The 144179-nt window shown below is 44.8% G+C and overlaps 1 protein-coding gene across 6 annotated transcripts; it reads right to left on the bottom strand.

Annotated features, from left to right (window-relative positions):
- Positions 1-45539: 45539 nt before the first annotated feature.
- On the bottom strand, positions 45540-117638 carry UACA (uveal autoantigen with coiled-coil domains and ankyrin repeats). Of its 6 annotated transcripts, none has more exons than XM_074966651.1 (19): positions 117528-117638; positions 77581-77714; positions 74154-74242; positions 73263-73327; positions 71475-71532; positions 69454-69524; positions 69232-69338; positions 67895-68076; positions 66927-66964; positions 65388-65456; positions 62806-62913; positions 60488-60520; positions 59702-59800; positions 59434-59464; positions 58431-58483; positions 52422-55133; positions 51195-51347; positions 48407-48472; positions 45540-47560 (listed from the first exon to the last, which is right to left on the bottom strand). In XM_074966651.1, the coding sequence occupies exons 1-19, from the start codon at positions 117585-117587 to the stop codon at positions 47489-47491; spliced, it is 4200 nt and encodes a 1399-aa protein (XP_074822752.1). In that variant the 5' UTR covers positions 117588-117638; the 3' UTR covers positions 45540-47488. The 6 variants fall into 6 exon arrangements, with proteins under 6 accessions (XP_074822752.1, XP_074822751.1, XP_074822757.1 ...); XM_074966650.1 differs by having other exon boundaries at positions 65388-65474; XM_074966656.1 differs by lacking the exon at positions 117528-117638 and adding an exon at positions 82227-82660.
- Positions 117639-144179: the final 26541 nt, after the last annotated feature.

Genomic DNA, 144179 nt, shown 5'->3' on the forward strand with positions numbered 1-144179 from the left:
GTGGCATCTGGGGTTTGCATTTATACCTTGATCTCGGTACCCTACCTTAGCACCACCTTCCCCCAGGCAGTGGGCCTTTTCGCTCAGCTAGCTTAGCTCTCTCCTCAGCCGCCCCACTCTGCCCCCAGCCTGCACCGTTCCCAATGCCCAGATTTCCACAGCTGCAGCCCAGGTGTCTCTGAGGGAGCCAACGCTACACCATTCAGCGGCACAGGGCAGGTTGTAAGCTGTTCCCCTTCCATCACTGTTCAGCATCAAGCTTTCCTAGAGGGGAACTCCTCGTAAGCCCTTGAGCCTTGTTCTGCTTGCAGGAGGTGTCACTTTTCATCTTATGTTTCCTCATCAGTAGGTTCTGAGGACACAGTTCAAGCACATTTCCTCCCTTGTCTTTTCCACACTGGCCCCAAAATCTGCTCCCAGCCGTCAAAGACTCTTAGCACTTGGATGTTAATGGCTCCGAGAAGCAAGAACAAATCATGCCCTTGTCTCCTGGGAGATTTGATCAGGAAGCTCAATATTAACACTTCTCCAGCTTTGTGGGTGGGAAACTATCTTCTGTGCAGTTAATTTTCTACACCCCACTCCCACCTCCAGAAAACCATTACCAAGTCACTACGAAACGCGTGAGAAGGGGCAGTTTGCCTTTGCACAAGAGGGTGCTTCTGTGGATTGGACACTCCTGAAAAGCAAACCTTTACTTTGCAATAATTGAGCATTTCTCTGAAAGAGAGTTAGTGAAACAGACAGGCTTCAGGATAGACCGTTGAGCCTGGTTAGCAGAGGGAAGGCAGGTTCTTTGCTTTCAAGGTAGGACGTATAAAACACACTGAAGCAGCAGAGCTCGTTATTTCAAGTGCCAGAGGATTTTGTTGAAGAGATGCAGAGGCTCCACAGCATGGCATAAGTCTGGTGACCTGAGCACCTTTATTGAAACAGAGGTAGAATCTGCTGGTTCTTTGCTATTAGAAACAACCTGAGCTGGTTTGATTAACCTGGGAACTCACCCACCTGCCCCTCTGACAAGCTGGTTCTCTGCACAGCTGTTTGATGGAGCTGGCTGAAGTTTAGTCTGGGGAAAGTCTCCCCACAAACCAGTTGAATTGGGATGGGCATGCCTCATGGGGAACACATCAGTTCTGATGACAAAGCTTGATTTTCCCAGGGGAAACATCCAGACAAAGCTTTTCCTTTTGACTTAAAATGTTGTTTCACTTTGGTTCTTCAGTCAAAAACCCAACACGACATTTTAAGTCGAAAGGAGACAAAACAAATTTGTTTCAAAAATGTTTGTTCAGAATATTTTCATTTTGACGCCATTCAAAACTCCCTGTGGGAAACGTAACATTTTACCATTCCAAGTTCTGAACAAAGATTTTTTCATTCCAAATTTTTCCAACTGGAAGAATGTTGGTTTTCCCGCCAGCTCCACTTTCTGAACTTAACCTTGTAAAGAAGCGATTTGGGCGAGTTTTCCCCTGCCATTGGCTGGGTGGAATCAGAACTGCTCTTCCATCTGCACGCCAGAACTTCTGATCAGCCATGATGTGCAGCATAGTGACACCATACTAACAACAAAGACTCCGTCGAACAAACGAGGTGTATTTTGGGTGCTACGGCTCAGTTGTTAACCTTAAAAACTTGCAATCCTATTCCAGGCAATTGAGTTGCAGAGTGGGAAGCACGGAATAAGGTGAGGAGATGCTACAAGGAGAGAAATCGCTGGAGAAAAGGTGAGTGTTAATTTCATAGTTCAAAGGGGAGCAGGGGCTCTCCCCACTTACACCCATGGGCAGCGCATGAACGTCTGGCTGGGGGAGGCTAGCTCCCAGCCCCACCCCTTCTGCCTGAGGCCCCACACCCCTTCCACCCCACAGAGCCCAAAGCCCACCCCCACCGCAGCCACTGGCCCCCCGCCCCAGGCTAGTGCTCCCAGCCCCGGAGCGCCGGCAGCTTCCCTGCCCAGCCTCAGAGTGGGTGGCACGGTCCCAGCATCCCAGCCCCGGAGCGTTGGAAGGGCAGGTGGCACGGCCCGAGCCGGGGCCACCCCACAGGGGAGACTGGAGCCGCCCGGAGTGGAAGCAGGAGGCGCATCTGGGGACTGAGTATGGGCAGGGCCAGGCCTGGCCACAGCTTTCCCCAGCCCACGACACCCGCTACCCATGCTTACACCTATCCAAAGCAAGATGCGGGCTGCAGCACTAACCCCGGTGGGAAGTTTTCAACACAACTGTTTCCCATCAGAAAATGCTGATTCATCAAAACCAAAACTTTGCCCTGAAATGTATCGGATTCGGAGCAGAACTTGACTCTGGGTCACCCACATCCCAGGCAAGCACCTGGGCCACTGGGATGCCAGCTTTTCTAGGGAGGTGTGGCCCTCTCTTTTGAAGGGTCTTGTTCTTGTTCCAGTGTGGGACAAAAAAATAAAATAAAACTGAAACCTCAACATTTTTTTGTGAAATAGAATTTCCGTTTCCTGGACGGCCCTGCTCACAACTTGTGCTGCCTTTTCCAGTTTGTTGAAATCCCTGAGGATTAAATGAAACATTTTGTTTTGATTTTGCTCATTTTAAAATGGTTTTGGTTACTTTTAAAAAAACAAAAAAGACATTTTGATAAGAAAAGTTGGTTTGAATTAAAAAAATGAAACGTTTCATTTTGAAAATATCAGAACAAAACTTTTCACTTGGGGAATTTTTTTTTTTTTTTGACCAAAACCATTTGGCAGCACCAGTATGCATTTGCAAAATGTTCATGTCACCAAATCTGCAGTTTTTGCCAAAAAAAAAGTTTCATGTGAAAATTTTTATTCAGTTCTACTCTGTATTTATAACCACTCATCTTCCAGCCCTCACCTTGTTTATTCTCTTGACTTGTCACATGTTTATTTAGGGCTAAATCTTGAAGATGGATCCGGACAGCCAGCCTCCTGTGCCTAGTCACATCTATCTGCAGGATTTTGGCCTTAAATTGTAAAAACTCTCCAGGACAGGCACTGTTTCTTCATTTGGATTTGTGCAGCGCCTAGCCCAGTGGGACTATGATCCTGATTAGGGTATTTGGGTCCTACTGTAGAATAAGTAAGTGATCGATAAAACAGAACTGAATAGAGTCACCTGAAAAATTTCACCCAAATAATTTTATTCACCAAAAAATGCAGATTTGGGACAATCAAAACTATTCACAAGTTTTGGTCAATTTCATCAATTTTTTTTAAAGCATTTGTTTTGCCCAGTAATTTGAAAAACGAACATTTTGGTTCAATCCTCAATGAATCTTATTGCTGATTTCAGCCACCGAACCAAAATATCGGTTACTCACCCTTCTCTAGAGCAGAAAAAGAATTCCCAATGAATAATTTACTCCAGGAAGTTCTCCTCCTTTCTGCTTCATGAAAAGTTGCTTATTTGTCTCTTTTATTCAATAAAAAATAAAATACTTTGCACAATATAAAAGTACGTTGAATTCAATTTATCCTGAAAAGTTACTAGGTTCTTTTTCCCAGCTGCAACAACATCTCAGAGAATAAGTTGGATCATGTAAGTGCCAGGCATTACTCTACAGTGAATATATAAAACAAGAGGATTGTAGACTGTTTATAGTGTCAGAGGGAGTATCCTTTGCTGAAACTTAAATTCTAAGTTAGGAGTTACCATAACCAGCATCTGTATAATAGAAACTGGTGAAATGTTCACAATAAACCTAAAACCATGCAAAACTCCCTTGGCTCTGGCTGTCATTCCAGACTCCAAATTCACGTTGTTATCCAGCAGAAGGGTCACATGAGCCTAGTTTTGAGTGCATTTTGTTGCATCAAGCTGATGAGAAATTCAGTTTCATATGGTTTTGACATGCAACTGAGACAGTGGGACTCAATTTGCTTACGACTTTGGGTTCACTAGAAACTGAATCTCAAAGAAATTCATGCTTGCAATCCCGCTCAGCCCAAAGGGACTATACCTCCGGCACAGGGGCCTGCAAAGTGAATGCACTAACCTTCCCACCGCTCTCATAAACTTGGCAATGACATTTGATGTCGACTGACTGCAGGAAATGAGGGGCGCTCGGGATCAAAGCGTGTTCCTTTATCTGTGCCAGCCCTAGAGCTGGGAGCATCTGTCGCTTTAGGAGGGAAGATGATATTAATCAGTTGTTTGAAGCTGTGAGGCCGGATGACCTGATCCTTGGAGATGCTGGTGCAGAGTGCCTCCTGAAAGGCCAGTGGGAGCTGCAAGGGTTCAGCACCTTACACGATTCGGCCTAGAGGAGACATTTTGTGCACCCAGGGCAAAATTGGCTTGACCAAGGCCTTTGCACCACTTAAGTCCTGAAAATAGGCCCTTCTGTGCAGAGGTGTGTTTATTCTGTTTATTCCAGTAGTGCCTAGGGGTCCACACAGAGATTAGCACCCCCTCGTGGTAGGCACTGTGTACACACACACACACACACGCAAAGGAACAGCCCTGCCAGAGAGCATATGCTCTAGTAGACAAGGCAGACAAAGGGGGGAAGGGAAACAATGGCGGGGAAGCAATTGGCCCAAGACCGGGCAGTATATTGGCAATAGGGCCAGGACTTCCAGCAGCTCAGTGTCCTCTGCCCTACCCGCTGGCTCACGTACTGAAGCCCGTCGGAAAGGTTTACCAGAGGCTAGGCTACAGATTCTGGCCATGCTCATGTTTCAGTTTATAAATGGGAAAGCGACCAAGCAAGAAAGAGGCTGGAAGCAGAATTTTCACCTCAGCTATGAATCTTTCCGACGGGAAGCACCAGCCAGCCTCTATCCCATGGAAACACAAACCACTGCCATGACCGAGCTCACACGGCACAAAGTCAGTTCAAACAGGAGCGTCTGCCCAAATCAGAGCTGTGCAGGTCCACTCTCCATCTTAAAAACCAGCCTCTGGGCCCGAGCCTCTTGCCTGGCAAGGAACACCAGGCCCATCTCCTCCCCACGTGGAACGTCTGCACGGGCTGCATGACCAGGTTAAGGCTTGGGAAGGGTGAAAAGCGGGGCAAGGCACAGACTCAGTTGTAACAGCAGAACTTACTCCTGAAGATACTCAGGGCAGCAGCGGTGTCAATCTGTGTTAGACATCGCAAGCTGGAGGAAATGATCTCCCTTCATAAAGGGCTCACAAAGTGAGGGAGAGGAAAGCACAGGGCTGGCAAGGCCAGTAAATACCACTTCTGAGACCAGCTGACACACGCAGCCATTGGGGTGGGGGGGAGGGTTCAGGATTGCTCTACTCTGTACAGTGTTTTCTCTCTTGCCTCACTTTGGTCTAATTAGCTAATTATATCCCTAATTACTCCAAGGAAGTGATTTCATTCAAGGAACCCTTGCTCCTCCAAACAGAGCGAGTCAGTCAGCCTGTCATCAGCAAGAGCGGCTGTTGCCTTGGCTGGTGTCAGAGCAGCGAGCGAGCGCAAATGACACCAATCGATTGTTGCCTGGTGGGGGCGGTGGAAAGGTCTCCGTTAATGGGAGCAAACAATAGGTCATGGGCGCAGCCTCTGCCGCGTCAGCAGCTTGGGCCGTGCGTTGAAAGCAGGACCCACCAGGATGGCGTCTCCTCAGCAATGCGTTCCTTAGGGAGGGATCAGATCACCCAGGGAGCGCAGCACCATCTGTTGAAAGGATGAGCAACAGAATAACACTGCTTCTTTGCATTCTTCCGGGGCTGGCTTCGAGAGCTTGTCGGAGCCAAGCTAACTGGCACTGGAAGTGTCTAGCCAGAGCCCACGTGCGGCCAGCCCCTTGGGTTCCTAATACAGATCATCCTGCCAACACCACCCCTACTCATGGGGGAGCAAGCACCCTTCCATGGTCTCTTGTTGGGGCTGAGCCTGACACAGCCCGGGAGCCCCTCAATGCCAACTGCCAGAGGGCCCCCCCGTACCATCACTCACAGCAGGCCCGACCCCAGGGGCATGCACAGGCACTTCAACGTGTCCGCCTTTGGAGGGGCACGTTAAACACACACGAATGAAAGGTTTGTGTAACACACACACACACAGATTTCTCAGAACGCCTCTGGCGGGAACACCTGGCCGCAAGGAGCAGCGGCTCCCCCTGGCAGTGGCGCTCTCCGTGTCCCTGCAACCCCGGAGGGAGGAAACAGCAGCATGGCTGGCAGCTGGCTGAGCTCCTCCTCTCCCCCACCCTACAGCTGCGGCTTCCCCTTCCCCTTCCCCGCTGCTGGAGTCCCAGCGTTTGCAGACGTCCACTGAGGTGAGTCAGGGAGTGGAGGATGAGGCAACACAGGGGACTCCAGCAGCAGGAGATTTGGGGAGCGGGGACGTGCCTCTGCTCGCCCCCCCTTGTGCATGCCCCTGCCTGGCACACTCTTTGCCCCACACTGTTGTCATAATATACACCCCAAAGGCATCCTGTAAGGCATCGTATGTAAACTGGTGACACGCTGCTCCCGAAACTCCCTGTGTGACATAGGTACGGACTGTACACAAAGGGCCATCAGCGTGGGCTGGAAATGTCCTTAAAATGGGTTTGGGAGACAGAGCACGAACCCCGCCCGCCCTGGACAGAGGAACATGTATTTACCTGTCTGACCAGCAAGCTCACTGGCTGAGGACAACGAACGGACATTTACATATGAGATCAACAAAGCCCTCAAGCTCATCTCGCAGGAGAGACCATTCAACAGTCACGCCGAGGCACTGAATCTGCGCCCCAGGAAACCTTCCTGGCCCTTGAGACAGAGGCACTGGACTCGAGCAACAGACGGATCCAGGAGAGATCCCTCACGCAGGGCCAGAAACGGATAGCACCCTTGGAGCCTAGGAAAGCTGGATTCTCTTGGCCTGACAGGCCAGAGCTGCTAGAAACTTGATGTGAGTGAGAAACCTGTTTAGACAAAGATTAAATTTTAGTCACTAGAAAGCACGTTTTGTTGTGTTTGATTTGTAACCAGACTGGTCTCCCTGATTCTTGCTCAGTATCACTTAAATCTCTGGTCTTTGTTAATAAACTCATTCTTGGTTTATTACAAAACCATCTCACTGCTGTGTGTTCAAGTGAAGGGTGCATTTTCACTAACCTGCATGTACCCTGAGCTACCCCTGCCCACACCCAGCCCCTTGCTACCCCCTCTGCACCCTGCCCAACACCCCTGCCCACACCCAGCCCCTAGCTACCCCCTCTGCACCCTGCCCAACACCCCTGCCTACGCCCAGCCCCTTGCTACCCCCTCTGCACCCTGCCCAACACCCCTGCCCACACCCAGCCCCTAGCTACCCCCTCTGCACCCTGCCCAACACCCCTGCCCACGCCCAGCCCCTAGCTACCCCCTCTGCACCCTGCCCAACACCCCTGCCCACGCCCAGCCCCTAGCTACCCCCTCTGCACCCTGCCCAACACCCCTGCCCACACCCAGCCCCTAGCTACCCCCTCTGCACCCTGCCCAACACCCCTGCCCACACCCAGCCCCTAGCTACCCCCTCTGCACCCTGCCCAAAACCCTTGCCCACACCCAGCCCCCAGCTACCCCAAGCTATCCCCTGCCTGCACACAGCCCCTAGCTACCAACTCCCTGAAAGGGGGTTCCAAAGAGGATGGAGCTCGGCTGTTCTCAGTGGTAGCAGATGACAGAACGAGGAGTAATGGTCTCAAGTTGCAGTGGGGGAGGTTTAGGTTGGATATTAGGAAAAACTTTTTCACTAGGAGGGTGCTGAAACACTGGAATGTGTTACCTAGGGAGGTGGTGGAATCTCCTTCCTTAGATATTTTTAAGGTCAGGCTTGTCAAAGCCCTGGCTGGGATGATTTAGTTGGGAATTGGTCCTGCTTTGAGCAAGAGGTGGGACTAGATGACCTCCTGAGGTCCCTTCCAACCCCGATATTCTATAATTCTATACCTCTTCACTGCACCAAACCACCCTCCTGGCCACACCCAGCCCCTAGCTACCCCTCTGCACCCTGAGTTACACCCCTGCCCACACCCAGCCCCTAGCTACCCCCCCTGCACCATGAGTTACCCCCCTGCCTGCACCTTGAACAGTTTTCAAACTTTGAGCTGAGCCCATTCCCATCCCCCAGAGTTAATATATTTGGTTGCACCCCCTCCCAAACCGGTGGGTGGCTGCTGAGGTGAGTGAAGGTGGCGCTCCCTGTCTGCACCCCGCTGTGTGGAGCTGGCCCAAGCACTGCAGGGCTCTGCTCCCCCACTCACCCCAAAATACAGAAGTCAAACTACACCTATGGAGACTTGGGGAAACTCAGGATTTGGGTTCACTGATCGCTACCTGGAAGGCCAGGTTTGGACTGGCAGAGTCCTAAAGAGTTTGCTGGCCAAGCAGACAGGCTGGTGTGTCAGGGAGCTGGCCCCCCGCCTAGCAACAGCAAAGCTCCCTCTCGCTAAGGCAGAGCAGTGTACCCGTGGGTCACAGCTCTGGGGAGCCCATGCAAAGCGTGTTCCATGTTCTCTTGTGTGGGCTGAGACAGGTAAGAGCGGGGATGAGAATCAGCCGCTTTCTCCAGGAAAGCAGAACAAGATCTAAGAGCACTTACCAGCTGGAAGAGCAAGAGATGTAGCAAACAGCAGCTAGCTGCAAACTAGCCTCTAAAGGGCTGCGGCTGCACTGTCTCTGTGGACTTTAAAAGGCCACCCCCAGAAAGGCATGCTGGGAGAAAAGCTCCCATAAAAGAGCAACCCCGCGCTGGGGAGAGTTAGTTAGGACCAGTGAGGCAGTGTTAAATATGCCCATTAATCCATGCCCCAGGATGTCTGTTGTGGAAAGGCTCGGAGTCTGACTTACACACTGAAGGGAGCTGGTGAGGTGTAAATGGCCCCACCTTAGCAATGAATGAGTTTATTCTGCTGTGTTAACCCAGCCAGGAGAACTGCCCTGGGAGCCCTGGGCTCTATTCCTGGATCTCCTCGGGGGCTCCTGATAGCAGCCAAGCATGCTGCCTCTGCGGCATTCCCCGCTCACAACAGCGAAGAGACCAGCTGCTGGCCCTGGCCCGGCACTCCTCTCCCCCCGTTCTCCCCCCGTGGGGCTGCGTGTTATTGTGTCGGGCTAGCCCACATGCAAATGCACTTTTAATAAATACACAGAGGTCCAGAGGGCGGAAGCCAAGTGGGTGAACGGGAGAAGGCTCAAACAGCTGGGAGTGGTGGGAGGAGAGAAGCAGGAGACTGATTGCTGGAGAGGAGAGGTTCTTTCCTAGGCAGCCAGGAGAAGACAATTAGAGCTGTCCATGGGCCGGTCTCACAGATTGGAGCTGACCAAGCTTGAAGAGGTTTCTCTTTAGACATTGTGCTTGTCACACTGTGGTGGCACCGGAGAGCTCCGGAGGAGGCTGCGTCCTTGTAGCTAATGAGCCTTAAAGAGCTGCAGGACTCATACGTTTGGCTGGGCCGTAGGCTGTGGGACCAGCTAGAGGAGGGAGCAGCCCCCATGGCACAGGCAAAGCAGTGTCTGTGTAGCTATCAGAATGTGCGTTTGCCATGGTACGTGACCTGACAGGCACAGACCTGCCTGCAGCAGCTTTAGCTTTCCAAGTCTATGTAGATATCTTGACCTTTTCAAATAGCACAAGTCCCGGCAGTTTAATTAGTGTCTCTCAAAGATATTAAGTCAGAATCTTGCCAGATAGCTCATGTAGGAAATTCCCTTACCGCTCACAGAAACAATTCATAGTGACAAGGTCAGCAGAGCTCAGGGCAAACAGCTATCTGAAAACAGAGACGCCTTGGATAAGTTAGCTGGGCTCTCAGGATCAGGCCCGTAGCTATTAGCAGCCTGTAAATTGCTTGTCTTACATGGTGCTTATTGGAGATGTCTGTGTCCCACAGACGGGGAGAATGAAGTTTGCTACTGACATTTTCAATCTGCAAGTTAGCAGCCAAAGTCTGAGAAATGCTTGAATTCACTCCCAGCCATCAGAACAGGGAGGGGTGGGAAAACACCCCACCTTCTCCATAGAGGCTTTGATAACACACACGTTAACCTGTTCCTTACAGGACATGCACATGGGCACCTTCCGTGCTGGCACTCATCTCTCTCTGCCTGCTGATGGCTAGGTATGAAAACAACTCAGAGGTGTGCCAAATGGTAACACACTATGTGCTGGGGGGGGGGTATCCCTTTGAGAACTCTACAAGGTGTAAGAGATTTGAAAATAGTTAAAGGAGACAGCGATTGATCTTGTTCCAAAGGGGGATTAGTCTGGTAGAACCCAGCTTTGTTCTTCTGTAGGCATGCAGTGGGAGGAGGCTGTCAGCAGAATGATAAGCAGCCAGTCATAACGCCAAGTTCCAGGACCATGGGGTCAGTCTCCATTTGGGGCAATGGTTTCTTTTTGCTCCCTGAGGCTGCGTCTTTCAGCTTTTCATAGGTGTGTTGCAAGAGGAGGAGAGAAGCAGCATATTAGTCCCACCCAAGAGTGGATCAGCTTCCCTGAGAACACACACACACACACACACACACACACGACTATCAGGCTCTCCCTGCTCATCCTGCCTTCTAGACTGAGAGGTTCCAATACGCCAGAGCTTGTATTTATTAGACTGATGCCTCCAGGGCCCATCTGAGAGAAGGGTCCCACTGTGCTAAGGGCCGTATGCAGAGAGAGAGACCGTCCTGAAGAGCTCGTCTAAGCAGAGGAGACAGCCGAGGGACGTATTCTCAGCCCCATTTGACAGAGGGGCACAGAGAGCAAGTGATTTGCCCAAAGTCACCCTGAACATCTGTGGTAGAGCTTGGAAGTGACCCCATGTCTCCTAAGTCCAGTCAGGTGCCTCAGCCATAGGCCACCCTCCTCCTTCCTCACCAACGTCCGTGGGTAAAAGTCATATATATGTTTTGGGGCCTGCCCTCACTCGGCCCTTCGTAGCTACAATGACATCGACAGTGCTGGGCAAGCACAATGCAGGGCAGAGTTCAGCAGCCAGTGTTTAGTTCCCACTCCTCAGGGTCCTGGCCTCTGACCATCCCCCAGACTCACCCCTCCTTCCCACTTAAACCCACAGAGCGAGACCCTACAGATCCATGCACACAACGTAACGCTACGGAAGCCTGTGCACATGGAGGACGAATCAAGTTGTCTAGTCAGACTGTGACTTCCCACAGCAAACACAAGGAAATACTGTGGGAAGGTGAGAGGTTAACAGGTCTGCACTGCTATAAAGAGCCCCACTGGGATACCCAGGGGACATCCATGAGAGATCAGCCTTCAGACCTGGAAATCACAACGACAGCTAATGGCTTGTAGAAGTGATGATCTAATTGGATGTCCACAGTACATGGTGGATATTCTGCAGCCGAGTCAGGTAGCCATTCAGACAGCGCTAGAGAAATGTTTTAGCTGACACGGCATCCCCCATTGGCTCCAAAGTGAATTGTCAGTGTCACGGGATCCTCCTCGAGCACCTGCCCAGCTGGAAAGAAGCAGAACCTCAGCAAGAGATCCACTAAAAAGCCCTCCAGAGCCCACTTCTTCAAAGCCTGAACCCTTGCTCAGAACGTGGTGACACTGGCCTGTTTTGTAGTTTCCTGAAAGGAGGAGGGGCCAGGGGACGGAGTGTGGGAGGCCCCAGGACTGTGGGTATTAGAAGGGTGGGTGGTGCGGGAGTGTGCGTGTACATGTGTGTACACATCACACATCTTACTTGACAGATTTTTTGGCATGGCCATGGAAATCAGGCTTAATGTCTGTGGACAAAACAGCCCATGGTGATTTGGAAGTGATTGCACAGCACTCCCTGCTCGGTTAGATGGAGATTTCCATTGCGTATCTCATTACATCGAGCGACTGCCGTTTCTCAGGCTCAGGGCCTATCTCCAGCACGAGGCAAAGAGGCAATCAGAGCTATTTGCCACTGGTTTTTGAAAAGGCTCATCTCGGCATGTTGTACACATATTTCTTGTGATTCCGTCACTGTGACTGGAGTCCCGGGGAGTCAGCCAAGGTCACTCAATTAGGGTGAACTGCAAAGAATGGGGCAGACAATCCCAAAGCTGGCGGATATTCCAATACTTAGATTTACCAAACCAGCCCAAAACAGCTTCTATAATACCTCACTGGTTACCCAGAAGCCAGCAACACAGCTCTCTTAAAGTAACCCAGCCTTAGGCCTCCATCCAGACACCCAAGTCAAATTTAATGAGGATTACTGAAAATCTTATTCATTATATAAGAAAGTTCTACCAGTCCCAAGGGATCGGACAAGTCACCTCCCAGGTTAATGAATATTCCAGATCTTACTCAAATACACGCTTACAGCCAATCCTTATGAACTAAACTAAAATGTATTTCAAAGGAAAAGAGAGAGAGAGAGTACTGGTTAAAAGATCAATAGACATACAGACATGAGTACAGTTCTGAGTTCAGATTTATAGTGGAGATGGTGAGCTTTGCAGTTGCAAAGAGTTCTTTCAGAATTAGTTCATAGGTTATAGTTCAATGTTTCTATTCAGGGTGGTCCAGTCAGGACTGGAGATTTTAGCCTTTAGGCTTAAGCTTCCCCTGCATGAAGCATCAAGCAGGCCTGAGATAAAAAGGATCGGGACCCAAGGGATCTTTATACAGTTCCAGACCTTCTTGGACAGCTCGGAGTCCTTAGGTGAACAACAGGCAATTATGGAGACTTTGAAGTAGAGCTACTTCCTAAACATCGCCGGTAATTAGCTACACAGATTAACACAAGGCAATTGCCCGTTTTCCACCATTCTCAGGTGATTTGCTGCACATTTCAAACAGAGAGGAATACAGTGATATCACTATGTTTACAGTTCATCTCAATGTTAATATGGCCTTTTGATCTCTGAATTAACAGAATACAGCATAGACTGGGACTGTCTGATTACATTGTTAACCTCTACCAATATACATGTAAACACACAACATCACAAACATTATCTACCAATATGTCTTTAAGGGTTGAATTTGGGTCATTTATCCTGCAGGATGCTTAACCCTTTCTGGCCCCGTGTCACAGCCACAAAACAAGCTAATCACCGGGGTCCATCTGGCATGAGCTTGGCATCTCGGTTTCCTAACAAGTCACTTTTCCTTGTGCCTGCTGCCTACGCCACAAGGATATTTCCTTTCCGAGCCCTTTGCCAAAGCCCCCTGGACTGCAAGAAAGCTTGGTCTGGGGGTGGGGGGAAAAGCCAAACGTAATTTCAAAGTGAAAAAGACAAATCTGGGCCCAACCATTCGCAAGGGTTCCCAAACAACTCTGCTGAAATGGGAGAGCATTTTTGCTACCTGAGCGACAGCTGTCATGATGGAGGGCATGGCCTCATGCTCTTAGTGGCCACTTTGGGTAAAGAAGAACTTCCTGCAGAAGTATAGAAGGAATTTGTGATTTGCTGTGGACAATGCTGCTTATATAGCATTATGAAGGTACCAGCTGCTGACAACAGCAGGGACGGTGCTGTCTCTTATCATGACAGAGCCAGTGTCACCATTAAAGGCCCAGTGTCACCATTTAAGGCCCATTAAAGGCCCTCCACACAAAGCTGGGCCTAGCACAGTTCTTTAGCTGGATGAAATCTCATGTGCTGAATGTAGAGGCCTCCCTATCCCATGCTAGACAGGGTTAATTTAGTGCAAAATGAAAAACATTTCAGTCTGGTGGTTCTCAACATTCAGAACTTAAATACTGCACTGACATTCTCCAAAGGTAGCTTGATTGTTAATGCTCAGTGAGATCTTCAGGTTTCTCCAAGTTTGAACACAAAATTATGACCCTATAAATTTGGCAAACCAGTTTTGAAAAATGCATCTATTACAAGAGAATGCCTCACGCAGCTAAATCCCATGGATTCAAGTGTGGGAGGACGGCTACCAATGAAGGTCAGTGTTTGCAGCATTGGGCCCTGAACTACCTCTGCACACGTGCATGGTGCATCTCCCTAAGGGCCCAACACCTTAAGGTGCTGAGTACCTTTAGCTACCAGCAATATAAATGGGAGTTAAGGGCACTCAGCACCTTGCAGGATTGAAGCCTAAGGCACTAATCCTGCAGTGAGACATGTGTAACCCACTGGTAAGGGTGTGGTATAGGGCCCTCTCCGTTGCTGCATCTGTTACAGGCCTGATTAGCAAGCCTTGGCTTTAGCTCAAGATGTAGTAACATAAGGCTATAGCCTTAGAACCCTCCAGTTCAATCCTGGGTGTATTGGCCAGGATGGTGGCTGTCACACGCAGACACACCCATGCAGCTGTCCCCTGGCACAAGTCTTCTTGCATCTGAAGTCCAAAAGGTGCAACTGCTACACTCTTAACAAAAGGAAGCCCTGCTGTGCACAGTTTCCAAATGCTCATACCCTTGGTGAGAGTGCATTAACTTGAAGGAAACACCATTACGAACTTGCATGTGCACTTAAAATGGCTCTTTGGATTTCAGATGGGAAACCCAGCTGTGTTTGCTGTCCAAAGAGAGCGGCCTGATTTCAGTTAGGAATTGGATTTTTTTGGTAATGCTTTTATTAAGAGTGTTTCAGATGCCACTGGCCCCAGAAAGCAAAACTTATCTGCCTCTGGGTTTTGCTTCTAACCCCATCCCTGTGTGTTATTTCATTTAAGTGGTATCTGCAGTAATCAGCCTCTCTCATTATCAAAGCCACAGACCATCTGGTTCCACTTTTGCAAGGAGAGGGTGTGAGTGGAAATCTGGTTTGACCTGGGTTTTCCTTCCCTGGGTTATGGCTTGCTCTGTGTTTAATGCTGTCACTGCAATATGATATTTGGTCAGTGGGTGGCCCATTTCTCTCATTCGAATCTAATTCACAGCCTCGTCTGGCAATAGTGTTGCTTCACATCAATTAACACGGACAGAAATTAAACTGCACCGTGGACTTGATGGGTCAGGAAGCGATTCCTGTTTGTTGACAGAAAGCCTCGTTTGGGGGGGGCAGGATGGAAGTGGCACCCCCTCTCTCTCCCAGTTTTGTTTCTTATTTAAAGAGCCAGCAAGTTGTTTTTTTCCTTAGCGATTTCCAGGGGAGAGTTTTAGCTCTATTCTCAATTCAACTTTCAGTTTATGGTAAAATCTGCACCTTATCACAGGGGTGGATGAATATGTTCAAGGATGATAAACACAGCCTGAATCCATCAACATTTCTGCCACTGCCCCTCGCTCCCCTGCAAACACCCACTTTGGGGGTTCCCCCAGAATTTCCCCATCAGCTCCGTTCTCCCCTGACCCTGCAATGCATGGACTCCCGCCAGCTCACCTGCACTAACATTCCTGATTCCTGATCCAGAACGTGGGCATTTACTCCTCTGGGGTAACAGGCTCCCGGCGCTGCTCTGCAGTCTTTGGGGACCTCATATGAGCATGGTAGTAACCTGCTTGTGGCACTTCTTTGAGGTATTTATCAGTCCCCTTTCCTTGTGCCTCAGACACAAACTGAGCCAGCTGAGCTGTTGGGTGAAGAGAGCCCTGACAAGCCAGGAACAGTCAATGCAATGACCTCCTCCAAGGGAAGCAGAGCAAGGCTTCTTTGCACCAGTGGCCTAGGTAGGAGTGGAAATTTGGGTGGGCCCCGACTTTCAGGTGTCCGGGCAATGACAGATGGTGCTAGCTCAGCTTCTCCCCCTTCTTCCTCGCCCTGGTGCCCCCAGACACAGGGCGTCACCTGCCGAGCTGGGCACGCGCATGGGGCGGCTCAGACTTGGCAAGGTAGAGCCGCCGGAGAGTGGCTGTCTGAAGGGCGGGCGCAGAGCTCCGTCCTGGATGTCAGGTGCCCAAGTGACACTCCAGGCCACTGTGGCAGCACTACACCCCTGCTCAGATTTGGGTGGGCCTGGCTGCTAAGTGTGTGGGCCATGGCCCACCGGTGGCTACGCCCCTGCTTTGTACACTCTTCTCAACACAGACTCTTCTGGTCTCACTGCGCATTTCATAGAATCACAGAATATCAGGGCTGGAAGGGACCTCAGTCATCTAGTCCAACCCCCTGCTCCAAGCAGGACCAACACCAACTAAATCATCCCAGCCAGGGCTTTGTCAAGCCGGGCCTCTAAGGAAGGAGATTCCACCACCTCCCTAGGTAACCCATTCCAGTGCTTCACCACCCTCCTCGTGAAATAGTGTTTCCTAATATCCAACCTAGACCTCCCCCACTGCAACTTGAGACCATTGCTCCTTGTTCTGTCATCTGCCACCACTGAGAACAGCCGAGCTCCATCCAATTGGGAACCCCTCTTCAGGTAGTTGAAGGCTGCTATCAAATCCCCCCTCACTCTTCTCTTCTACAGACTAAATAACCCCAGTTCCCCCAGCCTGTCCTCATAAGTCATGTGCCCCAGCCCCCTAGTCATTTTCATTGCCCTCCACTAGATTCTTTCCAATTTGTCCACATCCCTTCTGTGGTGGAGGGCCCAAAACTGGATGCAATAATCCAGGTGTGGCCTCACCAATGTCAAATAGAGGGGAATGATCACGTCCCTCTATCTGCTGGCAATGCCCCTTCTTATACATCCCAAAATACCATTGGCCTTCTTGGCAACAAGGGCACACTGTTGACTCATATCCAACTTCTCGTCCACTGTAACCCCTAGGTCCTTTTCTGCAGAACTGCTGCCGAGCCATTCGGTCCCTAGTCTGTAGCGGTGCATTGGATTCTTCCGTCCTAAGTGCAGGACTCTGCACTCGTCCTTGTTGAACCTCATTAGATTTCTTTTAGCCCAATCCTGCAATTTGTCTAGATCACTCTGGACCCTATCCCTACCCTCCAGTGTATCTACCTGTCCCCCCAGTTTAGTGTCATCCACAAACTTGCTGAGGGTGAAAACCATCCCATCATCCAGATCATTAATGAAGATATTGAACAAAACCGGCCCCAGGACCGACCCCTGGGGCACTCCGCTTGATACTGGCTGCCAACTAGACATTGAGCCATTGATCACTACCCATTGATCCCAACAATCTAGCCAGTTTTCTATCCACCTTCTAGTCCATTCATCCAATCCATACTTTTTTAACTTGCTGGCAAGAATACTGTGGGAGACCATATCAAAAGCTTTGCTTAAGTCAAGATATATCACGTCCACTGCTTTCCCCATATTCACAGAGCCAGTTATCTCATCAAGGGATCAGAAGGAGACCCCATCGACCAGAAGGCATAAGATACATTGTCCTCGGTATTGGGGTTCCACAAGGAGGAGATGGGTGGTGGTGGTCGGGGACTCCCTCCTAAGGGGGACGGAGTCATCCATTTGCTGTCCAGACCAGGAAACTCAAGAAGCATGCTGCTTGCCTGGACTAGAATTCAGGATGTGACAGAGTGTCTGATGAGACTGATCAAGCCCTTGGACCGCTACCCCTTCCTACTTCTCCACTTAGGCACCAATGATACTGCCAAGAATGACCTTGACCACTGCAGACTACGTGGCTCTGGGAAGAAGGATAAAGGAGTTTGAGGCGCAAGTCGTGTTCTTGTCCATCCTCCCTGTTGAAGGAAAAGGCCCAGATAGGGACCATCGAATTGTGGAGGTGAATGCATGGTTACGCAGGTGGTGTCAGAGAGAGGGCTTTGGATTCTTTGACCATGGGATGTTGTTCCAGGAAGAAGGATTGCTAGGAAGAGTTGGGATCCACCCAACAAAGAGAGGGAAGAACATCTTCGCAGGTAGACTTGCTAACCTAGTGAGGAGGGCTTTAAACTAGGTTCGCCATGGGATGGTGACCTAAGCCTGGAGGTAAGTGGGGAAGTGGGATACTGGGAGGAAACACACGGAGGCCTCCGGATTCATACTGAGAAAGCAGGGCAATCGGCTAGTTATCTTAGATGCCTGTACGTGAACGCAAAAAGCCTGGAAAACAAGCAGGAAGAAATGGAAGTCCTGGCACAATCAAGGAACTGTGATGTGATTGGAATAACAGAGACTTGGTGGGGTAACTCACATGATTGGAGCACTGCCATGGATGGGTATAAGCTGTTCTGGAAAGACAGGTGGGGGAGAAAAGGAGGAGGAGTTGTGCTGTATGTAAGGGAGTGGTATGATTGCTCAGAGCTCCAGTATGAAACTGGAGAAAAGCCTGTTGAGAGTCTTTTGGTTAAGTTTAGAGGCAAGAGCAACAAACCACTGAGCGATCCCTCCCCCGCAGGGGCAGTGTTATGGTGGGCGTCTGCTATAGACCACCAGACCAGGAGGAGGAGACAGACAAGGCTTTCTTTGGACAAATAACAGAAGCTTCCAGATCACACGCCCTGGTTCTCATGGGGGACTTCAATCACCCTGACATCTGCTGGGAGAGCAATACAGCAGTGCACAGACAATCCAGGAAGTTTTTGGAGAGTGTTGGAGACAACTTCCTTGTGTAAGCGCTGAAGGAACCAACTAGGGGCCATGCTCTTCTTGACCTGCTGCTCACAAACAGGGAAGAATTGGTAGGGGACGTAGAAGCGGGTGGCAACCTGGGCAGCAGTGACCATGAAATGGTCGAGTTCAGGATCTGACAAAAGGAAGAAAGGAGAGCAGCAGAATATGGACCCTGGACTTCAGAAAAGCAGACTTTGACTCCCACGGGGAACTGATGGGCAGGATCCCCTGGGAGGCGAATATGAGGGGGAAAGGAGTCCAGGAAAGCTGGCTGTATTTTAAAGAAGCCTTATTGACGGCGCAGGAACAAACCATCCTGATGTGCAGAAAGAATAACAAATATGGCAGGCGACCAGCTTGGCTTAACAGAGAAATCTTTGGTGAGCTTAAACACAAAAAGGAAGTTTACAAGAAGTGGAAACTTGGACAGCTGACTAGGGAGGAGTATAAAAATATTGCTTGAGCAGGGGTGTAATCAGGAAGGCCAAAGCACAATTGGAGTTGCAGCTAGCAAGGGATGTGAAGGATAACAAGAAGAGTTTCTACAGGTATGTTAACAAGAAGGTCAGGGAAAGTGTGGGACCCTTACTGAATGGGGGAGGCAACCTAGTGACAGATGATGTGGAACAAGCTGAAGTACTCAATGCTTTTTTGCCTCTCTTCACAGACAAGGTCAGCTCCCAGACTGCTGCACTGGGCAGCACAGCATGGGGAGGAGGTGAGCAGACCTCAGTGGTAAAAGAACAGGTTAAGGACTACTGAGAAAAGCTGGACATGCTCAAGTCCATGGGTCCAGATCTAATGCATCCAAAGGTGCTGAGGGAGTTGGCTGAAGTGACTGCAGAGCCATTAGCCATTATCTTTGAAAACTTGTGGCAATCGGGGAAGGTCCTGGATGATTGGAAAAATTTCTAATGGTATGACCTGATAGTAATGTATTATCCACAGTAATGTATCCTGGTTACAGCAGGGTCTGCCAATGACCTCCCCAGAACATGGCATACTGTGGGGCTCTCTCCATAGAATCATAGAATACCAGGGTTGGAAGGGACCTCAGGAGGTCATCTCCTCCAGCCCCCTGCTCAAAGCAGGACCAATCCCCAATTTTTGCCTCAGATCCCTAAATGGCCCCCTCAAGGATTGAACTCATGACCCTGGGTTTATCAGGCCAATGCTCAAACCACTGAGCGACCCCCTCCCGCAGGGGCAGTGTTATTGATTTTATCTGGAAGGTGCTCAGATACTGCTGTGATGGGTGGCTGTATAAAATCCTAAGGGCTTGTCTACATGTAGAATTCATGGGGAAGTTAATGAGGAATAGCTAGCATGTGACTGCAAAGTACAAGTAACTATTCTCTACTAACTCCCCGTGCGAGCAGCCCTACTCTGCAGCAAGGGTGCCTCTGTGTGGCTAGTCAGTGGTTTAAGCTAAAGCACACGAAGCACTCTTAGTGCCGGGTCAGAGTGTTCACACTGGGAGCTGTCACTGCTCATTGTAGCCTTTGAGGAGAGAGAGAATCTGCCACTCAGCCAGAGTACGCAGGGCCGGGTCAGTGACTGCTAAGTACTAACAGTGGGATAGCTTTAGGAGCAGCGGAGATGCAGCCGCCAATTCAGATGGAGAGAATTGCTGTCAGGTTTTGGAATGATCCATTTTAAAACAAGGGCGCTAGATGACAGCACAGAAATAAGTTCCAACTTTCAACCAGCCCTGAGCAAAAACAACTTCCCGGAGGCACAACCCTGAGCCCCGTTCCAGACTCCCCAGCGGAGGAAAGGATTGCCCTCTAGCCCACAAAGAAGAAAATCAGGCGGATAAGTGCCAAGAACTCCAGCCACCTCGTTGGCCCAAGTGCTGTGTTGCTTTGCAGAATGTTATTGGATTGATCCGGACGGCTGGGTTGAAGCTGGTAAACTGGCCCCCAGCTGAATGTGGGTATTTCTGACAAAAGGCAATGTTAAGAAGACCTAGTTTGCTCTAACAAGGCAACAACTGAAATGCATTGTTCTAGCCCTGGACGCTGGGGATAATGTGAACTACCTTTAAAGTCTCAGCTCCTGCAAAAAGCTTAGCTTTTGGGAAATCATGCCTCACCAATCTATTAGAATTCTTTGAGGGAGTCAACAAATATGTGAACCAGGGTGATCAAGTGGATCTAGTGTACTTGGATTTTCAGAACGCCTTTGACAAGGTTCCTTAACAAAGGCTCTTAAACAAAATAAGCAGTCATGGGATAAGTGGGAAGGTCCTTTCCTAGATCAGTAACTGGTTAATAGATGGGAAACAAAAGGTAGGAATAAATTATTGGTTTTCATAGTTGAGGGAAGTAAACAGCAGGATCTCCCAAGCATCTGTACTGGGACCAGTGCTGTTCTACATATTCATATTTGATCTGGAAAAAGGAGTAAACAGTGAGCTGGCAAAGTTTTCAGATGATACAAAGTTACTCAAGAGAATTAAGTCCAAAGTTGACTATGGAGAGTTACAAAGGGTCAAAGGTGCCAACCCCGCGGATGCTCCAGGACTGGAGCACCCATGGGGGGGGAAATGGTGGGTGCTGAGCACCCACCGGGAGCCCCCCTACCAGAACCTCTCCCTCCCCACAGCACCTCCTGCCTGCCAGCGGGCCCCACCAATCAGCGCCTCCCCCACCCTCCCAGCGCCTACCGCCAGCTGCAGACCAGTTCTTTCACGGCATCAGGAGGCCCTCGGGGGGGAGGGGAGGAGCAAAGGCGCAGCGTGCTCGGGGGAGGGCCGTAACTGGGCAGGGAAGGGGCGGGAAGAGGCGGGGAAGAGGTGGGGCTGGGGCAGAGTGGGAGTGGGAAGAAGCAAGTCGGGGTGGGGCCTGGGCAGAGCCAAAAGAGCAGATTAGAAACTCAGCACCTATGAAAAGGCTTCTGATAAAACAGGGTGATTGGGCAAGAAAATGGCAGATGAAATTCAATGTTGATAAATGCAAAGTAATGCACATTGGAAAACATCATCCCAGCTATACATACAATATGATGGGATCTAAATTAGCTGTTACCACTCAAGAGAGAGATCTTGGAGTCAGTGTGGATAGTTCTCTGAAAACATCCACTCAATGTGCAGCAGCCGTCAAAAAAGCGAACAGAATGTTGGGAATCATTAAGAAAGGGATGGATAATAGGACAGAAAATATCCTATTGCCTCTCTATAAATCCATGGTATGCCCATGTGCAGTGCCCAGAACAATGGGGCCCACTAGGCAGGACTGTAATATTCATGATTAGAGAGGAAGGGAGTTTGGACCCTGATCTGGATATTGGGTCAAGCCCCTCTCTAATCAAGGCTGAAGCCACCCAGAGTAAAGGAGAGAGGTGATCATCTGGCTTCCTTAGTCTCCCTTGTCTATTGCAGCACAGACAAAGCATATGCAGAGACTGATTGCCAGATAAGACAAGCTCAGCACATCTCCTGCGGAGCTGGCCAGGAGCTACAGGCTCCTGCCATGTGGCTTCTCTGAGAGAGCTGTCACCTACGGACAGAACAGCTCGAGTAGGAGTCTCAGACTAAAGAGAGGCACTAGCTAATTGGTCCAGTCCTGACTGCTGTTGGGGAACGCGACTTCTGCTCCATTAAATGTGAACATGAAATCATCCAGTCATACGACACAAAGGATTCACCACCACCAAGGAAACAGAAAGGCGCAAGACCATGGGAGGATCACACCACGAAGGTGGTTGGCCAGCATCTCAGACGGTTTGCCCCTCTGTCACTGAAAGGCCATGGAGCGGGGCACTGTAACTGTCACTCACTTCTAGTAGTGCTAAAAAAACTGATGCTGCAGTTCATAATAAAGACCCTGGCTCAGCAGATTTGCCCTGGTCCCCAATGCATGCTAGCATGTGCTTAACTGTTTAGCCTAAGTGCGGCCAAACAAATTAATTCTTGAGCGTCTTACCCTTCTGCACCTTCAGCCTTCCACTCATGCAGACCCAGCTTTGCAGACTCACCGCACACCCTTGCTTTGAGACTATGCCACCCCCAAAGCCATCCCTAAAAGCAGGCCAGCTCTGATGACACCTGGTAAGAGCTCATCAGTATCTTTCTTGGGGGCCAAGACTTTCAGAAGCTGGTTGTCGGCAAACCCCGTTGCCGAGAACTAGAATTGCCAGAGTTTGACCGACCACCTTGCCCTTTGGTGTTGCCACTAGAGGGGAGCTTGATGGAATCTTTGCTAATGGGAAGCCAAGAATGTCAAACTATTAGTGTACGTCTGGGGAGAGGCGCGGAGCCTGGAGGGCGGCTCCCAGTCAGCAAAGCCCACTCAAGGCGAGAACATCAGAATCTATCGAACAAGGTGGAAAACTACTGACTTGAGCACCAGGGCAAGACAACAGGCAACTGCAACTGAGAAGGGCGTGGAGGGCTCTTAACTCAAGGTGCCTTGGTCAGTGCTGTGAAATTTCCATGGCTTTGAAAACTGTGGGTCTTTGGTGGCGTGTTGCTCTCGAACGCAGACTCCTGAGTAAATCTCCCTTTGGCAGCACATCGTACAAAAGCTCATTCAAACCTCCAGGCTGCTGGACTGGTTTTAATCTAAGTTTTATTTCTGTAAGCTGCAAAGTTATGAAGAGAATGTGCCGAAATCTCGTTGTGGGGATAGACGGCATGAGGCTGAGTCAGATTCTCTAATGTCTGCAGTGGAAACATTTTAGCTTCTTCAAGGGTGGGGACCAAATGTGAAAAGCTTTTGATCTTAAAAATACCAGCCCTGTCAGCAAAAGAAGAGGGAGAGCCTGCCTCCACTCTCCCCAGTACAGCTCTGCCTCTGTCTTTGCTCTCCAGACGCTATACAGATAGGATGTCAGGTCCATCTGGATTTACCACAGTGTGGTGATTAGCCACCTCTGTAAAATTGTTGCCTAAGAAGAAACTGGAGTCTCCACATAAGCCAAACTTGAAGATGATGTCCCCAGTCAGTAAGCAGCTGGTTATTCTACAGCAAATAAATCCTGTCTGTAGGCCATTGCAAAACCAGATAAAAGACACTCACCAGCACCTTAGCCCATCATCTGATTTGATCACTGTATGCAGTGGAATTAACATTGTATGTACGACGAAGCCAAGACACACTGGAGAATTGTCAACCAATATGGTTGGACTAAGGCAGCCAAGTCTGCACTGGTTGCTTAACTCTGCAGGTCTGGATCAGCCCAATGAGTGGCTCTTCCAAAAGATTGTGTGGCCCCTGCTCCTTCAAAGGAGGCTTTGCCCATGATTTCAGGAAAAGCAGGAAACAGCAGAGAATGGGTATTTGGAAAACTGGAGAACATTTTACCTCATCTGAAAGACAAGGAGATCTGGACCACAGCTGGTCAGGTCATTTTCAATGAAATATCACCAAAATACACTGTTTTGTCAAAGCCCAAATGTTTGTGTGGAGATATCAGTTTTGACCAAATTTTCAGCAGGAAAGGGGTCAAACAAGCTAGAGATACAGTCTATAGCTGCTTAGGGGCACTGGCTTGGGCTCTGAGAGCCACAGGTTCAAGACCCTGCTCTACTGAGTCAGTAGTCTGGAATGGAAAACCCTGAATCAGGTAGAGTGGGGCCTTGAACTTGGGTCATCCACCTGTGACTCTTGCTGAATTGAAATGTTCAGGTTTTAATCTGAAAATGAGCATTTTGATGCAATTTTTTTGTGTGTGAAAACACTTGAAAGGTTTTGATTTTATGCCATTGTGGAATGAAAACTTTAAACCCTCAAAAGTTGCTGTGAAAGGGAACTGTCGCCCTGTGGTCAACTCTGGTTTGGACATCACCCCTTGTCCTGGGCAGCTAATAAACTATGGGCTAGACCACGCTGATCACACACTTCAGCGTTGCCTCCACGCAGCAGAGCGATCCCAGTGGCGTCAGTACAGCCAAGCCGTACCCAGCCCAGCCCATAGTAGAAGGATAGTGTCACATCAGGCATTTTTGTTTGCACATAGTTTTTTCTATAGATACCGTAACTGACCTCAGGTCTTTCTCAACTAAAAATATTTTGAACAGGAAAAAGAATGGTTAATACACTCAGAGATTCTTTTGCCATGACAAGGTTAAATTCATTTCTGCCTTGCAGCTAATGCTGAAGCCTGGTAATTGCACTGGATGTCTCTATCCAGCCTTGCTTTTTAGTGAAAACAATTAATTTGAAGAAAGTCTGTCTACTTGTTTTTTATTTTTGAAACTAAACTTTGAGGCAGCTGATGTCCTGAAATGTGTTAAGTGCTCCCAAACTGAGCAATTAATCAACTGACTTCAAGGATATTCAGAGCTAGGAGACATATGTTCTGGAACATGTAAAATATCAGAGAGCAGAGAGCTGGCAAGCGGCTTGGTGCATGACAAAGCTCTGGAATGGATGAAGAGAACGAAGGGAACAGCATGTGTCTCATGTTATCAAATGCCCTCTTGTAAGGTGCTATTGGGTCCTCTTAGAGCAACACACTAAACCCTGCCCAAACTGTTGTGTACGGCTCATGCTTCCAACGCTGGGTTAGCAGCCCCGGCAAACAAAGCAGATATTGACCTTACATGCAAGAGGATACAGCTTGCACTGAGAGACAGTATGGATTGGTGGGTGGGTAACGGACAGGGCCTCAGAGACCTGCCTTCCAGCCCTGGATCTGCCACTGATCTGCTGTGTGACTTTCAGCAAGTCACTCACTGCTCTTTGCCCCCTTCCCCTGCCCTTCTTTGCTCTGTCCTGGCTACAAACCAGTAAGTTCTTCCGAGCAGGGGCTGTGTATGTGCACAAGGGAGCCCTGGTCTCCACCTGGGCCTCGAGGAGACACTGTGAGAGAAGTAACCCCACCAATCCTACCGAAGAGCAGTGACTCTCTAAAGGGCTTTATTAAAATGAATGTTTCTTCCACATCTGATTGTTATTTCTACTCCCCGCCCCCCGTTAAATTGTAACGTTCTCATCCAGGCAAAACACTGAACACAGGCAGGGGTTTTTCGGGAATCATTCCCTTTGAAATTTGGAAACTTTCATTACAACTTTTTTTTTTTTTTTTTGCTTCCAAGTACTGTCCGATGTTACTCTTTTATTTTTATGATTATGATTATGATTATTTATTTCCAGCTAAGCACGTTGTTCTCCCAGTTCACCATCTAGATTCGATCAGTGTTGTACAACTGTGTAAGAGGTGGCTTTTGCTCATGTCCATAGTGCCACCTGCAGGCTGTACTCACCCCCACTTTCAATGGCCCTGTTTTTCACTACAATATTTGCACTGAAAAAATTAAAGGTTTGAGCTCGCAGGGGGGATGGGACAGTTGGTTCTTTTGCTGTTTTAGTGAAGCCTGGTGGAATTATTATTATGTATGTTTTATTCCAAGTAGAACCGAGATCATTATGGAAGAAAATCAACATACTGATTTCAAATAGACACATTATTAGATAGGCAAATCTACAAAACCCCAAATCACTAAGTTTGTTCGATCAGGTGAGGAGAACAAATAACATTCTGAGCACAGATTTTAAAGCCAGCAACCCAATCAAGCTGACGATAGTAGCAAACCATATACTGTACTTCCATGACCCCCATCTCCCTAGTACCTCAGCACCTCGCAAGCTTTAATATATTTCTCCTCCCAACATCCCTGTGAGGCAGGGCAATGCTACTGTCCCCATTGCACAGATAGGGAGCTGAAGCATAGAGATAGACTAAATGACTCAGCCAAGGTCATACAGAAAAGAACATGATGGATCTGGGAATTTAACCTAGGTTTCCCCAGTACCCTAACCACTGGACTTGCCTTCCTCTCCACCCTTCAAGGTGTATGAAGTTAAAGACAACATTAGGTCCACTGAAGAGTGAATATGTTACAACCTAAGGGCCTGATCCTACAAGAACTTACACACATGCTTAACTTTACCCACATGAGAATCATTTGCTTTCATTGCTCGAGTGACGTCAATGGAACTGCTCAAGTGGTTTCAATTAAGCACACGTGTAAAGACTTGCAAGATCAGGGCTTAGAGATCCCCATCCAAGTGATGAGGCATGAGCAATGCCAGTAGAGGAGAACCTGCCAATTTATGGAAGTTCTCAGAGACCATCACCAGGTCTCCTATATAGTGCATTCACTGGGGTAATTCAGAGGACCTGTCTCAGAAGAACCCTGGCTAGGTATTGAAACACGGTGCACATGTATTCTATGACTGGATCACCCTGACAATCGCAATAAGCATTGGCCTGAACATTCACTGAACCAGCAGACTAAGCTGACCACAGCAGTCTGGGAAGAGCTGGTTGGGAATTTTCCATCGTAATGATTTCCAATGGAAAGGGTAGTTTCCATAAAATTGGAATTTTCCACAGGGGGGAAAATCTCAATTTTGCTGAAAATTTTCAATTTTCTCTGGAAATTATTTCATACCAGATTTTTTTCAAAACCAATTGGAATATTTCATTTTGTTGAACTGACCCAAAACACTTAGATTTGAATCAATGCAATAAAACATTAAACTGCATGTTCCTCTCAGCACTTTGGCTTATGGGCGTTGTACTTAGGGCCCGTTCTCTCCCGTTGGTCAAGCTCTCTGGAGGACTACATCTCCCATAATGCATTGGGGATTGCTCACTGACCAAGCTCTGTGCGGTGCATCATGGGTGTAGCATGACTGGGTGCATCCTAGGAGATGTGGTGTGGTCAGGGTTTCTGGCCCATAGGAGAAAGTGGGGGCATCAGGCTCCTGAACTGCAGCTTCCATGAGGCACCGCTATGGGACAATGCAGTTTGGTATTGAACTGAATCTAAACGAAGGATTTTGGATGAGTTCAGTAAACGGAAATGAAACATTTTGACATTTCTGGAGTCTTGGAATTTTCAAAGTTTCAACTTTTTGTTCCACGGAGTTTTGTCTGAGGAAGCCTGGTTCTGACTGTATCCGGGAGTGGAGAGCTGTAACTGCCAGGCAGGGCCTAGGGGCAAGAGCTGATGGTCCCAGCTTGGCTCACGTCACAGCTGGCCCTTTGGACACTCTACAGCCCGAAGCACCCGCACAATAAAGGCCTCGCCCCCAAAATGTTAATGGTGTTTTGGGAATTGTTGTCACACCGCTGGTACTTTCATCCTTTCCTTTACGTGCCCGCTTTTCCTGGCATCCAAGTTCAGCAGTTTGAAGAGGGAGTTGGGAGCACCACAATCCCTAGGCCAGTTAAACTGTAGACGCGAGCCCTCACCACTGGCACAGCCCCTCGCGGCTGGGCCTGGCATAGCAAGTGTCCATGGCTAGCACCCCTGCCAAGAGCTGCTCTGGCCCTGCTGTGGTCTCTCTCTCGTCTCGTGACTTGGCCCTCCTGCCGGGACACATTTAGCCCCATCCCTTCCATGGTAACAGAAATTCCAACAGAAATAAATGTCCAGTCCCTCTGTCTGGTCTGCCTCTCTCTCTTCTCAGCGCTCAAGAGTCCTTATCTCAGGAGCGTCACACCACCTTCCTCTGGGGCTGTTACAGGAACCCAGGCCCACCGTATACACTAGGTTCCAGTCCAAGCAGTCAAGGGTCACTCCACTAGTCTCCTTGCTGCTACCTCCCTGGACTTCCTCCTACCAGCCTTTCCCTGGACTCTCTCCTCACCCTGCAAAAGCCTTCATGGTTCCTACAGGTCTCTCTGTTCCCTGCCACCAGGAGAGTAACTGCAAAGTTCCTCCCTGAAGCCCCTTCTGCACTAACATTCCTCTGTTTATAGCACTGCCCAGCCCCTCCCAGCTAGGTTTCATCACTAATTAGGCTTGGCCCACCCTCCAGGTGCAACCAGGTAGGACAATTGGCCTCTCTGGCACACATTAATCCTATCAGCACCTGTGCACGGTAGGCACCCCATCACAAAGGCAGAGAGATTTTAAGATTGACAGAACTCAGGCATGGTATCCCCCCTTTCCCTGACACTAACTGGTTCCCCAGCCAGGCAGCCGTTCCACTTGTACCATAGTCACCACTGGAGTCATCTTTTATCAACCGTTACCAGCCTGCAGTAGCTGCGTTACTGAGCAGTTTCCCTGTCGTTGGAGTAGGAAGTTGCTGCAGTTTTCATAAGACAAGCTCTAGTGAGGAGCAAGGGTTGGCATGGTGATGAGGATGTAGAAGAAAATGGTGGCCCCAGAATTATGGAAAAACTGGAGGCCCTGTTGAGGCAAGAGCACGGGGCGCGGTGAGACTGGTCAGACGCTTGGATAGCTCGGTCCCTGCGCACCTCCCATGCACAGAGACAGGAAGAAGATTTTCAGCTAAGATGTGAAGAGATCTCTTCTTGCCAACCCACGATCCATGGGGTTGAGCAAAAGCCAAATGAAGTCAGCGGGTCTGTTTCTAGGGTCTTCACTGGGCTTCAGTTCAAGCCCCTCTGGCCTGGTGGTTTCTGTGTGACCAGTGTGTGCTCGACAGCAGCGCCATCAGGATGAGGGGGAAAGGTAACGCTGAAAACTATTCCAAAGCATGAAAATGATTTTAAAGTTTTTAGCACATTCTGTGCTAGAGACTGTATTCCCCGTGCCTCGGCTTTTCTGAGCACCAGTAAAATCTCCCCCCAGGAATAAGCTGCAGGCATCCAATGATGATCAGGGTCTTATGGACATTTGGAAATCAAGGGCGCTGAGTTTGGAATTCATTTGTGTGCCATCTCATGTTCACCCTGGGCCAGCAGCAGGCATGTTAGTTTTTTCTGTGTTTTAAATTATCATTATGTGCATGATGCTTTACAAGAGGTGGAGGGGACATAAAGTCAACAAACAGGACCAAACCCTACTTCATGGAGCCTGTCATCCAATGGGTTTGGACTTTAGCATGCTCAAGACAATGGACGGAGCTCAGCGACTGATCCATTTCTGTTCCAGAAAGAAGGTTTTTCATCTCCAGAACATAAATAGCCAGGAGCGAAGTATCGATGAAGCAAAGCCAGCCCAGTTACTCAATTATTAAAGGCCATCCAGATACTTGAAGTACCATCATTCAGTAGGTCCCCTCTCCTATAGCTCACAGAGCAGGAACACGGCCTCCAGCTGAATATTGTGGATTTGCATCGACGCCGTGCCTGAGGCTGGAGAGCAGAAACATTTAAGCCGTGGACCAATGTCCACTTCATTTAGGAATTTCTTCAGAATTCATTTAAATTCTTCCTTCCAGTTATTGGCAGAAACCAAACGTTTTCTCAACATGAATAAAAAATAAATGCCAGACATTTGCTGCAAAATGAATCTGCAGTTAATTTAAAATAAGCCAAAAAAACCCATAGAAATGCACTCGCTTGGCATTTTTATTGGAAATTATTTCCACTAGACATGAGGACCAGAAAATGAACAACAAATTGGATAGAAGAAACCCTCTTAGCCACGCTGAGCTGTAATTTGGTTTCTCTCAAAGCTACATGAAAAAGCTGGCTGTCTGGAAGATTAGCAGCTAACCAATAATGAGGAGAGAAAAGCAAGATCTCCACCTTGGAAACTCAGACATGTTTCCATGCACACATCGGCCCCTTTGCAGCTTTCTGCATCTCCCACTAAAGCTTAATCACATCAGCCTGGTAATTACAAGGTGGCTCAATGCACCTTTTACCCATTGATCTGGAGCGAACAAGTAAACCATAAACCCAGAGATGTTGTTATTTAGTTTTTGGCCCAGCTTCTGTTCAGCCATGCCATGCCTGCCACATTATAGGAGATCGTTTCCTGCTTTTGCCAGAACATAAACTTGATACAGGGGTCACAAAAAAGGCTCTAAAGACGTCCTCTAAAAACCAGCTACACTGATGGTTTTCAGCTCACCCTTTTGTCTGATCTGGGGCCAAGCCTTGGTTCCAGGCATAACAGAAGACAGAGAAGATGAAAGCTCAAGATCTGTTTCTTTCCAGCTTGAACCAGGTGTAGACCTGGCATGAATGGCCTCCAACATTAACTTACTCCAGTGAAGACATGCTAAAGCAATAACACGAAAATGACTAACATGTGGCCCAAAATGTCTATTCATTTCACTGATTTTCTATAAATGAATTTTCCTGGGGTGCATTTTTTAAATGTTCTATTTTATAAGCATTAAAGGGTTTCAAAGACAGGGCGATCCCTTGGAGAATTTTGAAATGCCAACAAGCATGCCTCTTATAAACTAATAGCCTATTATTTACAATTGTGAGAGGCTCAAATAGCCGATTTAAAACCTTCAAATGACAAAAATTCCTCTGAGGCAAGATGCCAAAGTTGAGCAAACAATTTGTTCGGTATGTTAAGTGCAAGAGGAAGCTATGGAGCTTGTCTTGTGTTTCCAGTTGGAGCCAGGCAGGAGTGGCAGGCTACCGAACAACGTAACAAACTACAGGGGAGGAATGAACAAGGGAAAGCAAGGCAGGATTAATAATCTTTTTGGTGATTTGTTGGACACCATGACGCAGGTTGACGCGGAGATGATGAATGCTGCAGAGAGCACAGAGACCATCTGCTGCTTGTCAGACTCAACTTCAAATCATACAAATAATTTACATTTTAATTTCTGGTTCCCAGCATGTTCAGTGAACCCCACAAATGGCAGAGGGGGGCCGAGGTAACAGCCTCCTTCTCACTTCTCCATTGGCCGAATGGCAGTTAAGAGTTACAGTCAGCGATATTCACATCAGGAATGAAATTCTGTATTGGACTGTATTTTTTACAGAGGTTCTTACACCACCCTTATCACCGCAGTGTCCGAGCACCTGCTAGCAGTGGACAAAGCAACACGACTAACACCGGTCACGTGTTTGTTCTCTCTAGTCTCCCCCGTGGAAGGTGTGTTTTGGTTGGGAGTTTTGGGATAATATCTACACACGTTGCTCTGCGTTTATGTTAAAGGCGGCAGGTCAAAGAAATGCGTCTGGCACTTGCAATGGAAGCAGGGAAGGTTTCTGGTGGTCCTTCATTCCTCCGGGGGTTTCATTCCACAGCTTGGGGCCGGTCCCCAAGGCAGCTCTGTCTCCTGTGCAGATGAGCTTTACCCTCACTTTAGAGAATCCCTCGGGTCAGAGGAGCAAAGGTGTTGACTTTAGGCTCTTTTAGCTACTCTGGGCCCAGAGCCCTGAGAGCCTGGAACTTGATTCGATTCACAATTCTATGGGATGTCAGAGTAGGTGTGATGTGTTCATGGTCACCTGTGTTATGAGGGGAGACTCTAAACACAAGGGGAGAGATTTGGACCCCCACTCTGGTGCCACATAGGAGTCACTAATGCACCACAAGTGTCTGGGGGAGACCTCCCCCAGTGCAGCCAGAAGGCAGGGGCTGGCAGGGAGAGGACTGGCCTGCAGCCTCTTGTGGTCTTGTGATCGGGGCTGGGCTGCTCTAAGATACACTAGGGACTATTTTGAGCTGGCCAGAATCTGGAAGGCACAAAGGTGGCCTCAAGACCCTGGGCTGGGCTTTCTGCACTGCACCTCTGGAAAGTGAAAACCAGCATGGGCCCCACATACAATTCCTGGCACAAGCTGAATACGGGCCCTGATTTTCAAAGGCACTGAGCACCCGGAACTCCAGCTGAAGTCAACGGGAGCTGTGGGTGCTCAACGCCTCTGCCCAGGCCCACAGTCCTCCTCCTCAGAGCTCTGCCATTTGTTAGCTGGCTGTTCTCCGTGGACTGACTGGCACCAGCAGGCTGGGCAATACTCTTTAACCACCCACAACTCCAGGCAGTCTGTCAATAAATGACGGCCACCGTACAAGTGCATTTGCTGTTTGTCCACCTTGCGTCCACACCCACACATGTACCAGGTAGAGCAACAGGAGATAGGGCAATGAGTGTCACTGTGAAAGGTGGCCCACTCTGGGTAGGGTGACCAGGTGTCTGGTTTTCGACCAGAACGCCCCGTCAAAAAGGGACCCTGGCGGCTCCAGTCAGCACCGCCAACTAGGCCATTAAAAGTCTGGTTGGCGGTGCTGCAGGGCTAAGGCAGGCTAGTCCCTACCTGTCCTGACACCACGCTGTGCCCCAGAAGCTGCCAGGAGGTCCGACTCCTAGGCGGGGGGACTATGGGGCTCTGTGCACTTCCCCTGCCTCAAGCATCGGTTCTATACTCCCATGGACCCCAGCCCAGTGAAAGTGAGTGAGGGTTGGGGAGAGCAAGCCACCGAGGGAGGGGGAAATGGAATGAGCAGGGGGCGGGGCCTCAAGGAAGGGGCTGGGCCTTGTGGAAGGGGCAGGGCTGGGCCTCGTGGAAGGGGTGGGGCTGGAGTGTTCGGTTTTGTGTGGTTAGAAAGTTGGCAACCCTAACTCTGGGCCTGCTGTTTCCATGGTGATTCAAGCCCCACAGAGAACTGGTTTGATCCTCTTGGCTTTTCAAACTTGTTCTGAACATCTTATGCAAATAGCCTTTCTGAAGAGATTCCCACTCCAAAAAAGAAAGAAGCCCTGAGAAACACATCCGAAAGCCTCTTTGTAGAAAACTTTCAGCCCAAATGTGCACATGCAAGAAGTTCAAACAAGCTTTGGGCCCCTCACTGAATTTTGGTGTGTTTGTTTGAATGGAACCTGAACTCTGACCCTTTGGCAGTTCCCCCAGCAGTGCTCACAGAACTTCTGTGGATCCAGCCCAGCTCACCCACAACTCCCTTGATACTGGGGGAGTCGACTCTGTATGTCCAATTCTTGCCAACACATCCCAGTTACAGAAATGTGGTTTTGTAATTTAGTTAATTAGGAAAGTCCATTAAGCTCTGAGACCAGGAAGCCCTGTACTTCACTCTTTTTTCCAGTTGCATTCACTGAGGGACAGAAATGTTCCCTGAACTCACTGCTTGTATACATTGACACTCAGTTCAGATCCTTTGCTCTAACCCCGGTCGACTGAGTTCTCTGAATTGTTACACGTATTCTTCCGACCATAAGAAAGCACAGGGCTATAATTCCACCGACTTCAGTGGCATAACAACAGGAAGGAATTGGGCTCACTGGGAACTGTGCATGTATCATTTCCTTGAACTAAAGCATAATATGCAATTTGTCTATATAAAGAACAGGGATATTTGCACAGAAATTAGCTTCTAATAGGAGAGGAGAAAATCTAGTGGGCCATAATAGAACTCATTTAAGCCACAGTGGCCAAGTCTGAATGTCATTACTTATTAAGATATGTCAATCACACACTGGAACAATGAGTTTAACAGAGGGCTGAGCAAGAACACGCAATCAATGAGTAATAGCATATCCCCAATCTTGCCAGACTCAGAGGACGAATGTGATTAACAGAGAAACACAGCCAAAGCCAGTCTTGCTTCATAGTCACTTACTGTGAGCAATAATGCATCTTCCCACACTCTGTTTTGTTTGGCAAATGCATTGTAAAGTAACGGAGAACTTAAAGCTCAGATCCTGCAATTGATAGCATGCAGGCAGACTGTGCACCCGCTGACTCCCTGCGGGCACAAGCGGTCCGCCCACATGCTGCTAATGGCAGGATCAGAACCATAATATGTTTGATACAATAAAGGTCTGATCTGGAATGCTTACTGACTTGAGAAGTCCCTTAACCGCACTTGGATTAATTGGATCAGCCCTAGGGTGACTAGACAGCAAGGGTGAAAAATCGGGAAAGGGAGTGGGGGGGAATATGCACCTATATTAGACAAAGCCCCGAATATCAGGACTGGCCCTATAAAATCGGGACATCTGGTCACCCAAATCAGCCCATAAGTGTCCCAAAAACTAGCAATGGTACAACAAAAGGCCAATTAACAATAATTAAAAACCTGAATAAAATCAGACAGAAAAGACGACTGGCACTCCAGGTTTTTTAGATCTTTACAGCACTGCTACTATGACCCGACTCTTGCTAATTTAGGCCCTGATTCAGCAGAGCCCGAAAGCACATGCTGAATTTTGAGTACACTAGGGTCGTCGCATGTGTCTCGAGAGCTCAGCTACGTCCGAGCACCTCTGTTCTCAAAGTCTGTGCAAGGAGCAGCACAGAGGTGCCTGCTCTTTAGGCTGAAACGTGCTTAAACCAACACAAACTATAAATATTTTTAAAAAACTAACTGCTGGTAATACTGGTATCGGTTCCACCCCACACTGAAATTTTTTGTGGAATTTGTTGACAAAGACCCGCACACACACACAATTTCCCCCCATTCTCGCCTCTTTCCCTCCATGCCCCACACTCTTTTCCAGTGGCAACACTGAATTTTAAAAACAAAAACATTTTAATGGGAAATTTGGAGGGGGGAGGGGGAGATTCCCACCAAGCGCCGGGCTGGATTTTGACTAGCTGTAGTAAATACACAGACCAGCTGACATGCTCTTCCTGCAGAATCACATGCTCTTGCTAACATTCACTTCTGAGTCGTTCCTTGTGAACATCAGTCTGAATATTCAGTTCACCTTCCATCTTGCTGTGCGTGTGATAGTGCCATTAAGAGATGCTTACAGCCCTTCAAATTGGCATGCTAATTCCCAAAGCGGCTAGAACAAGACACTGAGTGCGCAGCAAGCCTCCGCGCTTTTGAACTTCTCTGGGCACCCTATAATTAATACCTAGGCGCTGCTATTTGTGCTTTCATAAGGAATATTAATAGATGGTTTTCAAGTGTCCTTTGATGGCCCAATAGTTTTTTGGTATCTCTTGCAATTGTGGGCTCAGTGGCAGGGTACGACAGCAGCACAGGACGTAGGAACATGGCAGTTTGAACAGGAAACGGGTACGTTGGAGCATTGGTAAGTGGCGATCCTGCAGACGTAGCTGTACGGCTGCAGGGCCCAGAGCTGCAGTTGCATGGGGTGCAAGTCAGGGCAGAATGCTGTGCAGTTCTAGACACTGCAATTCCTCTGCACAGGTGTGGAGACCAATGGGGAACATGCCACTAAACAACTAGGCAGGTGCAGAACGTCCAGTCTAGCAAGGATTTCATAGCACGCCGCACCAGGTGCTCCGTGGGCCTTAGCAGTCCCAGCCCATTGTCCCACCCCTGTGCATCTCCCTTCCCCTGCTCCATTCCTCCCAGAAGTATTTTCACTGGTATTGTGGCCAGGCAGCGAGCTCCATAGCAAGTCCTGCTGGCTCAGGCCAGCTCTCTCATTCTGCACCCCAGCGAGGATCAATCTGCCAAAGGCTTTCAACGCGATTTCTGTACAAATGCAGGGACCAATCAGAGGCTCCTGGCATGTCTGCTTGGAAGGGGATGTCAGACAAGACCCACTCAGCCAGGCCGCTTCCAGCATGTGCTTTCATAGCCTGGCAAGTGAAGGGGGATACTGGCTCTTAATTCATTCACTAGTAGGCAGTTCTCCCTGGCCTTGTGCTACTGTCTGCAGGAGTTCAGGGGCTGATGGGGAGAATCTCCTGGAAGGAGCTAGAACACGTGCCAACAAGTCTCAGCTAGTAGAGGAGAACCCCTCTTCTTGCCCATAGGTGGGACTTAGTGCTGTCCATGGTGGGAAGCACCTATGCAAAGCCAGCCCTTATTTAGCGCAGGCTCTGAGCTTGTGTGTTTGTGCAAAATAAGAACAACAGAAAATAAATCCTGACTTTGCCACTGACTAACGGACTTGACAAGGCTGCATTACAGTCAGCAGAACATTAGTCTTGGCTGCCACGTCGCATGTACCCATCATATTGATAAACCCTTCGCTCTATGAAAGCAAAGTCCTGTCCTTTAATTTTCTATGATGGAGCAAGACTTCGGCCATTCTTCCCAGAGAAATCTAATGCCGTAAAGGTCAGGGAGTGCAGTTCTCATTTGAGCAGTTGCTGGGTACTAGCTCATATACACTTCCTTTGTAAATCTGCTTTCTTTCATTAGTTCTATAGAAATTCAGCCCCCTATTGCATTAAACTGCAAATCCATCTTTTGTCCTGACAATAGGTAATAAATACATTTATTTGTTCCGGAACTGTCTAAAATAACCAAGCAGGTTGGTGTCAACACATTCTTGTTTCCATATTCTAATATTATTAAATGTATCGAGGGTGGTTGTTTTCCTTCAGTTATCAGTTTGCTTGGTGGAAAGCACACTTACACCTGGTAGTTTCAGGTAGAACAACAACAGCCGTATTTATAAAGAGAGGCTATGGAAAATATGTCCTTGTCCAGTGCACAGTATAGCTCTTGCCACGACATTGGATGCCTACATAAAAATCCACATTCCAAACTCCCTCATACGAAGAATTCAGTTATAGCTAAAAGCTTCACTGACATTGCTTTAGAGGCATTTCAGAAGCTGAGGCCCTCACATTCCTTTTCACACGTGGATTCAAAATAGATCAAAATCTATTAAGGGCCACTGCCAGGATTCAGATTTTTTAAGCAGTTATAAAATGCAACCTAGAGTCTGAACCAAACAAAAGTCACTGAGAGAGGAGAGACAAGGAAGGGGAGAGGGAGATATCTTTGATTAGATCAACTTGTGTTGGAGTGGAAGAGCCAAGCTTTCAAGCTACACAGAGCTGTTCTTCAGGTCTGGGGAAGAACGTTCTTCTTGCACTTTTATGTGAGCAGACACATCACAAATGCGCCTCAGGAATGGAGACTCAGATCTGTAGTCTGTGCGAGGAAGCAGATATTGTACAAAATGAAACCTTTGTTTCAATTTCCTCACACTTTTCCAAGGTAAACAAACTGCCAGAATACGTTGACAGAACAGGGAAGGGGGCAGGTCTGAGAATGCACCTTTTATCTCCTTTGAGCCGTTAACTTTCTTTTGAACAGATCAGACTCAAACCCCTGGCTTCTCTTTCACACCAGTTTACTCCTGGTCTCAGTGAAGCTGCTCCTGGGTTACCGAGATCAGAATCAGCCCATAGCTCACTGCCAAATGCACGATACACAGTTACTTACAAGCAGCCCATTAATGCTCTTCACTTTTGACAACAGCAAAATTGGGAGATAACCTAGATTATTTGGTGCAGAAGGGAAGCTGTTGGGTGAAATCCCAGTCGTCCATGGCAAAACTCCCATACACTGCAATAGGGCCAGGATGTCACCTACTGCCATCCCATTATACATTAGCAGCCACAGAGCAACAATCACTTCTATCATCTTGTCAGCTATGCCAAAATCCCTGAATCCGCCCTGGATACAAATCGCAGCCTTGCAAATTTTAATCTGTGTTTCCGGGGCATGTAAAATAGCACCATCTTCTCCCTGCCTAGGTGCCTCCCTACTCATCTCGCTGTGGATTATAGCTCTGCCTCCTCTTCCCCACATTCTTCTCCCTGCTCTTCAGGAACAGACAGCTGCATGACTCGCTGCCGACCAGCCCATCTGGCATGTGGTTACTCAGTTCATCAGGAAGACGCAGGGCAGAATTCCCATCTCCGTCAGGGACAGGAGAGTCCTGGGCACTGTCAACTAAAAAGCCACAGATCAGGAAACATTTCTGAAGCCTCCTGGTCTCCAGAGTGTTACAGCTTGCATCAGCTCAGTGCACTGCCCTGTGTGGATTGATTTGTTGTGCAATGTTGTGATTTGGTGGTGTGTATTACATACTATTTAATACCAATCAGAGAGGGGTCTTAATCTCTGCATTATCTCAGCATCCACTGGCTGTTAACAGGAAGTGCAGTATTTTGGAGGCAATTTCATATATGAAAAGTCGAGAGCATTAGGACTATGGACAAGAAATCTTCGCAACTTCATTTTTGATGGTTGAAAAATGGACTATTCTGTTAGATATCCAGACTTTTTATTTCTCCCATAATATTTGTGGTTGGGAATGTTCAAGGTTTCATGGCTTTACCAGATCTGCAGCAGATTTTCCATTTCCCCATAAGACGTGCACATCCAGCAGCACATTTATAAAATTATTAACTCAGTCGGCCAGATTCTCTACTGCTGAAAATAAGTACAACTCCATTGACTTCAATGGACGCTAGCTGAGAATATGCCCTGCACTGTCTGTGCGCGCTCATGCTCATTACATGAGTTTGTGGGTAAACTATGGAAATAAAAATATACCTCTTTCAAGCCAGTCAATTTGTTCTTGTGCTAAGAGCCGATATAATTCACATTGGCCTGCTCACAAGCAGCACTCGTCTCACTGCACAGGTTTCAAATCTAGAGAATAACGTTCTCTCCAGGACTCAAGACATCCATGGGAAGCTTTGATATCATGCTTCACAACCCAGCTGGCCAATTGCCATGCCGTACCTCACAGTGATAGCTCCCCAACAAGGTACAGCTTTCAACCTAGCACCGTCGAGTCATTCCCACGCTATCTAACGCATACGACACCAGCCACCCCATTTTCTCTTTAGAATTTGAACAGGTTTGAAGTGGTCTGGTTCTTACAATTCCCTGGGCCTCTGTGCAACCTCAGGAAGACACTTTTGCTATTTTCGCTCTATTCCTGCTGCTCCTGCCACTCTCAAGCTCATGGAGGGCTTTTACTCTTGTTTTTCCCAACCCTAGCACATTTCTCTGCTTCTTTCTGCTCCTTTTCCCCATTGGCGAAAGAGATTTGAGGTATTTTCCTTTCTCACCTTCCCTTGCTTCCATCACAGCTGTCCCCACATCTAGGTATTTTCTGCAGATTCCATTGATTTCATAGTCCAACCTGCAAATCCCTCCATTGGCCATACATACAGCTAGAAATGGCCCCTTTTACTGCTTTCACTGCATGACTTCCTTGGTAAGAATTCTTGCTGTCAGGTATTAGGCATAAGGTCACTAACAGCTGCCTGACAACCAAGAGGCTTCTTTGCCCGAGTCTGACTACCACGAGCAGTTGTTTGCAGTGGTGTTGTAGCTGTGGGAGTCTCGGGATAGGACAGAGACAAGGCGGGCGAGGCAGTATCTTTTATTGGACCAACCTCTGTTGGTGACAGACACGCTTTCGAGCTACACACAGAGCTCTTCTTCAGGTCTGGGAAAGGAACTGAGAGGGTCACAGCTAAATGCAAGGTGGAACAGATGGTTTAGCATACGTAGTTTACACATATTGCAAGGTGAAGTCCTGTGACAGAAGAGGTCAGGCCACTTCACCAAGAGAAGTCAAGGCAGTAAGATTACCTCACCCACCGTATCATGAACAGGTCATTGCAGGCTCAACTTAATATATGCTCAGAATATAGTTTGTGATCCTGTTCGAGATGATCCAGTGCAGTATCCTTACGTCCAATCTCAGGGCCATGCTCTATGACTGTATTGCAGGATCAGGCCTTAAGTGGGAACTTCCTTACACCTAAAAATAGTTTTCTTCTCTCCCATCATGTTTGACCCTCCATGCACTGGGAGCTATTTTTAAAAGATGCTTCCCTGCAGTGAAACATCCCCATTACATTATAATGCACCTTAGCTCCATTTTGTGCAGGTCACAGTTTTTTAAATGGTCTCCATTGTACTTTACAAGCATTTAAGAAAAACCACTACTTAATGAGGTGTAAAACTAGTTATTGTGAAATAAAACTCGCTCTTTATAGTGTGTGTGAGGGGGAGGGGGAATTACATTTTCATGCCCTGTTTTCTTTTAAAATGTGTGCCTTTCCCATCATGAATGTCCTCTGTAAACCTAAAAATAAATATTCTTCACAGCAGAATGCTGGCTTGGAGGCCTGTGATTCCCATAATAAAGAAGCCCTGCGGTGTAATGGTCCTTAAATGCTCCGCATCTTTTACACTTAATGTAAAATCCATCAGCTCTAATAGCTGTGACTAAATTATTTTATACTTTTTTTCTATTAAAAGTTAATTTTCTGAGTTGGCAGAGCAATATAAGCATTAAATTATTCAGAAAGCAATAACCTCTAAGCTTTTCTGAATTCAGAAATATTCCCAAGCCAGCTATCCCCCAAAACCTTTTGCCTACCCACTTAAAAAAAAGAGCCAGTATGGATAACAACATTGTGCCAACAATCAATTATAAGCTGCATTACTTATTGGTCTTGCTTTCACTAGTTCATGGAACAGATCACAATGCACAGCACCCCTATGACGCATCCCTCAGACTTCTGGGTTTCTACAGGTATGGTAGCAACAAAAAGATCACAGAAAGTGTGGGACCCTTACTGAATGGGGGAGGCAACCTAGTGACAGGTGATGTGGAAAAAGCTGAAGTACTCAATGCTTTTTTTGCCTCTGTCTTCACAGACAAGGTCCACTCCCAGAATGCTGCACCGGGCAGCACAGTATGGGGAGGAGGAGAGCAGCCTTTGGTGGTAAAAGAACAGGTTAAGGACTATTTAGAAAAGCTGGACATGCACAAGCCCATGGGGCCGGATCTAATGCATCCAAGGGTGCTGCAGGAGTTGGCTGATGTGATTGCAGAGCCATTGGCCATTATCTTTGAAAACTCGTGGCGATCGGGGGAGGTCCCGGACGATTGGAAAAAGGCAAATATAGTGCCCATCTTTAAAAAAGGGAAGAAGGAGAATCCAGGGAACTACAGACAGGTCAGCCTCACCTCAGTCCCTGGAAAAATCATGGAGCAGGTCTTCAAAGAATCCATTTTGAAGCACTTGGAGGAAGAGGAAGGTGATCAGGAACAGTCAACATGGATTCACCAAGGGCAAGTCATACCTGACCAACCTGATTGCCTTCTATGATGAGATAACTGGCTCTGTGGATATGGGGAAAGCAGTGGACATGATACAATATCCCACAGTATTCTTGTCAGCAAGTTAAAGTATGGATTGGATGAATGGACTAGAAGGTGGAGAGAAAGCTGGCTAGATCGCCGGGCTCAACAGGTAGTGATCAACGGCTCGATGTCTAGTTGGCAGCCGGTATCAAGTGGAGTGCCCCAGGGGTCGGTCCCAGGGCCAGGTTTGTTCAACATCTTCATTAATGATCTGGATGATGGGATGGATTGCACCCTCAGCAAGTTCGCTGGTGACACTAAGATGGGGGGAAGAGGTAGATACACTGGCGGGTACAGATAGGGTCCAGAGTGACCTATACAAATTGGAGGATTGGGCCAAAAAAAATCTGATGAGGTTCAACAAGGACAAGTGCAGAATCCTGCACTTAGGACGGAAGAATCCCATGCACTGCTACAGGCTGGGGACCGACTGGCTAAGCAGCAGTTCTGCAGAAAAGGACCTGGGGATTACAGTGGATGAAAAGCTGAATATGAGTCAACAGTGTGCCCTTGTTGCCAAGAAGGCTAACAGCATATTAGGCTGCATAGTAGGAGCATTGCCAGCAGATTGAGGGAAGTGATTATTCCCCTCTATTCGGCATTGGTGAGGCCACCTCTGGAGTATTGCATCCAGTTTTGGGCCCCCCACTACAGAAAGGATGTAGACAAACTGGAGAGAGTCTAGTGGAGGGCAAAGAAAATGACTTATGAGGAGAGGCTGGGGGAACTGGGGTTATTTAGTCTGCAGAAGAGAAGAGTGAGGGGGGATTTGATAGCAGCCTTCAACTACCTGAACCGGGGGTTCCCAAGCGGATGGAGCTTGGCTGTTCTCAGTGGTGGCAGATGACAGGACAAGGAGCAATGGTCTCAAGTTGCAGTGGGGGAGGTCTAGGTTGGGTATTAGGAAACACTATTTCACGAGGAGGGTGGTGAAGCACTGGAATGGGTTACCTAGGGAGGTGGTGGAATCTCCATCCTTAGAGGCCTGGCTTCACAAAGCCCTGGCTGGGATGATTTAGTTGGTGTTGGTCCTGCTTTGAGCAGGGGATTGGACTAGATGACCTCCTGAGGTCTCTTCCAACCCTGATATTCTATGATTCTTGGATATATTTCATTTGCGTCTAACATTTGCGACCTTCCGTTTTGCTTAAATTCATTTATCATCAATGCTTGTTCACGCAGAACATGAATGAAAATGTCCTTTAACACACAGGGGATGCTGCATGCTTGATTATGCTGAACACATGCATCATCGCTGCACTGGGAACCTTGCAGATAAACAGAAACAAACCAGGATTTACTCTCTACCTTTCATGAGTTACTTAAACCAAAAATCAGACGCCACGCCAGTGAACTTTGCCTATATCAGTAGTCGTGGGACTGGAGATTCCCTTTTTTTTTTTGTTTTTTGTTTTGTTATTGTCAAATATTAAGATTTCAATTTTATGAAAAATTTAACTTCTTGCAGCACAGCTGTGTAGCATAATCACAAGAGAAAAGCTACTTTAAAACTCAAGGGAAGATACAACTCAAGAGTTTCTTTTGGATTACACAGCATTTGGAATTTTCACTTACTACATGTTTGAAACCAAATTCAGATTTACTTTCCTTTTAACTTCAAAAAGACATTCTCCCTAGTTTATATAAGACTTACTACCTCTTCCAGGACAGCGGACATGTCCGTCTACTGTCCAGCTAGTGCTGTCCTGCAAGTGGGAATCACAACATTACATACTTGGTGCTAAATGCTGCTGAGAATTTTAGCAGTGCTCATTCATTCCAAGATTCACAGCCAGTGCAAAGGGACTCCTCAGGAAGGGGTTCACTCTCTGACATGCTGCTGGGGTATTATTTACACTCTACACAGGATGCATAATTGTGACCTCACATCAGTACAAAAAAGTCAATGGAGCTGAATAGCTAGGAGATCAGAATCAGTCCTAGTTAGGAACACAGCTGCAATAAAGTTCAAGGCAAAAGGAGGTATTGCCCAAATCCACCCTCGACCAAGATGCTGCAGTCTAGGGAGATCAGATATGCAGGTTAAAGGGAGAATAAATTTCTTTAGGAGGGAAGTGGAAGAGCTTGCCCTCTCGAACGACAGAACGCTCTGATACACTATTGCAGCTGGAACCAGAATTCCAGATTTCCTAGATCCTGTGCTCTGACAATGCCTCTTTCTTGGACCAGAAAACTTACTACCAAAATATTCAGAGCAAGCTATTCTTATAGTATGTGTGGTCCAACAAGGATCGGAGAGTACCAGCAGTCCAGCAAGAATGCTGTTGTGATATTCCCAACCCAATTGTGCAGACTCAAAAGGTTCAACTAAGCATCCAAACTTATTGGGTTGTTTACTTGTTTCAGATAGCACCAACTCACTCAGAATCAATGTTTATCACTAATAAAGATGAAACAGCACTATAAAAAGGCAGATTTTTATTTCCTAGCCCCAGTCATATGGTAGGGGTTATATATTCCTGTCCCATGACGGGAACAGTAGCTACAATTTCCTCTCAACCTGTCACAGTACATCTTCTAAAGCTGACTGTATCCAAGTTTTTCTATTCACATGTTTACAGGAAAGATGTGGACAAATTGTAGAAAGTCCAGAGAAGAGCAACAAAAATGATTAAAGGTCTCGAAAACATGACCTATGAGGGAAGATTGAAAAAATTGGGCTTGTTTAGTCTGGAAAAGAGAAGACTGAGAGGGGACATGATAACAGTTTTCAAGTCCATAAAAGGCTGCTACAAGGAGGAGGGAGAAAAATTATTGTTCTTAACCTCTGAGGATAGGACAAGAAGCAATGGACTTAAATTGCAGCAAGGGCATTTTAGGTTGGACATTAGGAAAAACTTCCTGTCAGGGTGGTTAAACACTGGAATAAATTGCCTAGGGAGGTTGTGGAATCTCCATCTTTGGGGATTTTTAAGAGCAGGTTAGATAAACACCTGTCAGGGATGGTCTAGATAATACTTAGTCCTGCCTGGAGTGCAGGGGATTGGACTAGATGACCTCTCAAGGTCCCGTCCACTCCTATGATTCCATGATTCTATGTATGCCTTTTTCCAGACTCCTTTCACTTCAACTTCAGTAGCTGCTGCAGCTCTGTCAAACCATGAAACATTACACAATCGTGTCCATACACGTGTTTCCTTGTCACTCCATCAGTCGAACCAATTACAATGGCAATTAAGTCAACCATCTTGAAAACTGGTTCACTAATATAAAAGGAGCAGCCCCGTACTCATTGATTTCAATAGGATTAATCACAAATGACAGTTCCACTTCATAAATATAAGTAGCAGGCTTGTACACTCGGTACAAACATCAGATATTGCAAAAATTCTACAGCTCCAACTATTATGTCTGAAAGTTCATTGAACATTTCTGTCTTCTACTTTGCTGAACAAATTGCTGCTTGTTGATCTCCATACAGTTTCAGGATTATGGTACTCTTGATTTTTATGCTTCCATATTACTAATATCAGAGTATACACGGGCAGCATTTCCAAGTTTCCATTGCATAGTAAGTTTGAAGGGTGTGAGAGAACTAATATCTTTCACTGTCATCTTAATCTTGAGAGGAGATTTTCAAGCTAGTGTTTAAATAATGTTATCTTATTTAAAAATGAAGACAGACCTAAAAGACTCCCACTGGAAACATCTATAGCAAGAGGGGAATCTGCTTGCTTCTGAAAAAAATATAAGGGATAGCCATTCAAAAGCTTTCAAATAACTGGCTGCAATGTGAAGTAGGTAGCACAGTCAGAGATTAAATGATTTTAAAAATCCATCAGAGAATGCATAAAGCAGATTACTGGTAAATCAGTGAAAACAGCTTCCAAATAAGGTCTGAGGAGCAAGATTAGCTGATACTCATAGTACGGTTAACAGATATAACACCTGCTGCTTGGAGGATGCTTAGTCAGATAAAACCACCATATTTTTTGACCCAACTTCCAGTGTCTCTTTAGGAATGACTCAAATGCAAGAGGTGTTTCGGTTCAGGTTGGAAATGTATTAGAAGGATTGAAGAAATGTTTTCACAATACTTGCGTATACTCCCTGTTCTGAGTCACTTTTGTAAAATCTCCAAAATTCTAAGAGAAAACGATCATTTATTGCATTTAGTCACAAGACTCACTTTGCACTTGTCCTGAAGAACTTTCTGCACTCCCTCCTGTACTTGTTTCCTTCATGGACCTGGCCTGATTATGGAAATGAATCTGAAGCTAATATTTGGGGCTAGATATTGGTACAGAGCCTTTCACCTCCAGGTCACCAGTTCCAAGCCAGCCATTTTGGCAGTGCTCAGAAGGGAACACGCAAAATCTGTTCAGTTTCCCGCCAGAAGCGAGGTAGCAATCTAACGGGACACGTGTCCACTTTACAAGCTGCCCTCACAGCTGACACTTTCGTTGGCTGTATTGTCAGTAGTCCAGGATTGACTGGAGACAAACTGAACCGCTCAGTTTTGGAGGTGGAAAAGTTGGTAATCCCAGTATGTGCCTTGGCAACACACACACACACAAAATCTTTTCCAGTCAAAATGAAGACTAATATTCTCTTCCCCGTAGACTATTTTGCCAATAAGCCACAAGGTACTATACTGCTTTACCATTTACCAATGGACTGTTACAGTAAGATAAAACACTTTATTGATATGTAATACAAGAGAAAAAAAATACATAAAACTTCCCCCAGTAAGGAAAAATTCAATACTAAAATAGCCCAGTATTAGTATTATCAAAACAATCAAATTTCTCTCCAACCAGAGCTTCAAGTAATGTGATTAGAAAAGATTTTCTAAAAACTAAAGTATACTTGGTGAACTCACACATCTCATGGGACTCCTCTAGGAAACTGAAGGAAAACAAGAGTGATCAGTTGTCACACTACAGCTAAATATATTAAACATGCATTTTCACAAGAGTTTGTTTTAGAAGTGCCTGCGTCAACATCCTCTTTTCCATGTTTGGGGGCTGCCATTTCAGCGATACAGCTAGAGGCCCACACTCAAGGGCAGAGAGGCTAAACTCTGTTGGAAAAGAGGAACCTTAAAAGCTGCCACGTACAGTTTGGGGGTTTGTATTTTAAACCCAGTTAACATAACTGTAGTTAGATCAAGCACTTACAGAATTTACTGTACAACCCTGAAAGTCCACTTGCAGGAAAATATAGAGGCTGAATTCTGTTCTGTTCCATCCTGCCCTGCATCAATGCCAGGATGACAGCCTCCTATTTGCTAATTATGGGCAAATGCTTACTGACAAGTGTAACACTTGGTACGGAGCGTAGTACGGAGCTAGTGGGACTCCTCTGGCAGCAAGGAGCATTATATCCCATAAGTAGTACTTACAGGGTCAGGCGCTACTCTGTTTATTCTGAGACACTAAAAAAAACAGTGACTTTGTGGCTAGACTCTTGTTTTACTGCCATTTTCCTCGAAATAGTCCCAATTTTTGTATTTCCTTCCATAAAACTTGGCTGTAGATATTTCATTCTTTGGCAATATTGCACTTCCACTTAAAAAAATATGAAGCTCTGTTTTGTTTAACATGTGAATTCCAAATTAGATTTCTCTTTCTATGAATCTTACTATTAGCATCTTTCCCCATAAATAATCAAAAACTGATTATAGTACATAATTTACAGTGTTAATAAACCAGAAAAACCTCTTAAGCTTTTGCTGGAAAATGGTTGCCCATCTGACACTTGAATTAGATAATGTACAACTTTATCAAGTGTGTTGCTCAAACAATCTAGGTCCATTTTATGCATAATGAAATTTGAAAAAATACATAAGAATAAAAATTGGACTATTGCATTTGAGACTGAATTGCTGTTCTACATTCATGGTCTACTCCAGTCCTGCTGTTTCTTAGCCTATTGAAATCAGTGTTACAAAGCTTTAATGAAAAAATATATCTTGTAAAAAAGCATAAACGTTAGTGTCTGATGGAAAAAAAACTGATTTGTACCTCTAGTAAAACGCGAAGGCACTAAATCTTAAATTACTTAAATAAAAGAATGTAACCTGGCCAGCCAAGCTACAATGTATACCTTGACGCTATCCATCTTGTTCTGTAGTTGATCTACTGTCAATCTGCTGATCAACTTAATATGATCACAAAAAGCACACTTTTTAACCATTAAAAGAAAAAAAAAATCCAACAGTTACAGTATTTCAGCCACAGTCACTTCAGTTTAAGTTCACTGTCATTCACCCTTTGGAAATTAACAATAGGATCAATTTGGAGGTGTTGTATTTGGGTTTATTTATTTATTCTAAAATGGTCAATCCGACATTAGAAGAATGTAACTACTATGTCATCATTTTGACTGCCAGCTTGTACACCAATTGTAAAATAAATTCTACACACTTTATAATCCACATATTTGAAACATCTAATATTAACTAAAGCAATTGCCCTATTGTTTTATTTTACAAGGGGTAAATGACTTCAGCCTCCTAGTGTTTTTCATACTTGGAATAATTTTTTGGGGGGTGCATTCTTTTTACAGTTACCACGCCACAATAAGAGAAAGGCCATGAAGGTTAATACAGCTGTAATCACAGCACTCCTACAGGATGCAACAGCCATGCTACAGAACCAGCACTAAGCATATTAACAAACAAGCCCCTGTCTCATGCGAATGATCTGGAGTAAGGCAGCTTGAACATCTTCATCCATGTGGCCCTGGAAGTGGGGGGGGGGGGGGGGGAGGGAGGGAAAAACAGGATTTTTTAAAAACCACACTGCATTATTCATGACTAAAATTAAAACAAATACCCTCCCAAAATGAATGCATGGTCAATCACCATCTCGTTGGTAAAACTGAATTTAATTAACCTTATTAATGACTTTGTGTCAGCAGAGTTAATTTCCAACTTTGCAGCACAGTGGCAAATTTCCTGTTTGAAATCACTGTTTTGATTTAGAGATGTTGCTGTTCTTATCTTCTGGACTGCCTTGCAGCTTCCTGCAATTATCTACAGTACTCAGCTATGATGGTGACTAGTATAAGAGTCATATTTAGGATCTGAAATTGCACAGCTTCTCAGCTGAACCATGTTATTGTAACTTGCTGCAGCCAGTAATTATAGGGAAAATTTACTCATCTTTGCATAAATTCATATTCCCTATTCAAACGGAACAGGAGAGTTGAAAGTTCCCAACGCTCATGCAACTCCTCCACTGCACTATTTGGGATATGGACATGTATTGATAGCACTGTATTATCCCCCTTAAAGTGGGTCACCACTGTATGTTGTCTAGATCTCCATAAAAAATGACAAGCAGATGAAGGCAAACACTAAATTTAACATGCTGCGGTGCTCTTTTCCTTCTCAGCTTCCTTCTGAAGCAATACCAGGCACCGCAAAAAGCCTTTTACAATAATTTAAATGTCATACAGGAAGCACTGACATTAGATATTACTCACTGACACACATTTACTTTGAAAGAATTTTCTAAAAAAAAAAAAAAAAAAGACCTAACTTATCGAAAAAGAGTAACTTAATTTTTATAGACCCGCTAACATACCTGCACAGCACTAAGAAGATGCGTCCGATAAATTGAAATTACTTCTTGGTGCTGTCTATCAGCATCCTGTATGTAGAAGGGTGGGAGAAGGCGGAGAGAAGAATGTCAATATTTTCAAGATCAATTCTTCGTATAATTACAGTTTTACTTGTTTGACTTTGCTTGTTTAAGTGTCGCATGACCTTAGAATTTCAAGGTTAGTTGTTTATAAAACCCTAACCGAAAAATGGAGCCTTTCAGCTTTAGTGTCAGCTTGAAGTGTTTTGCCTTGAAATAGGGCTTTCTCCACACCAGCCCAGGTGTTACCACCAGCAATCTACTTGGACAAGAATAGAATTTGACTTCTGTTCAGAAGCCCCTAACTCAAGTCCCAATTTAAACTCACTTTATCACACTATGGGGCGATGCTGCACACACTACCAGGAATGTGACCCAATTCTATGTAGATTTACACATACACCTCTACCCCGATATAATGCGGTCCGACATAATGCTGTAAAGCAGCGCTCCGGGGAGCGGGGCTGCTTTACCTCGTTACAGCTGAATTTGAGTTACCGCAAGCGGCTCCTCTGCGCCACCCCCCCGCTACTTGCTGTGGCCCCCCTGCCCCAGCTCACCTCCGCCTCCTCCCACGAGCACGCCGCTGCTCCCCCCTCCCTCCCAGGCTTGCTGCGCCAAACAGCTGATTGGCGTGGCAAGTCGGGAAGGAAGCGGGGGGAGAAGCGGAGTGGTGGCGGCATGCTTGGGGGAGGAGGCGGAGCGGAGGTGAGCTGGGGTGGGGAGCAGTACCTCTCCCTACCCCGATATAATGCGGTGTCACCTATAAGACGGTAAGATTTTTTGGTTCCCGAGGACCGCGTTATATTGGGGTAGAGGTGTATGTGTAACTTTGCTCTCATGAGTAGTTTCACTGAAGTCAACAGTGCTACTACACACACGAACAAAGACACATTTATACTAAAGCCCTAGCACTTACTCTCACAAACTCCAGTGAGGCTGTTTACAGAACTACTCACAACAGTAAGTACCACACTGGAATAAGCGTTTGCAGGCTTGGACACAGCAGGTGGGAGGACACCTCCCAGCACAGGTAACTCTGTGACAAGCAGTAACTCCGCCAGAATTAGAGTGCTAAAAGTATCAGTACACACAGGGGCTTGTGCTAACCACTTGAATACAATCCAGCCCAATTCTCCCGCTTGCGTACTCAGGCTGCTAGCCCAACCCACCACCTTTGCCATTGCAGCCCCACTGCTGTTTCTAGCAGATTAGCTCAAACAGAGCTAGCACAGGTCAGTGGTACCCAAACTGGAAAGCGCCCTCCTAGTGTCTGACAACCCTGAGATTGTTAATCCCCTGGGGCAGAGACTACCTTCCTTTGTGTTATACGGCACGGCATACACGGCTGGCATGTGTAGTACGCAATCTTACTGCAGCACCTGCACACAGGACTTATTCACTGATTTTGGATTAATACTGCAGGAAGAGAACACTTCATTTGCACAGGCTTTTCCAAAAGACACTGCTACCTCTCCTCATGGGCACAGGAAAGCTGGGGCAAGTAGAAACCTCCAAAACTGTTCTATCGCAAAGAAATCACGTAACCACCACCATACTGGGTCAGACCAAAGGTCCATCTAGCCCAGTGTCCTGTCTTCTGACAGTGGCCAGTGCCAGGTGCCCCAGAGGCAATGAACAGAACAGGTCATCATCAAGTGATCCACCCCCTGTCACTCATTCCCAGCTTCTGGCAAACAGAGGCTAGGGACACCATTCCTGCCCATCCTGGCTAATAGCCACTGATGGACCTATCCTCCATTAATTTATCCAGCTCTTTTTTAAACCCTGTTATAGTCTTGGCCTTCACAACATCCTCTGGCAAGGAGTTCCACAGGTTGACTCTGTGTTGTGTGAAGAAATACTTCCTTTTATTTGTTTGAAACCTGCTGCCCGTTAATTTCATTTGGTGACCCCTAGTTCTTGTGTTATGAGAAGGAGTAAATAACACTTCCTTATTTACTTTCTCCGCACCTCTATAATTTTATAGACCTCTATCATATCCCCCCTTAGTTGTCTTTTTTTCCAAGCTGAGAAGTCCCAGTCTTATTAATCTCTCCTCATATGGCAGCTGTTCCATATGCCTAATCATTTTTACTGACTTTTCTGAACCTTTTCCAATTCCAGTATATCCTTTTTGAGATGGGGCGACCACATCTGCATGCAGTATTCAAGATGTGGGCGTACCATGGATTTATGTAGAGGCAATATGATATTTTCTGTCTTATTATCCATCCCTTTCTTAATGATTCCCAACATTCTGTTTGCTTTTTTGCCTCACATTGAGTGGATGTTTCCAGAGAACTATCCACAATGACTCTAAGATCTCTTTCTTGAGTGGTAACAGCTAATTTAGACCCCATCATTTTATATGCATAGTCAGGATTATGTTTTCCAATTTGCATTTATCAACATTGAATTTCATCTGCCATTCTGTTGCCCAGTCACCCAGTTTTGAGAGATCCTTCTGTAGCTCTTCGCAGTCTGCCTGGGACTTAACTATATTGAGAAGTTTTGTATCATCTGCAAATTTTGCCACCTCACTGTTTACCCCTTTTTCCAGATCACGTTAAACAATGCCATTCTTTTCCTCAGAGGATCCTAGCTTCCTGCCCATCCCATTTCCCGGCTCCTAAACAACATATATTAAAACTTATTCTACCACTTCTGACAAAAATAGTAACATGCCTTATGACTGAGCTCTGGAGCAAAGTTCTACGTAAGTACTTACAGCCAGCTGCTGCTGCAGCGTTTTCACCTGGTGCTGGAGCATTTCAACTTGTTGGTTCTGTCTCTTTGAGGGAACCCCACAGGTGTATGTAAGCTGAGACAGGCCATTAAGAGCCTGCTTTAGTCGTTCTACATCATTAAGCAGCTCTGTTATCTATAAGAGAAATACAAAGATTATAATGTTTCATTTTCTGAACATATTTATAGAGAATATTAGTTTGCAAGGTCAACTAAAGGTTAACAAGTATATGAGGACATCATTATATTGACCTCATCAATCTCGGTTTACGAGAAAAGTCCGTAAGAGAAAAAGAGAGATGCTTTGAAAATATATCAAATATTTTGCTCTCAGCTTCTTAGGATTCAGAAATCTGTAAGACATAGCCCATAGGTCAACCAGCCACTTATCTTCAGTGTGCAAATTAGCTAAGGCCCAGATTTCAAAGCAGGGCATCAGCCTTATCTTTTTTTGCAGGCGCAATGCCCACAAGTGAGACTGCCCTTAGGAAATTTGGCCATAAAGGTATCCAATTCTTCAGAGAAAGAGTACACACAGTACACATTTAACTACAGAATTAGCAGCTACTACTAGATGCGAAAACCTAGTTCTTTGGATGGTATAAAGTGCATATAACGTTAATTCTGAAAGATACTGTAGGATAAAGTTATAATGCAGTGCTCCTTAATCCTAGTATAACAATAATGCGTCCTGTTTTAAAACTAAAATACCTTCATTAAACAGCATTAAGAAAACTGCAAGTCTTTTTCATCACATATTCATAATGCCTTAAATCTTCTCTTACATTGACTTCCCAATATCATTTGGTGTTAAACTGGCAAGCAACAGTGTCAAAATGACAAGGCAACACACAAAGGAAGCGGAGTATTACTTTTTTCAGATTATTTTAAAAAAAAAAAAACAGTCTGCTAGTGGATATAGTATTAATATTTTGAATTTGAATAATATGCATTTAAAACTTGAAAATTCTAGTAAAACAGAAATTTGAATAGTTCTGTGTTATGGGGCAAAATTTGGGGGGAATTAAATAGCACTTTGCATAACAGCACACAAAACTGATCCTCAGCTTTGAGAATTTGGACCAAATTCAGATGCCTATACTTAGGTGTGTAAAGTGAGTGTATTTAGGTAACTACATTTGCAAATTTGGCCCTTTGGATCTAAAGAGAGGCAGTTAATACTGTTAAATATTGAACACTTTCTGCCTACCTTGTTATCTTTTGCTTCCACTTGCTTTGCAGATTCCTGTATTCTTTTTTGCAAGTCAGTAATTGTTGTCAAAGATTTATCACATCTCTCTTTCTGGTCCTTAATTTCTTGTTCAATGCTGAAGCTTCTTGACTGCAACAATTCCTTTTCATCTTTTGCAGAAAGCTCTTCCTTTTTGGCTTGCAAAGCCTCTTCACACATTTCCTCATATTTTCTATTCAAGCTGGCTAAGTTTCCAGCTATGCTAGTAACCTGGGTCTCTAAGGCACTTTTCATGGATTTATACTCCGACATATCAACTACTTCTTTGCTCGCCAGTTCAGTTAAAGCTCGTTTAGTATTTTGAATCTCAGACTGGAGTTTAGAGATTTCCTCACTTTTTGCTTGGTTTTCTTCCACTTCCTTTTTCAAGCTAGTTTTGACTGCTACAATTTCTTTTTCAAATGCTTCTTTCATCTGCGTGTGTTCTGCCAAAGATACTGAGGAGTTATGTAGATCTGCTAATTCCTGCTGCAGTTCTCTTACCTTTTCTAGTTCTCGGTCATAACATGCCTTTTTACTATTGAGGTCTTCTTTTAGTTCCTCTATTGTGCGGCCAAGCGTTCTCTTCAAGGCTTCAAACTGTTCCACTGGAACATAGTGACCCTGCATGCGAGTTTGCACAGCAAGGGCCTCAGAAATCTGTTTAGCACTCTCTTCTTGTAGCTTATCTTTTTCATGTTTTATCTCTGTGTATTTTTGCAGTAATTCTCTCAATTGCTTATTCAGTTCTTCCATTTTGCTGGTGAACATTTTTTCCATTTCATGGGATTTCTCAGCAAGAATGTAATTTTGTTGCAAGTCATTTTCCATAGACAAAAACCCATTCTTTAACTTCTCATTTTCCTGTTTGTGTTTCTGCATCTCCTCTTCACATTCTCTGCATCTCTGTGTCTGTTCTAGCAACTGCTGTTTTAGTTCTTTCACCATGGCTTCAAAGTTTCTCTCTCTCTCTTCCAAGCAGGCAACGGAGGCATATTTTGACTTAATGCATTCTTGAATTGTGTCAAGTTCCTTCTTCTGGGCTTCAATTTCTGCATGTAACTGTAAGATTTCCTCTTGGCCTCTCCTGTATTTAGCCAATGACTCAGTGTTGTTGTCCTGTAACTCTTGCATGCTTTTATTTAAGATAGACACCTTACTCTCATGATCTTTTAAACTTACATACTCTGTTTGTATGTGGTTCTGTAGGAGTCTCAGTTTCTTTTTCAAAGTTCCATTCTCTTCGTTTACTCTCATAAATTCTCGCTTTAGATCTTCAGTTTTTTCTTTCAGAACTGACAACTCTCTATTAGTCTTTTCTAATGTGCTGTTCAAGACTGTTTTAATCTCCTCATGTGTTTTGGCAGGTACGTATTGATCATTCAGAGAGTCCCTCAGAGTTGTGTTTTCAGACACTAGTTTGGAGACTTTTGCTTGTTCAGCATTATATTTTAGATGAAGCTCAGCAAGCTGCCTTTTAAGTTCCACAACGTTGGATTTTAAGGCTGCCACTTCTTTTTCGTGCTTTTCTGGAGACATGTACACAGCCTGGAAGTGACTTACAGTCTCACTCAAACTGGTCTTTTCCATCAGCAGCTTCTCAGCTTCTGCTTTGTTTTCATTGTACTTTTGTGTTACTTCAGCAAGTTTTTTGGTCAGATCCACAATAGTCAGATCACTTGTTTTTTTCATTTCTTCATTCAGTTTTAAAGGCACATATTGGCTTTTAATCTCAGTTGTTAAAGTGTGTATTTGCTGCTTAAGCAGCTTGTTGTCCATGTGAACCCTTTCCACTTCCTTCTGCAATGTCTGATTCTTCGACAATTCAGAAATCGTTTTTTCCAGTTCTTCAGTTTTTTTCTCAAATCTGCCCTTCATTTGTTCATGTTCCTCTGGCCTCACATACTGAGAAAATTTAGCTTGCTGACTCTCAAATTCCCTCTTTAAAAGCCAAAGCTCTGCCTGCAGTTTTTCATACTCTCTTTCCATCTCTACTAATTTCTTTGCTTTCTCATTCACTTCAGTTGATAATAAACTCTTCATATTTTCAAATTTCTCAACAGGTACAGAGAGGACTAACTTTGCTGCCATTTCTTTTAGCTGTCCTTGTACCTCCACGACATTTCTCCCACTCTTCTCTCGCTCCATCTCTAACTTACCAAGTTCCTTCTGCAACCTTTTGTTTTCCTCCAACAGCCTCCCCTCATCTCTCCTAAATTCCGCAACTAACAATTCATTTTGCTTGATTTGGTTCCTTAGCTTGCCTACTTCTGCAGAAGCTCCTTCATATTTTGCTTTCATGTCTTTCAACTGATCCTTTAGATCTTCTGTTAACTTATTGCTTCCTATAGCTGCTTCGTTAGTCAGGTGATCTTTCAGCGCAAGAAAGTGGGTTTGCATTTGCTTTACTTTGCCTTCTGAGTCAAACATTCTCTTCTGCACATCTTTTAAAGCATCCTCCAATTGCTTTATCTGTCCATCAGATTCCTCCTTGGTTCTTTCACACTCTGATGTCAAAGCTTGGCATTCAGCTACCTTATGAGACAGCTCTTTCTGAAGTTTTCTTATTTCTTCTTTTGCTGCGCCATAAGAGATTCTCATGTTGTCTAGCTCTCTCTTTAGAATTTCATTCTCGGAACTGGAGGATTGGCTAGATAGTGACAGTTCCAGTGGTCTCAGCATAGACTTGGTCTGCAGATTAGTTGGCAGAGAAATAGACACATGCTTAAAAAGAGAAATTTGTTCAATTTACTCTTCATATTTTTTCATACATTACTTCTTTAATTATGCTCATCTAAAACATATACGCTTTACCTCCATTGTATATTTCAGATTTACAAGCAGTTTATAATTTGTGAGCAGGAACAATTAATGCAGGTAATTTAGACCAGGAGTCCAAAATATATTTTGGCTTATATAAGCAAAACTATCAGTATTACAGAGAAACTATGCAACTTTACTTGGAGCCATCATTCAAACATCTAGAAGTTGAATGATCTGAAGATGTTAAGAGTATAAAATAAATGTAAGTGTACTGAATGCACGCACATTTTTCATCATTTAGGAACTGAGCCCACTCTCATAAGAGTCAGTGAAAAGATCCCCACTGGACTACACTATAAATTGAACTGGGCTCTAAAGGTGTAGTTTGTTTTCACTGGAATTCAACGGACAAATTATGCTAAACTTCAGGGGAATTTAAAGGAGAAAAGCTGTGGAGAAGGGTAACTGATTGTACTTTAATGCTATGAAATGGTCTGCTCCAGTGCTGTCAAAAACTAGGGAAAAAAATTCCCCCATTACAAATACTGTAGTGCAATCTCTATCATTAAAGTTGAACTTACAAATGTAGAATTATGTACAAAATAACCCCCTGCATTCAAAAATAAAACCATGGAAAACTTTAGAGCCTACATATCCACTCAGTCCTACTTCTTGTTCAGCCAATTGCTCAGACAAACAAGTTTGTTTGCATTTGCAGGAGATAATGCTGCCTGTTTCTTGTATACAATGTCACCTGAAAGTGAGAACAGGCATTTGCAGGCACTGTTGTAGCCAGCATCGCAAGATATTTACATGCCAGATGCGCTAAAGATTCATATGTCCCTTGATACTTCAACCACCATTCCAGAGGACATGCGTCCATGCTGATGACGGGTTCTGCTTGATAACAATCCAAAACAGTACAGACCGACGCATGTTCATTTTCATCATCTGAGTCAGCTGCCACCTGCAGAGGGTTGATTTTCTTTTTTGGTGGTTTGGGTTCTGTAGTGTCCGCATTGGAGTGTTGCTCTTTTAAGACTTCTGAAAGCATGCTCCACACCTCGTCCCTCTCAGATTTTAGAAGGCACTTCAGATTCTTAAATCTTGGGTCCAGTGCTGTAGCTATCTTTAGAAATTTAACATTGGTATCTTCTTTGCATTTTGTCAAATTTGCAGCGAAAGTGTTCTTAAAATGAACAACATGTGTTGGGTCATCATCTGACACCGCTATAACATGAAATATATGGCAGAATGTGGGTAAAACAGAACAGGAGATATACAGTTCTCCCCCAAGGAGTTCAGTCACAAATTTAATTAACACATTTTTTTTTTTTTAACAAGTATCTTCAGCATGGAAGCATGTCCTCTGGAACGATGGCCAAAGCACGAAGATGCATATGAATCTTTAGCGCATTTGGCATGTAAATATCTTGTGGTGCCAGGTACAACAGTGCCATGTGAACGCCTGTTCTCACTTTCAGGTGACATTGTAATTAAGAAGTGGGCGGCATTATCTCCCGTAAATGCAAACAAACTTGTTTCTCTTAGTGATTGGCTGAACAAGACATCTTGTAGGACTGAGTGGTCTTGTAGGCTCTAACGCAGGGGTCGGCAACCTTTCAGAGGTGGTGGGCCGAGTCTTCATTTATTTACTTTAATTTAAGGTTTCGCGTATCAGTAATACATTTTAACTTTTTTAGAAGGTCTCTTTCTATAACTCTATAATATATAACTAAAGTATTGTTGTATGTAAAGTAAATAAGGTTTTTAAAATGTTTAAGAAGATTCATTTAAAATTAAATTAAAATGCAGAGCCCCCCGGACCGGCGGCCAGGACCCGGGCAGTGTGAGTGCCACTGGAAATCAGCTCAGATGCCGCCTTTGGCACATGTGCCATAGGCTGCCTACCCCTGCTCTAACGTTTTACATTGTTGTGTTACTGAGTGCAGTTACGTAAGAAAAAAACCCTACATTTGTAAGTTGCACTTTCATGATAAAGAGATTGCACTACCATACATGCATGAGGTGAAATGAAAAATACTATTTCTTTTGTGTATCATTTTTACAGTGCAAATATTTATAATAAAAAATATAAAATGAGCAGTGTACACTTCGTATTCTGTGTTGTAATTGAAATTGATATATTTGAAAATGTAGAAAAACACCCAAAAATATTTAATATATTTCAATTGGTATTCTATTGTTTAACAGTGCAATTAATTGTGATTAATTTTTTAATCGTGATTAATTTTTTTTTTTTTTTTTAGTTAACTGCAATTAATCAACAGCCCTACTTCCTAATTGTCATGGTGGTTAAGCACTGGAATAAATTGCCTAGGGAGGTTGTGGAATCTCCATCATTGGAGATTTTTAAGAGCAGGTTAGACAAACACCTGTCAGGAATGGTCTAGATAATACTTAGTCCTGCCACGAGTGCAGGGACTGGACTAGTTACGCTCTCAAGATCCCCTCCAGTTCTATGACTGTTCGCTTGAGCCCAAATTACCAAACGATCCAGATTTGTCATCTTCGTTATTTACTACTCCCCCAATTTTTGTCTCCTCTGAAAACTTTCAGTAACGATTTTTTCTTCCAGGTCACTGATAAATATGTTGAATAGTGTAGGGCCAAGAACTAAGCCCTGCAGGACCCCACTAGAAACACACCCACTCGATGACTCCTCATTTACAATTACATTGAGACCTATCAGTTAGCCAGGTTTTTATCATTTCAATGTGTGCCATGTTAATTTTATATCATTCTAGTTTTTTAAATCAAAATTTCATGGGGTACCATTTCATGGGGTACCAAGTCAAACACTTTACAGAAGTCTAATTATACTACAAGCAGCACTATTACCTTAATCAACCACATTCGTAATCTCAAAGAAGAAAAAAAAGATATCCAGTTAGACAGGATCTATTTTCCATAACCACATACTACCACCCTCCTTCAATTCTTTATTCATTGAGCCCCATATCAGCAATAGGGTCAAAAGGCTCCATTGGAACTGAGCCACAAATTAAACAGCTATGTCACACATTTCCTCTAGAGGGCACCAGAAGTTACAAAAACAGTTTAGTGAGATTAATATAGTGTTTATTATAGAATACATTTCTGTCTTACAACTGTACCTACTTCAAGCACTGTTTACATGCCCAGGAATACATATAGAAAGAGATACATCACAAATATCCACACACAATGTCAATATAGTCTTACCTGTGATTCTGTAGCAAATACTTGACCCTGTTTAACCAGCATATCTTCTTTCCCTAGATTACCATAGAATAAGGGATAAAATAAAAACCTCTTCTTTCAAATAGCCATAGGACACCTTACTTCAATGAGTAGCCCCCTCTGACTTGCATACAGGTTCATGACAGACCAAATAATGATTTATTTTGTTTTACTACATAGATATTAATGCTGTGCTCATTCAGATTAGTTGGTAATCAAACTTGAAAATTAAAAGTATACCCAAATCAAAAGAGGGGTGGTTTGTGAGCTCAAAAGCTTAAGAATACACACTACAAAGCACTTGTAAAGATGGATAGATAAGCTTGCACCAAAGCCTTTCAATCATTCGTATAGAAACTCACATTTAAGAAATATTCTACCAGCCATTCATACATAATATTAACTTATAAAACTAACACTGCACTTTTAAAAAAAAATCTCTTTAAATTGGGCCAACAAATCTCTTTTTAAAGATAATTAACATCATTGATAAGAGCTCAGATTCTACAGCAACAAACACCAATATAGATTCTGAACAAAAAACTTGACTAAATCAAGAACCTAAGACTAGTGATCTTATATGTTGTTCTCAATCTTTGTACAGTTAAAAGACAACTTGAATAGTTATGTTGTATCAACTATTCTATTTTTTATTTAAATCGGTTTAGCAAAATTCACCCCCTATTATTACAGAATATGCATGCCCGTCCCTGTCAACTAGTCAGAGGATTAATGTTAGCTCACCCTTTGCTGGGGGGTTAAACGAGATCTGGATACCTATTCAAGACAGGAACATCTACCCTCAAAGAATAAATCTGAGTGTATAGAAGTGAGACCTATAGGTTAAACCCAGTTACTATTAAGATTAGCATGAGACTAGAAAGAAAAACAGAAATAAAGGGCAACGGTTTCACTTGAATTTTTTGAAATTGCATAATGCATTTAAAGAGAGAGAAATTCTAAAAATAAAATTAAACACTGTTACCAAAATCACTTCCAGAGCCCAGATAGTCATGCTGAAATGAAAAAAACAGATTGCAGCAATTGAGATAAAAATAAAATATTCATTTTGTTCTAATTTTACATACAGAATGAGATGTTAATACAGGTACCTAATTTTCAGTTACAGTTTCAGTGGCATAAGATGTCTTTCAGGACAATTATATTTTTGTTTTTAATGATATAACTGGTATTATTGCCACAATATTTATGAAAAAATACATATTTATTGTTTGAGTTGAACTACAATATACCTCATAGTGTCTAAGTTTAGATTTCAGAGCTTCAATACTTCTTAAGCTTTCTTCCTGCTGTTTTTCCTTGGCTGTTAAGAGTCTTCTCAGCTCATCTTTCTGAAGAACAAGAGATGGTTCTGTTTGAGATCAGCTATTCAGCACTATATCCAGACCCGTAAGCATTTAGAACACTTATTAAAATCCCGAGTTAAAGTTTCAGGGGATCTCCCATTAGAGGTTAGCGGTCAGAATTCCTTGCTTTCCAATGCCATAGATTTCTGACACGAACATCTGTACATTTATTAATCAAGTGAACATGTAAACGATGGCAGAGACAAAACATGGATAACATGGCTGCATGCACCAAAAGTCTGCTGTGTTAATGAGAGTCACTACTTGAGTATTGAAAGAGCTATAAAATGAGCAATCTAATTCAAAGATGCATTGGCGTGCTTTACACAACATCCTTGTGACAAGATCTATGGTGGTGATGCCAGGAATCTATGTAACTAGTACAAAGCTACACTAAATTTAAATAATTTTGGCTCTCATTAATCAAAAGCTATTGCCTTCACTACACAAGTGGAAAATATGGGAAAGAATTCATACGGACAAAAATACAGCTGTGCAACTTTTGTATGGAAAGGTGAATGTGTAGCATTTTAGTTCTGAAGTGGCAATGGTTAAAGCTGCCGTGTAAATGACGTAATAAAAGTCATAAGATGAACTAAGGGAATTATTTTACTCAAGCTACAAGTTAATACTCAGATTTAAGGTGGAGAGGTGAAAAATGAGTTTCCCTACCTCACTTTCAAGATCATCTGCAACCATTTGCTCCTAGAAGGCAACCAAAAATCCCGCCCCCCCCCACCCCAATCATTTCAGTTATATGTTAACAGGGTTTCATGTGTATTTGATAAAACAATCACTATATTTTAGTCCAGAATGATACCTGCTACCAACATGTCTTTCCCTTTCACTTTCCACATTCCTCTAATTTTTGGCAGGGAAGCACCTGCAGTCTGCCATATTCCAAATAAAAAAAAGCAGGAATTAAATAATGTTGAAGTCTTAAAATGCATGCTAATATGACAGATTGTGCTTCCATATTATTGAGGTATGCATCCTTTCTTGAGTTATTTAACACATTTTTTAGAACATAAGAACGGCTATACTGGGTCAGACCAAAGGTCCATCAAGCCCAGTATCCTGTCTTCTGACAGTGGCCAATGGCAGGTGCCCAAAAGGGAATGAACAGACAGGTAATCATCAAGTGATCCATGCCCTGTCACCCAATCCCAGTTTCTGGCAAACAGAGGCTAGGGACACCATTCCTGCCCATCCTGGCTAATAGCCATTGATGGACCTATCCTCCATGAATCTATCTAGCTCCCTTCTGAACCCCGTTATAGTATTGGCCTTCACAACACCCTCTGGCAAGGAGTTCCAGAGGCTGACAGTGCATTATGTGAAAAAATACTTTCTTGTGTTTGTTTTAAACCTGCTACCTAATAATTTCATTTGTTCTTGTATTAGGAGAAGGAGTAAATAACACTTCCTTATTCACTTTCTCCACATCTCTCATGATTTTCTAGATCTCTATCACGTCCCGCCTTAGCTGCCTCTTTTCCAAGCTGAAAAGTCCTAATCTTATTAATCTCCCCTCATATGGAAGCCATTCCATACCTCTAATCATTTTTGTTGCCCTTTTCTGAACCTTTTCCAATTCCAATTCGATGATTTTGGATGAAAATGAATGCTCAACATGTTTTTCTTGGTGCTGCTGCTCAAAGTAGTTAAAGGTTCACTTTGTTGTAATCATGACCATCAGGTATGAACATACCAGTGGATGCTCATAACACACTGGAACTGAGTTATGCATACACATGTACACGCTTGATTTTTTGACTACTGCTGTTTAACTGATTACTGCTGTTTAAGTTTAAAAAGTACTTGTGAAGAAAGTGCAGGGGCAAAACATGGCTTCTAGTAAACAAGGGGTTAACTCCAGCTTTATTTTCCTCTTCCATTCTACAAGCTCTCAGAGGGCTGTAAAAGCAGAGGGGGATACACAATGCCTCTGGAAAGGCACGGCTTCAGACTCACTTGGTGAGAGCTGTGAGAGCCCCAGGTTGGGAATCTTGGTTTCAATTTCTGCTGATTGAAGCTTTGCTCCTGCTGAACATTCCTGTTAATTACTACAGTTTCATGTCTGCTGAGTCACCCCCAGGAGCTCTCAGTACTAAAGCATCAAAGCAATGCCCTAGAAGCAATCCACTTATAGTTAATGGATAATCACATTTGGGTTTTTCCCAGCTGTTTTTAAATACAGAATAACAGATACTATTAAAGGCAGAATATCTGCTTTTAGCCATGCATCTGAGATTAGAATTTGTTCTTAAATCTGTAACATGAACCACCACATGCTCTACAGTCTCGATTGTGATGTAAGGCTGTCGCTCATATTTGAGTATCAACAGAACTTCTTCTAAAGCAACGTTTCATCACATTCTAGAAATGACCACAGTATCAAAAGGTCATCTGCCTATGGATATACCGTATTGCAGCAAAAATAACGTAACAGTGAGTCAACAAAAACAGCTCACAGGGAAGCAATAAAAATGTTACAGAGCTCCGTTATCTGTATTTTCCCGCCACCCACCCATACAGGAATCAAAGCCACCCATTAAACTGAGAAAGTAAAATGATTAATGAAGAATCCTTCAGGAAGTGAGAGTGACGGCCTTCCCACATGCATTCCTTTCAAAACAAGCATTGGTTATTCATCAAAGAACATCAAATTAAAGTTCAAAGCAGGATTTTTTTAAATTTTTTTTTAAAGTTAAATTAAGTAATTCCGTTTCCCACAGATGACTCTATATAAGAGCAGAGAGGCTGTTGGTTTCCTGGTGGAACATTTGATTTGAGAAAACTAGCAACCCACCAATAAATCCCTGGCTCCTTTTTTAATGTTCAGTTCATTGTGAATTGTTGAAATTTCCATTTCAAGACTTTAGACAAAGCCATTCTGATGTACTATGCCAATTTCAAAAGAATGGCTTTGTTATTCAAGTTAGACGATTGTTAGTTTTTAAACAGGATTATACAAAAACTATCTTTACCTCATTCAGTTGTAGCTCTAATACACTGACTCTGTTTAAAAGTATTCTCTGTTCCTGTTGACTCTCTTTCAATCGGTCTTTCAAATCTTCATTTTCTGCTTCCAGTTCCTGAAACAAAGAAAATGTAGGCGTTTTAACTAGTAATGATAATGGTCCTTCAGAACACCAATGCTTGTTTAACAAAATTCACAACATATCTGCTGCCTCACTTTAAATCATTATACCTGTAAACTTATCTAAAGCGCCTTCAGATTCTCCACCACTAAATTCTTGTCCTTGGATGGATGTAATACACACACAGTTTTTAATATAATCTTTCCCTGTCCGTACTCCAGTGCTGACAGCATTTCAAGAGCTACTTTTATCTCCTGGCTCTCAACATATAAAAAACAAATTGTGCTGGAAAAAAAAAAAAAAAAGTCTGAAACCCAGCCACTGTGTTTAAAGATGTAATCTAAAAGACACTTCATCGGCATGAGGCATCATGATAGCCTTTTAACATGCTGCATGCCTGAAGTGCATCAGATGTAACCTTAATCACATCTATTAAGCCAGCCAAATGCATTCACTGTCTTTTTTAAATAAAGTGCAATATTTCCAATTAGCATAGTACCCTTTATCAGAATGAGATACATACATGCTTCCTAAACTAAAATACATTATGGGCCATTTTAATTTTTTCCCCACTATTAAAAGACTATTTTATAAATATATATATAAAAAAAATGACCTATTTAAACAGACAAAAATCTAAAAGTTCAGAGTTAAGCTACCATTACAGTAACTTCTCATAATGCACATAGTAAGGTACTTTAATAGTACAGTTGTTACAATAAGATATGCAGGATTCTCAATTTCAGGACCTATGATGTCAAGTCATTCTGTTGTATACTAAAATATTTCATAATGGCAGCCTCAGTTTTAAATTGGCTAGTTTCCCCAGTTTAAAAAATTAGCCCCTCAATGTTATTTCACTTTTTAAAAATACTGTACTGGCATACTAATAAGCTGAGGAAGGAAATGCCATAGATTATTCTAGCAATTATAGCAAGCAAATTCATTTTCTAGTAAGACACCTACTAATATATTTTATTTTATATTTTCCTTAATTCAGTGAAATGCTTAAAAGGTTGAAATAAAAGTTAGCTTCTTATTACACCATCATTTATCAACATTTGAGTGCTCTTTACAGAACCTACCTATTTTAACTAATAAAAGCCTCTGCAGAACATATTCTAAAATAGACACTACATACAACAGGGGTGGCCAAACTGAGCCTGAGAAGGAGCCAGAATTTACCAAATGTACATTGCCAAAGAGCCACAGTAATACGTCAGCAGCATAGGCACCAACTTCTGCTGGCACCGGTGGGTGCTTGACCGCCCTCTGTCCCCGGCCCCGCCTATTCCCCACCTCCTCCCCTGAGCGTGCCAATTTCCCGCTCCTCCCCTTTCCCTCCTGGAGCTTGTTATGCTGAGAAACAGCTGTTTTGCGGCAGCAAACGCTGAGAGGAGAAGCAAAGACGCGGCGCGCTCAGGGGAGGAGGCAGAGGTGAAGTGGGGCAGGGGGGAGGGGAGCTTGGCTGCCGGTGGGTTCAGAGCACCCACCAATTTTTCCCCATGGGTGCTCCAGCCCTGGAGCACCCATGGAGTTTGTACCTATGGTCAGCAGCCCCACCATCAGCCCCCTTCCCCTTCCCCCCCCCCACCGCTCCCAGCACTTCCCACCCACCGGGAGCCCTGCTGATCAGCTGTTCCGTGGTGTGCAGGAGGCTCTGGGGGGAGGAGCAAGGTTACGGCAGGCTCAGGGGAGGGGGCAGGAAGGGGTAGAGTGGGGGCAGGGCCTGTGGCAGAGCCAGGGGTTGAGCAGAGAGCACCCCCCAGCACATTGGAAAGTTGGCGCCTGTAGCTCCAGCCCCAGAGTCGGTGCCTGTACAAGGAGCCGCATATTAACTTCTGAAGAGCCGCATGGGGCTCCAGAGCCCCAGGTTGGCCACCCCTGACATACAACATAGGGCACAAAAGGGAGAACTAGCTTAAAAATGTCCTGCTCATAGTTATCAGGTGGAATTAGTAAGAGTGTGTCTCATAAATCATGAGGAAACATTAGGTAAATTTTGTAAGGCCTATTTCTTGCTTTTACATTTACATTTTCTCTACAGTGTACAAGACTCAATCATAAACCACTAATTCCCTCACTGTCGCCTCAATCCTGAAAGGTAGTAGACACCTTCATCTCTCACTCTAGAGGAGGTACTCAGCACCTGAGAGAATCAGCATCTACATGAAGAGAAATGTTTAATAGCTCAACCTTAGGCTGTTTGAACGATTAGCATACATTTTAAGTGGAAGACTTTTTTATAACTTTTTAGTCAGATGAAACACTGCAGAGATTTTATCCCTTTTTAAAAGATGGCGAACAAATCGCACACTTGCAACATTGCATGTCAGTAATGTTGAGAGCTGAAATATTGCATTCCTCTTATGGGAACAGACGATGTGCTTTATAACCAAACCCTAATCTTTAATCAAATAAAATATACAAAGCACAAACCCCTTCCTGCTCTTTTTATTCTGATTTACCTGCATGTTTAGCTGTTCCCTCTGATACTGCTTGAAGTTCACTTCTTGTGCATACAGCGGATTCCGTTTCTGTGACACATTAGTAACCTATTATTGCAACATTAAAACATAAAATCATAAATTTAAGCAAACTAAACTCATGCTCTTTCTGGATACAACATGTAAGCCCAGTGTTTTCCAACTGAGATCAGCATTATACTTCATTATATATCCCACGGGGGCAGTGTTACTACTAGTTCACGCTTACTCTGCTCTGTTATATTTCACAGAGGATAAAAATCAGATAAATTTGTCAATCTAATCTACAGAGATAAATTGTGGTAGTCTTATTTCTAATCCCCAAACTAATACGGATATCATTTAAATATCAAGGCCCAGGTTGTCATCTACAACCAACAAGCACTGAATGCAGATGAAGAGGGGTGTCACTTCCGCACCAGTGCCTATGTTTAATAACAGCTGCTTTGAGCCTACTCTAAACCATGCTGTCAGTCGAAGATCACCCTGCCACGCCACATGCCCTTCACCGCAGGCACACTTATGTTCCTTAGTGGCCTAGACAAAAATGAGCCACTCTTGTGGTTTTACTCCGCTGAGGCATTCCCCTGTGCTAGGGCGTCTTCCATGGGCTCTTTAACTGATTTAAGAGGTCTGAGAATCAGAGCTAAGTTTCAAAATAACCACATACAAATTAAGAGAATCAGAACTTGCTCGCAAAGATGAGCAGTATAATGATTTTCCGTTCTATGGACCAGGCAATTTTAGCAAATAAAAGTCAGGCCCCTGGCCAACATGCAGTGCTATTGAGGAAATATTTTTAAAATGTGAGGATACCCGTGAGCGGGCCCGGCCCTGTTTCACATACTAGTCATCTCTGCTTCTGGACCGACGGGCAGCAAGCGGGGGAAATATACAATAGCAGCTTTTTAAAAAAGCTTTAGAAAAGAGTAATTTAACTAATGATTCACTTTCACTTGCCTTGCCCACTGGATGGGATTTAAATCAGTGTTACCATTTACGGCACATTAATAAAAGTTAGAAACCCCAGGAGCACCTGGGAGTCACATTCTGTATAAGCATTTCAGCATTCGCCACAGAGGATCATTTAGATGGAACAAAAACTTAGAGAAAATATTACTGAGGATGGATTTAGAATAGAACTTCAATTCACACGGTGTCTTTCACACAAGCAAAGTCATGAGCTTTGTGACAGTGCAGTAATGGTGTATAAACAGCCACCATTGTGCTCACCAATAGCTCATATGCAGCTCTGGACAACAGAAAAAGTTTATTGACAAAGAATGTTGGCCAGAACAACAGGGACGTCCCTATTCATTCTGAGAAGTACTGTATCATAATACGGTGTTCTTTCTAGGCAGTCATCAGACATGGGCAAAGAGGACAGGGGGTCAACATCTTGCCAGAGTGGAACCTTTACAAGCATACAACATGCAGTGTCAGTAATGCATATGAACGTATGAGCTTCCTCAGTGACAGACATTTAGTGAGACATTTAGCAGAGAACAAATAAAGCCTGACCTTTTGTTCAGGCTGTCCCTTCTTCATAAGCTCCCTTGCTAAAAAGCAACAAAAGTTAGGTTTTTAATTTTTTATATATACTTAATTTAAGTTAGACATTGATCTAACAGTGATATTAGAGGAAATATCTAATTACCAATTGGCATTTCTGATTTGTTAACAAAGAATAATCACAAATCCAAATAGTTTTACTATTAGTAAGACAATGTTTCTCATTATCACTGACAATGCTATACCAATTTCAGGAGCTGTCTAAACAACTAGTCCTATTTAAAATGTATCATTTCCATTTTTGATTATTTTCCAAACGTATAACATTTTTACATCATATACAATATTAGGTTTTGTAACAGCATAACATTACAATGGAGCAAGGGTAGGCAACCTATGGCCCGCGTGCCGAAGGCAGCCCACGAGCTGATTTTCAGGGTCCTGGCCACCGGTCCGGAGGGCTCTGCATTGTAATTTAATTTTAAACAAAACTTCTTAAACATTTTTAAAACCGCATTTACTTTAGTTTAGTTATATATTATAGACTTATAGAAAGAGACCGTCTAAAAATGTTTAAACGTATGACTGGCAGGCAAAACCTTAAATTAGAATGAATAAATGAAGACTCAGCACACCACTGCTGAAAGGCTGCCGACCCCTGCAATGGAGTATCCCAGGATTAGATAAAATTTAAATGTTCCCATTCTAAATAGAAGTGACAGTCTGTCCTCCAACGTTAGCATGCCGTATACTGTGACAATATCACATCCTTATATTGAATAAACTTATTTCCAAAAAGACATTGTCCACAAAAATGTTATTCAGATAGTATTAATATCAGCATTGTAATGTTTAAAAAAAATTTCTTCCCAGTCAAGAGCCAACACTCCCTGTAAGAGGAATAATAAGCATGAAAACAAAAAACCCAGAAGGAAAGAAAGAGAAATTTCTCCCAAATACAGGAATGATTTTCATACCTTTGCTGGAATCCTCAATGGCAGTCTTTATTAGGGCCAAAATGTCAATATTGTCACCAATTCTGGCATAGTAAGAACAGTCATGACCAAGGGCATCAACCAAACTAACATCTGCACCATTTTTGAGCAGAACTTCGACCGCATCCTTGCAGCCATATTCACAGCCTAACATTAGAGCAGTCCTGGGGGCAGGGAGAAAGACCACACACACAGACACACATCAGACACGTAAGGAGACAATATTTGCAATGGACAGCTTACTTGAATTATTAATCACTACCTTTTTGTAAACTCAATTACAGAAGCCTGTGCTTAGAGAAAGAACCTTTCCTCAATGCATCTTCATGTAATTGGATTTTTCTATGTAACCAATATGTAAAGTATTATTTTAATAAAACCACTGAGCTAACATGCTTTCTTCACAGAGAAAATGACAGTAAACCCAAGTCTTATTCTCCTCAAGAATCTCCTGATTTTCAAAACACAGGTTTATTATCCCATCCTTCATTTCAAGTTTTACTAAGAAGTTCAGCACACAAATTCCAAATACTATAGAAAAAAAAGGTATCAAAAGAGTCACAAAATACATCAGACCAAATTCTGAAGGTGCCTGGAAACATGTAATCCCACCCAAACAAGTGCGTATGCACCTTTCAAAAGTATCATTGCAAACTCCCATATTCTAACCACGACAAGCCCCAGGCCCACCCCTCAGCATAGTGTATTTATAATCCAAGAAGAAATATCTGGGGAAGAAGTGGCTGTGCATGAAGCTCAGTACAGATATGTAAACACACAAGGTAAAAATTACAAGAGGGCCTAAGTCACTTAGGAGCCTTAATGGGATTTGGGCGCTTTTAAAAATGTGACTTGGGGAGGAGCAACAGACAGGCAACACAGTGCACCATGAAGGGCTATGTTGTGAAGAGAAATTTTTTCACAAGTGCCTGAGTTCAGAGAAGAGGTAATCCCTTTCACTTGGGTCTTTCAGCTGTCAACTCTACTTCTCTCCAATTTACTATAAAGCACCAGACTACATTCTCTACACAAGTCAACAGTCTTTCAGCTGCATAAGCCAGAAATACATACACTGAAAAATAGAAGATTGTCATGGAAATGACTGACTTTGTTTGTGGAAACAGGCATTTTGTGAATGCTGTCTCATTTATTTATGTTACTTGAATTGGCTAATCAACATTTGAAGTCTTAATTTAGTATATGTTTCAGCTGTACGGTTTGACAAGTTTATTTTACAACTTGAAAGTCTGAAAGCTGAGAGACTTCTGTTGTTTAAGAACACAGATACATTGCCAACATATCCCAATGGCACGTGTTACCTGTTTTGTTTGTCTCTGGCATTCACATCAGCCCCCCTGTCGATCAGAAGCTGACAGACTGTTGGACGACACATCTGAGTGGCCAGCACGAGGGGTGTCCTCCCATCCTGGAAAACAGGAAAAATTGGGAAAGGGCACATTCTCAAAGAGGAAAAAACAACACCACACAGCATCCCATTAGATTCTGAAGAGAAGGAAGGATAGCAATAACTAGTGACTTACTCCATCTTTGGCATTCACTGCGGCACCATGATCACACAGTAGCTGAATGCTAGCGGAACAGTCTGACATCGCTTTGGGGAACAAAGAAAAGAAAGAGTGGTTTAAGTGTCTGAGGAGAGCCTTCCATGGAGTCCCAAGTACGCCTAGGATTCCACTTTTAAGCCCTCATCCCCCAAGCTCCACTGTGCAGCCACCATTCCTCTAGCTCAGCAGGACCAGAAAGGACTCAAACTTGTTGCAGCCCTTTAATTAGCCACAGGAGCTGCTGAGCAGCAAGAGGCATTCCCCCTATATACGCTCCTTACCGTGAACTAAGCACTCCTTGAATGCTGCTCACAACCTATGGAGCAAGATACTTGGAATCAAACCCAAACAAGATGCTTGTATTTTATTCTGTGCAGGACAACACAGATACCTATAGAATATGAATTCAATAATTTTTATCATAGTGCTGTGCTTTTGAATGGACTCTAAGGAAAGTGATAGCTATATTCTTCAGCACACATCATAGAATCAGACTATCAGGGTTGGAAGGGACCTCAGGAGGTCATCTAGTCCAACCCCCTGCTCAAAGCAGGACCAATCCCCAATTTTTGCCCCAGATCCCTAAATGGCTCCCTCAAGGATTGAACTCACAACCCTGGGTTTAGCAGACCAATGCTCAAACCACTGAGCTATCCCCCCAACCCCTCCACATCTAAAAGTTTACAGTGCAAGGAAAGTTCACCAGCAGGAACAAACATTCCTGTACTAAAATTCTAAACAACTGGCCTTAGCCTTATGCTGGAGGAGGCAACTTAACTAGAAAGTAGTGTCATTTGTGGCAGTATCTGTGCAAGGTCCCTCCAGAATACCATACCCCAGCTTCCACCCTCTAATACACTGTTTCTCAGGAAAGTCAAATTCAGCACACAGACAGAGTGTCTTATGCTTTAGGATTCAGTGAACTCTGGTGCTATGCTCTTGAAAGCATGTGCAATTTGCAATGAACACACAATCACAGTCCAAAATGTTAAGGAGGGGCATAGAGTTTTAGAAGGATTTAGACTGATCGAGACTAAACTATCTTTAAGCTATGTCTACACTATGCAGCTTTTAGCGACACACGGCTGTGCCCCTACAGCCGTGCTGCTAAAAGGCATGCAGTGTAGCTGCTGTTTGTCAGCAGAAGAGAGCTCTCCCGCGGACAAAAAACTTCCACCCACAATGAGTGGCGGTAGCGTTGTAGGCAGGAGAGCGGTCCTGTCAACAAATCACTGTCCACACCAGCGCTTTTCCTTGACAAAACTTACCTTGGGGGGGTTAACACCTCTAAACGACAAAAGTTTTGTCGTTCACTTGCCATTGTAGACAAAGCCTTAGTCTATTAACATTGTACACCAGTGTTCAGAGCATCGTCTTTTACCATATTGTTAAAATTTCAGTGAAAAACTCATTTGTTATATGCAGTTCTCTAACGTCTTTTGTTCTTGTAAACTGACTGATGACCTGTCAAAGGCACATTTTCCTCTATGAGGACAAAGTCTATGACAATTCAAAGTTTTAAGAAGCAGCCATTTGGGTAAGAGTGGAAAACTTCATCTAAAAATAGGTCTTAAGCAGTAATCCAATTCCTTGCACTGATCTAAAAATGAATAAAATTTTATCAAGCCCCACTCCTTCTGCCTCCACAGACACAGATACACTTTTAGCTTAGAAGCAGGAGATATTTCAACCAAAGAGTTTTTCTCAAAATTTTAGGCACCTGAAAACAGAATTCGTGTTTGAGTGCTTCTCAACACTATAGATATTAGCTGAGTGATAGAAGAAGAAAAATTATTCATATACATATTTTCTACCACAGGTTTAATAAGGTCAATTGAAGGGGAAAAAATAACCTACGCCAATTTCTTCTACAGTAGATACATTATGATAGAGTATCCTTTTCAGTAAGAAATATAATTTAAAGGAGAACCTCTTAAAACGAACGGAAATAAATAACTTCATGCAGCAGTTCCTGGAATGGCAAAAACACTGCTTACCAGCATCATGAAGAGCAGTTCTACCGTGAAGATCCAGATTTTCAGTTGGACAATTGTACTGTTAAAAGAATAATTCTTATTTACTAGATATGTATCAAGATTTAATTCCAATATTTATAATGCACAAGTCACTCAGGCTTACAAGTAAAAGAACTAGAAATCACTGAACTAGAAACATTTAAACTAGGGCTGTTGATTAATTGCCGTTAACTCACGCGATTAATTAAAAAAAATTAATTGTGATTATTCGCAGTTTTAATCGCACTGTTAAATAGTAGAATACAGTGTTCCCTCTAATTTTTTATGTCCATGTGCAGAATGAATTTTGTTATGTGCACCAATATGGAGGCGACGTGTGACACATCACCTTCATATTGGTGCACATAAAATTCATGTGGTGGGGGTGGGGCAGAAGGATTCAGAGGGGGGGGGCTCAGGGTTGGGGCGCAGGGGGGAGTAAGGGCTCTGATGGGGGGAGTAAGGGCTCTGGGGTAGAGCTGCGGATGAGGGGTTTGGGATGTGAGGGGGGGGTCAGGGCTGGGGCAGAGGGTTGAGGTGTGGGGGGAGTGAGGGCTCTGGCTGGGTGTGCAGGCTCTAGGGTGGAGCTGGGGATGAGAGGTTCAGGGAGGGGGCTCAGGGCTGGGGCAGAGGGTTGGGTGGGGGGGGGGGGGAGTGCTCCAGCTAGGGGTGAAGGCTCTGGGGTAGGGCTGGAAATGAGGGGCTCAGGGAGGAGGCTCAGGGCTGGGGCAGAGGGTTGAGGGTACACAGGGTGCGGGCAAAGGGTTGGGGTATGGGGGGTGTGGGCTCTGGAGTGGGGCTGGGAATGAGGGGTTCAGGGTGCAGGCTGCCCCGGGGCTGCAGATGGGGAAGATGGGGGGGAAGAGAGAGAGAGAGAGAGAGAGAGAGAAACACTGCCCCCCAGCCCTCTCTCAACGCAGCAGCTTGGGGCCAGGGTTCCTCTCTCCGGCAGCTCCGAGGGACCTGGGCTGGGCCGGGGGAGGGGCTCCTCTCCCCCGGCAGCAGCAAGTCTGAGGCCGGTCGGCACTGGGGCCGGCGGGGAGGGGTGTCTCTCCCCACTGCAGCCCTGAGCTTCTGCACGGGGCTTAATAGGCAGCTGCACGGCCATGCGGCTTACAGGGAACTCAGGTAGAATACCTATTGAAATTTATTAAATATTTTTGGATGTTTTTCTACATTTTTAAATATATTGATTTCAATTACAACACAGAATACAAAGTGTACAGTGCTTACTTTGTATTATTTTTATTACAAATATTTGCACTGTAAAAATTATAAACAAAAGAAATAGTATTATTCAATTCACCTCATACAAGTACTGAAGTGCAATCTCTTTATCGTGAAAGTGCAACTTACAAAAGTAGATTTCTTTTGTTACCTAACTGAACTCAAAAACAAAACAATGTAAAACTTTGCTACAAGTCCACTCAGTCCTACTTCTTATTCAGCCAATCACTAAAAGAAACAAGTTTGTTTACATTTACAGGAGATAATGCTGCCCACTTCTTATTTACAATGTCACCTGAAAGTGAGAACAGACATTCGCATGGTACTTCTGTAGCTAGCATTGCAAGGTATTTATGTGCCAGATGCACTAAAGATTCACATCACCAAAAGGGGAATTTAGGGGCAGGTGCAGTACCACAAATTACTTTTAATTTTTTTTTTAAACTAACTATAAAATTAACAGCATCTCTTGAAGAACACATACTTCCCTTTTACGTCTAAATGTAAAATGTGGCACAAAGATTGATTTACTGTCTTCAATACCTGTAATAGCTTTTGCAAACAAAGAGCATGTCCATATTTTGCAGCAAGATGCAACGCATTTCTCCCTACGGATTAAATATACATAAAAGCATTAAATTGGGAACTACAGTAGGGCTATCAATATCAACATGCAGTAAAATATACCATGAAAACATTTAATAGGTTTCCCTTGTATTCAGATACTTCATTATTCGTAATGCAATATTGTAATTCATAAGGAACAAGAAATTTGACACATAGATAAAATAACTAAACAAATTTGTATTTCTTCTTTTCACCACCTTCCCAGTTTTCACATGCCTCCTTACTCACTACAAAATTCAGAACCTCGATAGAACTTTGAGGTTATGAAAATCCCATGAGACTTCCAGGCTGGTTTCTGGACCAAAGGCAATTCAGAAAAGCATCTGCATGGTTTTACATACTACTCAGAATCAAACCTTTTGAAATTCTCCCAGCACTTTTTCCGAACTCCATAAACCATGCTGTTCCCATACATATTTTAAATGTATTTATTAAGATTTACTTAGCTAGAATAGCAAATGTAGACAAGTCCATATTCAGAGGAGCCAGAGTACTTAAAATCATTTAAACCCTTTTGAGTTAAACTTTTCTATTGCCTGGAAATTTGTTCAATTCAGAGAACCTAAACTATATCCAAGACAGAATCAGACAGTTTGAAGCATGTACTCTATGCCATGTTTCTAGCCATGAGGAAGCAAAGAATTTCAAGTAGTTATTCAATACGTGCTCAAGTCTGCATCTATTTTAGCCTGTTCCATACTACAGGACAAGTTACAAGCATCTAATGTAGATTTTGTTTTGGGATGGAAATCAGACCTGTGCCAAGTGTTTTTGAAAATTTCACCCTTAAACTTTAAGGGAACATACCTGCAGCATCGCTGGCTACGATATCAACCCCATGTACAAGAATGGTATTCAAACAATCCAGATTTCCTTTTGATGCTACAACATGAAATCTAAGGGGGGAAAAAAAGATACTATGCATTTCTTGGCTTAAACAGACTAGTTTTGCATGGAAGAACAAAAAGAAAAAAGGGTAACATTTGCCAGCAGAGGCAGAGCACACGAGGAGAAAAAAAAAAAAACACCACCAAAAATCCCCACAGTTGTACAGTGAAGTGTTAGGTAGAGTAAAACCATATTTCACTCATGTAGTTCCAGCTTGGAAAGTCTAGCGTTGTAGCATGACCTGACCCAACTAAAAGTGGGGGGGGGGGGGGAAGGGGGCGCAAGGAGGCGGGGAGAAGAGGAAGCATAAATTTCCTTCAATAAAACCAGTACACTACTTTTGTGTCTGTGGCAGAGAATAAGTAAAATATCGATCAGCTTTCCCTTTCCTAATTATGATTCAAATTTACTAGGATCAAGCATTAGCATAGTCAAAGCAATGACACTTCTATCACTTCAGTTTGAAATTGTAGCCGCATGGATTTCTGTTAACTTTTGTGAACATACCTTGAGGAAGGATGGTCAAGCTGACTGTTATAAGAACCAGCTCAAACTGCTCCTATCAATCCAAATTTTAAAGATGGAGGATAACTTCTGGTAAAGAGCAATTCCTCATCCTCCTCTCTCCTTTACCTTTCCTCCCCACAAAATCTAACACTTCCCTCTATATGTACTGTCAGGCTCCCTTGCTTTTCAACTGGCTGCATCTCTCACTCTGATCAACCTCAGCTTCAGTTTTATTTGTGTATTTGCTAATGCACTCTGGGATTTGATAAGTACAGAAAAGATACAGGGTGGCATTGGGGCCCCAAAAGTAGTGCTGCTGGATCCCACTATTTTTAATGCTGAGGGGGCTGCAGAAAGATGGAGTACACCACAGGCTTGGAAAGTCCCTCAGAAGTCTATTTAGTATGCTTCAGTCCAGAGGAGTTATTGGGTTTGGTCCACCTATTACAAAGATGGCTGTAGCTCAGTTTTTCCATTTGTAACCAGAATCCCTCCTATTTCAGACAGGAGGTGGATATACAACACAATTCCAGCAGACTCTTCCATAAAATACTTACGCCTAGTACTTACTCACCTGTGGAATTAGTTATAAAAAGCTAGGACTGGCTCCTATGCACTGGTGCATAAATATGCTAAGAAATCACCAAACCTCAAGTAAGAGTAAACCATACTATCATGCACACTCATATTTCCATTGAACCAGAGTAACTACTGGAATATAAGCAATAGTGGAAAAACACAAGGAGGACAAAGAATGTATAAGAATTAAAGAATGGACACTTGTAAGGCACAATATCCAAAGCCACTTGTACTTCTGCTTTCTTGGTGTACCTGGCAATTTTGATGCAAGATGATTCAAGAATCTGAAATGGTTAGCAGAATCAGGCAGATAGCCAAAGATTACACTGTGATATTAAGTTTGATGGCTATAGGAATGTTCCACCCAAACGTACATTCCTTTTACCAACTATTAGCTACCACAAATCATACAGTACTAATGCTGTTGGACAACCTAGAAATACAGTCTCCACACCGGTAATTTGAGACAAAATGATTGGCAGTAATATCTGGAGAATGCTTTTCAAATCTTATTTTTCGTTTCATTTTGAAGATCCTAAAAATACTAAACTGTATTTTCCTATAACATCCATTATGAAAAGACTTAAATTAGCAAACCCAAAAGGGGTTTAGGAAACATTTTAGAGGACACACAGAGGGCAGGATTTGTTTAGATTTAGGGGGAAGGTGTTTGTTTTAAAGAAATGTAAGAAATTACTCCATATACTATTACATACAAACAAGAAAACCCAGTTACATATATAGATTCAGTTTGTGCAATGGGAAGGAAATAAAAATGACAGCCAGCCACTTCTGGACTGGCTAGCTCTCTCACTGTTGGCTTCATGGGCAAGCCTCTATAATGCTGCGGACTCCTGAATTAATGGAATTATCCCTGGATCACAGATTTCTGTTGAGTAGGTTTTCCCTATCTTTCCCCATCCTCCTGCTTTCAGGTCTCTTTTCAAGCCTCCCTGTGGCTATACTGTAGAGTAGAATCATAGAATATCAGGGTTGGAAGGGACCTCAGGAGGTCATCTAGTCCAACCCCCTGCTCAAAGCAGGATCTATCCCCAATTAAATCATCCCAGCCAGGGCTTTGTCAAGCCTGACCTTAAAAACTTCTAAGGAAGGAGATTCTACCACCTCCCTAGGTAACGCATTCCAGTGTTTCACCACCCTCCTAGTGAAAAAGTTTTTCCTAATATCCAACCTAAACCTCCCCCACTGCAACTTGAGACCATTACTCCTTGTCCTGTCATCTTCTACCACTGAGAATAGTCTAGAACCATCCTCTTTGGAACCACCTCTCAGGTAGTTGAAAGCAGCTATCAAATCCTCCCTCATTCTTCTCTTCTGCAGACTAAACAATCCCAGTTCCCTCAGCCTCTCCTCATAAGTCATGTGTTCCAGACCCCTAATCATTTTTGTTGCCCTTCGCTGGACTCTCTCCAATTTATCCACATCCTTCTTGTAGTGTGGGGCCCAAAACTGGACACAGTACTCCAGATGAGGCCTCACCAATGTCGACTAGAGGGGAACGATCACGTCCCTCAATCTGCTCGCTATGCCCCTACTTATACATCCCAAAATGCCATTGGCCTTCTTGGCAACAAGGGCACACTGCTGACTCATATCCAGCTTCTCATTCACTGTAACCCCTAGGTCCTTTTCCGCAGAACTGCTGCCTAGCCATTCGGTCCCTAGTCTGTAGACTAGTACTCCACTCTTACCTAGTCAATCCCCTACAAACCCCTCAACCACTCACAGTGCCCAATATAACGTCCTTCAGATTACCACCATCTCAATTTTGCTACCCTAGGCTCTACTGATCTGCACCTTTTTGCCTTTCCAGTTCACAAAATAGGACTTCACACATCTCTACGAGGGACGGATGTCAATGAGCACTCATCCTTATTTCCCCTCATCCTATAAAATCAGTATTGCTAAATGAACCTGACTAACAGGAAGTTTGACAGCCCTCAGAGCAATGGTTTGTGGCTGGATGAAGTGCGAATTTCTATCTAGGATGGTATAATGGGGAACTTATTTTAGTAAAGTATGGAATTAGTGTACACTCTTCTTTTGCTTAAAATCATCTACCTCTAATAGATATTTAATTCTAGAACTCTAATTCTGTAATCTACTGTCTGTTTCAGATGGGAAGGAGTCTAATACACACCATCAGTAAAAATGTGACATAATGAAGAAAGATTTATCGTCTAAACAGATTTCACTACTCATGCCATCATCCTCCACTACATTCTTGGAAATTACTTACACAGATCTCCCTTCCACATCCAGTTTAGTAGGATTGACTCCCTTTTTGGCAAGGATAGATGAAATTTTTTCCACATCTCCCCTTTCAGCTGCTTTCATCAACCGATCATCATATTTGCTCCAATCTGTATTCAGCTGCATAAAGACATAAGTAAAAAAACCACCACAAGTGAGTTTACTGCATAATGTGAACCCATTAAGATTACCATCATAAAAAAAATTAAATGTCATAATTTGCTCCTATTACCAGGCAAGAAATCTTCATTAAATTAGTTTCATTTGTCAATATCTACTATAGACACAGAGCAGCATGTATACTTAAAAACCCTACCAAAGATACCACGCTCCAGCACACAGTTCTCCCACTGGGGAAAGCATAAGAGAAAAACCACGTGACAGATGTGTCGTCACACTGCTTAATTCACTGCAGGAAGATGCCCACATACTACAGTGTTGTGGACATTATAAGAAATATATAGAATAGAATATCACATACTTAAGGAGAAAAGTCCCCTTAGAATTCTGTAGATTTCTCTAAAGACCCACATGCTATGAAGTCCAAAAACAAAACAAAAAATAAGTTTACATTAAAAGCATAAAATCCAATATGAAAGTATGAAAACAACCATAGGGCATAAGGTTAAAGAAACTTAACTCTGCCTCTACCCGCTGCCAATTTTCCAGCCTGCATTCTACTTAAGTGCAAGATTAAGACATTTTACGGAAGGATATTTGATAAGGACATAAAGTTTGCAGCCTGCAGCTATCAACATCCTAAATTCACTTTAGGGTTTGACTCCACATCTTTGATTTTGCATACACATCTAGGATAGGAAAGCATAACCCAGTACCACTCCACACAGTGAGGATGCAAATTTAGTAGCATTTGGACCAGCTCTTAATAGGTTAGTAGCCCCAGAAAAGTTAGCTAAGATTCCATGCCAAGTCTCAAGTCAGGAGACCAGTTTTACATTTGAAAAATACATAGATGGGGGAGTCACATAACAAGGATTTTGCAATGGGCTGGAAGGGCCATATGAAAGTTTACATACATATTGTCATCTTTATGAAGGAGTGACTTCCATGATAACAAAAGCTTAACACAAGAGCCACACCACACAGCAGAGCAGTTAATTGCATAGTTGATGAGTCTGTGTTCCGGGCCACCTATGAACAAAGACCTCCGAGTGCATCTTTATTTATTATTGTCCAACATTTATGCTGCAGCAGAGTCCTAGAAGCCTAAGCCAGGTTGGGGCCCCACTCAACTAACATGTGGTATAAAGCAGTCCCCTGTCCAAAAGAGCTTACAAATTAAGAGACAAGACATAACAGGTTTCAGAGTAGCAGCCGTGTTAGTCTGTATTCACAAAAAAAGCTCACGAAAGCTTATGCTCAAATAAATTTGTTAGTCTCTAAGGTGCCACAAGTCCGCCTGTTCTTTTTAAGACATAACGAGTGGACGAAATGTAAGTGCGCAGCAAGAAGGAGTAACAAAAATAGGCTGTTTTAGCACAGAATATGAGCAGTAGTAAAATTACAATTTGCCACCTACCTAGACATTTCCAAATACAGTTTTCTGTATAGCAGCCAAGAGGTTTAATGAGGAACATTGAGGATAGAGTGGTGAATTTATAGATTTTGATTGGGAGATTCCCCTCCCCCCATACAAGGAAGGAGTGTTGTGGATGAAAATGCAATGGGGTATATCTAAACTAAATTTAATTTATGATCCTTATGTGTAGGATATCAAGTGAATAGAAGAGAGCAATGTGATTGGCAAAATACTCCAACTTCTGCCAATTTGGTATTCAGCAGTATGCAAAATAAGTGTAGCCAATTTGACACCAAATTCATCTTTAGCTTAAGATGGTGCAAATTCCATTAAAGCATGTGGGTGTTCTACCCACTTATTCCATGGCTAAAACTCACCACAGGATTGCGAGGAAGTAGCTGCTTTTATCTTACACACTCCTTCAAGTTGCTTTTCCTGGTACACTCCTCTCCTGCACCTTGGAGAAGTAACTTATACTTGAAATATACACAACTGAATGCCCAACTGATGCAAATTACACTATTTTGTCCCTTATACCCACTTAAACTCAATTTATGGGCAACTTACACCTCCCACACACGTTTAGTTCAGCACCAAGATTCTCATCCGAGTTCCATTCCTTCTTGAATTTGGCCCATTAAAAAAACCACACACAAAAAAGTAATGGCTGAACTATATAGTAGAACCAGCTACCGAACTTTCCAATTTCAAAATGAAAAGCTGACGCTGGAAACAAGCAAGAGAAGATCAGGATCCCTGTGCAGCTCTCTCCTATTAACAGTGTAGACATTTTAGCTATCCTCAAGCAGTTTGAGAATGAGGAAGTTCACAGAGTTGTTTCAAATTGCCTGCAGAGTACTTGGCTATGCAGATTTTGTAAAGAAAGCATAAATCATTTTTAATAACTAAGTAATTCACCCACCAATACTAGTCAGACAACACTCATCAACCCCCCCCCCCCCCCAAAAAAAAAAACTCAACCCACAAATTTAGAGTTTCAGCACACTTGGTCTAAAAGATCTGACAAGCCAAAATATATTAGGAATCTATCCCAATAAGTGAAAACCACTTCCACTTCTGACCTATTTGCCTCCAAATCACTTTATCCAAATTGCCCTTTACAGTCCAGAAAAATTCCACTTGGGAGCTCAAATGCTGCATGCAACATGTCAGATTGATCGGTGAAGTTGCTGACAGGACGACGACGTGGAAGGGGAAAAAAAACCCAGGATTATACTGGGATGTTAGCTGCAAGTTTGGCTACCTAGAGACTAGCTTCTCTATGTAATTCACCAAAAACAAAAACAAAGCTATTTCCAGCTGCTGCAGGTCACTGAATAAAAGTATTAAACTTCTTGATTTAGTGAGAACCAGTTCTTCTACCAAACCAGCATTCAGCAGACCTAACCAAATTTCCAAAGAAGAGAGGCTGAATCATTTTTGTGTTTTCTCCAATAAAAACACTGCAAACTGATATTGATAATGTAACATTTAAATGTATGCACTGTAAGAAATATATTTTGTTCCAGTCTTAAATTGCCAAAAACATCAATCTATGATTTCTGGATCTTTAAGCAGGAGAGCCTTGTCAGTCTTTACATGTATATGAAGGAAGGAAAACAAGAAAAAGGTACATAAAACAAGAATACATATTCATGTAAAAATGTTTTTTAAAAAATCAAGATTTGGGCAGAAAAAAAACCAGAATTCTAAAAACTTTGCCTCATTAGGGAACATTGGTCTTTCTAAGTGTGTTTAATAAAGAAGCAAATAGATAATCCATACAAAAAGACAGCTGTCTCTAGTAACCTCTCTAATACTAATGTGCTGTAGCAAGGTCTCACATTGCTATTTGAAGAAGTGACACTTACTCTGCAGAATGCCTTATACAATGGAGCTGCAAACATGACTGGAACCTCTATTCAGTATTGTAATAAAATAGGTAATGGATAATATCTCTTTTACTAAACGTCCTACCAACAACAGTCACTATTAGTACAGTAAGTACCAAATAAGTAGAAGTAAACAACTGTCAAAGTGAAGTGTGTTTTGTAATGTGTTCACACCCTTCCTTTTGTTGTTCATTGACTTGTCAATTAAAATCTATTTTGGAATTTCTCTCCCAGTCCACCTAAATTAGCTAAATTTTACTATATTAAAACACCTTTGCCTTTTTGGTGTTTAGCTAAAGCCAGTCATTGCTTCCATACTAAACTAGCGTGTGCACTAGTCCTGGAGAGAATAAGTTGTTTTGCTCTGAAAACTGGCAATTTTTCTTGTCACTCTAAATTTCTTTGCATGTGTAAGTTTATATACTTTAAAGACTATGTATGAAGCATCCTCTTGCTGCCTCTAAATACTCTAATACAGTGGTTCTCAACCTGTGGTCCGCAGACCCCCAGGGGTCTGCAAACTACGTCTAAGATTTCCAGAGAGGTCCAAACCTCCATCTGAAATTTTTTAGGAGTCCACAAATGAAAAAAGGCTGAAAACCACTGCTCTACTCTATTCAGTGTGTTAGGGTCAAAGCGAATTCAATAAAACGTTTTGCATGCAAACAGATGCTTTAAATTGTCAAAGATCTTCAGGCTTAACCTTCAAGCGCTTACATCTGTAAGTGTGAACAAATTCAAACTCCTCAATAAAGCTCCTTTTAAAATCATAAAAATATTCCAAATAAAACCACTACTATGTTATGTCGTTATACCCATAATTAAGATCTTCACAAATTTAGAATTAGTATAAAAAAAAGTTTAGTATCAAGTCCTAAGAAAACAATGTACAGTATAAAGGTTAGTGATTTCTACAAAGATTATTTTCAATTTATGTCAATTTACTATGGTCCACTAAACCAAGTAATTGTCAATTAAGAAGTGGTTCACAGCATTGTTTTTTATTTTAACCTTTTTGTTGTAGAAACTGCCAACAAGAAACTACAACATTTATGAACACTATTATAGTGGCTACAGACATAAGGGATGCTAAATAAAAAGTAAGGAACAGCTTGAATATTTACAAAATTTAAACTCGTGCAGACAGGGTTACTTAAAAAAAAACCTCTCTTCCATTAATAGGAAATACAAGATACCTACTGTGTTTCTAGGAGCACAGGAAAACCAACAACTCATCATAGAACTTGCAACTCCTTGTTGTCAGCAGCAAATAATTTACCTCGATTTCAGTTACAAACTGCTGCAGTTTACAAGGCAAGCACCCAACCAGAATTCAAAACAGGCTGCTCTAAGCAATATACTGGTTTTTCTTGGCTACATTCATTTTGTTCCATCCTTCACTTAGCTTGGATCCCCAACTATATTTTCTCCATCTTCAGGGTCTTCTTCAGACTTCATAACTCTTACAAAAATAAGTTTTTTCACTTAAAGACAGCCCAGGGACAGCCTAAGACCGGTACAGGAATTCCTTCTTTCGTATCGACTGCTTAGGCTGTCCCTTTCTGGCACTTCACATGAAAACCCTACATACAGCTTTTGTTTCTGCAGACTCTGTGCTGCAGCACAGACTGCCTCAGTGACTGACTCACAGTAATATTCCCCAGACCTGAAATATCCTGTAAACAATCTGCAGACAGTCTCACATCAGCCTGGTTCTATTTTTTGATTGTCCAGTACTTGATAGCTGAGTGATAGAAAGAAATAGCTAATAATACATTTTATGCATGCTCATCCTGTGAGTAATACATTTTATGCTTATGGGTAGCAAATGAGACAAGCATGTGTGAAACTACCACCATGGTGCCACATTTTGCAGATGTGCAAACTTTCACCTTAAAGGAACAAACATGTTAGTCAAATTAACTTTTGACTGACACTATATGAGGGTCACAGTTATCACTGTTAAACAGGATGTTACAAATAATGGCAGGAACAGATTTAGCTATTCCACCAAACAACACTGAAAGCTGGAATCAGCTTTACGATCATCTGACTTTAGGCAAAGTAATGACTACATAGCACACAGACTGGGTGATTCTATTTTGACAAAAATGTGTCCGATTTTAATTTAGAAAAAGCACATGCCTTTGCTTTAAAAAAAAAATTCTCCTTTTACGAGTATGAATCCCATTCTGAATACAACCAGGTTTCAGCTTACTGCTGCTGCCAGTCTGTCTCCCCAACATGTCAAATGAGAAGAGCCACAGAGGCTGTCAAACCATTAAATAGACAGTGTAATGATTAACAGTATTGAAGACGCAGGGTCCTCTTTCACACATTTTAAATTTAACAGTGGAAATCTCCTGAACACCATATTTAGTGGACTAGGTCAACATCGTGACTATTGGCTGTTTTGTCTGTAGGAGATATAAACGTGGTGCACAGTAATAAAAAAAGAAAATATGCAGGACACCACAAGACTGTTAAACATACACAGTCAGTGAGACTGCAAGTACAATTTTCTGTGGAGACCTTTTTGGAAAACAGACATTTCACAGTACACGATCCTGCCTCCTCCTGTCCACATTTGGGGTTGTGCGCACACAATTGCTGTCACACAAAAAAGGCAATCATTTTTCATAATACTGAAAGAAGTCACACATCTTATCTGCCGCCTTCAGAACAGACCCTATGCCAAATCAAACACTTTTTTTTTTTCTTTGAAAGCGCGTGTTCCAAGGAGTTATTTGCCGTCAAAGTTTCCACATGACAGGAACATTCCAACAAAACAAAGGTTAAGTGAATTTTATACAGGCTGTGTCATACCAGTAGTTATCTTATCACCATGAAACAAGTCAACCTCCTACAGCTATAAAAGGTATTTTGGAAAACATATAAGCCTACCCTGAACATGCTAAATGAAGATAAAGTTAGCACTCTGATTTTGAAAAGGATATGTTTAAAAGCACAACTGAAATCAAAACAGGTCACACTGAGTCAGATTAGTTGGTTTGCAACAACATAACTCACCAGCATGCCAAAGAACTTAAGAAAATGTGTTTGAATTTTCACCTTTGAGATAGATGAACATGGACATATTATAAACAGGAAATTCTTAGAGAAAGGAGCAGGAAAAAGCACTCTAGCCCATTCTAAATATGAACAGTGAGTCCACAGGGGGAGCAGCATATGCCACCAGAACTAGAGAGACAGTATTGTAACATATGTAAGGCCATAAGCTGTATTCTCAGAAGGAAGTAGCAACAGGAACTTAATGTTTGCTCAGTTCACAAGACGGGCTGGACAAGAAAGTCCCAAGAGGCCAATTAAAAAGGCTCATCAATACTGCACAAGATCCAGGAAAAAATTTGCACCCTCACTTTGATGAATCAAAGTTTAAAGGAACACTTCCAACAGCAGCCTGAAAACCAAGAGCTGGTGCCAAAGATTAATTTCTGAGGTAGGTATCATGGTGATGAGGGCAATATAGATGCTTGGCTAGATACAGTTCTTGGCTCCATTTATCATCCTGGTGCATGATTTCAGCTAAGACTGTGGCCGGCACACAGCCAGGCTGCTTCTCTTTTCAATTTCACCCAACCAAGAGTTTTGCTTTTCTCACATTTCTATCTGCTGACAGACCAATATTTATCCAAGTCTCCTGGACTTCACTTCTCCTGTGGCTGCCAGAAACTTCTTAGATGACAAGTTCCTCCATGAAGCACCCTGCCTATCATTGCCTTCGGGGGTCTCATGCCACAAAATACTGTTCCTATTTTGTGCCCACTTAAGGCCAAATAACTGAAAATGTAGCTACCCGGAAAGGGTATCAGCCACAAGACAGCTTTGAATAAACCCTACCCAGCAGCTGATTGGAATGACAGTAAAGGCTTTCCTGGGTTAGCTAGACTCTAGACAGCTTGAAGGATAGGAAATAATGAAACACTATAGGGAAAAAAGCCTCCTCTCTCAAAGATGCCCAAAAGCACCACAAGGTGCCATTTTAAGAAAAAGCAGAAAATGACTTTTTTTTATTATTATTATTTAAGATTTGCACTGCTAGGGAGAAAACATCTGCACCAAAGTATTTTAAAAAGAGCACAGTTCTTACACAGTGGATGTGTTAAATGCAAAACCATAAACAGCAGCAAAGATCTTTTACTAATGGCATCAACTGGGGTGCAAGGAAAATTTTTAAAAAGCTTGTGGTAAAGTGGAATTTACTCAAGACAAAACAGTCTGCCAATAAAAAGAACAATTAAAATATGGAAAGAATGGAAAGGCAGCCATGACGATGATGCTTCTGCCACATTCTCCCCCAGTATGAACAAGTTTAAATCTATAGCACTGCATTATTTTTTTTTAACAGAATTAGTCTTCAAATTGAAAACAGAGCAGAAATCTAAAGCTGCTAAATTAACTGCCAACAGACCAAGGGTTTCTTTGCAGGGTAATATTGCCAGTGCTCCCTTAAAAACAGAGCAGCTGTTTTATTAAGTGGGTGTAAAGGCCAAGAACTTTAGTCAAGGAGAAGGGATTGATTTGAAAATCTCTCAGAAGTAGATTTACTGGCATCTGCCTATAAAATATCTTTAAAGTTCTCTCTCCCTGAAATCAGGAAGACTGCCTTGAAAAGACACGTACAATGTATTTTCTAGATTCTTGCCCAAAAGTGCCCTAAATAAATTAGACATGCACTTATGATCAATATATTAAAACACAGAACTTGTAGGAGCATCAGTGGCTATTAGAGATGCCTTCACATGAGGATCAATTCAACAAATGCCTTACAAAAGCAGAACAAAAATTGAAAGTGCTGACTTAGAGTTTTCCATGTTGTATTGTCAACCAACTGGCAAAAAGGTACCATGACGCTGGTGGAGAACTTACAGTGAAGTTGCCTGCAATGCTGTTGCTCAGCTCTCTACACACTTCAGCAAATATAGCTATGGTGAAAGGTTATAGTTAAGCATTGTTTACAATATCTACCCAAGAAACAAGATCAGATCTACTGATTAACAATGGAGGAAATATTGGCAACGAAGAGACCATTAGTTAAAGTGTTGCTGAATGTAACCCAATATCCTGTCACAATATCTGTGTATTGGTAAGGATTTGTTACTCTGCCAACAACTGTGGCTACTGGGGAAATGTTCATATTCCATTCCTGGTACACTGCAGTCTCAAATGTTTGAACTGATCAGCTCTAATGTTTATTTATTGAGAGCTGACTAAAGACACAAAACACAAGCAACTACTTTGCGAGACAGCCAGTACCATTAACATTAGTGGTGCACACAAGCATATGATTTCATGTAGCTTTCTTTTATTAAAATGTTGCTAATTTGCATATTGCTTTACCCCTTATCCCAGTTGCAAAATTCTGGATGCACTGCTGGTTGTAAGGGGGAGAAGATTCCAAGAGAGGGTTAAGGAGTTCTGAAGCTTGTCTTACGATGGAGACAGACTTGTTGAAAGTCGCTGGGTAAGGATAAAAGGGGTAAAAAACAAGGGTGATGTCATGGTACGGGTCTACTACAGACCACCTAGCCAGGAAGAAGAGGTGGATGAGGCTTTTTTTAAACAGCTAACAAAATCGTCCAAAGCCCAGGGCTTGGTGGGGATGGGGGACAAGCTACCCAGACATATGTTGGGAAAACAACACAGCAAGGCACAGGTTATCCAAGAAGTTCTTGGAATGTATTGGAGAATTTTTTAGTTGAGAAGGTGGAGACAGCTAGCAGGGGAGAGGCTGTTCTAGATTTGATTTTGACAAATAGGGAGGAACTGGTTGAGAATTTGAAAGTGGAAGGCAGCTTGGGTGAAAGTGATCATGAAATCACAAGAGTTCATGATTCTAAGGAATGGTAGGAGGGAGAACAGCAAAATAGAGACAATGGATTTCAAGAAGGCAGACTTTAGCAAACTCATGGAGTTGGTAGGTACGATCCCATGGGAAGCAAATCTAAGGGGAAAAACAAGAGAAGACAGTCGGCAGTTTTTCAAAGAGACATTATTAAGGGCACAAGAGCAAACTATCCCACTGAGTAGGAAAGATGGGAAGTCTGGCCAGAGACCACCCTGGCTTAACCAAGAGATCTTCAATGATCTAAAAATTAAAAAAAATAAGAGTCCTACAAAATGTGGAAACTAGGTCAAATTACAAAGGATGAATATAAACAAACAACACAAGTATGTAGGTACAAAATTAGAAAGGCCAAGGTACAAAACGAGATCAAACTAGCTAGGGAGATAAAAGGTAACAAGAAAACATTCTACAAATATAGTAGAAGCAAGAGAAAGACTCAGGACTGGGTAGGCCCATTACTCAATGGGGGGGGGGGGGGGGAAATAATAACAGAAAACATGGAAATGGCAGAGGTGCTTAATGACTTCTTTGTTTCGGTCTTCACCAAGAAGGTTGGTGGTGATAAGACGTCTAACATAGTGAATGCCAGTGAAAATGAAGTAGGATCAGAAGAGGCTAAAATACAGAAAGAACAAGTTAAAAATTACTTAGACAAATTAGATGTCTTCAAGTCACCAGGGCCTGGTGAAATGCATCCTAGAATACTCAAGGAGCTGACTGAGGAAATATCTGAGCCATTAGCAATTATCTTTGAGAAGTCATGGAAGACGGGCGAGATTCCAAAAGACTGGAAAAGGGCAAATATAGTGCCCATCTATTAAAAGGGAAATAAGGACAATCCAGGGAATTACAGAGCAGTCAGCTTAACTTCTGTACCCAGAGAGATAATGGAGCAAATAATTAAGCAATCCATTTGCAAACATCTAGAAGATAATACAGTGATAAATAACAGTCAGCATGGATTTGTCAAGAACAAATCGTGTCAAGCCAACCTGATCGCTTTCTTTGACAGGGTAACAGGTTGCTGGATGGGGGGAAGCGGTAGATGTGGTATATCTTGATTTTAGTAAAGCTTTTGATATTGTCCCATGTGACTTTCTCGTAAGTAAACTAGGGAAATGTAACCTAAATGGAGCTACTGTAAGGTGGGTGCAAAACTGGTTGGAAAACCATTCCCAGAGATCAGAGTAGCAGCTGTGTTAGTCTGTATCTGCAAAAAGAAAAGGAGGACTTGTGGCACCTTAGAGACTAACAAATTTATTTGAGCATAAGCTTTTGTGAGCTACAGCTCACTTCATCAGAGTAGTTATCAGTGGTTCATAGTCTTGCTGGAAGGGCATATCGAGTGGGGTCCCGCAGGGATCAGTTCTGGGTCCTGTTCTGTTCAATATCTTCATCAATGATTTAGATAATGGCATAAAGAGTTCATTTATAAAGTTTGTGGACGATACCAAGCTGGGAGTGGTTGCAAGTGCTTTGGAGGATAGGATTAAAATTCAAAATGATCTGGACAAACTGGAGAAATGGCCTGAAGTAAATAGGATGAAATTCAATAAGGACAAATGCAAAGTACTTCACTTAGGAAACAATCAGTTGCACACATACAAAATGGGAAATGACTGCCTAGGAGGAAGTACTGTGGAAAGGGATCTAGGAGTCATAGTGGACCACAACCTAAATTAGAGTTAACAGTTGTGACAAAGTTCCTCCTCTGCCTTGGTGGGTCCTGCGCTTATTGGCGGATTTTCTCGCCTCAGAGGTTCACGGCAGCCCTCAGTTTGGCCACTTTTGTGGCTCAAATCTGCCGTTCACTCAGTTAGCCTCATCACTGGCCAGCATGGGGAAAGGAAGAAGAACAATCCCCGCAGTCTCTGCTGATCCACCTACTGGATTGGGGAACAGGCCAGAGATCTTCCCCTCTGGTGGAACCCACAGTCCAGTTCAACTCCTCCGGTATAAAGGAGGGAGTTGGGGGGATGGAGGAACCCAGGCCCGTCCTCTACTCCAGGTTCCAGCCCAGGGCCCTGTGGATTGCAGCTGTCTACAGTGGCTCCTGTAACAGCTGCGTGACAGCTACAACTCCCTGGGCTACTTCCCCATGGCCTCCTCCCAACACCTTCTTTATTCTCACCACAGGACCTTCCTCCTGATCGTTGATAATACTTGTACCTCTCAGTCTTCCAGTAGTACTCCTTCTCACTCTCAGCTCCTAGTGCCTCTTGCTCCCAGCTCCTCGCACGCACCACAAACTGAAGTGAGCTCCTTTTTAAACCCAGGTGCCCTGATTAGCCTGCCTTAATTGATTCTAACAGCTTCTTGATTGGCTGCAGGTGTTCTAATCAGCCTGTCTGCCTTAATTGTTTCCAGAAAGTTCCTGATTGTTCTGGAACCTTCCCTGTTACTTTACCCAGGTAAGAGGGACCTACTTAATCTGGGGCTAATATAGCTGCCTTCTATCACTCTCCTGTAGCCATCTGGCCCAACCCTGTCTCACAGTGTAACACTGTTGCAAAAAAAGCGAACATCATTCTGGGATGTATTAGCAGGAGTGTTGTAAGCAAGACATCAGAAGTAACTCTTCGGCTCTACTCCACACTGCTTAGGCCTCAGCTGGAGTATTGTGTCCAGTTCTGGGCACCAGAGTTCAGGAAGGATGTGTACAAATTGGAGAGAGTCCAGAAAAGAGCAACAAAAATGATTAAAGGTCTAGAAAACATGACCTATGAGGGAAGATGGTAAAAATTGGGTTTGTCTAGTCTGGAAAAGAGAAGATTAGAGGGGACATGATAACAGTTTTCAAGTATGTAAAAGGTTGTTACAAGGAGGTGGGAGAAAAATTGTTCTCCTTCACCTCTGAGGATAGAACAAGAAGCAATGGGCTTAAATTGCAGCAAGGGAGGTTTCGGTTGGACACTAGGAAAAACTTCCTAGCTGTCAGGATGGTTAAGTTCTGGAATAAATTGACTAGGGAGGCTGTGGGATCTCCATCATTGGGGATTTTTAAGAGCAGGTTAGACAAACACCTGTCAGGAATCGTCTAGATAATCAGTCCAGCCATGAGTGCAGGGGACTGGACTAGATGACCTCTTGAGGTCTGTTCCAGTCCTATGATTCTATGTCCCACTAGGGTTGCCAACTTTCTACTTGCATAAAACCGAACATCCTTGGCCCACCCCCCCCGTACTTCACTCCATCCCCTGTTGCTCACTCTCACCACCCTCACTCCCTTGCTCATTTTCACCAGGCTGGCTCAGGGGTTGGGTGTGGGAGGGGGTAAGGGTGAGGGCTCCACCAGGGGGGTGCGGGTTCTGGGGTGAGGCCAAAAATGAGGCGTTCAGGGTGCGGGAGGGGGCTCCAGGCTGATGCAGTGAGTTGGGATGCGGGAGGGGGTATGGGCTCTGGGCTGGGGGGTGCAGGCTCTGGTGTGGGGCCAGGGATGAAGGGTTTGGGGTGCAGGAGGGAGCTCTGGGCTGGGACCAAGGGGTTCAGGGGGCGGGAGGGGGATCAGGGGTGAGGCAGGGGATTGGGGCGTGGGGGGTGTGAAGAGCCGGCTGGGGGTGCGGGCTCTGGGGTAGCGCTGGGGATGAAGGGTTTGGAGTGCAGGAGCGTGCTCCGGACTGGGGCAGGAGGTTAGGGCGCGGGAGTGGGTCAGGGGTGCAAGCTCCAGGCAGCGCTTACCTGAAGCAGCTCCCAGAAGCTGCAACATGTCCCCCCTGTGGCTCCTAGGTAGAGGAGCAGCCAGGTGGATCTCTGCGCTGCCTCATCCGCAGGCACAGCCCCCACAGCTCCCATTGGCTGTGGTTCCCGGCCAATGGGAGCTACGAAGCCGGTGCTTGGGGTGGGGGCAGGCCAGGGGGCTCCACATGCTAGGAGCCGGAGTGGGGGAAATGCCACTGCTTCCGGGAGCTGTGCAGAGCCATGGCAGGCAGGGAGACTGCCTTAGGCCCGCTGCACCACTGACTGGACTTTTAATGGCCCGGTCAGTGGTGCTGACCAGAGCTGTCAGGGTCCCTTTTCAACCAGGAGTTCCAGTCAAAAAATCAGACACCTGGCAACCCTATGTCCCACAAGAAGAGAAATAAGGACATGGTGGCATGGAGGCAACTGCACTGGACTGGCTAGTCAGCACTGGAAGGAAATATTGCAATCCCCCTCATTTCCTGTTCGTTTCTAAAATGTTATTGGAACAGCCTTGCCACAGGGACATACTAATTAATTTTATCTTAGCCTATTCAGTGCCCTTCAAGGGAAGAGAGGCCTAAATAAACGGAGGGAAAAGAAGGCCAAAGAAATTTCTGGAAGCAAGAGTGAGAGCGAAGAACTCACACTGTTCACTCTGTTCCAAAACAAAGCAGAGTCTGGGATGCTAACTACCTGAGCTGGTGTTCAACAGCTTTACAGTGACATGATTCACTTGTGGCTGTTCAAAATTACATAATCAGAAACCCATCTTGCAGGAGAGAGACGATATGAAAGGGCAGTTTGATGGCAGCAGTCCATTCAGAGTAAGAGGCATCAGCGTGACAGCTCCAGAAAGCAGAGGAGGACTGGGGCGGGTGGGGGGGGGGGGGGGGGAAGGAGGTGTACTTTCATTCTAGCTCTATAAGATTTCTACTGCGGGTATAGTGCCCTATGTTGCCTGTACTGATACACCTCTATGGAGCAGCATGCAAGGATGGAATGCTAATATGGTGAGATAATGGTTAAAAGGATGGTAGATTTAGTAATTTCTTCTGTTTATTGTCCCTTCTCCCATGTAATATTATAAACTAAAGCATTCCAATTTAAAAGACCTGCAAAGGAATCAAGTCACAAGGGAAACATCTTTGGCCAGCTAGCACCATTGTACAAAAATCTAACCTGAAGAAAAACAAAATCCATAGTGCACATTAAAAACTCTTTGTGGGAAGCTGCCAATGATGTCCCCCAATTTCGCTCCCCACATCCCCACCCCCCACTTCAAGAACCTCCCCTCCCCCCAAGCCTTATAGAAATAAAGGAGATTGTTTGGAACCAGCTGTTAGGATTTTAAAAAATTAAAATAAATAAAAAAATCAAGGCTTCTCACCCCAGTATGTCTGACCCTTTAATGCAGCTCATGTACTTTATCCAAGTAGCTAAAATGTCTCCGCTGATGTCCAAATATTTTTAAACAATGCAGTATTATACAAGGATCCAACATTTACCCTATAAAAAGATCTAAATAAATCAGTATGAGTGTATACCAGAGGCCTTAACTGACTTTGACCTAAAAGATTAATTGATTTGACTTTCCACATTTGGATTTGGTTAAATACAAAAACAAAAGTTATCTAAAACTCTGGCGTAACAATAAGGTTCTTAAAGGAATAACAGCTGCCAAATCCCTGTTAGCTTTACACCTGGAAAAAAGCCTTGTTTTGAAAGGAAAAAAATATTATATTGGACTAACTCTGTTCCCATCCAACTCAGTAAGTAAAACTCCCATTGGGAACACGTAGACAACAAGTAGAGAGTGCTTTTGAAAAATCCCACTCACCTACACAGTGGGTAGCCTCCTCTCTCATTCCAGGCATGGAAATGTCATTGATGTCAACACAAGTTTTAACTAGAAGGACTTTCCTGTACACACACTTTGTTTACAGCATAAGGAGGAAATGTAGATCTGGAATACATATGCCCAGGAATTCAAACAGTCTTTTGGGGGTTTGTTTGTGTGTTTAAAATCCACATTCAACAGGTATAAAACAGAAAAAGAAAAAAAAATGTTTAGTTTACCTGATATTCACTCTGCACAGAGCTTTTGCTACTAGCAGTATGTTTAAAAGAAGTCTACTGCTGAACCACTCTCAAACCCTTAATGTACAAAAAGCATTACCTAAAGTTGAAAGAGCATTCTTACCATTCTATTTTTATGAAACCAAGTACATGATCTTGCAGCTACCTATTACAAAAATGGTAGATGGATTAGCTACTACAAAGCCCTAGGACATATCTATAAAGATTAAAAACAGATGGGTGTATGATCGTCACTATTTTCCCCCTTTCTGCTCACAATTTCAAACCTTCAATTGCAGAGTTTAAACAGATCCCCACCCCCAGCAGGGCAGCAAAATATATGTATTTAAACTCAAAGGAGAAACACTGACATGGGAAATTGCAAGATAATGTTTTCATCCTATTTAATTTGTAAACAGGCTCTTCTGGTTTAGTTTATGGCTGGAAGTGAACAGGCTGGTTTATGAAAAACAGACAATTCAGCTTTGCGTTTCATGATTAAGGCATGCATCTACATTGTAGCAATTACTACTTCCAATTCAAAATTAGCTGTTTTTAGCTGTTCTAGCACATAAACTTTGCATTGTTATCCCATTTAATCACATAAACACATGGAGTTCAATAGTGCCAAACAAAAGTTAGTCACAGAGAAAACAGTTTTTATTTCCACAGAGTTCAACATTGTTTTTTGTTTTAAATCGGTGATCTCAGAGAGCACAGCTTTGCCAGTTATCCTTTATAAGTCAATGTATCGAGGAGTAGTTGGAGCAGATAAAGATTTTACTTGCTCAAAAATTAAGTCTAAACAAACTATTAGCTTGTGATGCAAATTTTGGATTAAATTAAAAATATACACATCCGACATTAAAATTTTAAACATTTTGAGTTCATATAGGAGGGGATGTTTTGAAAGCAAAGCCAGTGCCAGATAAATCTACCTGGGTGTAACAATTTCCAACACTTTATGCTTATAGAATACCTTTCATCTATAATTAACTGTTTGCAAAGGCCTTGATGAAAGGTGCTCTAAAAGCCCATAAAGTATTTTAGATCATTACATCCAGGTAATTAGAGTACTTTGTAGGAAGAGGACTCCTAGAGAAGACATCATTTGATGGGATTACCACAAGGAACAAGATGACCACAGGTAATAGGTATTTAATAAATATGTAGATTATATTTAAAGTTCTGGGTCTAATTAACCAATGTTTGTGATGACCTTAGACCCAGAACTTAAAAGCTCGCTGCACAACTGCAGAAACCTGGCAACTTTTAAGGAATCCCCATGATTTCCCTTGTCCCACATGGGGAAAAATGCAGACTTGGGAGAACTAACAGCAGCTCATTCTGAACAGAAATAGCCCCGCTTTCTCTGCTCTTTGGCTGCTTGTTGGCCAGAGTGGGATAGATCCTCTCCCGTAACTGCTGTGGTAGCCTCTGCTCAGGGCAGAAGAGGTGCCCTGCTCTGCCCCCATTCAGCTAAACAATTACCTTTCAGAAGTGAGAGGAGGGCTTTGGACCACTTCTCCTGGACTCCAGTTGGTGCTGCAGTTTCAGAGTTCTTAAACAGTACCTGTATACAGCGAGCAGCAGCCCACGGCAGTGAGTCTCAGAGTCCGCAAACTAGGGTTCACACTACAGTGCTAAAAATAGGTGTGGAGACGCACCAGCTCTGAAAAGGGGTGGGGGCACGCTTCAGAGCCTAAACTCCAGCCCAAATGCCTGTACTGCTATTTTTAGCACACTAACTCAAGCCGACCTAGCACTGCCTGTCACACTCCTAGCTGTAGTACAGACATACCCATAGGCTCTTAAACCAATCTTCTCCCCCAGAAGTCTCCCAATAGAGCAGGTCCCAAACTAAGTGCCCTCTACAGAGCAGTGCTTTTATTTGTTTTTGTTCTGCTACATTTCTCCCTCAATCAGCTGCTTCTCTTTTAGCCTCTAAGAGAGCAACAAGTTCTCAGTCAATCATGGACTCAGATTTTCAAACACTGGATCGGGGCGGGGGAGAAGAAGAATAAAAAATTCTCACTTGAGGCTGGAAATGTCCTTGTAGTAGCCAGTTGCATCCTAAACCCCTCAGCTACCTAAGGCCCATGGGATGCCACTGTCCACTTTCCTTCCTTCCACCCTCAACTTCCACAGAGTTGTCACCTGTGGCCCCCTACCCCTTTGACTCACAAAAATGACCCTTGTTCCTTCAGTTTTATCCTACTGAACAAATTTCATTGCCAAATTTAGGAAGATTTCAACCTTTCTTTCACTTGCCCTACCCCACAATATTTCCCTTCTCAGAAGCATTTCCTACCCTCTGACCTCAGCACACAGCCGTAAGACATCTTCAGAACGCTAACAAGCAGCACAGATCTTCTCCACAGGACAAGACACCAGAAAAAAATTCAGCAGGGAACAGTCTACACCAAAATGCCAAAGGTAACATTTGAAAGGTGAACAATGTGTTTATATATTAGCTTTTTCTTGTAACAGTGAAATATTGGCATTCTGTTCTGCAGAACCAGAAGTAAGATAGCTGGAGAAGCAATATAGAGCAGACACCTAATAATTTGTATACTGCTATAGTCTTTTCCTCTTGACAATGGCTAACCCTCAAACACTGATACTTCCAGTGCTGCTGGAAATTGCAAATAATATATTTTATTTTTCAAATGAAGGATGTATATTTATCTAATAGTAAGAGATCACACATCACACTGCCTCACTCAGAATCATTGGTAGTCCTCACTTTAACTGCTCTTCAAGCCCATGTAAAAACAGTTCAATCTCACAATGTCGAAATTCATCTGGAAGCGTTAAAAGCAAATCAGACCCCATTAATCCAAATAAAAAAGGCACACAGCAGCCAGTCTCCACTGAGTTCATGGAGTACTCTCCTAAATTACCCTGAAGAAGAACAGAAGAAGGGATGGATCAGCAAGGAAAACTCTCTCTGGAGGTCAGAAAGCGTAGAGAAAAAGTGAGAACTGGGAAAAGCCACACAGAGATGGACTTTGCAAAGAAAATTAAAACCAATTCAAACCAATTGTAAAAGATTATTTAGTCATAAATTAAAAGAAAACAAGGAAAGAAGAACTGGGACTGCTAAACACTGAGAATGGGGTGGAGATTAAAGATAATCCAACCATGGCCTAACAACTAAATGAACACTCTGACTCAGTTTTGAATAAGAGTAATGAGAAGCCTGGGCACAGTGACAGGGTGGCTAATGGGAACAAGGATATGGAGGTAGAGATGACCACATCCAAGGTGACACACAAACAGCTCAATGGGACCAAACAAGGGGGCCTGGATAATCTCCATCCAAGAATATTAAAAGGAACTGGCACATGAAATTGCCAGCCTAATAGCAAGGATTTTTAATGAATCTGTGAACTCAGAGACCATACTCTATGACTAGAGAATTACAAATACAGCACCTATATTTAAGAAAGGAAAAATGGTGATCAGGGAAAAACAGGCCCGCTGCAAACAACTGAGGTCAAGGTAAGGTCTTAGGACACATTTTGAAAGAGAAAGTAGTTAAGAACATAGAGGTAAATAGTAACTGGGACAGAATACATTGTTTTACAAAAAGCTATATTGTGTCAGACCAACTTGATCTATTTTTTAAGAAGAGAAGACCATGACAAAGGAAATGCAGTCGATCTAATCTGCCTGCACTTCAGTAAGGCATTTGATACAATTCCTCATAGGGAATTATTAGCTAAAGTGGAGAAGATAGGGATTAATACAAGAATCGAAAGGTGAGTAAGGAACTGGTTAAAGGGGATGCTAGAGTCGGTCATGCTGAAAGGTGAACTGTCAGACTGGAGGGAGGTTACTAGGGAAGTTCCTCAGGGATCAGTCTTGGGACCAAACTTATTTAACATTTTAATTAATAACCTTGGCACACAAAGTGGGTGTGTGCTAATTTGTAAGTGACAAGGTTGGGAAGTTTTGCCAATACAGAGGAAGACTAGAATATCATACAAGAAGATCTGGATGACCTTGAAAACGGGAGTAATAGAAATGGGATGAATAGTGCAAAGTCATGCACTTAGGTACCAACAACAACAAAATTTGCTACAAGGTGGGGACGTATTGGTTGGAAGCGACAGAGGAGGAGAAAGACCTGGGTGTATTGTTCAGTCACAGGATGACTGTGAGCCGTCAATGTGATGCAGCCACACAAAAGGCTAATGCAATCCTAGGATGCATCAGGCATAATATTTCCAGTAGAGACAGGGAAATGTTATTACCATTATACAAGGCACTGGTGAGACCTCATCCAGAACACTGTGTGCAATTCAGACACCCATGTTTAAGAAAGATTAAGTCAGACTGGAACACATGCTGGAGAAGGGCTACTAGAATGATCAGAGGAATGGAAAACATACCTTACAAGAGGAGACTTAAGAAACTTGGTTTCTTTAACCTAACAAAGAAGGCTGAGGAGAGAGAGGATTACTCTCTATAAATACGTCAGAGGGATAAACACCAGTGAGGGAGAAGAGTTATTTAAGTTAAAGGCCAATGTTGGCACAAGAACAAATGGATATAAAGTGGCCTTCAATAAGTTGAGGCTTGAAATTAGACAAAGGTTTCTAACCACCAAATGAAGTAAGTTCTGGAACAGTTTTCCAGAAGTGGGGACAAAAAACCTAACTTGTTTAAAGACTGAGCTTGATAAGTTTATGCAGGGTATGGTATGATGTCATCTGCAGTGGCATATGGCCCTTCCACAAATGATATTAGCAAATGTCTCCAGCCACTGGAGACAGGACACGAGATGGGGAGGGCTCTAGTTACTACAAAGAATTCTTTCACAGGCTTTTGGCCAGTGGGTCTCACCCACATGCTCAGGGTCTAACTCAGTGCCATATTTGGGGATGGGAAGGCCTTTTCCCCCCAGGTCAGACTGGCAGAGACCCTGGGGGGTTTTCCATCTTCCTCTACAGGATGGGGCACGGGTCACTTGCTGGTTTGAACTGGAGTAAATGGTAGATTCTCTGTAACTTGAAGTTTTTAAATCAAGAGTTGAGAACTTCAGTAACTCAATCAGAGGTTACGGGTCAGGTCCTGTGGCCTACGATGCAGAGGAGGTCATACTAGATAAGCATGATGGCCTCAAAGTCTGAGTCTACAAGCACACTTGACATTGGGTAGGTGCAGAAGAAAGCTCATTGCTCACACCACTGTTTAGATATGATTATGGATTCATCTTCATTCGCCTATATTTAACTAGTTTTTTAATATGTATGCTGCACCTTGTTTTGTAGCGTTCCTGCTTTTCCATTGTTCTTTTTTAGTGCCTTAGAAATTCAGGGTGAAATTCAAGCCTTTGCAGACGGCCAGCACAAGGTGTGTGTTCCATCTAAGTCCTCCAGTTTATGGGCCCTCTGCGTAGGGCGAATATGATGTAGTACTTATATAAGTACTACGAGTTGTGGTAGCACAACTCTGATCCACCCTCAGAGGTTGAGGATCGGAGCGTTTCCACTGAAGTTTGAACAGGCAACCCTGAGAAAGCGCTTGATGGCCGTATAAAGCTTTTAAAAGTAACCTCTTAGAAACCACCTCATCACAGATGTCTCCTCAACACCAGAATCAAACATGTACACTCCTGGTATGGAATGACTAATGTCATTCCATGAAACAAACTGACATTGTAATTAGTCCGGCAGCAATTGGTGTCTTAAATTAGGTAACTGAATACACAATTAAATTCCATCTTAAATGGGAACCCAATAGGAACTGTCTGAAAAAACTATAAAAACCAACTGGTGCCTGAAGTTTTCTCTATCATTTTAAAGAAATGGAAAATTATCTAAAGAAACTAGTGCAGGCATGGTGATGAGAAACTGACACAAACCAAATTAAAGGGCAAGTAAGGAAGTCCAGCATGATGATGCTTTTCGCATTATGCAACAGCTTAAGCAGGTGGCAATTGGATTTTTAAGGCACTTGTTTGCCAGTAGTTGAGAAAATGAAAACTATTCAGTAAATCCCCTCTAATCATTTACAGCGGAGAGCTGCCACTAATTTAAGCTTACCCTGCATATTATAGGTTCAGAGGGAACAAAGTTCTCGCTCTCATTTCCCTGCAGCTTTGAAACATGTCCCTTCCTCTTCCCACTCGGTGCTGCTCAAGAGTTCATTTACAGCATCTAATTTGATGTGGGGAGTGCATACATAAAAAACAGTGTAAATAGTAGCATTTTAAAAAGAGATAGAAAGTCTGACCCCACCAACCTTGTGCTAGCAATGTCCCTTAGAATTAATGGGACCTTCAAAAAACAAACTTCTCCACTTGCTATATCAAGTGAGTAGTGAATAAATGAGGACCTGCCAGTAGAGGTCCTTGAAGGCATTCAGAGTAGATATGGTACCAAGAATGATGATTACTCTTGCAGTTCTGGAAAGAGAGACACAGGATGTTCTTAAGTTACCAGAGGTAGCAGAAAGGACACAGAGCTGCTGAGAATGTAGGGAATGACAATCACATGGTGAGATCAGCAATAGTTAGTTATTTATAGACTATCCTTGTAGAAGGCTTACATCAGTGATCTCCAACCTTTTTATGCACAAGATCACTTTTTGATTTTAAGATCAACCTGGCATCTACCCCCCCGGCCATCCCCAAGGCCCCGCCCACTCCATTCCCCACTCCCTCCATCGCTCGCCCTCCCACACCCTCACTCACTTTCACCGGGCTGAGGCAGGGGGTTAGGGTGCAGGAGGGGGTGCGGGCTCTGGGCTGGGGCCAAAGGGTTCAGAGTATGGGAGGGGGCTCTGGGCTGAGCCTGGGGCAGGGGGTTGGGGTGCAGGAGTGAGGGATGCAAGCTCTGGGAGGGAGTTTGGTGCAGGAGGGGTGCAAGAGGGGGTGCGAGGTCTAGGCTCCGGCCAGGAGGCGCTTACCACAGGCAGCTCCTGGTCGACGGTGCAGCGGGGCTCAGGCAGGCCAATGGGAGCTGAGGGGTCAGCAGTTGCACAGGCAGAGCATGGAGACCTGCTGTCCCCCTCCTTCCCAGAGGCCGCAGAGACATGCCAGCAGCCAGCCAGCCACTTCCGAGAGTGGTGTGGGGCCACGGCAGGCAAGAAGCCTGCCGGAGCCCTGGTGCACCACCAGCCGCAGAGATTGCGATCGACTGGCAGAGGCTCCAGGATCGACCAGACGATCGCGATCGAAGGGTTGGTGACCACTGGCTTAGAGTTTTTCAGGTTCGATTATCACAGCAGCAATTACCAGGTCCAATAGACAGTTTTTTTAAAAAATTTATGCTGTGGAACTCAAGTTTGCCATTATCTGCACAATGCGTCCAAACCCAGAGGGCTTGAGTTTGTATCTCCTGGGTGCTGTTCCTCTTTCAGTAGTAGACTGACAGATAGCAGAATGTCCTCAAACAAGATGCTTTGGAGTCTATTAGTTTCGTCCCGCCCAGGTCTACTTTCCTAACTCAGCAGAGGCAGTTAACAGCAGAGCATCTCCCTGCTCACTTGTTTTAGTTATTATCTTGAGATGATCTCCCACCACTGAATGCCTTCAGAGACGACAATGACAGTAGCAGAAAATATCCCTTTTCCCCCAAAGTCTTCTCCTGCATGCAGAATCGGGGCAGACTCTTCACAACAAAACAGCCAGTTAGGAGCCAAATAAGGCTTCAGTGCCAGCAGAGACCAAGCAGAAGGGAAACATGCCACCAAGAGAGAGTACCCGTGTAAGAAGTAAGCCAACATATTTTCAGAAACTCCTCAAATGGCTCAGCAGCAGTTCTGCAGAAAAGGACCTAGGGACCGAATGGCTCGGCAGCAGTTCTGCGAGAAGGACCTGGGGTTACAGTGGACGAGAAGCTGGATATGAGTCAACAGTGTGCCCTTGTTGCCAAGAAGGCCAATGACATTTTGGGATGTATATGCAGAGGCATTGCCAGCAGATCGAGGGACGTGATCGTTCCCCTCTAGTCGACATTGGTGAGGCCTCATCTGGAGTACTGTGTCCAGTTTTGGGCCCCACACTACAAGAAGGATGTGGAAAAATTGGAGAGAGTCCAGCGGAGGGCAACAAAAATGATTAGGGGACTGGAACACATGACTTATGAGGAGAGGCTGAGGGAACTGGGATTGTTTAGTCTGCGGAAGAGAAGAATGAGGGGGGGATTTGATAGCTGCTTTCAACTATCTGAAAGGGGGTTCCAAAGAGGATGGATCTAGACTGTTCTCAGTGGTAGCTGATGACAGAACAAGGAGTAATGGTCTCAAGTTGCAGTGGGGGAGGTTTAGGTTGGATATCAGGAAAAACTTTTTCACTAGGAGGGTGGTGAAAAACTGGAACGCGTTACCTAGGGAGGTGGTGGAATCTCCTTCCTTAGATATTTTTAAGGTCAGGCTTGACAAAGCCCTGGCTGGGATGATTTAGTTGGGGATTGGTCCTGCTTTGAGCAAGGGGTTGGACTAGATGACCTCCTGAGGTCCCTTCCAACCCTGATATTCTATGAAATGTAGCTGTTATGCCAGACCCTACCCTGACACCCCCCCCCCCCCCCCCGCCATCTTAAACTGTTTATACACAGGGAGAAAAAGGCAAAAACCTTTATGCTACCCTGCAAGGGTCACCATTCCTTAAGGCAGTGATTATCTGGGGAATGTACATCTTACTAATTGTTTGATACTGGGGCCTCTCTATGGATATCTGTGTCAGACTGAAAACTCCATTTTGAGTGTGGGGTTTGTATGCCTTTTCTGCTGAATTTTGCCTCCATGTTAAGCTGAAACCCACAGGTGGTGACAGGAGAAATTCTTGTACCTGGCATAAGGATAACAGTAGAGGGTCATTAAATTTGAAGGCCTCTTCATATGGAGTACTCATGGACAAAGATGGCTACCACCCAGAGCAAGCCAGTTTTTCAAGTCCGAACTCCAAGGGGGTGGTAATCAGGCAGCAGATCCCCTGGACGACGACTAATGGGAGGTGACCCAACAAAGGGGACAGGAAGTTATAAAAAGAAGGGTCTCTTACGGATCATTTTAGAGAGCGCACGGAAGGTCACTGACTGCAGGGTTCAGAGATGGATTCCATGATTTGGAAAGGAAGCCATGTGCAGGAGAGGAAGGATTCTGGATATGCTCTAAGAGACTCTGACCTAAGCCCAAAGAGTACTCAGGAGTGGTGAGGAAACTGAAGCAGGGAAATGTGTACAGGTGTTTTATGGTTTTGTCTAGATCTGTATATTTTTTGTGCTGTCTAAAGTAAAGAGGGATTGATTTAGGAACCCCCTGCAAAGCCTGTGTGTGTTTCCACTATCACATATCCCTAGAGAGGTCAACTGCAAGGCAGAGTACCCCCAAGGCTGGAGCTCTGGTAAAGGGTGTGGTTAAGTAACAGATGTCTACGGGGACCAGCACTGGTCCTGGGGACCTAGAGCAGCTGGACCATGAGGTCTCCTTTTCATGAAGGACTAACAGAGAGCCTGTGCCCAGGAAGCTTCCCTTACACACCAATGAAAGAGAGTGCAGACTCAGGACTTTGAGCTCAGTCTCAGGAAACGTAAAAACACATGGGTCTAGTATGGTGGGGCCCACACACACCAGCCTGGTGAGTGTGAAGCAGGGGGAGCGTGGCCAAGGCTGTGACAAAGTACAAGGATGATCAGACTGTGGGGTGCACCACGTGGGCGGGTCTCTTCTCTCCATTTCCCACTCCCTTCCGGCAAGATTCTTCTGGTATTAGCCTACGTTCCAGGAAACACATCATGTGCAAGGCATTTGCTCTCTCTCACTACTGCTAGAATCACTCAAAATCACCAGGTTCGGTTTCCAAGATGGAGCAAGCACATGAATCTTCATTCACAAGGATGCAAGTCAAATCTGCAAGAAAAGCTCTTTCACACTGCCACCTGCCTCCATGATACAGCAAAGGGGATCCCAAGAGTCCCAGCTAAAAGTGTGGGTTTTGGACACTATAGCGGGGAAAACCTGGTAACTGTGTCCATGGATAGAAAAGCTGTCTGCCAGTTTTGATAGCTCCTCCTTGCACACAAGGGATATGTTATGGGATCTGTAACAGGTTGCTAGGTTCCATAATTGTTGCTAGGTTCCATAAACACTGTTTTTCCTTTAAATCATTCCAGAAGGAAAACTGCCCCTCTCTAAATAAAACTATTGTTGAAGGAAATGTGTTACAAACTTCAGAGATTGTGGCTCCCCAAGCCCATTTCCATTTGTTGTTGGGGTATAACAGCACACTGTTTTTCCTGCTGAGCAGTGCTGCTTATCTACTGGGACACTTCCAGACATGCCAACTCTCACAAATGAATCGCAAGAGATGCGATTTCTAAGGAAAATTAAGCCCGATTCATGATCTCGCAAGTTTCATGATCTTCAAAAAAAGAGCAGCACTATAAACAATGTCTAATCATATTCAGCAGCAAGAAGGATCTAAATTCTGAAGCAAGACCCTGTTTTCTGTAGCTCTTCAATTCATCAGACTGAGGATTCTGTAGCATTTTCAGGTACATTTTTTAAAATGGACATTTTATTGAGTGAAATAAGAAAACACCACAATAGGCAGTTGCTATAGTACCCAGTTGTTTTGATATTAAATTCAATGTTGTTTACTGTACCATGATCTCTTCAGTTTTCCCCCCACAGATCGTTGTTAACACACCACGAGTACATTGTAGAAACTGGAGTGGCAGGTGGGTGCACCAGGACAGACACGGTAATTAGATGTTTAGGAGCAGAGATGGGGACACATGGGACTTTTGGCCTTTGGGAAGAATTGTGGGAGAAGCACATTAATCCATATTACAGAACAGAATAAGAACCTATACAGAACAGGATGTGTCTACTATAACCGTCAGTGGTAAAATAATTAGCAGTGGTGACATGTGACGTTTCAGAATTGAGATGAGCAGGAGTAGCTCACACCCCTTACTGCTATTACTGCTAACGCCATCTGCAGACTCAAGACAACAAAACCACTCAAGACATCAGATGCTATAGCAAATTCTGCCACAATGGGTGAATTTTGCAGCAGGTTCCAGAACACACAGGGTCTGGATCCCATATAAAGCATGTAGTCAGTGTTTCAGTTATTTTAATTTTTTTTTAAAGCCTTTTCTAATATCAACTTCAAACTAAAATCTCATCACACTCCACCCTTTTTACAACTTGTTGCTAATATCCATGAGAAATGAATGGTATTTGTTTACATCCTCTTACTTCCTCCTTTTTGCTGGCCCAGACTTGCATGCTTCTGGGGCTTGGTAGCAGTTCCTCGGCTTCTCTGCCAGCTCATTCTGGCGTACGTTTAAGTCAGCATACAGAACCCTTTATTTAAGGAAGATGGGCAACACCAGTGCAATGGGCTTCTCAACTGATTGTACTCAACTTTCTCATTAGAAATTATATGGAAGCCAGGTAAGCATAAATATCCAAATGCACTGTAGGTTTTGACGTTAGTACATTCGTTAGTACTTTATACCATGAGTAAATAGCTACATTTTCCATTTAAGCAAGGACTAGGTGGCATTTTGTCCCGTCCTACACTAGCTGTAGCGTATCATTTTCCTATACTCTTACCTGTCCCTTTCTCTTGATTTTATTTAATTTATTTAAAGACTATAGATTGTCATGTTCACCAGTGGTCCTTGTGTTTTCACCCACAGGCTATACACGTTACACTTATTTTAATGTTTAAAAAAATTCTATAGCATCCAGAATAATGGAACTCTACACCAATACCTGCAAAGTGAAAACTGTTGATGTCACCTTCTCTTTCCAGTAGACAACTTGGTTGGATTTGTTCTTACCAGAAGTCAGCTCACATATTGCCAATATTGCAACAGTTCTCAAACTGTGGGTCAGGACCCCAAACTGAGTCATGACCCCATTTTAAAGGGGTCGCCAGGGCTGGCTCAGATTTGCTGGGGCCCACGGCAGAAGCTGGAGCCCCACCTCCTAGGGCTGAAGCCGAAGCCTGAGGACTTCAGCCCTGGGCAGCGGTGCTCAGGTTGCTGAAGCCCTTCGGCTTAGGTCCCCCAACCCAGGGCAATGGGGTTTGGGTTTTGGCCCTTGGCCCTCTCCCACCCACGGGGCAGGGTTCAGGCGGGCTCAGGCTTCGGTCCCCCCTCCTGGGGTCTTGCAGTAATTTTTCTTGTCAGAAGAGGGTCACAGTACAATGAAGTTTGAGAACCCCTGCAATATTGTATTTGAGAGGGGAAAGGGATGGACCACAAGAGAGGCAGAGATTGTGGCAGATCTGCTTTTTCAGTGTCAGCAATCAGTTTATACTATGAACAGGGCAATAAACGGCATGCTTTGCAAAGGTCAGAGTACGTTTGCCTTTGAATAAAATTGACATTGGAAAGATTCACCTGTGAATTTACACAGAGAAATTATAATGAAAAGTTTGGTTTAAAAAACTCTCTTGCATGGGCTGAAGAGATTAAAGAGAAATAGGTTAGACTGAGATTGTCATGAGAACTGACACTGGAAACAAGTTTCAAACACTCCTATTTCGCCAGCTGTTCTTTCTGTCATAGAACAGAACAGTGTCAGCTAGTTCCCTTCCCTACCCCCACACTGGTAAAGAAACTCTCAGGCCTTCTGGTTTTTCACAACATCAAACTATTTTAATGAGGAATTGACATTTACAGTGGAGTTCTAGACTGGAATGTTTTAAATGCAGATCTCCACCCTGTAATTATTATTGGATAATGAGTTAAGACATCTGCTAATGGTTGGATAAATAAGACATGTAAAATGTTCACTATTTTTGTTTTTTCTTTCAGCTAAGAACTTATGCATAACGACACTCCCTGCTTGAGAGAACACTAAAGCTTCAAGACAGACCAGTAAGGGAATGTTTACATTGGAATAAAAACCCTGCCGTTGGCCTGGATCAGTGTACTCAGGCTCACGGGCTGAAAACCTGCTGTGTAGACATCTGGGCTTGGGCCCAAGCTCTGGGACCCTGCAAGGGGTCCTCTGTTATTTGGGATTAATTGAAGGAGGGTAATAGAATTGTTAATTGAGTCCTGCATCAGCCACTCAATTATCCTGACCGGAATCAATGTCAGACTGACAGGCCTATAACCTGAGTCATCCCATTAACTTTTTTAAATATTGATATTAACATTAGTTTTCTCCTCATCTTCTGGAACTTCCCCAGTGTTTCAAGATTATTGAAAAGTGTCTTGAATTCAAATTATCTGGACCCACTGATTTAAAAATGTCTAACTTTAGTAGCTTCTGCTTAACATCTTCCTCAGATACAAGTGGAATGGAAAGAGTGTTCTGACCATCTGATACGACTATATCATCTGTTTTACCCCCAAATACCAAACAGAAATATTTACTGAACACTTTCTTTTCTGCATTATTATTGATAATTGTACCATTTCCATCTAGTAGTGAACCAACACCATTGTTAGGATTCTTTTTGTTCCTAATATACTTAAACTCCTTATTGTCTTTAACTCTGCTGGCCATAGCTTTCTTCTCGTGTCCCTTTGTTTCCTTTATCAATTTTCTACAATTCCTAGCTTCTGATTTGTATTCATTACTATCAACTCCCATTGTCCTCCATTTGTTACAGTTGCCTTCGTTTCCACTCCAAACCAGGTCAGTTTTTCCACCAATATGGCCTTCTTCTTCAATTGTGGCTTTTAGGGCATCTAGCAAAGTGTTCTTAAACAACTCCCACTTACTCACATTTTCTGTATTAAATTCTTCCTCCCAGCTGATTTGGTTCATGATTGTTTGCAGCTTTGTGAAACTGACCATTTTAATGCAAAAAAATCTCTCTCTCCCTCCCTCAGAGGTCTGGATTTTATTCTGTTTGCACATTATAAAAGTGATCAACTCATGATCACTTGTACATATGCTACCATTAATTATTAGTTCTGTGATCAGCTCCTTAAACTGTCTAGATTTTAGTGCATGACTGAGCCTTCTAATAATCTATCTAGGGCTATCAAGTGATTAAATAAATGGTGTTCTATTCTTGTTTAACAGTGCGATTAATCGCACTATTAATTTTTTTAAATAGTTTTGGACATTTTCAAATATATTGATTTCAGTAACAACACAGAATACAAAGTGTACCGTGCTCACTTTATATTTATTTTTTATTACAAATATTTGCAATGTAAAAACAAAATAGTGTTTTTCAATTCACCTAATACAAGTACTGTAGTGCAATCTCGATCATGAAAGATGAACTTACAAACCTAGAATTATATACAAAAAAACTGCACTCAGAAACAAAACAATGTAAAACTTTAGAGCCTACAAGTCCACTCAGCCAATTGCTAAGACAAACAAGTTTGTTTACATTTACAGGAGATAATGCTGGCTGCTTCTTATTTACAATGTCACCTGAAAGTGAGAACAGACGTTCGCATGGCACTGTTGTAGCTGGCATTGAAAGGTATTTACATGCCAGATATGCTAAACATTCGTATGCCCCTTCATGCTTCAACCACCGTTCCAGAGGACATGCGTCCACGCTGATAACAGATTCTGCTTGATAACCATCCACAGCAGTGCGGACCGACGCATGTTCATTTTCATCATCTGAATCAGATGCCACCAGCAGAAAGATTGATTTTCTTTTTTGGTGGTTCGGGTTCTGTAGTTTCCGCATTCGAGTGTTGCTCTTTTAAGATTCTGAAAGCATGCTCCACACCTCGTGCCGCTCAGATATTGGAAGGCACTTCAGATTCTTAAACCTTGGGTCCAGTGCTGTAGCTATCTTTAGAAATCTCACATTGGTACGTTCTTTGTGTTCTGTCAAATCCGCAGTGAAAGTGTTCTTAAAATGAACAGCATGTGCTGGGTCATCATCCCAGACTGCTATGACATGAAAAATATGGCAGAATGCAGGTAAGTCAGAGTAGGAGACATACAATTCTCCCCAAGGGGTTCAATCACAAATTTAATTAATGCATTATTTTTTTAACGAGCATCATCAGCATGGAAGCATGTCCTCTGGAATGGTGGCCGAAGCCTGAAGGGGCATACGAATGTTTAGCATATCTGGCACGTAAATACCTTGCAATGCCAACTACAAAAGTGCCATGTGAACGCCTGATACCTTTGTGAGGGGTGGATAAGAAATTGTTTAGGCAGGGATAAGAGGAAGCTCTGTAGTAGCCTCATGTGAGCACAGACTTCCTAAGAATATCCACATGGAGACCACTGGTCCGAGAAGAGACAGAAGCATATGAATGGGAATTCCCCTTGAAAGGTTGATTGTTTTGGTAAGATTTCTCCCCTTCTCCTGTCCTTCCTGCAACAAGCAATTTAGTAGATTACAATGACCAACCCCACTCAGATTGGGAATACACAGAACTCTCACATAACCATGGCTCTGTAGCATCCTTCTTGCTCAGTGGTAGAGCGTACAGCTGACTCTGGATGAGGCTTGGATAAGGTGGTCACCAGGAAAGGTGAGAGACAGACCGCTTCCTTTTGACAGCTACTAGTAACACTCCCAGCCCTGTTGCTAAACCAGAGGGCAAGGACCTGTACTGGTAACGTGCTCCAAGAGCTAAGCTTAGGAAGCAACTGTGAGACTGTCAAACTGGGATACGAAGACAGGCATCCTTCACATCTATACAAGTCATGCAGGCCCTTCCACTGATGTCAGCTAGTGTGGATTTGAAGGTGTCCATCTTGATTTTTGTTAAATGGACCTGTTTGATACTTTCGGAAAGTGCTCTGTAGCCTTCTGGGCTTGTTTTAGATTGTTTAACTAGGAATAATATGGAGTAAGGCCTTTTCTCCCGCGAAGAGGAGGGATAGGTTCAATAGCTCCCATTCACAGGAGATCCAGAACGGCTATCTGCATGCACTGACTCCTCCACCAGCAGAAGCCCTTAGGCGTACGATTTCTCTTTTTTTAGAATAGTTTGAGAGAGACCATATTTGCAATACTGCCCACCCATGTGGGCATTGCCTGTAAGAGCACGCAAGGGCACTCAGGGTGCCAGATGACAATATTCTTTTGTCTTGTCTGATGCCCTAGGTAGTTGGCATGATGCCCTCAATAGTTTTCATGCCTGAAGGTTCGGGCTGAGGTGATGCTTGCCTGGACTTGGTTGCCTGTGAAGAGCCTGTATAGTGAGAAGGCCACTTTCTGGCAAAAAAATTTCCTAAGTAGAAATGACGAGTCCTTGATGACCAGGAAAAAAAGGCTCAGTCATCTTCGGCAGTGACACCAAGATCAATTTTGACTGGTGCACACCGAGGAAAGTTCTGGCCTTGCAGAATGGAGACAGGGGTAAAAGAAAGAAATTGTGGGCCAAGAAGCCCCTCACTGCCTGCCAGTTCTTCTGCATCGGAATTGCTGTCAACTTATCACTCTATAGCCAGCTACTGGGGGAAGGAGGTGGAGGCAGTACCGAGGCAGGGCAATCTGGACCAGAAGCTGGGAGCAATAACCAGGATATTAGGGCCTGATGACAACTGGAAATGACACCCCAATAGTTAAGCCATGGCGACCTGCAGTGGCAGCTGATGAGGATAGCCTGATGTTTTCCCAGTCTTTAGGTGTGGCAGGAAATCCCTATCCTGCTATTACACACTCCCAGGGTGTATTAGGAGGGATATATAGCCATAGCTTGACTAAGGAATCTGTATATCTCAAATGTAGCTCACAATACTCAGTTTTCCTGAAAATCTGTTCTCTGTGCACGTGGTTTTTTGTTTCTTTAATAATTTTATTATTTTAGTTTTTAGCTCTGATTTGGAGAGTTGGCCTTCCTCTCCTAAGCAAAGAGAATTCCTACTGCGGGGTTGTGTGTATGCATGCCTACAGGAAACAGCACATATCTATGGCATGGTCTTTTCAACACTGAATTGCCAATGCTGCACTCTGTGAGGGTGAGCAGTTACTGAAGAATGCCTGCCCTGTTGCACTTCATAAAGGTAAACAGGGGAATCAGATGCTGAGAATTATCTGCACTCTGCAGATTTACAGAGTTTTGTGGGAAACAGATTTCACTTTGTGACTCTTAGGGTACACCCACCCTGCAATAAACAGCCCACAGCTGTGACTCTTAGAGCCTGGGTCAATTGACTTGGGGTCACAAGGCTCGAACTGGGGGGCAAAAAATTGCAGTGTAGACATTCCAGCTCAGGCTGGAGCCTGGGCTCCGAGACCTACCCCTCTCATGGGACTTCAGAGCCCGGGCTCCAGCCCCAGCCTGAACATCCACACTGCACTTTTTAACCCTGCAGCCTAAGCCCGCTGACCCAGGCTGGCCATAGCCGTGCTGCAGGTCTTTTATTGCTGTGTAGACATACCCTTAGAGCACATCCTAAAGGAAACCCTTGATTCAGACTCTTCAGAAGATGGAAGAGCACCAGAACCTATGTAAAAGTGGGGGGGCTGCCAGCACTGGAACCAAGGACTACCCTTTCTCTTCCTCCCAAGGCCCCGCCCCCTATTCCGCATCTTCCCTGAGGCCCTGCCCCCTGACCAGTCCAGAAGCTGGGCCATGGTAAGAGTCTCTCTGGCGGCCCAGCACCCCACTCAGGACAAGTGGAGGGTCTGGGGCTCCCCACAGATTCATGGTTCTCTGGAGGTGGGGGAGGGACCCTGTGATTACTCTTTTGAGCAGCTTTCGTGCCTTGAGAAAAAGGGGGTTTGTGTGGGACTGGGCCCATAAGGGGGCTTCCCAGCATCCCACGCTTTGTTCAAGTGAGTTTCCTGGACATGGCCTGGAGGTAGGCTGACCCTAGGCTAGGGGCACCGGGCTCTAGCTCGTCATACAAAGGGAGTCTTTGGCCATTCTGCCCCACTGGGAGGCGCTACTGGGCTGACATTGCTGGCAGAGAATAGCTATGAGCCACTGAAGAGCTGGCGGGGATGCATGCTGCAGAATGGAGGGAGGGGTTGGGTCTGAGCGTAGGTTACCAGACTCTCCTTGCTCTGTCCCTGGATCCCTCTCATTAGCTTCCTGGCACCACCAGTGCAGGGGAGGTGCTGGGCAGCTGCTCCATGGGGCTGTGAATGCAGACTCCAGGGGTTGGGTGGAAAGCTTCCCTGGCCCTTTGACACTTTGTTCAACCTAAGCTCCTCCACATGGAGAGGGGAGGGAGCAGCTGCTTGCTGGTCCCAGGGCTGCTGTGCTCATCTGTGCCAGGTACAGGGGATTTTGCTGCCGTTGTCCTGGGGCCTCTCCTGCTTGGGAAGGGAGGCTGCTAGAAATCCTGCTCCGTCTGAGCACTTGAGGCACACAGATCGCCATGGAGGTAATTAATCAGCAGGGGAGACGCAGGAGACATCTGATTTTCCCCTTCTCTGCCACGCTGCATTCCACATGGTTGAACAGAGGTGACAGAGTACCAGCCACTCAGGGGGAAGGGAATCATCTGGCAGAAGAGGCAGACCTTCACAGCCAGGAGATTTTAAACCTTCTCCCTCCCCCTTCTTTAAAGTTTGCTCTGCAGTAGGGAGGAGCTGGACTCTGCCTGCTTAAAGCTAGAGAGGTAGATGAAATCTGGGGGTCTCAGAGGTGGAACAATACACTTCCCCTACTGCCAATTGACAGGTTTAGTCGGTCTCCCAATCTGCATAGAACAGATAACAGCATTTTCTAATACGCCTATCAATAGAGGATACTTTAGTTACGTATTTAGAAAAATATATATACTAATGAGTCTCAGCTACAGGATATAGATTGAGCCATTTAGGCTCTGTGAAGAGAGATGTTATCAGGACTTTCTACATAGCCTGGGAGCAAACTAATATTGGTTGAATTTTTACATAAAAATGTGAAGTGCTTATGAAGGATCAGGCTGTGGCCTGGTTTGCGTGGCCACACCAGGGAGTAAGAGCTGGTGTGCTGGGAGAAGTACACAGCACTAGGTACAAGTCTGGCAAAAGGCACATCCTCATGAAGCAGAGGGAAACCAGGAGGCAGAGTGTGACTCACTCAAGCTGCCTTCCAGTCTGCTCAGGGGCAGTACACAAACGCATCGTCCCTCGCTCAGGGCTCATGGCAATGCGATGACTGAGGGCTAGTATACACTAGGAGCACTACATGGGCACAGTTGCTGTAGCGTGTCTGGTGAAGTCGCTCTATGCCAATGGAAGAGAGCTCTCCCGTTGGCATAAATTACTCCACCTCCACGAGAGGCGGAAGCTACGTCGGCGGGGAGCATCTTAGGTTGCTGTAACCTGCGTCGTTCAGGGGGTTGCTGTAACCTGCGTCGTTCAGGGGGTGGCTTTTTCACATCCCTGACCAATGTAAGTTATATCGACATAAGCGGTAGTGTAGACCTGCCCTCAGGCCTGGTCTACACTAAAAAGTTAGGGTGACCTAGCTACGTCATTCAGGAGTGTGAAAAATCCACACCTGAGTGACATAGTTAAGCCAACCTAACCCCTGGCATAAAAAGCACTAGGTTGAGTGAAAAATTCTTACATTGGCCTAGCTACTTGCCTCTTGGCGAGGCAGATTACCTACACCAACAGGAGAACCACTCCCGTCAGCACAGGTAGTGTCTACATTCAACTGCTACAGCAGTGCCATTGCAGTGTTTCCAGTGTAGACAAACCTCCAGTCTGAAATTAAAAATTCTCAGACAGGTGTTAGTTGGTATAATTCCACATATTGAAAAAGGAGCATTTGAAAATATTACATAGAATTTAATAATCTGATTTTATTACTTCCCGTCACGAAAGGCAGCAGTCTAGTGATTAGAGTACATGCTCAAGGAGGAACTATTGCGTTGTAGGGCTGGCTCTGCTACGGACTCCCTCTGTGACCCCATTCACCCACCAAGAAAAGAAGATCTGGGGAAAATACTTCCCTGCCTCACAACTTTCGCAAGGACTCGTTTGTTTATAAAGCACCTTATGAATGCTAACTATTATGTAATTTAGAGAAGAGTTCAAACAAACTGGAAGCACTTTGCCAGTCCTAGTCAAAAAGCTCAGATAAACAATACTATGTGCTTACTGCGTAACCATGCTGAAGGGTTAACAATGATATTTTACAATGAGTTTTTGCTTGTCTGTTGATTTAATCTGTTTCTCTTTTAGAGCTCCTGAAATCCATAAGTATTCTATTAAAATAAACACTCCTTCCACTAAGCTTTTTAATTATAATCCACCTCTAAAGATGTATTAGAATCTACAATATTACCGACAACATGCGTATCTTGTCTAACTGTATTGCATGTTTCTGATTTAAACTAAACCTTTGAGGGCAGGAGTCATCAGCCTAAAACCATATGTATTAGCAGCTTCACCCCTCTATTTCATTTTGGAGTAAACATGACACAATTTGTTCTCAGAAATTATCAGAACCAATTATCAATAACGAAAATTGTTGGCACTTAATTCTTAGCAGCACATTAATATAGTAAGAGTAAGATCTGTGATAGCATCTGGACAACTGGATTAAAGGTTGACAGGGGTTTGACCTATCAGATAGGACATCACAACCACTTATTCCAGTATTTTGCGTCTAGCAATGACAAATGCTTAATGATTCTGAGGAAGACAAAAAACCCTCAGTGCACCAAGACAATAGTGGAGAGTTACATAGCAAGGTAGGATTTTTTTTCCTGACTCCTCTAGACAAGAATACTTAAAAAACTACACATATCTCATTTTGGATAGCGACCACTGTCAGTGGTCATATAATTATCCATCCACCTCTTTTTCAACATTCTATGCAGAATATAAATCTTGACCATCCACAGTAATGAATTCTCAGACTGTGCAATGAATAAAGTAACATTTCTTTCTATGAGTTCTGAATGTAGTTTAATTTTGATTATTTCTTCCTCTCCCCCAAATATTTTCTCCAGTCTTATATTACAGAATGAGTTAAAGTAATTCGTTTTTAATATGCCCCAATTTGGAATCTTTCAGAGTCCCCTCAAATTCTTCTCCTTTAAATAATGTAGGTTATTGAAATTTCATATGTGCAGATTTCAGTAGTTTCTAACCATCTTTGATGTCCTACTCTATAGACATTCCCAGCCTCCACTAAATCTTTCAAGTGCGGCAGACAACTGGAACCAGATGTAGACATAACACCACTCGATATAATTTAAGTAGTTTCTCTTAAACACGTCCAAGCATCCTATATGTTCTTAACTTCTATTGCATGATGTCAGTGACCTTTCCAGAGGATCTCATACAGCTTTTCACCCCTGAAACTCTAGAGTCCATCAGTACGCATGTGAAGGTTATCCTATTTTTGTCAATAAGCATTACCTTACATTTGTACAAGTTAAGTTGCATTTGCCATCCACACTGCCCTATCGGGCAATGTGTTTAAAGCTTCTGTTTTTAAATTAATTTTTAGGAAGTTGTCCACTCATTTCTAGCATATCAGTACAGATTATTTAGAATAGACCAGCATGTTGAAGTATTTCCAAAAATACAATGCTAAAGGGATATTTAAGTCAGCCTTGTTGAGATATTTTCAACAAATATTAGTTTTCCACCTAAAATATAGTGGCTAGGTCTCAATAACACAACACTATTTTCAATTTAGCCACAAAATAAAGTAAGTTTTACAAGACTGAACAAAAAATTTTAATGAAGCATTATAAAATATATGAATTGTGGAAACAAAAAGACTGCAACATAACATAATAGCAAAAGATAGCCTTAATGTACTGGGAAGTCATATAAACAATATTGACCAGAACTGATTCAGATGGCACAACTACTAGAATGAAAACTTAACTCTAAAGAGAAAGTTTTAGTTGCTAGTGGCTATAGTACTTCTAAACTACATGATTTAATGAAAAAATCATTTGCCTGACACACCACTTCTGAAACTGCATAGTAAAGTATTCCGATCCTGGCTCAGTCAACAGATGCTAAAACGATAAAAAAAAATAATTCACAGAGCCTATGCAAGAGATTGCTTTATTTAAAGTGAGAAATTATAAGACAAAACTAGACTGGAGGACTGGATGTCAAAGCTTGCTCCATGCTTTCCATTATGAAAGACATTAAATTACTACATTAGCGCAATGACATTCCTCCTTGTTTCCTACCCACTACCCAGTCCTCCCACTTTACTCCTCCCTTTTCCCTCCCACACTAAGCTTTATGATCATGCTCCTCCTTATCCCTACAAACTCTCCTCCCCTCTAACCAACCTCCTCCAGCATTCCACCCTCATTAATAATCCCCTCCCCTTTCTTCTCCTGAAGTGTTGTGCAGTCATATTTCTCACTGGGACTGGGCACATGTGGTTATATTTGTAGAGCACTCTAAAATTATAAAATCTGTGTACGATGCTGTAATAACTATTAGCATATAATACGAGTACAAGAAATCTAAATAATACCAGAAAAAACTTTCAGTCCCCGAGAGTATAACTTTGACAAAAAGAAACTTGATGGAATGAATAATACACAACCTCTGTGTCACCTCTAATTCAGAGATGATTCAGCAGCCATTGGCGTTTCTTGATGCACAAGTAATCTTTTGCATTTCATTTGTTCCGAAGTGAGGATGAGTATCTTCATTGAACGCCTAGTGTAACTTGCAAGAATGCAGTACCTCAACAGTAACTGGACCACCCAAAGACATTTACAGCATCAGTACATGTTGGAATCTCAAGAATGTAGAATATTTAGGGTTGAATGCTGCTGTGACCACCTCTAAGCATGAGCAACTGACATCTATAAGGTGACATACATCTTGAGAACTTTAAAAAAAATAAATCAATTTACCATTGGTGAATAAGGCACTTTCCTTGACAAGAGGTGGCAGATGGTGCGCAAAGCCCTCAATTTATGTAGAATTTAGCTTTTTATTTTAAGAAGTTTCTAGATCCTACAGCTACAAACTTAACCTCCCAATTGTGAAACACAGCAGCATTGTTCACCTGAGTATGATCCGAGTCCATTCATGTGACTGAATGGACTGCTTAAAGCTTTCCCAAGCAGCAACAGCATCAAGAAGTTAACAAAACTGGATAACATCCCTTATTCAGAACTTCATATAGACTGCAAAGGAATTGACACTAATTCTGTCAATTTCACTCTGCTACTGCTTGAGAAAGTTATGAAAAGCACCAGATCCATGCATAGAGGCTACTAAGGAAGAACTACCGTCCAAAAATATAGAAGCTGTGTGAGAGATCTTACCTGGAGAAAAAGGCTTAGGAAACAAGGGGTTGAAAGGAAGTACCTTTCTGCCTTCCGGGGCTAGATGAGGGTGGGGGAGCTTGGAATTTATTGGACACCTACTAGCCAAAATCTAATACAAAAAAAAAGAGAGAGAGAGAGAGAGAGAGAGCGCGCGCGCGCGCACGCGCTCCCAAGATGGATCCTGGGACAGCATCTCAGCAGGATTCCCACTATCTTCCCTCCCACAGCAGTTAGGAACAGGGCCTGGAATTCTCCAAGGCATTTCCCTTTACTTGTATTAACAGCCACCCACACAAAGTTTCTCCATAGTAAACTTACAAGCTAGAGTTTGGTATGTACCTGGTAAATATTTCAAGGCCTAATTATCTCAAAATTACACACCAACAATTTAATAACTAGTACCCACTATACACCTCGATTTTGTGGCATACTGACACCCATCCAAAACTCACGCTGTACACCATATCATCAGCATCTCCTCCCGTCTACATTTGACCATGAATATGAACTTCTTCGTTTCTGCATGCCAAATCACCCTAGCAATAGCCATTTCAAATCACTCAGTTCCTTCTCAGAAAGTTAGTTTCTGTTCAGTCATGATCCTCAATGTTTCATAATCTCAGCAAAAGCAATTTATTGTCATATATCAAAATAATCTCAACTTTACAAAAATATTTTGTTGCAGTAAATGAATCACATTTATTTGAGGTGGGAGGGTATTTGACCAAAATCCTGGATCTTCCTATTTTCCCTCAAAATTGTCAATTACTGAATATCAGTGTTGTGATTTACTAAAGCATTTCTTAACATTTAAGTATCACCATGTTAGACTTGCTCTGAAAAAGCAAAGAATACGACTGTAACAGATGACTTCTAATGTCTACCATAAGACAGTGCAAGTCTATACATTATACGTTAAGCTTAAAGACACTTCTGAACGTATGTATTTTGTAACAGCGTTAAACGTGGAACTGTGAGATAGAGAAGAATCAGCATTATACCAAGCAAGCTTCCGGAGCACAGTTGTACAAACGTGAGGGCTGTATTTCGGAGTATTTCTACACCTCTTTCCAGTAAGCCACATTCCCAAGTGTACACTATACACACATTTCCTGAGAGATAAAAACCCATTGACAGGGCACGTAAGCTTTAAGAGAAGCGACGGAATACAGCAGGCTGGCTCTGGAGAGCTGGGGGTGGACAGAGAATTCCATCACACGCACCCCCCCGCGGCGCGGCCCTCCGCGCAGTGCCCCACAGCCCCCCCCTGCCACTGCCCCGCGACCCCCCCCACTCATCCCCCACACTGCCCCGCGACGCCCCCATTCATCCCCCACACCCCTCCCCCCTCGGCCCCCCCACTCATCCCCCACACTGCCCCGCGACGCCCCCATTCATCCCCCACACCCCTCCCCCCTCGGCCCCCCCACTCATCCCCCACACTGCCCCGCGACGCCCCCATTCATCCCCCACACCCCTCCCCCCTCGGCCCCCCCACTCATCCCCCACACTGCCTCGTGCCCCCCCCACTCATCCCCCACACTGCCCTGCAATGCCCCCACTCATCCCCCACACCCCTCCCACTCATCCCCCCACTGCCCCGCGACCCCCCCCACACTCCTCCCCCCACTGCCTCATGCCCCACACCCCCTCGTGCCTCGTGCCCAACTCCCCGCCCCGCGCAGCCCCCAGCCCAGGTCACGGCCCCCCCCGCGCGCGCTGAGGCGGGGACTCACCACGCCCCCGCCCACCGACGCTTCGTGCTGCTTCTTCAGCCGGGACTTGAGGCTCTTCATGGCGCGGCCGCGGCTCGCTCTGCCGCCGAGCGGGACGGAGCCAGACTCGGCGGCTCCAGGGGGGGCCGCCCCTCCGCCCGCCGCACCCAATCGCCGGCCGCCGGCGCGGGCGCGCTCGCCAATGGGAACGGAGCGCGGGGGCGGGACTTCCCTTTGGGAAAAGGGGGGGCGGGCCCCACCTGGGCGGGGGCGGGGCCTGCGCACCTGGCTGCTCAGCGCCCCGCCCCCGTGGCCGCCGCAGGGCCCGAGCGCGGCCGCCAGGGGGCGCCCGCGGCAGCGCCCCAGCACTCACCGGGGGGGGGGGGGGCTGCTCCCTGCAGTGCCGGGGGGGCTGTATAGATGCATAGTGGCCCAGCAGCCCCTCTGCACAGGGCCTGCCTGGGGCGCCCCAGCAGCCCCCACCCCAGGAAGCCCCCTTGCCAGGGGTACATCCCAGACCCCCCCCACCCCAGAATCACCCTCTGTGGCTGGGGGGTAGCTCCGCCAGCATCACCCGCGGCCTGGGGCTTAGGGGTACACTCAGAACCCCTGCTTGCTGGCCAGGGCTTTGCATGGTCGAGGCTGCAGCATTGTGGGGGACATAACAAGGGGGGTTGGCCCCGATTCAAGGCTGATTGTTTTAAAGGTGGCTTTGTGCTCGTGCAAGGCCCACTGGAGACAGCGGGAGCCTTTCCCCTGACTTTCCAGCGAAGCCAATCAGAGCAAAACTGAGCCATAATTTGCCTAAAATAAACCGAAAAACAGCACCACCCCCCAAAAATCCTAACCATGGTGAAAGAGAATGCTAGGTTCCCACCCCCTTTACATTTACTTCCAGAAACAGAATCAGGGAGGGCGTTTTGAGTTGGGGTTTTTTGGCACAGCTTCGTTCAGCATGAACTATTTCACATCGGTCTCAGCCCATTACACACAGTAGGACTATGCTGTGAAGTTTTGGGTTAGGCATACTGCAGGGCACCATTCATTTCCACCTATAACAACTGCGATTGATGTTCAGTTTTGTAAAACCTTAGTCATACCCAATAGAAATATGGGGTCTATCTCAGCCTGACAGTACCCTGTTAGGTAGATTTAAACAGCACAGCGTGTGACAACTCTCCCTGCTCCCAAAATCTCCCAAACAGGTCCTTAAGCCATTTGAATACACCTTTTAGTCTACAACTCAGATATCTTCGCAGACAAGCAATCTGTTTGTGCCATACAAGCCTTTGCTTGGTTGGAAGAGTAGCTGATTGTCTTTGGAGATACCTATACACAAATGAATTAATGTTTTACTCAACTGGGTTAAAGAACACAGAGAATTTTGGAACAGTGATGCCCACCCGTTGGACGTATATTGATTGTATGTTGTTTTAGGTTAAAGGAACAAAATCTTCAGGAGACACACGTGACAGAGGTAGCAGCATCCTATTCAATGAAATAAAGCTTTGCCACTTTTTTGGCCACATTATTGAAAGGTAATTCTTATGTCCAGGTCTGGCCCTGTTTTACAGGAATCCACTCTAGACTTTGTACAGATTTTACACTCCTCTTGGAACACGAGCACTTCAGGCCAAATGGCAGATTTTCAGTCTTTGCCTCTCTTCTTGGGCACTCAAAGTTTCTCCTCACCCCCATGTACCAGCCTAATAAAAAGCTGATTCTCAAGAAAGTCCCTGTCCCTTTCTTTTAGAAACCACCATTCTGTCTTTTATGGACACCTCTCATCCCGCACTCCATGAGATTGTCACAAACACAAAGACCCTGCTTTTCTTCATTGCCACACTGAGTCAGCCAGCCAGAGGCACTTGTGCAATAAAAGAGCCATAGCTTTCCTTTGTACTCTTGTCTGCACAGACATTTCCCATGGCTGCTACCATCAGTCTTGGGAGTCCCAGTGTTGCAAGCTATTGGCTGCTGCCAGTGTTTTAAGCACCTCATCTAACCCTGCTCACAACAAGTCTACATTTGATGTGATGATAAAAATGCCAGCAGCAACTGACAGCCCTTCTGTACTAGAGCTCCCAGTGTTGCTTACATCAGTGGAGATGAAAAGATATCAACAGTAATGGAAAGCTTCCTTAGCTTAGACAGGGCTACGGAGCCTAAATAGCTCACTCCCACAGCACGCCTGAACATCAACAGCTCAGAGAAGGTGTTCAGATGCTATGGTGATGAAGGCCACATAAGTACCTGCATAAACAGACAGTGAAAAAGAGCCCCTCATGGCCACTCTTGAATCTAGTCTTCCACAATGCGCTGCCTATTCTCAAACTAGCAAAATTTCTGCCCCATGCTAAAATGAGTCAGAATAAATCAAGCAGCTTTTGAGTTGTTCAGTATAAAACACTTCCAAGAGGCTGCTCTGAGAAACAGGTGGGTTCTAAGTCCCAAACTTTTTACAGACATGAAAGTTGCCACATTACAACAGAAAAACTTCAAAACCAGACTCCAGCGAGAGACTGTTGAATTGGAATTCATTTGCAAATTGGATACAATTAACTTAGGCTTGAATAGAGACTGGGAGTGGCTAAGTCATTATGCAAGGTAACCTATTTCCCCTTGTTTTTTCCTACCCCCCCGCCCCCAGATGTTCTTGTTAAACCCTGGATTTGTGCTGGAAATGGCCCACATTGATTATCATACACATTGTAAGGAGAGTGATCACTTTAGATAAGCTATTACCAACAGGAGAGTGGGTTGGGGGGGGGGGGAGCTGGGGAGAAAACCTGGATTTGTGCTGGAAATGGCCCAACTTGATTATCATACACATTGTAACGAGAGTGATCACTTTAGATACGCTATTACCAGCAGGAGAGTGGGGTGGGGGGAGAGAAAACCTTTTGCAGTGGTAAAAACCCATTTTTTCATGGTTTGTGTGTATAAAAAGATCTTCTGTACTTTCCACAGTATGCATCCGATGAAGTGAGCTGTAGCTCACGAAAGCTCATGCTCAAATAAATTGGTTAGTCTCTAAGGTGCCACAAGTCCTCCTTTTCTTTTTGCGAATACAGACTAACATGGCTGTTACTCTGAAACCTGTTCTTATTTACAATGTCACCCGAAAGTGAGAACAGGCATTCGCATGGCACTTTTGTAGCAGGCATTGCAAGGTATTTACATGCCAGAAATGCTAAACATTCATATATCCCTTCATGCTTCCTGTTCACTTATTGCAAGCTGAACTCTTGCTTTCACTCTACCAGCAGATCCATCTCTAACATCTGACTTCCCGCTGCTGTGAGAAGTGCTTTCATACACTCTCCCCACCTACCCCTTACAAGCTCCCAGTCAGAACGCAGAAAGCCACCACCCTGTCCTCCACCCAGTCCCTCCTCAGAACTCACTTCTGCTGGAATGCAGACAGTAGAGTACAACCTGCTGAGAGCTGGGCAAATGGAGAGCTGTGATCACTACCAACGGGCGGAGGCCATTTGAAGATTGCACATTTTATTATATTTTTTATCCAGTCCCCCTCACTCCTCCCTCCTTGTTTTTTTCCTCCACCTGTGACCTCTGGTCTTTCACACTATGTTCTTTGGGACATTTCCTATATGGTTGTACAGCAACTAACACAATGAGGTCTTTAGGTGCTACTGCGATATAAATAATAAACAACAATCATGTAATTTGTCTACACTGGCAAACTAACCCGCTGCTGACACCAGTTGCCAGCCATGGGAATTGCTGAGCTGGTACTGAATGCCACGTCACAGTTTTGGGGTAACTGCACTTCTAACCCCTTTGTGCCCCCCCCCCAGGTCTCAGGACTCTTTGTCAGGGCGAAAACTCACATCCCGCTCCATCCACAGCAGGAATTTAGTCTGCAATTCCTTTTTCAATTCACTGTGACTAACCCAGCAGATCTAACTTTAGCCCAGCGCCTGCAGATCTGCTCTCTCCCAGGAGCTAGGAGAGGGGACCAGTGACTAGCCAGCCTTCACAAAGCACCGGACATTTATTGAAGACAAAAGCATTACAGAGAAAAACACAATTAATTGTCAGCACACATGCTAGCTTAGCGGTTGTCACCGTCTGCCACATGGAGACCCTATGAGGTTTCAAAAGACCTTCAAACCCTTCCAGCAGGGTTTTGCCTTCTTGATTAAAGTCTCCTCTCAGTTCATGGAGCAAGGGAGGGCCACCTTTGAGACAGTTCAGGCTGACTGTATACCATTCCTTTGTCTGCTGTCTCTTGAACCCAGCCAAAACTCGTCTATACGATTCCACCGGGGGTGGTACTTCTGTAGAGTGGTTTACCTGCCAGGGATTTCTTGCTTTAATTAACCCCTCACTGATTTCGTTTCTGCAGGAAGCTCTGTAATGGTAACTCTTCTCCACTGAGCCAGCAATGCCTAACTCAATACAGAGACAAGGTGGATGAGGTGACATCTTTTGGGTCTGCTGGCGAGAGAGACAAGCTTTCAACCTACGCAGAGTTTGTCGGGTCTGGAAGAAGAGCATTACTAACAAACTAGCATTACATCACTACAGCTAAACAAGAGGACGCTGCTGTGCCGCGGTGGAGAATGCATGGGCCCACAAGGCCCATGCCCAGAGGCCCCAGCAAATGGGGGCTCCCCAGGAACTCCTGCCGACAAAGCCACGTTGTTCACACTGCCACTTGCATCGGCAAAACTTGTGTCTTTCACCGCAGGAGGGTGGGGGCTTTTTAAAGTACCCGTGAAAGACAAAAGTTTTGTCGACAACTTCGCAGTGTAGACAAGCCCTAAGTGCCTTCGTGGTTTTCACATGGTTTACAAGGCAGATCATAGAATCATAGAATATCAGGGTTGGAAGGGACCCCAGAAGGTCATCTAGTCCAACCCCCTGCTCGAAGCAGGACCAATTCCCAGTTAAATCATCCCAGCCAGGGCTTTGTCAAGCCTGACCTTAAAAACCTCTAAGGAAGGAGATTCTACCACCTCCCTAGGTAACGCATTCCAGTGTTTCACCACCCTCTTAGTGAAAAAGTTTTTCCTAATATCCAATCTAAACCTCCCCCATTGCAACTTGAGACCATTACTCCTCGTTCTGTCATCTGCTACCATTGAGAACAGTCTAGAGCCATCCTCTTTGGAACCCCCTTTCAGGTAGTTGAAAGCAGCTATCAAATCCCCCCTCATTCTTCTCTTCCGCAGACTAAACAATCCCAGCTCCCTCAGCCTCTCTTCATAAGTCATGTGCTCTAGACCCCTAATCATTTTTGTTGCCCTTCGCTGGACTCTCTCCAATTTATCCACATCCTTCTTGTAGTGTGGGGCCCAAAACTGGACACAGTACTCCAGATGAGGCCTCACCAGTGTCGAATAGAGGGGAACGATCACGTCCCTCGATCTGCTCGCTATGCCCCTACTTATACATCCCAAAATGCCATTGGCCTTCTTGGCAACAAGGGCACACTGTTGACTCATATCCAGCTTCTCGTCCACTGTCACCCCTAGGTCCTTTTCCGCAGAACTGCTGCCTAGCCATTCGGTCCCTAGTCTGTAGCGGTGCATTGGATTCTTCCATCCTAAGTGCAGGACCCTGCACTTATCCTTATTGAACCTCATCAGATTTCTTTTGGCCCAATCCTCCAATTTGTCTAGGTCCTTCTGTATCCTATCCCTCCCCTCCAGCGTATCTACCACTCCTCCCAGTTTAGTATCATCTGCAAATTTGCTGAGAGTGCAATCCACACCATCCTCCAGATCATTTATGAAGATATTGAACAAAACCGGCCCCAGGACCGACCCCTGGGGCACTCCACTTGACACCGACTGCCAACTAGACATGGAGCCATTTATCACTACCCGTTGAGCCCGACAATCTAGCCAGCTTTCTACCCACCTTATAGTGCATTCATCCAGCCCATACTTCTTTAACTTGCTGACAAGAATACTGTGGGAGACCGTGTCAAAAGCTTTGCTAAAGTCAAGAAACAATACATCCACTGCTTTCCCTTCATCCACAGAACCAGTAATCTCATCATAAAAGGCGATTAGATTAGTCAGGCATGACATTCCCTTGGTGAATCCATGCTGACTGTTCCTGATCACTTTCCTCTCATGTAAGTGCTTCAGGATTGATTCTTTGAGGACCTGCTCCATGATTTTTCCAGGGACTGAGGTGAGGCTGACCGGCCTGTAGTTCCCAGGATCCTCCTTCTTCCCTTTTTTAAAGATTGGCACTACATTAGCCTTTTTCCAGTCATCCGGGACTTCCCCCATTCGCCACGAGTTTTCAAAGATAATGGCCAAGGGCTCTGCAATCACAGCCGCCAATTCCTTCAGCACTCTCGGATGTAACTCGTCCGGCCCCATGGACTTGTGCACGTCCAGCTTTTCTAAATAGTCCCTAACCACCTCTATCTCCACAGAGGGCTGGCCATCTCTTGCCCATTCTGTGATGCCCAGCGCAGCAGTCTGGGAGCTGACCTTGTTAGTGAAAACAGAGGCAAAAAAAGCATTGAGTACATTAGCTTTTTCCACATCCTCTGTCACTAGGTTGCCTCCCTCATTCAGTAAGGGGCCCACACTTTCCTTGGCTTTCTTCTTGTTGCCAACATACCTGAAGAAACCCTTCTTGTTACTCTTGACATCTCTTGCTAGCTGCAGCTCCAGGTGCGATTTGGCCCTCCTGATATCTTTCCTACATGCCCGAGCAATATTTTTATACTCTTCCCTGGTCATATGTCCAACCTTCCACTTCTTGTAAGCTTCTTTTTTATGTTTAAGATCCGCTAGGATTTCACCATTAAGCCAAGCTGGTCGCTTGCCATGTTTACTATTCTTTCGACTCATCGGGATGGTTTGTCCCTGTAACCTCAACAGGGATTCCTTGAAATACAGCCAGCTCTCCTGGACTCCCTTCCCCTTCATGATAGTCCCCCAGGGGATCCTACCCATCCGTTCCCTGAGGGAGTCGAAGTCTGCTTTCCTGAAGTCCAGGGTCCGTATCCTGCTGCTTACCTTTCTTCCCTGCGTCAGGATCCTGAACTCAACCAACTCATGGTCACTGCCTCCCAGATTCCCATCCACTTTTGCTTCCCCCACTAATTCTACCCGGTTTGTGAGCAGCAGGTCAAGAAAAGCGCCCCCCCTAGTTGGCTCCCCTAGCACTTGCGCCAGAAAATTGTCCCCTACGCTTTCCAAAAACTTCCTGGATTGTCTATGCACCGCTGTATTGCTCTCCCAGCAGATATCAGGAAAATTAAAGTCACCCATGAGAATCAGGGCATGCGATCTAGTAGCTTCCGTGAGTTGCCGGAAGAAAGCCTCATCCACCTCATCCCCCTGGTCCGGTGGTCTATAGCAGACTCCCACCACTACATCACTCTTGTTGCACACACTTCTAAACTTAATCCAGAGACACTCAGGTTTTTCCACAGTTTCGTACCGGAGCTCTGAGCAGTCATACTGCTCCCTTACATACAGTGCTACTCCCCCACCTTTTCTGCCCTGCCTGTCCTTCCTGAACAGTTTATAACCATCCATGACTGTACTCCAGTCATGTGAGCTATCCCACCAAGTCTCTGTTATTCCAATCACGTCATAGTTCCTTGACATCACCAGGACCTCCAGTTCTCCCTGCTTGTTTCCAAGGCTTTGTGCATTTGTATATAAGCACTTGAGATAACCTGTTGATCGCCCCTCATTCCCAGTATGAGGCAGGAGCCCTCCCCTCACAGACATTCCTGCCTGTGCTTCCTCCCGGTATCCCGCTTTCCCACTTACCTCAGGGCTTTGGTCTCCTTCCCCCGGTGAACCTAGTTTAAAGCCCTCCTCACTAGGTTAGCCAGCCTGCTGGCAAAGATGCTCTTCCCTCTCTTCGTAAGATGGAGCCCGTCTCTGCCCAGCACTCCTCCTTCATGGAACACCATCCCATGGTCAAAGAATCCAAAGCCTTCTCTCCGACACCACCTGCGTAGCCATTCGTTGACTTCCACGATTCGACGGTCCCTACCCAGGCCTTTTCCTTCCACGGGGAGGATGGACGAGAAGACCACTTGCGCCTCCAACTCCTTTATCCTTCTTCCCAGAGCCACGTAGTCCGCAGTGATCCGCTCAAGGTCATTCTTGGCAGTATCATTGGTGCCCACGTGGAGAAGCAGGAAGGGGTAGCGATCCGAGGGCTTGATGAGTCTCGGCAGTCTCTCCGTCACATCGTGAATCTTAGCCCCTGGCAAGCAGCAGACTTCTCGGTTTTCCCGGTCAGGGCGGCAGATAGATGACTCAGTCCCCCGGAGGAGAGAGTCCCCGACCACCACCACCCGCCTTCTCCTCTTGGGAGTGGTGGTCGTGGAACCCCCAACCTCAGGACATCGCATCTCATGCCTTCCAACCAGCGGAGTCTCCTTCTGCTTTCTCCCCCCAGACATATCATCTGGTCCACTCTCCGCAATGGTACCTGTGGAGAGAACATGAAAGCGGTTGGTTACCTGTGTCTGTGTTACTGGAACCCGGACATTCCGCTTACCTCTTCTGGAGGTCACATGTTGCCAAGCTTCCTCACTGGCCTCTTGGCTCCTCTGTGCCACCTGCTCTATATCTTTAGAGCTTTGTGCCCCTAGAAGCCTATCCTGTGTTTTGTCCAGAAAATCCTCAGTTTCTCGTATGCAACGCAGGGTCGTTATCTGTTGTTCCAGACCTTCAATCTTCTCTTCCAATATGGAGACCAGCTTGCACTTTGTACAGACAAAGCCGCTTCTGTCCTGTGGAAGAAAGACAAACATGGCACATCCAGTGCAGGTCACAACAGCTGAACCCCCCCCTTCCATATCACCTACCTACTATGAGCGTCCTCAGAGACGTTTGCAAGATGTAAGCCTCCCTGGGCTCACTCCAGGCGAACTCCCAGGCAAACTCCTGCTGTGAGCTGCTCTGCTGTCCCCGCTGCTCAGCTGGTTCGCTGCCGCTCAGCTGGTTCGCGAGGCTCTGGCTATTTTTAAATAGCCAGGCTTCCCTGACGCAAACAGACAGACACCCTAATGCCCGCCCCCTGCAGGCTAGCAGCCAATCAGACACTCACTCAGGCTCTCTCACTGCCCTCCCAGCAAACACACGCTCGGATACTTCCTCAGCAAGCAAACACACACACACACACACTCGGATACTTACCAGTCCCAGGCAAACTCCTGCTGTGAGCTGGATAAACAGAGTGGCTTGGCTTTATTGCCTGTATCCCATTGCTTAGCTTCTTCACGAGCACAGTCAGGAGGAAGTAAAGTTTAAAACTCGAAAAGAAAAAAAAAAAGTGAAACACCCAGTTTGTTGCATGGCTGGGCGGCTTTGCTCATCTGGAGGAACTTGCCTCCATGTCTGGCAGATGAGCCACACCTGGCGAGAGGATACGAGTATACCTTCTCCAAAGGAGATGAACTCCGCACTTTGAACCCCCGTGCAGGGGGTGTCCCGCCTATTGCAGGGACTTGTTCACCCAGGAAAGCTCTGCTCTACACAGAAGCAGCTTTCACTTGAGCCTAGCTTTGCCCCCCAGATTTAGCCATTTTCAATACTACCGTGCCAGCGATGTTTTTAGACACCCATTCAGGGGCCATTTTGACACATGCCTCAGCTAACCACAGGTTTCTGCTCTTGAGGGAGGCACACAAGGAAATAATGACCAAACAAACCAAGGAGTTGGGTGGCACTACTCTCGCCCACTGAGCCAGGAGGCTGGGAGAGGGGAAGGGTGTTAATGTGCCTATCTGCTATGGTGACTGATCTGGGGGGAGGGGGGGAAGAAAAGGAGGGGACTTCCATTCTGAGGCTACCTCTCTCCATTTCATTGTCCATGTAAACCCAGATGCTTCCAGTCACTGGGCATGCAGAAAGCAGCATAAAGAAACACAAAGAAGGTGATGGAAATGGTACATAAGAACGGCTGTACTGGGTCAGACCGAAGGTCACCTAGCCCAGTATCCTGTCGTCTGACAGTGGCCAATGGCAGGTGCCCCAGAGGGAATGAACAGAACAGGGAATCATCAAGTGATCCATCCCCTCTCACCCATTCCTAGCTTCTGGCAAACAGAGGCTAGAGACACCATTCCTGCCCATCCTGGCTAATAGCCATTGATGGACCTATCCTCTATGAACTTATCTAGTTCTTTTTTGAACCCCGTTATAGTCTTGGCCCCCACAACATCCTCTGGCAAGGAGTTCCAAAGGTTGACTGAGTGTTGTGTGAAGAAATACTTCCTTTTTGTTTGTTTTAAACCTGCTGGTCCCTAATGTGTGTGCTCCCCACACCTTTCACAGTGAGTATTACCTACCCTTTCATTTTGCACCTCGCCCACATTCTCAGATGGGTGGAAACATATTTAGATGAACATTACCACATGGATTGTGCTCACAGGCCCTTCTCCAGGACCAGCTTTGCTCAATGTTGACCTGTGAAAAGGCAAGCTATGAGCCAACTTCCACAGAGCTTAATGTGGCAAAAGCAGGGCTATGATTTCTTATTATCATCATTACATTCATATCACTGTAGTGTCTAGAAGACACAACCAAGAATGGGGCCGTAGTGTGGCAGGCACAGCCTGTACCTAGCCAGAGCAGGGGACAGGCCCTGCCTCAAAGAGCCTCCAGAGCCTAACAGACAACAGGTGGAAGGGGAAAGTGGCACAGAGATGCCAATTGACTTGTCCAAGGTCACATGGTAGGTCAGGGCTGAGAATAGAACCCAGCTCTCCTGGTTCCTGGTCTAGTGCATCATGGTGTGACCCTGTTTATGCAAAATAAGAGGAAAACTACCTACGGGTAAACCCCGCTCTTCAGAGAACAGCATGCCCCCCACCCCACAGGGCTGCTGGTTTGCAAAAAGTACTGACCATCAGCAATCTGTTAAAAGAAATTTACAGTTTGTCTTTGTACAAAATTGCAGCTGATTATCTGCATACAGCCTGCAGCCTTCTTCCCAGAAAAATGTGTCTGAATTCACATTCAACTCCTGGATCATAAACAAGATAAGAATGCATTGTGGGAGATGGCAGAGCCAGAACTAGAAATGGGTGTGAGTGCACCGCCCTCACAAATTGACATATCTATTAGAAAATCATCACAACTAATCAGTTTCTGGCTCCCAGCGCAGACAAAGGCGGTCCTCTGCTACCAGCAATAACCCAGACCAGCTTCTATCAGACACTGCGAGCCCTGTAACATGGGACCTTTGTCTGACTGGCTGCCACACGGGAAGCTGTGACACAGTTGTTCTCAGGCAAGAAAAACATTTATGCAAACAGAGTCAAGTTGAGAGGTGTTTTACTAGGGCCCATTACTCATAGTCATCACCAAAAAAGTAGGAGGAAGGAGACAGAGGCAGGAGAAAGAGGGCAACCAGCTGAGACCAATTCTCTTTAAGGATTTAGTTCAAGTATATTGAGATCCTGAACCCATTCCGCGTAGCTGTTTGTCTAGACATCTATTCCAAGCTCAACACCAGGGTACCAGCGAGACACCGTAATGTCAGCATTCCCTTAAAGGTGATGGACCAAATTTACACCTGGGGTAATTCCATTGGCTGTGGCTGGAGATAGACAGCATACGGGCCAACGACCAATTCCTTCTATTCGGCTGTGTCTGCACTGGCCTCTTATCCCTAAAAAACTTCCCACCGCTGCAGCACAAGCTTTTGTGTGGACATGGCTCCAGACAAGCCTGGGGTCTGACCCACCATGTCCTCTAACCCTGCTCAAAGCAGATCTACCGGAGGAGGTGGTTAAAATGCCAGCAGCCCCCAGTGCTCCTGCTGGTGGAGTGTAGCAATGGTAGGAAACGTTAGGAAAAAGATCGAGTGTAGACCAGGCCTCTATCAGCAGTGAGCCAGTTTTCTAGCACAGACAAGGCTGTAGCGTAGATACAGCCACAGGGAAGCCAGACGCAGACCAGGGATAGAAGTCGAATGATAACGAGGGTAAAAGAATGTAATAATCAAAGGAGCAAACTGTAAACAGAAGGAATTCTGCATGAGGAACACACTGATAAAGGGAGATGGGGACTGGAACTCTGCTATAGGCCTTATAGAACGTGCCAGCCAGATAGGGACCCCACACCACATTACTGATTTATTTGCCATGCAGAATAGAGCAGAACCTAAGTATTGCGCCCATCACCTTGGTATCTGAGCATTAACAGAACTGCAGGCGGATGACCAAAGAGGCAGACGCTCTGCACATGGGAATCACCAGGAGCTAGCTGCCCCTCAGGCTCACTGGAGAACACCTCAACTAACTATCCACGAGCTGCAAGCAATTCCTGTAGTGTTCCACGCTGCATTCAGTGCAATGTCAGCTCCCAAACAGCCCAGACAGCAGTCACATTCACACTCTCCATGGGCATAGTTGTGAGGTCAGAGGGGAAGAGAAAGCCCTCCATATGAAAAGTAATCAGTTCACTTTCTAGAGTCGGATCGTTAACACCACAGTTGCCTGTTTAAGCCCCAGTGGATACACGGTGAAATCCGAGTCCTTTAACCTTCAGTAACATCCTTGCTTACCACCTCATCTTGGAAACCATCATCTCAGCTCAGGAGAGATTGTTAGGTTCATTGGGAAGTTCACAAGGAGAAGAGTGAGTGGGATCTTATGTTAGCGACTCACCTTTGGGTATGTTTGCAGTGAGCACCCCAGTAACAATCAAGATCCAGAGCAGCAGGGTTTCCTCAAGCTGCGTAAATCCCATGTGGCATTTTCAGTCAAAAGAAACAGCTACATTATCTCCATAGTGGCCCACTCGGCCTTTGCATTTACCCTAATGCAGATCACCACAGAGCCGGTCAGCTTCAAATGCTGCCCTCGGCTGAGATGAGGCCAGAGCCTGCGACACCAACCTCAGCAGGAGGTTTTTTTACTTCAGAAGGAGCAGGAGCAGGGCCATGAAGGAGCTGAAGGCTTTGGGAGCCCTTCCCCACAAGCCATCAGGCAGGAGAACTCCAGAGAGCATAGAAGTGCACAGGGGGATGATAGGTTAATGCAGCAGCCAATGTACCAGGTCTCCAGAGGGTCACCCTAGCCTGCAAGTTTGGGCAGGCTCTGTCCAATGCTGCTATCAGCAAAGCATGGTCAGACATGTGGCTCCTGCATAGCAGAGTAGTGAAGTGAATCCCTCCAGGGCAGGGTCCTGGGCCTTTCTGTAGAATCCTGCCCAGTACAGATGAATCTCTGTAGCAAAGGATGCAGCAGGCGGGATCTCTGCTCCCTCTCACTGGTTCAGCCAGTGTGGGATTTGGCCGCAGTGTTCTCCGTTATCTGGCGCGCTCTCTCATTTATTTTGAGATGGGAGCCTTGGCTTGTTCTAAACAAAGGTGTCTTGGCTGCAGAAGTGGAGGCCCAAGGTCCAATTCTAACCTGGAAAGAAAATGGACTTTGCATCTTTTTACTATGTTTCCCATAAATACTCAGTGACGGGCACAGAGACAGACGCTGCAAGGAGAGAGCTGCAAGCTGGCCAACAGAACCGACATGTTCTGTTCTACAGCCCGCATGACAGGAGCCCAGGTTTTGTGCTGTGGCTCTTCGAAAGCTAGTGAACAACAGGGGATTTCTCAAAGTCTTGTAATAACCAGGGGAAAAACCTGGGCCAAAATCTTTGAATGAGCTTCATCATGAAAATAATCTCAGCCTTCCCAGCCCATTCCAGTGGCTTCACATTGGTGCACAGCATGGAGCTGGTGCCAGAAACTGGTTCAGCAATCAGGACCTGTCCAAGAACTGCTGTTCAGTGCAGCCTCCCCGCAGCATGCACCTGCGTTTGTACACTTCCCTGCCAATGGCCAGGCCTTTATTTCTGCTTAACCTTTAGCACATTCAAACGGGGCCACTTATCTCCTTCTGAGAGCCGAGCAAATAATTCATGTTGTATAAAGTATTTGATAAATGCAGCCCTTTCTCTGCTCCCAGGCCTTCGCCTTCAAATCCATTCTTAAATGCATTTCTGGGAAGCCCTTCGAGAATTGCTTCTGTAAGATTCCCCACAGCACAGTCCTACCAAACAAATGACCAACAAGCCACGCAGAAGTGGTACCAATAATCTATAATAATTGCAAGTCACCGTTCTCTTCTTTCTTGGCCTTGTGTTCACTAAAAATCCCATAGCACTTTCCGTTAACTCAGGGCTTGTCTACACTTAAAACACTGCAGCGGTACTGCAGTGAAGACATTACGTATGCTGATGGGAGGGGTTCCCCCATCGATGTAGCTAATACATCTCCCTGAGAGGCAGTGACAAGGTCAACAGGAAAATTCTCTCATCTACCTAGCACTGTCTATACCAGAGATTGGGTCAATTTAACTGCGTCGCTCAGGGGTCTTGATTTTTCACATCCCTGAGCAGCGTGGTTATACTGGCCTAATTTCCTATAGCAAACCAGAGTGGTGAGTGGAAGTCCTGGGGCAAATTCCTGGCCCCACTGGTGTCAAAGGGAGGGGCCATGATTTCACTCTATAGCTTTGCTCATCAACATAACAGAGCTCAGAAAGGCTAGCCTCTCTCTGCTTTTCTAATGTGAATAACAGTGATAAAGTCTGTGTTATTGCAGAGAATTTAAAGATTTGTCCTTGTAACCACAATGACTTGGAAACTGGAGATAATTATGTCTTTTTCACTTCTCATCTTATAATAAACTACAAGCTATGTAGTTAACAATCCTGGTTTTCTAAAAAAACAAAAAATGGCTTGGTACTCTACATAGTTGGGTTGACGTAAGCTGCCTACATCAACCTAATTATGTCACTGTCTATACTAGAATGCTGCTTCTGCCAAAGTAAGTGGCCTACTACACCGACATAATAACTCCACCTCCATGAGAGGTGAAGAGCTCATGTCGGCATAGTTAGGGCAAGGCAGTGTCCATGTAGACACTGTGCTACTTACTTCAGCTGTTGGTTGTCATTCTTGTCAGTTTCAGGGCTGCCACAGCTCAGAGCAGAAGGGAGGGCTCAGGGCTGGAGCCCTGAAACTGACAAAAATGTCAATTTCACTCCTGGTAGGCTCCATGCTGTGAAATTGAGACCGTGCCAGGCTCACAGCTGGAGCTGTCACCCCAGAATGGATGGGGGGTTCCAGCTGTGAGCCCCGTGCCTCTGACAGTGCCCCACAATGCCCCACTGCTGTCGGTACAAGAGCTCCCGGTCAGAATGCGGTCCACCAGCAGGAGGAGAGTGTGTGGATACCAACAGCTGATTGAATTACTGCAGTGGCTGTAGGTCGACCTAAATTAAGTCTACATAATTTTATAGTATATACAAGCCTTGAGACGCCAAGTAGTTCTGGTCCAACTCTGGCCTAAAGCAAACTTTCTGTTGACAATTTCTGTTCTTACAATATAGAGTCCTCTTCTCAACACATTAATTTTTATTTATAATTATTGGCTACATTTGGATGTCCCCTGACTGAAACAAGATGGAGCGGGGCTAAGGCTTTTACCTTATCTTCCAAGTTTAATGATCGTTTAACTGATTGTTTATACAGGGTCAGGCTAGGGGAAGGTACTGGTGCACTCTCACCATTGCACTCCACTCAAGCTCCACTCACAAGTAACACCAGCCTGGGATGCCCATCACATTAGACTGTGTGCATCTGCATAACATGATCCTCCTCCTTTCTTGCCTGCTCGGAGCAGAAGTTGACAGTGATGTTTATGCTAGCATCAATAGGCTCCAGAATCAACAACTCTCACAGTCACCGTCCTGGGCTCTTTGTAAAGAGCATTGCACTGGCTTACAGCTAGTTCACATTTTGATAGTTTTCGTCACAGCCATTCGGTAGATTTAAAAGAGAAGCTTAGAATCCGGGGTGCAGGATAATGGGCACCAAGGAAGAGAATCGATTTGCCAACCCTCCACAAACTGGCCCCGTTTGAGCCTCGTCTTTATAAATGTTTAATGTTCTGGATAACGCAAATCTGAGATATAGTCCAAATTAACTACGGATACCAATGGCTTCCTCTTACTATAAACCTTTGCCTGGAGACCATGACTTTGATTTCATACATCAGAGGCAAGGGGAATGAGTTTTTTAGCTCTTGGCCCAAGTTTACTGGGTAGTAAAGCAAGCATGAGTAGGCACTGAACTACGTGATGATGGAGCACTGGTAACCGCCAATCCATAAATACCATTGCTAATTTTATACCTACTCTAATTCTTCCATGCTAGGAATTCAGGTCAGATATATGACCACCTAAAATTATAGCAGGTTACAGACATGATATTTATCATGTTAAAAGTAGAAATATGCCAATGGATGCGATGTCCCCGTCCCTTTTCCCTGGCCTATTTCTACGGGGGGTTAGTGGTAACATACCAGACACAGTTACAGTGCCTCTACTATTTTGTTCCCCACTATACAGTATTTTGTTACCTTACTGATGCAGTAAAATCCAAATACGACATCGCCCAGGGCTTTGTAAGCTGAGCTGGTGTGCTCTGTGACACACTGCATCAGAAATTTGACGACTGCTTCTTAAAGAGCTTCGGGCCAGTTTAGGGATCAAAATACCCACACTACCTAGAGTACAAGTGTCAGCTGGATGGAACCCCAGTGCGGGCTGCTGCTCAAGTTTAGACAGTAGGTTGCAGCTGAAAGAGACTGGAGGAAGGAGTCCAGAATCTAGAGGAAAGAATCTGAAAAAGTCTGGTTAGCTAAAATCTGAATCATGCTTATTTGATTTTTTTCCCCAAACGTATAAAAGAAAGGGACTATTGGTACAGGCTGGAGGCAGGCATATTGCGCCCCCAGCTCAGCTCTGCCAATTGTCTCTTACCCTGAAGTGTTTACTACTACTGCCCATTCACTCTTCAGCTTCTCCACCGAGGCAAACTGTGCCAAGTGCATTGAGTTGTGGGTGGCTGGGGTCTGCCAAACTTAAAGGAGAACCAGGCTACTGCAAAACACAGGTCTGCAGAGGAAAAGGGATATGACCTTGTAGACAGAGCATGGAACTGGGACTCGGGACCCCTGGCTCCAACACTGACCTACGGGGTGACCTTGGGCAAGTCATCGCCCCATCCTGTGCCTCAGTTTCCTCATCCGTAAAATGGAGAGAATACTGACCTCCTTGTAAAGTGCTTTGAAAGCAATGAATGAAAAGAGCCAGCTATTACTGTTTTGAAAACCTGTCTATTTAGAAAGTGTTAACAGGTTTACAGATCCTAGCCATGTAAATATCAGCAACGATACAATGATCATTACGCCAGTGAGTTTTCCTTATAGAGGAACATTCCACAGTACTATAATCACTGGATCGCTCCAGTTCTCAGGGTGTTGCCAGGTTGCGGAGCGAGCATCTTTACACTGCAAGGGATTATTACACTGCCACTTGGCATATTTCTTCCTGTGCCCACATGTAGGCCCCTCACCTTCACCACATTGCCAGCTGAAGCATTCAGAAATCACAAGTCAGCTCCCCCGCCCCCCACCCCCACGAGATGGGTTTCAAACGTAATAAATGTCAGCTGCTTATTATCCATCTCCTGGAGTTTTGAGCTTTTCTTTATGCTGCTTCCAGGACATGTTTTTATGGCTTTTCTCTGGAGGGCTAGAATTTAGTTTTAACAAAAAATGAGAGCGGAGATTGGATGTATCCCCTGCCTCCAGGCGCTTTCCGGAAAACCACCCCAATACCATGAGACTTGTAGTAAGATGGTGAGCGAGAGCTCACGCACTTTCTGACATGTTTGGGAGAGTCACAGCCACCGCTCCCAGGCCCTTCAGTTTCACAGTGTGGTGAACTCGCCATGGTCAGCCCTTGGCTTGACCTAGGGCTGTTTGGGAAAACTCCGGGTTTTTACCTTGGGATAACTCGTGCGTGTGAGTGACCTTGAGGTAAAAAACACACCTTATTTAGCAGGGAAGACCAGGCCTGAGAGGAAGCAACAGGCCCCTAGCCGCCTGTGGTGGAGTTGGGTGGAAGAGGGAGGAGTTCGAACTGCCCCGGCCTTTCCTCCCAAGCTTCTCCCCAAGGCTGAAGCTGTGTGTGGGACAGGCTCCTGAGTGACGGCCCAGATGTCTCAGCGTGCTTGGGGCGGGGGTTGAGAGTGACCAGCCCTGAGCCAGGGTGGTGGCAAAGTAGGACACAGACAGGGTTGGGACTGAGGCATGTTTCAGGTGAGGCAGCCTATGGAACGGCTTGATTGACTTGGGTATCCAGGGCGAACACAGGAGGACTCCACCCTTCGCTCCTGCTCTGAATGTGGCCTGGGCTTATTCTACAGCCTGGTGTATACGGAGGAGATTCGGGAGCTCCCGCACTGAGCCGTTCCCGCCACCCTGACATCTCATCCTGCTCCGAGCAACGGCAGCACCAGAGCAGCGGGAAAGGCAGGAAACTCGCAGAAAATCCTCCATGTGGGTCCCAATTCTCCTTGGATGGCTTGAGAGCCGGGAAAGTATGTCGCATAGCAGTAGTCATGCAAAGGGTCACAGGGTGTTACAAATGCTTGATTTTGTTTAAGAAACAAAACATCGTGGGTTTGAATCCCCTCGAACTCATCAGCTCTGTCTGGCATTGTCTATACAGTCTCCCTTTCCTTTTTGTAACGTTGTCCTTAGTTTCCTCACAATGGTGGTGGCCCCCACTGATTCCACAGTACAAATAAGAGTAATAAAAAATGTTCTGCACTTTTAAAACAGACAACACTGAAGGGTCGCAACATGCACGGTGAACATTAGGGACCAGAGCCTTTCAGCATGGCTGGGAAACCAGGTAAGGCTTATCATCCTCTTCCATTTTACAGATTGGAACACGGAGGCAAAGAGAGGCAAAGTGACTAGCCCAAGGTCACCCAAGAAGTTCTGCAGTACAACTGGGAAGATAAGCCAGGTCTCCTGAATCCCAGTCAAGTGCTTTAATGAGACCATCCTTCCCCTGTGATTTAATGACATTAAAGGGGGAAAACGAGGAGGAAATCCAAACAAATCCGCTCTCTGTCCAGAGAAGAAGTAAACATACGTCTCCTCTGCACTGCAAGCAGGCGGGCGGGTGGGGGGGCAGAAATTGGGGGAGCTTTTCTGGATTTAAGGACAGAATTTCAAAAGCACAAATGCCAGCCAGTTGTCTTATTGTCACTTGTGCCTTTGGAAATCTCCCTCTTCATTTCTATTTTTGATGAATTCCCACAAACTCTGCAGGGAAGGGACCATGCTTTCATGTATGTACAAGGCCTGCTATAATAGGGGCCCAATCCTGTCTCAGGCTTCATGGAGCAAATATTTAATGATAAATATAACAAATAATAAGGACATATGCACCCGAATATTTTTTGTTTTAATAACTTCTGCACCATCAGGAAAGGAAAAAAAGATCCTCAGTGACCAATTGCTGTTTATTCATAATTTAGGAAAGTCTAGATTCAAACAGGCTCATAAAAAATATTTGATAAACTATTCTTAATATTAATTTTAAAAGCTTCATTGAGAATTACAAAACATCAAATTCTTTGCAAAGCCACACACACACACACTTATTAATCCTCAAGTGATATTTTTAAAATTACTTTTCTTTTCTGTAAATGTAGATTATTAAAGACAGGTTTTTCCCTAGCTGTTTCCTCGAGTGGGAGGGTTGAAGAAACCACTGATTAGTGACAGTCAGTTCAAACTGAATCCTTCCGCACCCCCCCACACGAGAGCTGGACGGGATGGTACACACTGCCATACTTGTATAAGCGAAGGCTACCATGTACCATTGGAATGGGCTGGAGCAGCTTTCTGAGCATGTTAAATGGCTAATGGGGACCCGCTGCCCTAGCCACTCCTCCCCTTCCATTGCTCCTGGTTACTAGCCCCACCAGCCTCTGCATTGCCACAGCCCACCAGGGGCTCACCTAAGTGGGAGCCTGAAGAAGAGCTCTGTGGAGCTGAAAAGTCTCTCTCTTGTTCATCTACAGAAGTGGGTCCAATAACAGCTATCACCTGGCCCACCTTGCCTCTGTCCCAGCATCCCCAACTACCACAGCACTGTCAACAAAAAGCTAAAATTAACAAGAGCCGCTTTGCTCCTGGAGCCCTGCACAATTCTGAAATGCCGGGACTGGGCGAGATGTCCATCCATCTCCCATTATGAGCCAGACGGCATGCAAATCCCTAACACGGCTGCAGCTTGCAGGGGAAGAGCGGTCTCTCGCGGCCTGTCACTAAGGCAACGTCTCCCTTTGGGAGTCAGTATCCACAATATTCATTTCACAATTCACCGAGGCCCAAATCCTCCTAGACACGCCAAGGCCCATGTAGCCAGACTTGGTACCAGCCAAGGGGAATTGGGAACCCTCCCCCCAGGCCTCGGGATGCCAGTGAAGTCACTCCATGGCTGATATGCCCCTCTGACGGCCCACGCCGTTCCTGCTTCTGTGGGCACAATGTTCTGTGGATCTGCAGATGGGCAGATCTCCCCTCTCCGTCTAGTACACTCATGAGCTGACTCTGCTGCGCAGGGAGCTAGGCTCTTCAAAGCAGCCTCTACAGATGCTATGCAAATCCTGGCCGTCCCCTCTTGCCCAGCAGAACTGCATGGGGTCTATGGTATACTGGGCTTTGAGTAGCCACACAGGAGGCCAGAATTTGGCCCTAGAGCTTGCAGGCCCAGTCCCCAGCAACTTACTGGTGAAAGCACAAAAGAGTTACAGAAAGGAAAGGCTCTAGACCTTTAAGGGCCAAATTCTGTCCCTGGCCTCATGCCACAAAGCTCTCATCCGTCAGAGGTCGTCTCTGCCACTGTGGAGAAACCAGGCCCAGGACTCTGCACCTTGCTCCAGGGAGCAGCTTTCCCTTGTGCGCTCCCTGCAATGCTTTGCCATAGACCAGTAAACAGGAGCAGGCTGCAACAAGAACCTGGCAGGACAGCACTTTCCATATTTTTCCTGCCATCTGGTGGCTACTAACCCAGCTACATGCTGGTCTGCATGTAAAATGTCAGTGAAGGAGGCACCCAGCTCAGCAGCGATGGCTCTCTGCTTTCTTAGGTCACCTAATTTAATCAGTTGAGGAACCGCGCAGCACATGAGATGTTTGTGGGAGGGAGCCCGAGCTGGCACAGGTGCAGGTATGAACACAGGTAGGCAGGTCACTTGGGCTCAGGTTTTCAATTAGCTGCCAGGTAGGCACCTAAATAAGACCCAGACTTTCAAAAGTGCTCAGCACCCAGCAGCTCCCTCCTGGGAAGATTTTCAGAAGCTCGGTACCCAACACACTGAGTTGTTTTTAAAATCTGGACCTTTATTTTGGTGCTTAAGTGGGAAATGAGCCGTCCCTTACTCTAGCCTTGATTAATGACATTGCACTTGGAGCCACATTGCATGAATCAGGAACCAGCAATGAACTGGAGGGGACTTGGGCAAGTCCCTTGTTCACAGAGCTTGCAGGGCTACAAAGAAGAATCTCTGCTGGCATTTTTTAATAAAAAGGGGACATTTCTAGACTTTTCCTTGTGATTTAACCTTGTAAATATAAATGGGTGCAAATTAATTGCTACGGTTGTACTGAATAAGACGGTGGGCTCCATTTCTGCAGCCAGAAGCTTCAGGGAACCTAAAGATTCCTTCAAAACACCCCCACGATGTACATGATGATAGGTGTTGTTTTGTAAGTAAAGCCAGTAATGCTGGTTACAATGCTGGGGTCTGTTTCCATGGAGTACTCAGTGATAAAGACAAGATGAAAGTGGATCTGAAGCCTCATTCATAGAATCATAGAATCGTTACCCTGATTAAGCAAGAAAGCATGGACAATAAAACCCTCTGGTTTCTAAGGAAATGTGGAATAGAATTTCCAGCCCTTTTCCCATATTCCCACACCAAATAACCAGGTTGAACTGAGCTGCATGAGCGGATGACAGATAATGTGCTGTCAGACAAAGCTTCCCTGTTGGGAGAGGGATCTCACAAATCTAGCATCCATCTCTGTCACTTCTTAATCCGTTCCCTGGGTCCCACAGGAAGGCCCTCCACCGCTTGCTCCTTCTCTCTGCACAAAGGGAGGTGGGATGGGTGAAGTTAACTATTGAGCCGTTCTAAGCTGTTCACCTCTGGTTATTTCTAGCTGCCGGGCATTCCCAGGAGTTAGGGAGCTGGTGTTGGCTACCATGCTCTTTGTGATGGAGGTCAGTTCAGAGGGCATCTCAATGAGCAGGGTTGTGCTACGTACCTGGATAGGATCAGTCCCCACTCCTTCTTGGGTGACAGGAAACCACCCATGGCCTCTGTGACCATGAGCAGTTAACACCACCCCACGCTGCCATCCGACTAGCAAAGCCCTAGAAACACCCCATGAGATGGCTAAGCAAAAATACTAGTGAAATGTACATCGATCTTCTGTGCATGAGGGGCATATGAAATTATTCTGTAACTGCAGGGCCAGCAGTGGGATCTCACACATCAAACGCAACACGAGCCGAGCCAAGCCAGAGGAATCGGTAAGGATTGTGAAAAATGGAAACTTAGAGTCATACACCAAAGACCAGACAAGGACAAGCATGAAGCCTGCTGAAGGCTGGAGCTGAGATAGGAGCCAGAGAGAAAGGACAGGGGTCAAGGAGCAGTTTGCACATTACGCTCAACATGGCCCTTAGTGTTCAAGAAATTAGTTTGTGGAGCATGGAGAGAGGCACCAGAGTTTGAGCAGCCAGCGTTGTGTGTCACACTGCACTTCACTCTGCACAGATCTGGCAGGAGCCTGACGCACCTCTCTGTCTGGCATAACATGTTATGTGTAATTCTTCCTGTCCACTGCATAGCCACGTCCAACATCCTGTGGACACGGCTGGGGAAGGGGGGACAAGAGGAAGGATGGCTCAGTGGTTCAAGGTTCCCTGCTCTGCTACCAGCTTCCTGTGTGACTGCGGTCACATCACTTGGCCTCTCTGTAAGAACGGGCAAATAGCTGTGAGGAGCCAGCACGGTGTTGCAGACGCTCCAGCTGCTCTCAGCCGGGCAGGGAGCCTGGGGGGCAGGCGTGGGGACACGAGCCAGGGCTGCTCTCAGCCACTCCGGACCAGTCAGGGTCCGCGCAACCCCCACAAGTACCCAGACCCCACACTGGCCTGGCCGGGGAGTGAAGCCATGTGGGGGTAAGGGGAGGGAAAGGGGGTGGGGTCCACCCCAGCAAAAAGTGGACAGGCCTGGCCACCCCAGTTCTGGCAGCACGGCAACATGGTTTATATTCCATTTCCTGCACTGTCCAGCACATGGGAAATCTCCAAGCTACAGTCCTGCCCATCCAGCCAAACCAAACCTGCAGCTCCAAACTGGTCTCTGTGGAAATGGGCAGCTTTGAGCTTCCACTGCTGGACGTTCAGAGCTTTGGGGCAGCCATGGGAATACTCACAATGGCCACTGTGCACCTGCAGCCAGTCTCTCCTCAACAGAAGCATCCTGTGACTTTTCTGTCACATCGCACCAGACATTCACAGCCCGCTGCTGACTCAAGGAGACAGACACACAGCTCTGAATTCCCCAGAAGTGTGGAGTTGCCATCAGATGGCCAGGTCAGCTGCCAGCAGTGCTGGGCTTTGGGGAGTTTATACAGGAAGAGGGAAAGTTTTCCCCAAACAGCAGAGAACAGTTTTACTAGGGGCCTAGCCTAGTGAGTGACAGGTTCTGATAAATTTGTAAAAAGGCATGGAAAATAATGGAAATACAAACCTGGTATCAGGCTGCACCTTGGGTCTGGGCTAGCTTCCTGAGATCACCTGTCAGGTGTTGGGCTTCTTGCCTTTACCTGCCTCACAGTAAAATCTGGAGGTTCTTCTCCTCAGACCAGGCTCTGGGCATGCTGCCCCAGGTGTACCAACTGCCTATCCCCCAGCAGACCCCACTGGGTTTCAAGCACCTACGTGTTCACCCTTTGAGAAGCTGATCCAGTAATATAGTGACAAATGGCTTCCTTAAAGCAAAACATTGCTATTCAGCAGTTAGAAGGAAGCATTTTGAAGCTCCAAACAGCCCAGACACACTTCATCTCAGCTAACCTTACTCTCCATGACAAGCTCAATTAGACTGGCTTCTCTCTTCAGAAACAGAAACAACCATTTTACATTCTCCTAACCAGTCCAGAGCCGCCTTTGTGTCTGAAGGACTCTCATTCTCCTTCACCAAGTCTAACCAGCCTTATTCAAACTGGTTTGCATGCTCCCCATGTCAGCAGGCTGGAGATATTAAGGCTACTTAGCTCTGTCCTGCTGCATTCTCTCTTCAGGACCCTTAAATGTATGCTCAAAAAGAAAAGGAGGACTAGTGGCACCTTAGAGACTAACCAATTTATTTGAGCATAAGCTTTCGTGAGCTACAGCTGTTAGGCAACTACCAGAAAGGGTCTCTCTTCTCTCTACCCTTGGAAGCTAGCTCCTACCCAGACAAACCCCTAGAGTGAAATATCCACCCCAGCTTTGCCTCTTTATGGGACAGACACACCACAGCAGTGGCAGATCCAGACACCACATTAGCAGTCCCCAGAAAGCACCCTCGCATTTGTTACACCGAGTGTTTGTTGGAATGAGGAATATTACACCGTATCCAGCAGCTACTAGCCAGAAATCCTGGGCAGAAATCTGTCGGGAATGAATGCTGCTGTTGGGACTGAAACAACTTCTTAGAACAAGCTGACATGACCACCAAGAAGCCGACACTATTTTGAGCATTTAATGGTATGTTTTTCAAAGCCTCTCCTTTAAAAGGAAGTTTTTTTAAACCCTCTAATTTTACATTTAAATAACTGTGGGTTTAACATAGTTGCTTGTCCATTTACCTACCAAGATTTTAAAAACAACATCATTCAGAGGCAAACGATGCATTAAGCAATATTTTGCCCACCAGTAATGGAATATAAAATTCTCTGAGCCCAAGGCAGTAGCTGCTATGGGAATCTGCAAAGATACACAGCTTCACCGAGGTAGCCCCATTGTGAGCAACCTGTTTTGTTGTGGAAAGGCTGGCTGGTTTTATTCCAGAGAAAGGGAGTTCACAACATCCCTTTCCATTGCACCATGGGACCAACTCGCTTTTCATGGAACATTCTGGACAAAGGACCATGTCTGGGCCTATGGCCTCCATCCTGCAATTAGATCCACATGGATAGATCCCACCCCCTGCCCCATACCTAGGCAGTGCTCCATTAGTTCCAGTGGGGCTGCACAAGGCATGGCTACACTGCAGCTAGGAGCTGTGACTCCCAGCACAGGTAGAGAGATTGAGACTAGCTCCGCTGGGCCTTGCACACTAACAATAGCAGTGTGGAGGGAGTTTGGTGTGGCATGGCAGGGCGTTACCCTCCCCACAAACTGCAAGCCTCAGGCGGGAAGCCTGTGTGTGCAGCGTAATGAGTTCTGCAGAGGAGACAGGAGACACTGCTACCAGCTTGTGCCCCTGAGGCAGGGAGTCAGACACAGAGGGATTAGTCTTTAAAGTGCCACGGGACTCCTCAGTGTTTTTTTAGAGGGATTAACAGGTGATTAAGATCAGAAAGGGCTGTTAGGATGTTTCCTAAAGTTAAATGATCTGTTCCAAGCTTGGTGAACTGCAAAAAAGCAAGCAGCCTAAATGATAAAAAGGAATAATAGATTTTTCTACAATTGTTTCGATTGTTGTATTCCAGAGGTAGTAACAACAGTTACCAATATCTTCTTTTGAGGAGATAACGGATTTTTTTTAGACACAGAAATGCAGCAGATCTAATCTACCTGGATGTCAGTAAGGCATTTGATACAGTTCCACATGAGAAATTATTAGTTAAACTGGAGAAGATAGGGATTAATATGAGAACTGAAAGATGGATAAGGAACTGATTAAAGGGGAGACTGCAACAGGTCCTACAGAAAGGTGAATTGTCAGGCTAGAGGGAGGTTACTAGTGGAGTTCCTCAGGGATCAGTCTTGGGACCAATCTTATTTAACATTTTTATTACTGACCTTGGCACAAAAAGTGGGCGTGTGCTAATAAAATTTGCAGATGACACAAAGTTGGGAGGTTTTGCCAATACGGAGGAGGACTAGAATATCATACAAGAAGATCTGGATGACCTTGTAAACTGGATTAATAGAAATGGGATGATATTTAATAGTGCAAAGTCATGCATTTAGGGACTAACAACAAGAATTTTTGCTATAAACTGGGGATTTATCAAGAGAAGGGACTGAATCCTGAGCCTGCCCAACCACCATCACCCTGGGTGGGGGGGCCAAAGCTGAAGACCGAGCCCCAGCGACCCAGGCGGGGAGGCCAAAGCAAATCCCAAGGGCTTCAGCTCCAGGCAGGGGGCCTGTAACCTGAGCCAAGCTGCCCAGGGATGAAGCCCTCAGGCTTCGGCTTTAGCCCCAGGCGGTGGGGCTCAAGCTTTGGCTTCAGCTCCAGCCCAGGCCCCAGCAAGTTTAAGCCAGCCATGGTAACCCCATTAAAATGGGGTCATGACCCACTTTGGGGTCCCGACCCACAGTTTGAGAACTGCTGGATTAGATGATCACAATGGTCCCTTCTGACTTTAGTAAGAGTATCTGAGTAAGAATATGGATTACAAATTTTAAACCTAACCAGTGTCCCTTAAGTGACTTGCCACAAGAGGTCAGAACATGTTAGTATTAGGGCTGAGTGGGTCTAATATTTATTTAATTTTCTTTCTTGATACAGGAATTAGACTCAGTGCCCCGTCAGA

The sequence above is a fragment of the Natator depressus genome, chromosome 10 (genome assembly GCF_965152275.1).
Source record: "Natator depressus isolate rNatDep1 chromosome 10, rNatDep2.hap1, whole genome shotgun sequence".
NCBI classification, from domain to species: Eukaryota; Metazoa; Chordata; order Testudines; family Cheloniidae; genus Natator; species Natator depressus.

Excerpts from the sequence above, each read along its gene's own strand:
- UACA (XM_074966650.1), bottom strand. The coding sequence starts at position 117,587 with ATGAAGAGCCTCAAGTCCCGGCTGAAGAAGCAGCACGAAGCGTCGGTG. Across the intron at positions 74,243-77,580 it reads GATGTGGAAGGGAGATCTGT|ATTTCATGTTGTAGCATCAA; the intron begins GTAAGTAATTTC and ends TTCCCCCCTTAG. Across the intron at positions 71,533-73,262 it reads GTTTGCAAAAGCTATTACAG|TACAATTGTCCAACTGAAAA; the intron begins GTATTGAAGACA and ends TTCTTTTAACAG.